This window comes from Anabrus simplex, chromosome 1 (genome assembly GCF_040414725.1).
Source record: "Anabrus simplex isolate iqAnaSimp1 chromosome 1, ASM4041472v1, whole genome shotgun sequence".
NCBI classification, from domain to species: domain Eukaryota; kingdom Metazoa; phylum Arthropoda; class Insecta; order Orthoptera; family Tettigoniidae; genus Anabrus; species Anabrus simplex.
Genome location: NC_090265.1, coordinates 1,632,821,554 through 1,632,961,335, shown reverse-complemented (window position 1 = coordinate 1,632,961,335; position 139,782 = coordinate 1,632,821,554). Strand labels below are relative to the sequence as shown.

The window sequence follows — 139,782 nt, the reverse complement described above, 5'->3', positions numbered from 1 at the left end:
GTGCCTGACCGTGACATTTGAATGACTGCTGCAATGTTTGCTGTCTCTTTCCATTTATACCATGTATTGCAATAAATGCCTTTGCACAGACTGGACCATCAACAACAACAACAACAACAACAGGAGTATAACTATTTACAGGAGCTGCTCTTATCTTGTAATATGATAAATCATGAAATTTAGGGTGACCAACTCTAAATTTTCAAATGGAGGACAGACTCTTAATAAAAGGAGGACTTTTCATAAAAATGTTCTAAAAATGGAGGACAAATGGAATTTTAATATTTACATATAAAATTTAGTATTACATACCTTATAACTGTTATGTTGATGAAGATGCTGAAGTTATAGCTATTTTAGGCTGATACTTATTGACTGCACCCACTTTCGACAGTAAAGATAAATTATTTTCTTGTAATAAATAACTACAACTCTCCACACGACATGTTTTTAAAGTTGTACTTCACTGTTATAATACCCTTAACCAACTCAGTCAGCAAACGGTTTCTTTCTTCTGACCACTGTGTATTAATCAGGGAAAACACTCTTTCAATGGTTGCATTGCAACCTGGAATAGCGAAATAAAGCTGACAGATTTTAAGCAGCTCACTAAATGTTTCAATGTCAGGGCTATATTTGAAAAACTCACACCACTGCTTATCCAATGTTGTATGTTTATCAATTTCGGAACTCCTAGTGCAATTATGAACATTGCAAAATTGGTCAAAAAGTTTAGAATAGTCTATCTCTACACCTTTAGATTGCAAATACTCGAGACAAGGAAGAACATCTTCAAACTGAATGTCTTTCATACTATGAAGCTTCATCCATTCAAAACACTTAAATTCTTCCATCATAGGGTTACACCACTTAAACAGGTATTGCATGCACGTTTCATAAAAACCAACAAAATGTTCTACAAAAGCAATGCATTCTCTTTCGAATCCATTTTCAGTGAGGGATTTTAGAGACTTCTTGACTTTAAGAGGTATGAATTTATTTTCCATCCTATCATTCAGTGTGGCCAGAGTTGAACCTAATATATCACAAACTTCTGCTATATAGAGCATTTCTTTTTCAGTGTATGAAATTTTGTTGTGAAAAATGTGCATAGTGGAATGAACAAACCATAGATAAAGCTCAGAAAACTCGTTTTGAAAAAAGGACCTAATTATAGCAGGAACAGAATTTGAAGGCTGAGAAAGAAAGTACGACTTTAGGGCTGCAAACAGTTTTAGCATTCTTTCTACTGCAGGAAATTAACTTAACCACCTTGTTTTGCTGTGACACAAAAGCTGTTCATAATTTATTTCAACAAACTTGCAGAATTCTTTGAGTTGTTCAGTGGGAATTGTATAGATATGGAAATAATTGAAAACTTTAAAATTATACTCTCTACATCAACTGGCAGTACATCAGCACCTTGTTGCAAACAATTATGCAGTACATGTGCTGGGCATCCAACCCCGATTATGTGTGCATTTAATTTACTTTTAAGTGCTGAATATACATTTTTGCCTTCTCTATGATTAACCCCTCCATAATTTACATTTGCATTGTCTCCACTAAAAGCAACGCATATAACAGTAGGAAAGAGTTTCCCCGATGACCTTCGATGTTAGGCCCCTTAAAACAACAAGCAAGCAACAAGAAAGAGTTTCAAAGCCCCATGGTTGCTAGCATCAGTACCCACTCCGTACAAAAGAATACTATTACTCAATGTTTTAGTGATAATGTCAGTGGAATGAGGGGCGATTACATTATTTATGATAGCTTCAGTTTTGGTGGTAGCGCATGATATTTTGTTAGCAATCTCAGAATCTGCAAACAGCACTTTATCCAACTTTGATGTGCAGTCCATAGACCTATGTGAATGATGGTGAGAAACAGTGTGATATGCCAATGTTGCCTCTGTTGCCCAAACTTTCCTGTCTAGTGGGGAATGTTTAATCGGGAAAAATGAATCAATATTTCTGCTAGAAGCACTGCTTCTAATGGTTTTTCTATGCTTTTGACTAGCAATATATCTCTCGAGATCACCTGCACCTTTGTTTCCAACAGTTACATAACAGTCACAAATATAACATTTTGCCTCACTTTCGTTACGTCCCTCTCTAAAACACGAGTACTTCTGTTTCGGTTTCTCCGAAAACTTACCTTTCCTCTTTTGTGCCTCCACTTCTGAGTGATGACAAACTGATATTATTCAAATCCATATATATAAAACTAACAAGATACCCGTGCTTCGCTACGGTATTATACTGAAATTTATAATTGAATGCTTATTGTTTCAGATACATAATCCGCCGAAATTCGCGATCTGACTCGTTTTCTGCGAGAATCCACCAAAATTCCAGATCTGACTCGTTTTCTATTAGATTACGGCACGTTTCCTCCCATTTATCAATCTTCCTTTCCAGCAATCGATTTCGTACTTCCCGGGCTAGGCTCAGGTATTCCTCCCGGTCAGTTGGGTCCGTAAATCTTTGCCATCTTTTCCTATAATCATTTTTAATATGGATAAAATCCTTCAGGAGATCCGGCATGGTGTCATATTGGGCGCCTTGGCGGCACTGAACCCGCGGCCGGACTGCATTCGTAGTCATTACCCGTCCAGGAGCCGTTTCCAGCGCGGTCCGCACATTTGACGACGGTCCGGAACATTATTATTATTATTATTATTATTATTATTATTATTATTATTATTATTACTACTATTATTATGTGTTGCTGGAGTGGCTGATGACAGGGAAACCGGAGTATCCGGAGAAAAACCTGTCCCGCCTCCGTTTTGTCCAGCACGAATGTCACATGGAGTGACCGGGATTTGAACCACGGAACCCAGCTGTGAGAGGCCGGCGCTCTGCCGCCAGAGCAACGCAAGATCCTTATAAGCACATTAAGAACAGTAATATCAATTGGTCTCACCTCCTTCTACACCGCACCGCCGTTAAGTTTATTTACCGCCCCCCTGCCCCTCCCTCCCCCCCAAAAATTAAAAGAAGGCTTGTTTCTTTATGTTTAAGGGAGATTCCAAACACCAATGTTCACGTCTATTACCTTCAGTTTTGAGATATAAGTATCCCCATAAAAATAATTTACTTTTTTCACTTCAGTTCACACTATCCCCCCCCCCCCCTAAGTGAATTTTCCCGCAAAAAATACTTGTTTCTTTAATAGTAAAAGATCATCTAAATATCAATAATCACGACTCTAACTTCTTCAGTTTTTGATTTATGTGTCCTCATGAAAGGAATTCAACTCCTTTACACTCCCGCCCTCCAAGATGGTTTTCCCCCCAAAACGCGTTTTTCTTTGTTTTTAAAGGAGATCCAAATACGAATTTTCACGTTCTGTAACAACTTTAGTTTTTATTAGATGTATTTATTCTCATACAATTAAGTCAATTAATTTTTCAATTCTTTCACTCCCCCCCCCCCCCCCCTCCCTTCATTGGATTTTCCGAGAATACGTGTTTCTTTACTTTTAAAGCAGATTGCAAATATCAATTTTCACGTCTGTAACATCTTCATTTTTGAGATATCAGTAGCCTAATTAAAAGAATTCAACACCATTTTCAGTCACTTTTACCCCCCCCCCCCCTCCAATCAAGTGGTATTTCCGAAAACTAAAAATACACGTTTCTTTATGTTTAATAGAGATAAAAATACCATTTTTCACTTCTGTAACGTGTTAAGTTTTTTTAGATATACTGTAAAAATTCTCATTTTAAAATTTCACCCCTTTTGAGTTCCCCGTAAGTTGAGTTTCCAAAAAAAAAATCACCTATGTTTCTTTACATTTACAGGAGATTCCAAACACCCACTTTTTACGTCTGTAACATTTTACGTTTCCAAGATATTCTGTAGATATAGTCTTTCTAAAAATTCACCCCAATTTGTCACTCCTGTTTAACCGCCATTAATTGGATTTTCCAAAAACTAAAAAAACGTGTTTCTTTATTTTTAAAGGAGATCTCATATACAAATTTTCAGTTCTGTAATATCTTTCGTTTCTGAGATATATGTATCCTCATTAAAGGCATTCAACCCATTTTTCACCCTTTTACACCCCTCCTATTGGGATTTACAGGAAACAAAAAAATACGTGTCCCTTTATTTTTAGAGGAGATTCTAACTACCAATTTTTACATCTGTAAACTTTAAAGTTTTAAGATGTAGACACACTGATTTTAAAAAGTTCACCCCCCTTTTCATCCCCCAATATTTGGATTTTCCAAAAACGAAAAAATACGTGTTTCTTTACTTTTAAAGTAGATCCCAAATACCAAAATTCAGGTCTGTAATATCTTCTGGTTCTGAAATTTAAGTAGACTCATGAAAGGCATTCGAGCCCTTTTTCAACCTTTTCTACCCTTCTTATTAGGATTTTCCGAAAAAAAAAATATGCGTGTTTCTTTATTTTTAAAGGAGATTCTAAATACCAATGTTCACATCTATAACCTTTAAAAGTTTTGAGATATAGATACACTCATTTTAAAATATTGCCCCCTTTTCACCCCCTTATTTGGATTTTCTAGAAACAAAAAAAAATACGTGCTTCTTTATTTTTAAAGGAGATCCCAAACACCAATTTTCAGGTCTGTAATATCTTCAGTTTCTGAGATATAAGTAGCCACATTAAAGGCATTCAACCCTTTTTTCACCCCTTTTCACTCCTCCTATTGCGATTTTCCGAAAACAAAAAAATACGTGTTTCCTTATTTTTAAAGAAGATTCTAAATACCAATTTTTACATCTGCAAACTTTAAAAGTTTGGAGATATAGATTCACTCATTTTAAAAGTTCACCCCCTTTTCACCCTCCCATTAATTGATTTTTCCAAAAACAAAAAAATATGTGTTTCTTTATTTTTAAAAGAGATCAAAAGTACCAATTTTCAAGTCTGTAATACCTTCAGTTTCTGAGATATAAGTACCGGTATCCTGATTAAAACCCTTTTTCATATATATTTTATATATATAGATAACTTGTCCTGACTGACTGACTGACTGACTGACTGACTGATTCATCATCGCCGAGCCAAAACTACTGGACATAAAGAAATGAAATTTTGGGGATACATTCATATTAAGATGTAGGTGCTCGCTAAGAGAGGATTTTTGGATATTCCTTCGTTAAGGGGGTGGAAAGGGGGGTGAAATTGTAAAATGAGTGTATCTATATCTCAAAACTTTAAAAGTTTACAAATGTAAAAATTGGTATTTAGAATCTTCTTTAAAAATAAGGAAACATGTATTTTTTTGTTTTCAGAAAATCCCAATGGGAGGGGTGAAAAAGGGTGAAATAGTGGTTGAATGTCTTTAATCAGGATACCGGTACTTATATCTCAGAAACTGAACATATTACAGACCTGAAAATTGGTACTTTTGATCTCTTTTAAAAATAAACACGTATTTTTTGTTTTTGGAAAATTCAATTAATGGGAGGGTGAAAAGGGGGGTGAATTTTTAAAATTAGTGTATCTATATCTGAAAACTCTGAAAGTTTACAGATGTAAAAATTGGTATTTAGAATCTTCATTAAAAATAAAGAAAGAAGTTTTGTTTTTTGTTTTCGGAAAATCCCAATAGGAAGGGTGAAAAGGGGTGCAAAATTGTTTGAATGCCTTTAATGAGGATACTTATACCTCAGAAACTGAAGATATTACAGACCTAAAAATTGGTGTTTGGGAGCTCCTTTAAAAATAAAGAAATATGTTTTTTGTTTTCGGAGAATCCAATTAATGGGGGGTGAATGTTTAAAATGAGTGTATCTATAGCTCAAAACTTTTAAAGTTTATAGATTTAATAATTTGTATTTAGAATCTCCTCTAAGAATAAAGAAACATGTTATTTTTTTGTTTTCAGAAAATCCCAGTAGGAAGGGTGGAAAAGGGTGAAAAAGGGGGTTGAATGCCTTTAATGAGGCTACTTATATTTCCGAACCTGAAGATATTACAGACCTGAAATTGGTATTTGGGATCTACTTTACGAATAAAGGAACAAGTATTTTTTCGCTTTTGGAAAATCCAAATAATGGGGTTGAAAAGGGGGGTGAATTTTTAAAATGAGTGTGTCTACATCTTAAAACTTCAAATGTTTTTAAAGATGTAAAAATTTTTATTTAGAATCTCCTTTAAAAATAAAGGAATACGTATTTTTTTGTTTTCTGTAAATCCCAATAGGAGAGGTTAAAAGTGTGAACAATAGGTTGAACGCCTTTAATGAGGATACATATATCTCAGAAACTGAAGATATTACAGAACTCAAAATTTTTATATGGGATCTCCTTTAAAAATAAAGAAACACGTATTTTTTGTTTTTCGAAAATCCAATTAATGGCGGTTAAACAGGAGTGACAAATTGGGGTGAATTTTTTGAAAGACTACATCTACAGAATATCTGAGAAACGTAAAATGTTACAGACGTAAAAAGTAGGTATTTGGAATCTCCTCTAAATGTAAATAATCATAGGTGATTTGTTTTTGGAAACTCCACTTAAGGGGAACTAAAAATGGGTGATATTTTAAAATGAGAATTTCTACAGTATATCTCAAAAGAACTTAACATGTTTGAGAAGTGAAAAATGGTATTTTTTATCTCTATTAAAAATAAAGAAACGTGTACTTTTAGTTTTCGGAAATACCACTTGGGTGGAGGGGGTAGTTAATAATGACTGAAAATGGTGTTGAATTCTTTTAATTAGGCTACTGATATCTCAAAAATGAAGATGTTACAGACGTGAAATTTGATATTTGGAATCTGCTTTAAAAGTAAAGAAACACGTATTCTCGGAAAATCCAATGAAGGGGGCGGGGTAAAGAATTGAAAAATTAATTGAATTATTTGTATGAGAATACATAAGGTAATAAAAACTAAAGTTGTTACAGACGTGAAAATTGGTATTTGGATCTCCTTTAAAAACAAAGAAAAACGCGTTTTGGGGGGGAAAACCATCTGGGGGTGTGGGAGGGGGGCGGGAGTGAAAAGGAATTGAATTCCTTTCGTGAGGACACATAAGTCAAAAACTGAAGAAGTTAAAGTCGTGATATTTGGTATTTAGAAGATCCTTTACTATTAAGGAAACAAATATTTTTTGCCGGAAAATTCACTTACGGGGGAGGGGAGGAGTTTGAAAGGAAGTGAAAAAAGTTAATTATTTTTATGGGTATACTTATATCTCAAAACTGAAGGTAATAGACATGACCACATTGGTGTTTGGAATCTCCTTTAAACATAAAGAAGCACGCCATCTTTTCATTCTTTTTTTTTGGGGGGGGGGGGGGGTAAATAAACTAAACGGCGGTGGGGTCGAATGACTGGAAACAGGCTGTAGATTTCAATGTACTTATTCTGATCATAAACTGATCATTTCTAATCTTTCCTGGGTTCGTTTTCAAGAACCATCTTTTCCTTCGGAGAACGTTCTTAAATTACATTTGATTCTCCTGGCATATAAATAAAAAATTTAAACACATTTGAAATAAACGATAGGAAAGAGATTGACCGTCCAATTGTTCACCTCTATAATAAGGTCAATAATGCACGGGAGTATGTCATTCGTATCGCCAGAAATCCCGCACACTTGCCTACGCACACAATGGTGCTGGTCACATTGTCAACAATGACAATGGCAGCAGATGTAAGTTACCGCCAAGTAGCGGTCTTACATCTTGCTGTGGGGTCCAGAACATCTATAATAATAATAATAATAATAATAATAACAATAATGTTCTGGACCGTCGTCAAATGTGCGGATCCCGCTGGAAAGGGGTCCTGGACGGGTAATGACTTAGAATGCTGCAGTCCGGCCGCGGGTTCAGTACCGCCAAGGCACCCAAGAAGACACCACGCCAGATCTCCTGAAGGATTTGATCCATATTAAAAATGCTTATAGGAAAAGATGGCAAAGATTTAGGGACCCAACTGACCGGGTGGAATACCTGGACCTAGCCCGGGAAGTACGAAATCGATTGCTGGAAAGAAAGATTGAAAAATGGGAGGAAACTTGCCGTAATCTATTAGAAAACGAGTCAGATCACGAATTTTGGCGGATTCTCGCAGTAAACGAGTCAGATCGCGAATTTCGGCGGATTACATATCTACAACAATAAGCATTCAATTATAAATTTCAGTATAATACCGTAGCGAAGCACGGGTATCTTGCTAGTTTCATTATAAAAAAAAAATCAGAAGGTCCGAATCCAACCAGCACAAAAACAAAACTACGTAATACCCCAGCCAGCATTACTTGACTGGTGAATCCCCGCCGATTCGCCGGCCCCAACCGAGCACGTTCAAATCACGTCAGGCGGTGTCACCACTTTGGTGACAGGCCCTTCAGACAGCTCTAACTTAAGATATGATTTAATATTAAGTGAGTAAATGACGTAGTCTGATAGGGGTATCCAGAATATGGACAGAGATAAAGGAAGTGCAACGAAAATAGCTTTGCAACAGAGAAAACAATAGGAAACTGGATAACTAAGAATACAACATGCAAAAAGCCGGACATTTAATAGCAAACAATAAATGCCTCCCGGACAGAGGACAAGCATGAAAAAAGGACATATGCCAGACGGTTGGTCACCCTAATGAAATTTCACAACATTTTCTTCTTTCGTGGGCCTATGATTCTTAACTGTCTGAAATGTTATTAGTCCAAAAAGATAGGCATTTTCTTCATCATAGGATACAATTTCATTAAACTCTTCAATTATAAGTTTTCTTTCCATTTCAGATACCGTTTTAAAGCACTCAAGTTTTTTACATTCACAGTCGGGCCCGAATTCATATGAACATAACCTCATTTTCTTCATAACATCAGTCATTCTACTATGCTTTAACCTCCTCTTTGTTTTCATTCCTTGTCTCATACACCACATTTCAGGATTATCACTCAAAGCAGTATTATATTTCGGACTTAACAAAATAAGAAGCAAAACACAGGAAATATCAACTATGTATAGGTATTTTAAGGCAGAAACAGGTTCCAAGAAGGACATTCCAGGAATAATTAATGAACAAGGGGAGTGTGTATGTGAGGATCTTCAAAAGGCAGAAGTATTCAGTCAGCAGTACGTAAAGATTGTTGGTTACAAGGATAATGGCGAGATAGAGGAGGAGACTAAGGCCAAAGAAGTAATAAAATTTACATATGATAACAATGACATTTACAATAAGATACAAAAGTTGAAAACTAGAAAAGCAGCTGGAATTGATCAGATTTCTGGGGATATACTAAAGACAATGGGTTGGGATATAGTACCATATCTGAAGTACTTATTTGATTATTGTTTGGTCGGAGGAGCTATACCAGATGAATGGAGAGTTGCTATAGTAGCCCCTGTGTATAAAGGAAAGGGTGATAGACATAAAGCTGAAAATTACAAGCCAGTAAGTTTGACATGCATTGTATGTAAGCTTTGGGAAGGCATTCTTTCCGATTATATTAGACATGTTTGTGAAATTAATAACTGGTTCAATAGAAGGCAATTCGGTTTTAGGAAAGGTTATTCCACTGAAGCTCAACTTGTAGGATTCCAACAAGATATAGCAGATATTTTGGATTCTGGAGGTCAAATGGACTGTATCGCGATTGACCTGTCTAAAGCATTTGATAGGGTGGATCATGGGAGACTACTGGCAAAAATGAGTGCAATTGGACTAGACAAAAGAGTGACTGAATGGGTTGCTATATTTCTAGAAAATAGATCTCAGAGAATTAGAGTAGGTGAAACTTTATCTGACCCTGTAACAATTAAGAGGGGAATTCCTCAAGGCAGTATTATCGGACCTTTATGTTTTCTTATATATATAAATGATAAGAGTAAAGGAGTGGAATCGGAGGTAAGGCTTTTTGCAGATGATGTTATTCTCTATAGAGTGATAAATAACTTACAAGATTGTGAGCAACTGCAACGTGACCTCGAAAATGTTGTGAGATGGACAGCAGGCAATGGTGTGTTGATAAACGGGGTTAAAAGTCAGGTTGTGAGTTTCACAAATAGGAAAAGTCCTCTCAGTTTTAATCACTGCGTTGATGGGGTGAAAGTTCCTTTTGGGGATCATTGTAAGTATCTAGGTGTTAATATAAGGAAAGATCTTCATTGGGGTAATCACATAAATGGGATTGTAAATAAAGGGTACAGATCTCTGCACATGGTTATGAGGGTGTTTAGGGGTTGTAGTAAGGATGTAATCTATCTATCTAGGTATTCTGCCTTATGGCAGGTCTTGTCATGGGATGAACCTCTTCCACTGTTGCCTGTCCTGCGCCAAGTTTTTCATGTCCGAATATTTATTTCCTTGGATATTGTCCAACGTGTGATATTTTTTCCTTCCTCTTCCTCGTTTGCCTTTCACCATTTCTTCTATTCCTTCTTTCAGTAAACAGTCCCTCCTCAAACAATGTCCGATCCAGTTCATTTTTCTCCTTCTAATGGTGTGTAACATACTTTGTTCTTCTCCAACTCTTCGTAATACCTCCTCATTCCTTACCCGGTCTTCCCATTTCACTCGTTCTAATCTCCTCCATACCCACATCTCTAGGGCCTCCAATCTTCTCTCATCTTTCTTTCTCAATGTCCAAGTCTCTGCGCCATACAGCGCTATGCTCCAAATGTAACACTTAGAAAGTCTTTTCCTCAAATCTTTGTTTAGTGGTCCACAAAATAATTTTGATTTTTTCCTAAAGCCTTCTTTTGCTATGGCAATTCTTTTCTTAATTTCTGTTATACAATACATATCATCTCTGATCATACTTCCCAAATACTTGAAGTTACTGACTTGCTCTATTTTTTCTCCTCCTATACTAATATGACAACTTCTACCTTTTCCTCCAATTATCATACTTTTGGTCTTCTTCTTATTAATTCTCATTCCATATTCTTCTAGTTTCATGTTGAGTTTATCTAACATTTGTATCATTTCACGTTCGCTTTCTCCCATCACAGGGATGTAAAGGAGAGGGCATATAAGTCTCTGGTAAGACCCCAACTAGAGTATGGTTCCAGTGTATGGGACCCTCACCAGGATTACCTGATTCAAGAACTGGAAAAAATCCAAAGAAAAGCAGCTCGATTTGTTCTGGGTGATTTCCGACAAAAGAGTAGCTTTACAAAAATGTTGCAATGTTTGGGTTGGGAAGAATTGAGAGAAAGAAGAAGAGCTGCTCGACTAAGTGGTATGTAAACTGTATATAGGATAATATCTTATGTTTATTTCCACCTATTCAATACAATATAAGATGTTGGCATTTATGTTGAAACATTTTTCAGATGAGACATGTTTCACCTTCTACTGTGAGGCATCTTCAGTCATTATCAAAAAACCTTATTATTTTACCAGGCATCTGGTTAAAGATATTCTAAAATGTGTTTGATGATTATAAGAGGGACAAGATTTATACTTGTTATAAACATGTTCATGAAATAACTAAAAAACCAATATAGTGATAAAAACATATGTAGTTCTTTGTTGAATAGGACTTCGTTTGATTGTACTATAGTAAAAAAGGTGGCTTGAAGCCGTAGTCATTAATAGATGTCTAATACATAGTGGAAGGCATAAAATATCAGTTCTATGAGAATATACATTACATTCAAATGATACTAAAAACTGGTGGATTCATAGGTAGTACATATAAAATGTTCAATGAAATAACTAAAGATCTAATATATTGATAAACACATATGTAGTTCTTTGTTGAATAGGACGTCGTATGATTGTACGGCTTGAAGCCGTAGTCATTAATAGATGTCTAATACATAGTGGAAGGCATATGAAATCAGTTCAATGAGAATATATAATACAATTAAATGATACATAAAAACTGGCAGATTCATAAGCATTACATTGAAAAATGGAGGCGTCATGTGACTATAAATGACAGTTGTTGGCTTAAAGCCGTAGTCAATGTTTGAAGTATAGGTCAAATAACTGTTAATATATGGTAAAAAGATATAAGTCAAAATATAAAGCTTAGTATAAAAATATGAAGGAAATACATTCCAATTGCTTGACAAAAGTTACTTGGCGTGCATTTGTCCGTGATACTTATTGGTCAACAGTTAATAGGTTATTTTATATTTATTCGGCAAGATTGCGTTGACAAGAAGTTGGCCTAATTTGTATTAAGTCATCAAGAAAGTTGCAGAGATGATGATGGGCTGAAATTCTCAACGTTGGTATGGATTTTTTCTGTGAAGGTTGGAGAACTGTTGTTTTCTTCTTCGATGACAATATATTTTATATAAAACGTTGATTGTGATAATTTATACTATTGAAGAGTATTATGGAAGTTTGATGGGGCTGTTGAATTATTGTTGTTATAGATTGGTTCTGAAATGAAGAAAATATTGTAGTTAATTTTGACGAGAATGAAAGAAAACATGGGAAGGTTTTGTTTAAGTGTTGTTAGTGAGAAAATGTTGGTGCTTACCTATGGCGTTGTAGGCCCGTTTGACATGCTGTGTGAGGCGCTGTTAGGATACTAATGGTCACTAACGGTTTTACTCCTTGTGTTGTACGTATGTCGTCTGGCCAGAGGGGGATGGGTAGGAGGGGGCGGAGTTGTGGGCTTGTGATTGGTGAACGGGAGGGAGTTGTGTATAGTGGGGAAGCGGAGGGGCGTGAATCATTTATTGGTTTATGATTGGCGCGTGGAGGGGAATTACGTAAGTTGGGAGGAGGAGGGGGTTATGATGTATTTGTTGACGTAGGGGTGTTTGTTGATACTGTTTTGAAAATATTAAAAAACTTTTCTCCTGAAGGTTTACTTTATTGAATAATGTTACTATTTGGTCATATAAAGGGCTTCTATTGTCTATTGGATCATTTAAATTCTTATTAGCATTGAATTTTTGGTCCAAAAATATGTATCAATTTTCGAATTCGGTCATAAGTCTACCTTTTTTTATTCTTTTTAAAATTTGAAGGTCCTGTTCAATAGTGGTAAAGTTGTGCCCCGTTTCTTTCATGTGATTGCTCATTGCTGAGTGTTTATTATGTTTCTGAGTATTGAAATGTTCTGTGTACCTAGTTATGAAGCTTCTTCCTGTTTGTCCGATGTATGAGCTGAGGCACTCATTACATTTTAATCTATAGATACTGGAGCCTGAGTATTTATTATTTTCTGAATTTATTGTATTATGGTTGAAGAACATTTTTTGGTTTGAATTTTGAGTTTTGAAAGCTATTTTGATCTCTTGATTTTTTAAGGTGTTGGTTACTTGGTGTATGATTGGGTTGGTGTATGTAAAGGTTGCAAACTTAGATTTTTCATTTTTTATTGGGGAGAGGTTTGTGGATAGTTTCAATTTAACTTTATTAATTAGTTTGTCTATGATAGAGGGATTATATCCGTTAAAAGTGGCTATTTCTTTTATTGTATTTATTTCTTTTTTTAAATTGGTGGTTGAAAGGGGAATTTTTAGAGCTCCGTACACCATACTATAAAATGAGGACAGTTTGTGTGATTGTGGATGTAGGGAACTTTGTTTAATAGTTACAGGTGTAAATGAGGGTTTTCTGTAAATTTGGAAATCAAACTTATTGGAAGTTCTTGTTATTGTGATGTCAAGAAAATTAATTGATTTGTGGTCCTCGTCCTCTTTAGTGAATTTAATACTGTTATCCAGATTATTTAAATAAGTTAAAATGTTGTCACTATTGTTGAGATTATTGTCAATTATTACTAGCGTGTCATCAACATAGCGTAGCCAGAGATTTAATCCATTGATGTTTTTTATTATTATGCTGTTATCGAGGTTTTCCATATAAATTTCAGCAAGTATTCCGGATAAAGGGTCTCCCATGGCCAGGCCTTCCTGTTTGTATATTTTATTGTTGAAAGTAAAAAAGTTGTTTTGTAAGACGAAGTTTAGTACTTTTAAGAATTCTTCTATTTCTATTTTGCTTAAATTGCTATGTTTGGAAAGATTGTTTTTTATTATTTCAATAGTTTTTTTAGCGGGAATGTTTGAATACATGTTAATGACGTCGAAAGAGCACAATGTGTGATTAGGTTTTAAGTTAAATTTTTTGCGAGTTTCACATAGTTCTATTGAATTTTTGGGGTGTTTGTTATGGAATTTGAAATGTTTTTTGAGAAATTTCTGGAGGAATTGTGAGGTTTTATATGTCGGGCTATTTTGGCTGTTTATGATCGGTCGAATAGGAACATCCTTTTTATGTACCTTCGGTAGTGATCTGACGATGGGTAGTTTGGGGTTCATATTAATGAGACTTTGGTATTCATGATCATTAAATAAAAATGAAGAGATTTTTAAAAGTGTTTTTAGATTACGTTGAGTTTTTGTAGTGGGATCTTTTGAAATTATAGTGTAGGTCTCATTAGAGAAGAACTCCTCTGTTTTATGAATGTAATCTTGTTTTTTCATTAAGAGTACAGTATTGCCTTTGTCGGCTTTAGTTATTATGTCATTAGTGTCCACTTTTTTTCTTAATTCTTGGATCTGTTTTAGTGAGGACGAGTTATTTTTGTAAGAAATTTATTTTACAAGGGTAGGTAATTTCTTTTTAATGTCGTATTTTATGTCGCTTTGTTTGTCTGTTGGAATTTGTTTATTTATGTTGGCTTCAGCTTTGGCTATTGTAGTGATTATATCTTCTGCTTTATGTGGGTTGGGCCAATTATGTTTTAAGCCTTGGTTGAATAAATGTGTTTCTTTATCTGTGAAGGTGACGTCAGATAGATTAATTGTAGTTGGAATATTGTTCCAGGGAGAGGGGGATATTTTTATATTACTGTTCCGGTTTATTGATTTTGCTTTTTCTTCTTTTAAATGTGTCAATTTACGATTTAGGGTTTCTTGTTTTTTGTTCAATGTAATCTGTATTTTATATGTAATGTGTTGTTGATAAGAATTCCATTCTAGCGGTGATAACGATTGCGCGATAATCAAATGTTCGCGATAGAGTTGTGTATTTAATAAAGATATTTTTTTCTATACAATAGTTTTATCTCATTTTTGAGCCAAAGGTTGTTGATTTTGTTTTGAATATCGTTAGATTTATGTTTCGTTATGTTTTTCCTTTGAGTCGATTTTAGAAATTTCGGCACTAGATTCGATCTTACACATTCTTTTAGGAATTGAATATCTTTCGAGATCTTGCTAAATTTTGTTTTAAGGTTTAGATACTTGTTTTTATTAGCCTGGTTAGCTTTATTATTACAAGTGATGAAAATCATTTTTTGTCCGTATTGAAAGTTTCATAAACTGTATATAGGATAATATCTTATGTTTATTTCCACCTATTCAATACAATATAAGATGTTGGCATTAATGTTGAAACATGTTTCACCTTCTACTGTGAGGCATCTTCAGTCATTATCAAAAAACCTTATTATTTTACCAGGCATCTGGTTAAAGATATTCTAAAATGTGTTTGATGATTATAAGAGAGACAAGATTTATACTTGTTATAAACATGTTCATGAAATAACTAAAAAACCAATATAGTGATAAAAACATATGTAGTTCTTTGTTGAATAGGACTTTGTTTGATTGTACTATAGTAAAAAAGGTGGCTTGAAGCCGTAGTCATTAATAGATGTCTAATACATAGTGGAAGGCATAAAATATCAGTTCTATGAGAATATACATTACATTCAAATGATACTAAAAACTGGTGGATTCATAGGTAGTACATATAAAATGTTCAATGAAATAACTAAAGATCTAATATATTGATAAACACATATGTAGTTCTTTTTGAATAGGACGTCGTATGATTGTACGGCCTGAAGCCGTAGTCATTAATAGATGTCTAATACATAGTGGAAGGCATATGAAATCAGTTCAATGAGAATATATAATACAATCAAATGATACATAAAAACTGGCAGATTCATAAGCAGTACATTTAAAAATGGAGGCGTCATGTGACTGTAAATGACAGTTGTTGGCTTAAAGCCGTAGTCAATGTTTGAAGTATAGGTCAAATAACTGCTAATATATGGTAAAAAGATATAAGTCAAAATATAAAGCTTAGTATAAAAATATGAAGGAAAAACATTCCAACTGCTTGACAAAAGTTACTTGACGTTAGCGTGCATTTGTCCATGATATTTATTGGTCAACAGTTCATAGGTTATTTTAGATTTATTCGGCAAGATTGCGTTGACAAGAAGTTCACCATATATATGTTTATCAATATATTAGATCTTTAGTTATTTCATTGAACATTTTATATGTACTACCTATGAATCCACCAGTTTTTAGTATCATTTGAATGTAATGTATATTCTCATAGAACTGATATTTTATGCCTTCCACTATGTATTAGACATCTATTAATGACTACGGCTTCAAGCCACCTTTTTTACTATAGTACAATCAAACAAAGTCCTATTCAACAAAGAACTACATATGTTTTTATCACTATATTGGTTTTTTAGTTATTTCATGAACATGTTTATAACAAGTATAAATCTTGTCTCTCTTATAATCATCAAACACATTTTAGAATATCTTTAACCAGATGCCTGGTAAAATAATAAGGTTTTTTTGATAATGACTGAAGATGCCTCACAGTAGAAGGCGAAACATGTCTCATCTGAAAAATGTTTCAACATAAATGCCAACATCTTATAGTATATTGAATAGGTGGAAATAAACATAAGATATTATCCTATATACAGTTTATGAAACTTTCAATACGGACGAAAAATGATTTTCATCACTTGTAATAAGTGGTATGTTCCGAGCTGTCAGTGGAGAGATGGCGTGGAATGACATTAGTAGACGAATAAGTTTGAATGGCATTTATAAAAGTAGAAAAAATCACAATATGAAGATAAAGTTGGAATTCAAGAGGACAAACTGGGGCAAATATTCATTTATAGGAAGGGGAGTTAGTGATTGGAATAACTTACCAAGGAAGATGTTCAATAAATTTCCAATTTCTTTGAAATCATTTAGGAAAAGGCTAGGAAAGCAACAGATAGGGAATCTGCTACCTGGGCGACTGCCCTAAATGCAGATCAGTATTGATTGATTGAAAAGTCACAAACCAAATAATTTCATTATCAACACTGGAAAGGCATAGTTGACACCATGCAACTCAAAGTTTGTTACATTATAAGGAAGTGGAAATTATACAAATCTTACATGGAATTCCTTTTAAAAGAGAGATGTGTTCGTTGCAATATCTAGGAACCCACCATCCCGCCCTCAGAAATACATTTACTTTTATAACCTAATAAAGAGCAGCATCTGCCACTGTCCATTGCTAAAGTAGCTACTTGCAATTCTATTGGCCAATGTGTGAAAGGATGTGGCGTTATTGCCATCAATGATGATAATTAGATTGAGTTACCAACCCTAACTGAATAAAAGCACAAATAAAAACACCAAGCAAAAGGAAACAACATGAAATACACAACAGCAATAATTTTATATGTAACTTACCTTAATGCAGTGGTGGGTACAGGGCTGCAGCAGCCTTAAGGAATTCATGCACCCTTGCGTATAGGGGGATGGTGCTCTTAAATAGGGATTCGCCTGTCACCTTACGCGAAATAGAATGTGCTCTTATCACCCTACTGAATGCTAGAGACCTAAAAGCCACTTCGCTGCCCTAACCTTTGCTTGGTCACAGTCCAATGGTTTTGTCACTAACCGGACCTAACCAATGCAGACCAATGGTTTTTTCACTAGCCGGACCTAATTAATCCAGACCAATTGCTGTGTCACTGACCCGAATTATAAATTAATTCAGCTTTTTGTCACTGTCCAACATACAATGCACTCCTATCGCACTACAGAATGCTATAGACCTAAAAGCCGCTTCACGGCTCTCAACTGGGCGCTTGCGCCCCCAAACCCCCTTTGCTTGGTCACGAATGAATGGTTTTGTCATAGTCTTAGTTCCCAACTAAACTGGTTGGCAGAATTTTGACCACTTGAGCACATACTCGCGTCCTCGGCGAGAAGGCTACAAGAGGTAAACAGACAACAGTCATTCTGCATACAGCTGAATGTAGTGAGTATTGGGTAGCACAGCGTCAACTATTGATCACTGGAAAAGACGCAATGAATAATAGGAACTAAATTACTACTATCATTCTTGCATTGTATACCAAATTTTCTTTTCCTTTTACCTCATGGACTATCAGCAATTTTAATTTTGTCTTTTAACCATGTATTCTGTCATATAATACCATATAATGAAGATAATGGCATCCTCAACTCATTTTTGTAAAAAAGTGATATCCATCATTTTTGCTGTGGACTCATTTTTTCATAAAGAGTTATGGAACTGAAGAATACTTCCTTGATTTTGCTTTCTTCATAGTAACATCCCCTCGCTTTGATCACTGCTTTTCATACTCTAGGCATCCTTTCCATAAATATGTCAAAATTTCTTCAGAAACATCCCTCCATTCCTTCTGCAAATGGTTCCACAGTGCATTTATGTAAGTCAGTGGTCTCCTCCTGACTCTTTGATCCAAATGATTCCAAAGAAGCTCAATCGGGATTTGAGGGGGTTATACCAGGGTTTTTGGTTCTTTCATTGCTTCTGATCATTCATCATACTTGCTGCATAGTGGAGATGAATCATTATCTTGCTGCATTATGAAACCTTGCCAATTCAACATATCCCAGATGGTTTTACATGGCACTGGGAGAATGTTATGATACTGTTCCTTGTCTATCGTAACACCCTCAATTTTGACAATATCCCATCTTATTGCTACCAAAGAAACCCCATACTATCACTCAACCTCTTCCATGCTTAACTGCATTTGATATGTACCAAGTTGCCATGCATTCTTCTTTTATACATCAAACAAATAGAGGCATCTTGTGCCCAACAGCTTGATGAAGATTTGTGCATAAATAACACATTTTCCTACTGATTAGACCAATTTTCATACTGTTTGGCGTAATAGAGGATGAAACAAGAATGGCCAAACTTCCAAGACATACTCCTCACATGTAAAAGAAGAAAATATTCTTATTTGGACATGGGTCTGGAAATGTTTCATGTACATGTTCGAACTCACTTTCTACAACTCTACATAGTACATTAATCATGGGAAAGCCAGAGGAATACAATGTACCAACATACCATATGAAACTCTTTTCTTGCATGAAATTTTGGAATGCCCTCCATTAGTAGTGATACATACATGCATCTAACCACCATTGCAGGGATACATACATCAGCGCATCTGGGATTCAATGCAACACATCATGTATTTTCTTCTTCTATGTGTGAGGAACGTGTCTTGAAAGTCTAACCATACCTTATTTTTACACTCTGTATAGTCTTTTCCTCTTATCGACAGCCCTCAGTAGGGGTTTCTTTGCTGCAATACATCCTTTATAATTTGCAACCTGAAGTCTCTTAACCAAACAAGCACTAATTAATTTCTGCTGCCAGTATGAGCACTGTTTTTAAACAATCATGTTCACTTGTCTGAGACTAGCGCAAGCATTGTTTCTTGCAAGAAATTTCAAGAGATCTCGAGTGTGTTGTCCCCACACTGTGCAGCAAGCTGCGTGTCGTAGGTCTACAAGTAGACAAAGATGAATGTAGTTTGTACTGAGTATATGAACAGATAACCACTGGCCTTCTCCATTCTGTAAATAAGTGTCAACAAGCAACTAGGGCATTCATTTCTACCAAGGTCTATTTTGACACAGTATAACATAATTCTAAAGGATATGCATTTTAGCATTGTATGCAGCTGTAAATGCACAAATGAGTAGGCTAAATACAGGAACTGATTGTTACTGTACGTGTACATCGTTATCACTCATAATTTATCGGACACCACATTCAATATCCATCTGACCAGTGCTTGTGTTTACCGATATTACAGCGACGAAGGAAATAATTTCTTACAATGTTTGAGTATTTGCATCATAATTAAATATTTCGGTATATGAGATTGCAATGTGTAATTGGATCTGATTGTACGCGACAACTTTAAGATTATATCCAAAACACAACTAAGTCTTGGGCATGGGATTACTTTGAAGAAATGACACATGGCAAAGCCGCTGTGTTGTTTGTTCAAAGGAAGTAAAAATACATCAGCAGAAATATTTCTGAGATGATCCACCACTTAAAAACACATATCACTAAAGGGGAATTGTCACAGAGAACCTCTGGCCCGGTCTGCACCACAAGAAGCTACCCTGTTGATTACAATGGGAGGCATCCTGGTAGGTATACATCCTATCTATAGTTATTAACAAATTATACAGCATTATCCAGCTAAAATGTCCACCTCAAATAACTTCTGAACTGTTTAAGATACTGCCATTATGTTTTCACCTATATACTGCCTGCTCTGTGCCGCGAGAATTGCGTTTACAGCGACATTGCAGATGGCAGCACTTACTGCACCCAGAGCACATGTTGATTAAATGGTACTTCCTACATAACACCAATATAAAATGAAAAATAATCCTTAACATGTTACTGATTGAGAAGATAACTGACATCCAGAAACTGATATTTCAAATTTGAGCTTGTCTTAATATATAGAAACGTAAAATATATAAAATCTTACCACTTACAGCAGATATTTTAGGATCATCCCACTGCTACATGGAACACAAAATTTCAGAATTTTCTCGAGCACTTTTTAAGTCCTTTTCTTACCGTTGTTTACAAGCAGTGGATACACAAATTTTTTTATCACTATTTCGCTGACCCTTCATTCATGAGCAGATTACAGGATACGTTTTATAGCACATACTGCAATGCGTCTGTCCGTCATGTCATTGTATCCATCACCCAATCTCACTGCACTAAACAGAGCTTCTATTGCGTCTCCAAAAAATCATCTAGTAAGAACATAAAAGAAACCATTCTGCAACAGATGAAGACGCACATTCCACTGTAGACTTCACAGTTATCGAGACAGCATCTGACGTCTCATTAGTAAGGTCCGATATTTCAGTCTTGCACGTTTTGATTCCAAGTGAATTATTTTAACGTACTCAGTGAAATCATCATTCAACCATTCCGGTATGTTATCTGCTGAATAGAAATGCACACAATCTGGACTGTTTCGCCTAATGTGCTAAATTATATCAGTGACATCGTGGAATGTGAAAAATTTGTAAATTGATTCCATGAAGTGCACCGTCAATTCCGCGTATGAAAAGTCTAAACACATGTTTATAAACGGCCATAGTTTCCTTTCACGAAGCAAATTAATAACTGGTTCAATAGAAGGCAGTTCGGTTTTAGGAAAGGTTATTCCACTGAAGTTCAACTTGTAGGATTCCAGCAAGATATAACAGATATCTTGGATTCAGGAGGTCAAATGGACGACTGTATTGCGATTGACCTGTCTAAAGCATTTGATAGGGTGGATCATGGGAGACTACTGGCAAAAATGAGTGCAATTGGACTAGACAAAACAGTGACTGAATGGGTTGCTATATTTCTAGAAAATAGATCTCAGAGAATTAGAGTAGGCGAAGCTTTATCTGACCCAGTAATAATTAAGAGGGGAATTCCTCAAGGCAGTATTATTGGACCTTTATCTTTTCTTACATATATAAATGATATGCGTAAAGGAGTGGAATCAGAGGTAAGGATTTCTGCAGATGATGTTATTCTGTACAGAGTAATAAATAAGTTACAATATTGTGAGCAACTGCAACGTGACCTCAATAATGTTGTGAGATGGACAGCAGGCAATGGTATGTTGATAATTGGGGTTAAAAGTCAGGTTGAGAGTTTCACAAATAGGAAAAGTCCTCTCAGGTTTAATTACTGCGTTGATGAGGTGAATGTTCCTTTTGGGAAAGATCTTCATTGGGGTAATCACATAAATGGGATTGTAAATAAAGGGTACAGAGGCACATGGTTATGAGGGTGTTTAGGGGTTGTAGTAAGGATGTAAAGGAGAGGGCATATAAGTCTCTGGTAAGACCTCAAATAGAGTACGGTTCCAGTGTATGGGACCCTCACAAGGATTACCTGATTCAAGAACTGGAAAAATCCAGAGAAAAGCAGCTCGATTTGTTCTGGGTGATTTCCGACATAAGAGTAGCGTTACAAAAATGTTGCAAAGTTTGGGCTGGGAAGAACTGGGAGAAAGAAGACAAGCTGCTCGACTAAGTGGTATGTAAATACAAAGTATGTTACAAGTGTTATTATTTTTTATATCCACCTATTCAATACAATGAGATCTTTTTAGAAATTCAATATTATTTTAAAATTTTAAGGGACATGTTTTGCCCATATTAAGGGCATCATCAGCCTCAAACACAAACCTGTATGGTGAAAAATCAGGATCCTGATTGCTCTTACAAGTCATAAAAAGATGATATCATTGTAGGTGTCTGTCCAAACATAAAAATTGTTAGAATGTCCTTGGCTAAAATTGCAGTATCAAGCTGCATGTCAAAAGTCCACACGATTATACTTTCCGGAGCGTTAAAAGATTTGTTGGGGGTAGAGCAATAAACAGCTCAGTCTTTATAATGAAACAGAAATGTGCCTCCTTGAATACTCCTGTTAGAGGATAAGAAAAAGCAAAGCTGATAAACTGTCACAGATGCCAATTTCGTATGTTGTGAAAAGACAACAGCCTTCTTAAGTGGCTGTTCAGCTGCCTATAGTCTATTTAACTGGCTGAAGGAGTGAAAGTCGAATGCGTTATAAGATAACCGTCTTCCTTAAGTAATTGTGGGAGCAAGGAAAAAGCATTCGGTTGTCTATAGATTTATTTATCTTGTTTGAAGGAGCAAAATTCGAAGGTTTATCGACGCTGATAGAGCTCTTTGGTGTGAAGTCCTTTCATCTGTAAAGATGTAAATTAGTTATGGAAAGGTTAGTTGAAAAAAAAAAAAAGGACTGAGCAGTTTATTGCTCTACCCCCAACAAATTTTTTCAACGCTCCGGAAAGTATAATCGTGTGAACTTCTGACATGCAGCTTGATACTGCAATTTTAGCCAAGGACATTCTAACAATTTGTATGTTTGGACAGACACCTACAATGATATCATCTTTTTATGACTTGTAAGAGCAATCAGGATCCTGATTTTTCACCATACAGGTTTGAGTTTGAGGCTGATGATGCCCTTAATATGGGTGAAACATGTCCCTTAACATTTTATAATAATATTTAATTTCTAAAAAGATCTTTGTATTGAATAGGTGGATATAAAAAATAATAACACTTGTAACATACTTTGTATTTACGTACATTTCAATACGGACCTAACATGAGAATTATAATGTGTAAGTAGTATGTTCCGAGTTGTCAGCGGAGAGATGGCGTGGAATGACATTAGTAGACGAATAAGTTTGAGTGGCGTCTTTAAAAGTAGGAAAGATCACAATATGAAGATGAAGTTGGAATTAAAGAGGACAAATTGGGGCAAATATTCATTTATAGGTAGGGGAGTTAGGGATTGGAATTACTTACCAAGAGAGATGTTCAATAAATTTCCAATTTCTTTGAAATCATTTAAGAAAAGGCTAGGAAAACAACAGATAGAGAATCTGCCAGCTGGGCGACTGCCCTAAATGCAGATCAATATTGATTGATATTGATTTGATTGACTGTATATCAGCAGTAACCGCTGGGGAAATATTTGTACAGCAGAACATTCATATTTTCTAAATTCCCCTGTTGTTTGGTAATACCGAACAGACTTGAATGTCAAGTCTCTTTGGAGGTGATGAACTTCTCTCACATATTTGGAAGTGATGATGCCATTGCTGTCATTTCTCTGCTTAAGAACCGGGATCCCACATTTTTTATCAAACGCCAATAGTCAAAACTGAAAAGAAGTTTACGACTGGGATAACATGGATGAGTCACACAGGTTCTCGCTTTTCCCTCTCCAAATTCTTAAATGTGGAAGAATTGATTCTATGATTGTCAGTCAACGGCATTAATCATTTCTGAACTAGAAGGAATAGATCGGAGTCTGCTAAGTCTTTAATGAGGAAGTAAGCAGCAGGAATAGGGAACATTTTTGAAAGTCCGTTTACAACAAAACAGTTTATTCGCGAGAGCAGATTTTCTAATATCTGTGCTGCATACACCTTCAACATTGACCACACAAAGGGACTTGTCACGGGTTCGGTCGTACAGGAGCTGTACATAATTAGCCGTTTAATTGGCAATCACTGTTACACTCCTCTCTGTTGGTCTGAGAGTTTTACATTTAGCTCTAAGTCTTTCCTTCACTAATTGGGAAATTCCGACACCACACTCAACATCTCCCATTTAGGCTACTTGTCCAGAGTACTTTGTAATGGAGCTGACAGTAGACCAGGAGTCTTCCCATATTCCTAACAGTTTGGGATACTATTCTCCATGCCACACGGTATCGTATGATTTGTTCTGACTGCGCGGATTTTGTCTTGCAAAAATTATGGATTTGTTCTAAAAGACAAACGGTCTTTTGTTCATTATTTCCCCGAAGTTGTTTGCTTGGGGGATTTCAGGAAACTTCACACCTGAAGAATTTGGATTCCTTGCTATGATACAGAGAGGGGAACACAACTATTCATAGTTTTACAACCAGATACACACACATCAATAATACGCAATGCAAACTCACGGGAACACAACAAAGTGGTTACCAAGATAAACTGGGTGCGTTAGCTGGCGCCCCTAGTGGAGGTTTGTGACACTAATAGCTCACGCTGAGAGAGCAGGCAGTATAAGAGATTGAGATGGCGGTGGTTTTCACTTTCGCTTGTAGTTACTGGGAAGTCGCACAGTTCTGCAACATCGGTCTCAAGTGAGAGCATGCCAATTACTACGTAAAAGAACTCCTGTGGGACAAAATTCTGGCACCTTGGCATCTCCAGAAACTGTCAAAAAGTAGTTAGTGGGACGTAAAAACAATAACATTATCAGAACACTTCACATGTAGGTTAGGTGCATAAGTGTGATAAGATATAAAGCAGTTCTTGTACAGAAGAGCTTAGACATTGTACAGAGAGTTTTGGTTCATATTTTTCTTCTGCTTTGCACTCCTCACACATCACCTTTTGATGTTGCCTTACACTGGCAAGTGTTCTCCAACAATAAATATCACTTTTGATGCTTAGGTAGGTCAACTTCACATTTGCTTTGCCAGCAGTCATCATTTGCTCAGCAAGGGGAATAAGTTATTCAAGCAATGGAATCTTTTTGTGCTGGATTTCTGGTTACAAAATTGAAGAATTCATAATGACCACCATGAGGATCTGGAAGAAGACATTTCTCCACAACTTTTGAGATGTTCTATCAAAATCATACATGCTAACTTCCTGATCTGAGAGATCTACACCTCCCATAATTTCATTGTAGAATGATGTTGATTCTGGGCAGGGCACTTCTTTACATCCATTTTTCTTCTTTCTTAGCACTTTGACTTAGTTTGGCATATGGCAGTTGCTAAGTACCATCATTTGTTTAGAATCCTGCCATCCTGCAGCAAGCATTCCAGAAGCATTGCCCAAGTACTGATATTGGCTCCTGTCCAATTTTCCCTCAACTTTTGGCATGTTTCTCCCGTTAGATATGTAGGCGTATGTCTCAACTGCTGCATACTGTCCACATGTCTGATGGAAGTAAAAAATCTGTTGAATGCTATGAAGATATCATTTCTCACTGATTCAACTAGTTTCAATACGACCCGTTCTCCAAGAGTTCACTTTTCCTCACTTCTTTCTTCCTTTCCAGATACACTTTTAAATTATATGTAGATAACCACTTTTAAAATTGAACATTTCCAGATTTTTATTCCATGCTTGACCGGTTTCAAAGGTAAAAATTGTTTAAGGCTTGCTTGAATTTACTCATAGACTAATCAAAATTTTGGAAAGGACTATCCTCCATAGCTCTCTGATTTTTTTTTCTTTTTTTTTTTTTTTTCTTCAAACAAAAAAATCACATCATTGATATAATAGGTTTTGGAAAACAATTCCCCTTTGTCAGGATTTGCAAAGCAAAACTTTGAGAGTAACAACTGACATCTATTCTGCAAAAGTGTTCTGACAGCCTCATTCCCCAATGATGCATGATTTGACAAATAGCTAGAAAAATTTGGGACTCTATTGTCACTAACGTTACTCCTAACAAAAGCGATATTTTGAGTAATCAGTGCCTGCTAAATTTATTTTCTTCTCACGTCTGAGAATGTCTAATGTTACACTGTACACTGAGCAATGTAGATAAAGCAGGCTGCGAGGAAAAATCTGTAACCAGATATCAAGATAATCCGATGACCTATTTATGTTTCTGTTCAGTATTACCAGAGTCCTTCTATAACTAACTTTCAGCCTAGGCTGAAAATTTCGGCTCGGAGGCAACCAATAAACTGTATCATTTATACAGTTTACATTTCTATTTTCATTATTATCGGAAGCACCTAAGCCTACATTATTTCCATTACAATTGTTGTTTTCTTCTGCTTCTGAGGTTGAATCATCTTTATCCAAAATTTCTGAATCATCGTTACTAGGCACGTAATTTACATCTGCAAAATCATCATCACAGCTGGTCTAAATCTGACACTGAATCTTCTCCATTCTCCTCTAAAATCTCTGCCAGTTGATCATCGTTGGAAAAGACATCCCCCGACGCAGTCTTCTTGAAGTCATCTCAGTTATAATAAACGTAACCTATATTGTAAACCAGGTTATAAAATACCGCTGGGACTATATGTCCCAATGGAAACTACCAATGGGTAATGTGTGTCCCACTGTAAAGAAATTAGATATACCATTGCACTTGCCTGATATAATTATATGCACTAAAGTGGTATTTATCATCACTAGCAGCGTATGCTACACAATGAACACAATCGTGCAACCACCGTGAATTTGCATGAAAACAGTGACCTGCATCGATCATCCCCTGTTCTATGAATAAAACTGAGAACAAGTGCCATCTGGTGGAAATTTATGGTACTGCTAGAACTAATAAACATATACCGGTACATAACCAGTGGAACATGGTCCTGTGCTATTATAATTGAATTAAATCCAAATAGTATTGTTTGATGATTTTGCAGGACACATATGTCCCAGCAGGAATGAAAGGGATATAATGGAGTAGTAAGATGGTTTGAGTTTACTTCAAGCTAGTTTAATAAGAATGCAGGAAGAAACTTTAGACCAGCTGTGCTCACCAGTTCCCAGTAGATAGAAACTGATTCTGGGAATTATGCAGGTTTACCTCACAAAGTCTAATATTAAAAAGAAAAATACACACACACAAAATAAAATATTTATTTCATACAAACAACAATCACTATCTAACAGTATAAGACTGAGCTGTCCGAGAGGGTAAAATGGGTTTTTCCTCCACGGCTGATATTTTTTTGGTTTCTGCAACAGATGCACCTGAAAGAAGAAGCTGCAATTCTCCTTGTAAGGCAGTCAAATCCACTGTAAGCTTCTCTTCTGCCTTTACTCTCTCCGCTAAGACAACAAACAGCTTCTTCGCCTCTAGACTCAAACTTGAAGCATCGTCATAAATATCTGTAAAATAAAAATATTTAAAATTTCTTATGAATCACTGTACATAATACTTCAATTCAGTGCAGAATGAAACAACTGAATTAACTACTGCAAAACCAACTCAGGAGGAGAGGGAGCAAGAAAAAAATTAAAATTTCAGTAAAATAAGACTAACTATACAATCTATCTAGCCAGCCCCGGGTTCGATTCCCAGCCAGGTCAGGGATTTTCACCTGGACCTGAGGGCTGGTTCGAGGTCCACTCAGCTTACGTGATTAGAATTGAGGAGCTATCTGACGGTGAGATAGCGGCCCCGGTCTAGAAAGCCAAGAATAACGACCGAGAGGATTCATCGTGCTGACCACACGACCCCTTGCAATCTGCAGGCCTTCGGGCTGAGCAGCGGTCGCTTGGTAGGCCAAGGCCCTTCAAGGGCTGTAGTGCCATGGGGTTTGGTTTGGTTTATACAATCTATCTAGTATAGATACTTTAAACACAGGACGATGGGAAAGACGACAGGAATTAAAGGATAAGCACAAGGACTGGCTAATATAAGTGAAGGAAGCAATGTAAAGGTAGCTGTGGTTATTATTTTAAGGGGAAGTGCAAAGAGAAAACCATCCCTTCAAAGAACAATATAGAGGTGAGACCAAGATGAACATTAAAGATGGAAATGGAAAACAAACTTCCTTCAACCATCTTCACAGATGAGTATCCTCCGAACTAATCCCAGTTCATTTTAACTCTGTTTCTTTTCAGTTAGGGATACAATAAATTTGCAAAAAGTTGCAAATTTCTTACAAGTCACAAAATATTTTGTTGCCACGAAATAACTGTGAATTCAACAGCAAACTGCGAAGTGAACATGAACATTTTTAATTTCAAAATATTCTTTGCTGATACGGCTGTTGAAATAATAAATAATAATAATAATAATAATAATAATAATAATAATGTTATTGGTTTTACGTCTCACTAACTACTTTCACGGTTTTCAGAGACAGCGAGGTGCCAGAATTTAGTCCTGCAGGAGTTCTTTTACATGTCAGTAAATCTACTGACACAAGGTTAATGTATAGGGTGCGGCAGAAATACCTGACAAATTTCAGACGTAAATAACTCAGCAACGCAACAAGCCATTCACAATTTTGTTGCGCAGTTTAAAAGAGCAAGGTTTGCCATTTATGTCACATACAGTAGATTGAAGCCAGTCGCTAGCATGGCGTGGAGTGGTGAACACCGAGGTTTTGTGATTGAGACTTATTTTTAAAATGTGATGTTCCGTGGCCAGCCCATTCCCCTGACCTCGCCCCGTGCAATTTCTTTCTCCGGGGATATTTGAAGGATCGCTTCTTCTGACGTAAGCCGCAAACACTACATGACCTGAAAGCTGCCATCCGTGAAGAAATCGAGGCAATACCACAAGACTTGCTCAAGCGAGCCATGCGGAACTTCAGGGAGAGGCTTCAGAGGTGCATCGAACAGGATGGTCGGCATTTGGATGACATTATTTTCAAACCCTAGTGTGTATGTGACGCAAATGGCAAATACTACTCTTTACAACTGTGCAATAAATCTTTAAATGGCTTGTTGCGTTGCCGAGTTATTTAGTTTGAAATTCATCAGGTATTTCTGCCGCACCCTGTATTTGAGCACCTTCAAATACCGCTAGGCTGAGCCAGGATTGAACCTGCCAGGTGCTGAAAGATTTTAATGTTATTTGAGAAAGCACTTCATGATGTCACGAAGTGCTATCGCCCATCTCTACCAGATTTAAGACTAAAACAATGCTTACACTCGTGTTTCACATAGCATTATAAAATAAAATTTATTCAGAGTTGATGTCACAACGAATATACACTGACTGACAGAGCAAATGCAACACCAAGAAGGAGTGGTCAGAACTTTATGCCAATTGCAGGGTAGACTGACGTCGCTGAGGTATGCTCATGATGTGAAATGCGCCGCTGTGCTGCGCACGTAGCGAACGATAAATGGGACACGGCGTTGGCGAATGGCCCACTTCGTACCGTGATTTCTCAGCCGACAGTCATTGTAGAACGTGTTGTCGTGTGCCACAGGACACGTGTATAGCTAAGAAAGTCAGGCCGCCGTCAACGGAGGCATTTCCAGCAGACAGACGACTTTACGAGGGGTATGGTGATCGGGCTGAGAAGGGCAGGTTGGTCGCTTCGTCAAATCGCAGCCGATACCCATAGGGATGTGTCCACGGTGCAGCGCCTGTGGCGAAGATGGTTGGCGCAGGGACATGTGGCACGTGCGAGGGGTCCAGGCGCAGCCCGAGTGACATCAGCACGCGAGGATCGGCGCATCCGCCGCCAAGCAGTGGCAGCCCCGCACGCCACGTCAACCGCCATTCTTCAGCATGTGCAAGACACCCTGGCTGTTCCAATATCGACCAGAACAATTTCCCGTCGATTGGTTGAAGGAGGCCTGCACTCCCGGCGTCCGCTCAGAAGACTACCATTGACTCCACAGCATAGACGTGCACGCCTGGCATGGTGCCGGGTTAGAGCGACTTGGATGAGGGAATGGCAGAACGTCGTGTTCTCCGATGAGTCACGCTTCTGTTCTGTCAGTGATAGTCACCGCAGACGAGTGTGGCGTCGGCGTGGAGAAAGGTCAAATCCGGCAGTAACTGTGGAGCGCCCTACCGCTAGACAACGCGGCATCATGGTTTGGGGCGCTATTGCGTATGATTCCACGTCACCTCTAGTGCGTATTCAAGGCACGTTAAATGCCCACCGCTACGTGCAGCATGTGCTGCGTCCGGTGGCACTCCCGTACCTTCAGGGGCTGCCCAATGCTCTGTTTCAGCAGGATAATGCCCGCCCACACACTGCTCGCATCTCCCAACAGGCTCTACGAGGTGTACAGATGCTTCCGTGGCCAGCGTACTCTCCGGATCTCTCACCAATCGAACACGTGTGGGATCTCATTGGACGCCGTTTGCAAACTCTGCCCCAGCCTCGTACGGACGACCAACTGTGGCAAATGGTTGACAGAGAATGGAGAACCATCCCTCAGGACACCATCCGCACTCTTATTGACTCTGTACCTCGACGTGTTTCTGCGTGCATCGCCGCTCGCGGTGGTGCTACATCCTACTGAGTCGATGCCGTGCGCATTGTGTAACCTGCATATCGGTTTGAAATAACCATCAATTATTCGTCCGTGCTGTCTCTGTTTTTTCCCCAACTTTCATCCCTTTCGAACCACTCCTTCTTGGTGTTGCATTTGCTCTGTCAGTCAGTGTATTTTAATAAAGCAATGAACATGTTTAACCCTGCAGCATAGCATATAGAAGATAAATTGTGCTCACATCACCCGTTTCTGTGGTTCTGCCACAGCGACACTAGCTACTCAAGTCGAACACAGTATTGTGTTCTGCAATGTAAGATGTCACGTAAAAGAAGTTATGTTTATGAGTAATTAATTCACAGACATGCAGCCTTTTATATGCAGCATTCTAGGTAATTTCCATACCACTGTAATATATACACATAAACACATTCCAAGACATTAAATTCAGCTCTAGACGCAGAGAAATAAAACTATTTTTATAGGCTTTGCTTCCCACTAACTACTTTTGACAGTTTTCAGAGATGTCGAGGTTCTGGAATTTTGTCCTGCAGGAGTTCTTTTACGTGCCAGTAAATCTACCGGTATGAGAATGACGTATGTGAGTATTTTCAAATATAACCGGACTGAGTAAGGATCAAACCTGCCAAGTTCAGGGCAGAAGGCCACTGCCTCAACCATCTGAGCCACTCAGCCTGGCGAGAAATAAAAATAGAGCATCGATACTATTATCTCTGCAACGAACAGGGGCGAACCTAAAAGTGCAAGCAGTTTTATACAACGGGAAACCTCTTTTTCCAAGGCAATGACCTAGAGTTTTAGTGGGCTTAAAAGGTTCCTTTAAGTCTAAATTACCTTTTCAGATCAACCCCAGCAAAAGTGTTGAGAAAAATTTCCAAGTTATTCACTTCACTACACACACTTCTTGCTTTACTCCCACTGCACAGATAACATGATTGTATACATACTGTATTACTGTGGATTAATTCCCAGTACTCACCCTCATCAGGAGCTAGTTGTTAAATTTTATCCTGTTTCCCATTCGTATGGTCCATGACAGCCACCACAGTCATGTAAGTTCCGTCTCTTTGGCGTTAATTACAAATTTATCAGCCTTAAAAATGTACTTGTCATGAAAATGAATATCACACACAGAACTTTGCAGTGCAATTTCTGTCCTTCCAGGGAACAGCATGTGTCCACTTCAAAAACATGTCGCTCTTTTTCTGTGTGGTATAAAGAAATGTCTTATCTCATTATTGCCCTCGTAACCCAACATACAACCTGTTGCAAAACAACAAGGCATGTTTCCACCACAGCAATAAGAATGTATTCACAGAATATAGAAACTTATTAAAATGTTGTGTGAGGCCTCCGTGGCTCAGGTGGCAACGCACTGGCCTCTCACTGCCGGTTTCTGTGGTTCAAATTCGGTCACTCCATGTGAGATTTGTGCTGGACAAAGCAGAAGCGGGACAGTTTTTTTTTTTTTTTCGGGTACTCCGGTTTTTCCTGTCATCTTTCATTGCAGCAACACTCTCCTGTATCATTTCATCTGTCATTCATTAATCATTGCCCCAGAAGCTTCGGCAGCCGGCACAATTCCCATCCTCGCTGCTAGATGGGGGCTCCATTCCTGACCCGGTCGAATGACTGGAAACAGGCTGTGGACTTTCATTAAAATGTCGTGCTGACTAACAACGAGAGAGGAAACTACATGAAATGCTTAACCATTACGCTGTCCAAGCCCCATTCCTAGTGTTATCAATGAGAGTGGTATTTTGCCAAATCTAACCTTTTAGAAGAGGGTCATAAAGATGAAATGTTATTCATCACCATTATAATTGAAAAATCTGGAGGTTTTTGAGTGGTGAGCTGACATTTTTAATAGAAACAATTTTCTTTACGTCGCACTGACACAGATACGTCTTATGGCGACAATGGGATAGGAAAGGCCTAGGAGGGGATGAGGTGGCCATAGCCATAAGGTATAGCCCCAGTATTTGCCTGGTGTAAAAATGGGGAACCAACAGAAAACCATCTTCAGGGCTACCGACAATGGGGTTCGATCCCACTGTCTCCCAGATGCAAGCTCACAGCTGCGCACCAACCACACGGCCAACTCGCCCAGTCGTATTTAATAGGTTCAGCTGTACAAAATGTAGGAACAATACCACAATGACCTTCGGATTACCTTCGTTTTATTCTGTATGGAAGTGTCTGAAGCATTATTTTTAATCAAGAGAATGTCTCATGAATATTCACAGATCTGATGAATGTTAAAAAAGAAACTGAATTTCTGTGTGCAATACAACATACAGCTTTAGCAACTAAATCAGCTAGCGGCTGCCATGCCACAGTTTTGACCAGACTCCAAGGTGCCTCCTGCAGACAATGGCAAGTGTACGAGCATGCAGGGAAGTGATCACATTTTCTCTTCTATATGCTATGCCCGCAGAAACTATTAAATTACCAAATCAAGAAATTGCAAAGAAATTTAAAACACTTGAACTTCTGCACCAATCTGAGCAAGAGTGCAATTATTTATTTATTTACTTACTTACCGGCACATTACAGGATTTTACATCCCAATTACAGTGGTGTCAAATTTACTCATATTTGTACGACTAATACATATATCTTCATTACGTGTTCCTGCCTTTCAGTGTTCAGCCTGTAAGCCTCTGTGAATTTACTAACTGCTGCCCGAATCCTCTATTTTTAGCTAGTTCTGTGGCCTTATTTAGTTCTTTACCTCATACCTTTAAGGCTTTAGAAACTGACTCTAACCATCGTCGTCTTGGTCTCCATCTATCTCTCTTACCCTCTATAAGAGAGCCCATTATTTTCCTAGGTAATCTATCCTCTTCCATTCGCCTCACATGACCCCACCACAGAAGCCAGCAGATGCATACAGCTACACCCACTGGGTTCATTCCGACCTTGTATTTTTCCTCGTCATTGCATGTACCCTCCTGCCATTGTTCCCACCTGTTTGTATCGGCAATCATTCTCGCTACTTCTAACTTATGAATCAGATATCCTGAATACACTCAGATTTCACTCCCATAAAGCAAAGTTGGTCTGTAAACAGACTGATGTAAAGATAGTTTCATCTGAGTGATTACTTCCTTGTTACATAATACTGTTGATCAGAACTGTGAGCTCATTGCATTAGCTTTACTGCACCCTGACTCAATCCCACTTAATATATTACCGCACTGGGAGAACACACATCCTAGATACTTGGAATTATCTACCTGTTCCTGCTTTCTATCACCAATATGACATTCAGTTCTCTTGGATTTCTTATCTACTGACGTCCTAGTCTTAGAAAGGCTAATTTCCATACTATACTTATTGCACCTATTTTCAAATGTCAAGATATTAGACTGCAGGATTTTGACACAGTCTGCCATTACGACCAAGTCGTCAGCATAGGCCAGACTGCTTAATTTTCACCTAACCGAATTTCTCCCTGCCGCTTAATACCTTTCAGCAGGCGATCCATGTAAACTATGTACAACAAAGGTGAAAGATTACAGCCTTGTCCAAACCCCTGTAAGTACCTTGAACCAAGGACTCATTCTACCATCAATTCTCACTACAGCCCAATTTTCAACATATACGCCTTTGATTAATATTAATAATCTACCCTTAATCCCATATTCCCCTCCAGTATGGACAACATCTCTTCCCTCGGTACTCTGTCATAAGCCTTCTCTAGATCTTCTCTATTCCCCTCACAGCATTTTTTAATTACATTGCACATACTGAAAATCTAATCCTGATAGCCTCTCTGTGGTCTAAAACCTCACTGGTTTTCTTTCAACTTCCTCTCAACCACCGACTGAACCCTCCTTTCCAAGGCGCCAGTGAACACTTTGCCAGCTGTACTGATCAATGAGATACTTCGATAGTTGTTGCAACCTTCCTGTTCCCCTGCTTATAGATAGGTGCAATTACTGCTTTTGTCCGATCAGATGGTACTTTACTAAAACTCCATGCTAATCTCATTACTCTATGAAGCCATAAAATTCATCTATTCCTGATGCTTTATGACAATGGAGTTCATTTACCATCCTTTCTACTCCACCAAGCGTAATGTCACCAATATCGTTGTCCTCCTCTCCAAGAGTTTGGCTGCTTGCGACGTCGCCAGGAAGAATTTTTTTTCGCTAGTTGCTTTACATTGCACCGACACAGATAGGTTTTAAGGCAACGATAGGACAGGAAAGGCCTAGGAATGGGAAGGAAGCGGCCATGGCCATAATTAAGGTACAGCCCCAGCATTTGTCTGGTGTGAAAATGGGAAACCACGGAAAACCATCTTCAGGGCTGCTGACAGTGGGGTTCGAACCCACTATCTCCCAGATGCGAGCTTACAGCTGTGCTCTCCTAACTGCACGGCCAACTCGTCCGGTATATTTCTTTTTAGATTGAGAAGATTATCAAAATATTCCTTCCACCTGTCCAGTGATTCCCTACGATCTATTATGAGTTTACCTGATTTACCCAAAACACTATTGATTTCTATTTTCCCTCTCTTCCTAGAATTATTACTGTCCAGAAAGGTTTCCCGGCTGCCTGACCTAGCCGTTTCAGGTTATTATCAAAATCTTTCCCTGACTTCTTGGATTCAACAATTTGTTGCACTCTCTTTCCTTCATCTATAGACAATTCCCTGTCTTCAGAAGTCCTTGTTTGGAGCCATTTTTTTTATATGCCTTCTTTTTATGTTTACAAGCTGCTCTTACTTGAATATTGAATTTTCACGACCACATTGTAATCGAAAGCGACTTTCAACCTATTAGGTCGTGTTACGTACATTTAGTACGTGTTGAAGAGATGTTAAGTACAGAACAAAAATGGCCAACCAGACACCAGTGGGAAACCCTAATAGGTTGAAAGTCGCTTTCGATTGCTCTTACTTCATCATTCTACCAAGATATTTGCTTTTCCCCATCTTCACACACAGCTGTTCCCAGGCATTCCCTTGCTGTTTCTACTATAGCACCCCTGTATGTTCCCTATTTACTGTCCATTGTTTGGAACTTCTCACTAATCACATTCATGTGCTTCTGTCTAATTTCCTCATACTGAAGATTTTCTACCCTTATTTGCCTGCAGGCAGATTTCAATTTCTCTATCCTATGCCTAGACATACTTAGTTCACTACAGGTCAGACAGTAGTCTGCATCATCGAAAAATCCCTGGAAAACCCGCACATTCCTACAGATTTCCTGAATTCAAAGTTGGTTAAGATATACAGTGAAACCTCATTAGTGCATTCCTCATTAACATGTCTTCCCACTTAACACGTCGTAAATTCGAAGTCCCGATTCTCATTGTATTAAATCTATGTAAATATACCGCACTTATTGTGTCACAAATTTTCGCTATTACCACTTAGTATGATCACATTTCTTTCTAGCCCTGAAAATATTGTTTGTCATGCTTTGTGAAAGAAACGTGATTTCTCGGGTAAGAGCCATTGCCACAGTTACGTGATTACGGGAAAAGTCCTTGAATTCCTGAACTTCACAGGATAAGTTCCCCTCCGGGCAGCAAGCCGTTAGCCTCAGGAATGTTCCGTTTTGCTTGCTGGTTAGCAGTGAGACTGCTGAATAACACTGAGCCTATTTGTGCTTGTATTTTGCAATTCCACTCAGAAGTTAGAAATTTATTTTGAGTTGAGTGGTACAGTAAAGTGTGCTGAATATTTGTCACATGATACGGTAGCCTACATTTGGATTAGGAACATAATCGTTTAAAATTGACTAGTGCAGTGCATATGTGTCTTGTGATAGCCTGGTTAAGGATACGGAAAAGGTTGTGAAATTCCTTAATAATGAAGACAAAAATTGATATCTGTCAGAAAGTGGACTGGCATCCACATCTTAAAGCGTGCAGAGGTCACGAATATTGAACTTGCACAGTCCAGTTTCGACACAATTGGAATTGAGGAAAAGTTCAACCTATTCAATACAAAGTATGATGTATAAGATGTTTACAACATGTTATTTATTAGTTTGAAGTACCAGTTTCGATACATAGTAGCGCCATCTTCAGCTTGAAGTTATTTGATATATTAGTTTTCTCCAATTTTTAGATTATTTTTAGCTGTATTGACATGAATGATTTACCCTTTTATGACGACCTTGTTTACTTTTAATTTAGGAATTTTATTTTTCCTAGTGTGCACGAGTTTAGGAGTTTATACTGTTGTAATCGCGGGGTGATCATCTAATTCGAATTATGCATTACTAGGGGGGTTACGTGCTGTAGCCCAAACAATTTCTTATGAAGTAAGATTAGCATTAATTTTACTGAGATTTATTTTTTAGTAGATAGTTACTGCTAAAACAAATATCTAACACAAATATCTAAAACAAATACTTGGATATTTTTATTGGCTCCCGTGCACGTTTTCATATGTTGTTTGGTGTTTCTCACAACTTTCAGTGCACTTGTTATTTTATAAGCCCCAGCAGAAAAGGTTTTTATATTTGTCCTGTCGTGTTTTTCACGCCTTCTAATAACACTCTCCTCTGATCTTTAGATATGGTAGATATGGTACACAATGTACCTGCAGATACACAACGTAAATTGTCATGTCGGAAAAAAATCGTATTTAGTGTTTCCATATCCCTGTTGGATAGTTTTTATTTGTATATTCAGTAGTATGTTTTCTCACTTAAGACGTTCTTTTTTGTTGTCCCCTGTAAAAATGTCTTAACAAGGTTTTACTGTAGTCTATTATGAATCTGGTTCCCCTTACCCTCCCATGTGTAGCAGTGAGTCTTATGCTTGAAGAATGAATTTGTAACTGCTATTTCCATTCTAGCACGGAAGTCCAGCAAACACTTCCCATTCCTATTAGTTTCCATATCTTCCCCACATTTACCAGTCACCCTTTTGTATCCTTCAGTTCTATTTCCAACTCTCGCATTGAAATCGCCTTATAACACTATCCTATCCTTGCTGTTGACCTTGACTATGATGTCACTCAATGCTTCATAAAATCTTTCAAATTCATCCTCATCTGCACCTTCATGCGGTGAATACACCGGGACAATTCTCGTCCTAATTCCTCCAACTGCCAAATTTACCCACACCATTCACTCATTTACATGCCTAATAGAAACTACTGTTGTTAAGAGATATAAATTTCATTGTGAACAGTCCGATCTGTCCTACCCATTTTTTCCCACTCCATTCCTTATCTTTCTTACTCATACTTCCCGTCACATAAGTTATACAATACGCCCATCATATCGCAGTGCAAGGTGAGTCATATATTACACACTACATATTTTTATTACTTTTCCTATTTGTTTTATCAACTTTTTTCATTACCCCCTTTACTAATTTGGATTTTATTACTAACAATAGTATTTATTTCATTTACAGTATAAGTCCGCTATAGCGAGTACGGCATATAACGAGAACTCCATTATAACGATAATTTCTTTCTGTACCTTCAAAATTCCTATATTAAGCTGTGTATCGTCCTTCGGTTGCAGCGAGAGCCCTATTACTGATGCATCTGTTATTACGAGCGATTAAGTGCACGAGATTTTTTCCGTTACCGATATTTATGCACCCCAGCAATTATATTGCATGTGATCGATTACCTTCGGTATAGTTTCCTCGCTATGTCCACTAGCGAGTTCTCTCGTCGACATTCCAAGGCGATGTCGGAGTCGATTATTAATATCCGTCAACTGTTGTTCCGTAAAGAAAATTCGAAAGAAAACATTTTCGTAATAAATGTGTAAATAACGTGTCCGATAACGGTTGTTAACTTGTTAAAAGTAAAGGGTGACTAAACGATCGCTTAATTTTAAGGCTAAATACTGCAATTAAGTACAAATGGGATACACCTCATGACATGGCAGAGTGCATAACTGATTTCAGAGGTTAGTTTATATTTTCTTGCGTCTGGTTAAATTACGGAAAAGTTATTATGAAAATTTACAGCGAGGAGGTTATCACTTCTCTACTGGCGCTTGAAGTGTGTTTTCTTCATACGTATAGTACCTATGTTTAAGTTAGGATAGGTGACGCTCTTTGAATACGAAAACTGAAACGTTTGCCACAAAATGCGATCGATCATTTTCGGTACGGTAAAATTTTCTCACTATGTGCATTTGCGAGCTCTCTCGTCGACATTCGAAGGCGATATTGGAGTCGATTAGTAATACTTGTCGATTGTTGTCCTCTAAAAAAAAATCTAACTGAAAGAGGATAACACGTTTACGTAATACAAAGCGTAAATAATGTGGCCGATGGCAGTTTTTAACTCGTTAAAAATAAAGACTGAAGTAAACAATCTCTTAATTTTAATGTTATATACAGAAATTAAGTAAGAATGTGATACACCTCAAGATATGGCAGAGTACATCTCTTCTCGTATCTAGTTAAATTTCGGAAAGGCTATTTACATGTAAATTTTTAGCGAGGAGGTTATCATTTCTCTACATGCATTTCAAATATATTTTCATGATACATATACGGTTAGGTTAGGTGACGCCGTTTGAAGAAGAAAACCGAAGTGTTTGCCACAGAAACCTCTGGAGTGATACCGTATTTCTCTCAGTATCTCATGCGAAAACTCAAGGGTTGTCTTGCATTCGCGGTCTAACAGTAAGTTAATGGATACCAATGGCAGCTACCGCGGTAACCGCGTCCGCAAGCGCATACACACACGAAACTCGTTGACAATAAACGACCGCCTCTTTATTATACATCCCTAGCTGCGACAACTGGTTGTACAGTGCATGTGAGTAACGTTACTGGATCTCGGGAAATAGTGAAGAGAGAATGACATTCTATTAGCCTACACAAAAACGTTTCTCAAATCTGCAGAATGGCATCAGAACATGCGAGCCTTCGAATTCTTCAAAAGGCCAGCTACTCAGTGGCAGAGCTATAACGCGTCTATTGTACTTGACGCTTAGTAAAATGAAGTTTTACAGACAGCAGGAATATTTTCGTAATGGATAGTAGTATTGTAAAGATACGTGGAAAAGGTATTGCCGGCAAATTTTCAACAGGTTCTCGTCTATATTATGATGCCCATTTTAAGTTAATGGTTATTAAACACTCAAAAATGAGGAATAATTATGCAGCCGCAGGAGAAAACGGCATAGGCCTAACTAAAGTTAATATTTGGCGTTAGCGCGAAGACAAAGAGCTAATAAAATGCGTACTGTACAAAAAATGCATACAGTGGTCCGCAACAAGGACGCTATAAAGAAGTCGAAGATGAAATTGTGAGGTACGTGCACGAAAAACGCAAGGGCGGAATGGCCATACCGTGGTGCAATAAATTCGTTCGTTGACTCTCAACGTCCGCGATTAGGCCTATAAATCGCTGGCCGCTGAATATGGCCGAACCCGGCAAGCGAGACGTGCGTGTAGCAGTAGCCGATTATATCTGATGCTGAGTAAAAGTAACAGTTTTATAGACAGCAAGAATAATTTCCTGATGGATCGCCGTATTGTAGAGACGCATGGAATAGGTATTGCCGGCAAATTTTCAACAGCTTCTCTTCGGTATTATGATGCTAATTTTAAGTTAATGGTCGTTAAACCCGCGGAAATAAAGAATAATTGTGCAGCCACAAAAAAAACCCCGGCATGATGAAAGCCAATGTTCGGCGTCTAAACATGCGTAGGCCTACTGTACAACAAAGGCATTCAAACTTCATGGTTCTGATCCGTATTGAATCGTAAGTACAATATGTATGTATGTTCAGTCTTCAGCCCTAAGGCTGGTTGGATCCTCAACAGCTCTGCCATCAGCTGTCATAGATGGCCTAGGCATCACTGAAGAGGCGTACTAGGGAAATGAGGAGTGAGGTAGTTTCCCGTTGCTTTCCTCACTGAGCCAGAAGTTGCTATTACATATCAGTCTGCCAAGCCCACTGAAATGCATGCACCGACCGACCCTATGAGCAACATTTTCATACCATTCATAGCAGGGATTGGCTGTACAAGGAATGGCATTACTAGCATTGCTCATACCTCAGTCACTTTCATATTGTCAAAGCCAAAGATAAGACAGAGACAGAGACAGATCAATGAAAGTAACAAAATTACTCTAGCCCATACCAGAAGACATAGTGCACTGTAAACACTAGGTCCTGCCAGCAAGGCATGTAAGTACAATATAATTATTAAATTAATGTAGTAATGGTCCACCTTTTAATTTAATAATTATATTGTATGACTTTACAAAGTACTTTTTGAGCCTGATTTCAATTTTTTGAAGGAAAATACGGTACTATATATTTTCAGAATGAAATTAAACATACACTTTCACATAGTATCGGATTTCGAAAAATAACAAACAAGTAAGCCGTAGTGTGGATATCATCTGCGGAAACGCAAGTTTTGAACAAACTGATTGCCATTTCATACCGATTTTAATGTGTATGGCGGTTTGTTGACTTTTATACAAAAATCGGATATAATGACAATCTGCTATAGCGAGTAAATTTTTCGCTGTTATGGATTCTCGCTATAACGGACTTCTACTGTATTTCCGAATTGAATTGCGAATCTTCTCCACTTACATCACAGAAATATTTTGACTTTCAAGCGCTACTTTTACCTTCAGTTTCTTAAGGACTTTAATCTCTTTGAATGACATCTATGTAGCATCTTTCTACATTGTTCACTATGTGTGCGTATATTGTTTCCTTAACTCCGCTACTACCTTTGATGACATACAGGTGTTAGAACTTCATAATGAGTGATACACAACTCTAAAGATTCTTTGGTATCCAGACTTATCATATTAAATTGATCTTTCTAGGGCAACTAAATGCATTAATTTATGCAATTTATCCATAATCTGAAACTTTAATCACCAATGTGACCTTCCCATCATATCAGTTATGCAATACGTCAAACACATCGCAGCACAAGCTGTCAATACCTCATAACGAAAGAATTACAAGTCTCAAGATTCTTCAGCATCCAAATTGATCATCTTGAGCTCTTCCTTCAACGACAGCTAAGTGCATTCATTTATGCATTTTGTACATTATCTGAAACTTTTATCACCATTGTGACTACTTCTTCTTCATCTTTAAACTGTCAAATCCACTATGTTTTTGCGACTATTTTTACAATTTCTATGGACTATTTGATACATTGTGCAACTCGTGCTTTTGGCTGATGTTGAGCCTGTTAATAGGTCGAAACTAGTACCTAATAAATGTTTCCTGTAAAGTAACCCACTTTACTTGAATTTGTATTGAAAAGGTGGAACTATTGTACTTTTAATTTTAATTGTAACTACTGTCGTGGAAAAAAGTATAGACAGCCGAGTTCGTACGCTAATAAAAAGTTTATCCTTTATCCCACATGGAAACAAGGTACAAGAAAATTTAGCTTATTTTTTGTATGTTTAATTATGTGGAGTAGAAATTTTTATCACATCCAGTTAAAATTTTAACATAGGTTGAACAAAACAATGTCGGTATTTTTTCCATTGCCAACGGAGCCATTGCCATTGGAAACTTACTTTCCTTAGAAGTAGAGAAGAAGTCATTATTTCTTCAAAACGTCACATATCTATGTGAAATTTAGTAAGAGGGTAAAGATTATGCTGTCGCTAACAACTCTGGTCAGTTGAGCGCGTGAATTACAGCAGCATTCCCTCCACAGCGGACTCTCATAGCACGCGCATAAATCAATGCGGTAAAGGTCGAAAAGAGTGTTTTCTCTCATTTTTTTAAAGAAAAACATGGGTCCCAGGTTCAATTACTGGCCAGGTCATTGAAATTTATCTTCACTCGGGGCTAGGTTATAGGGCTTATTCAAAGTGCAACCTCTCTTGAAGGTATCAATAGTAATAGTGGGATGCGTTCAACTTTTGAAACATCGCGCATTTAAAGTTCCAGGTGAAAGGGGGAAATAACACTTTTCGTCATCTAGCATGTTATTCCCTAATTCCACTTTCTCATACCACAACACATTCATTGCGAAGTAGCTCTACATGACTCAGAGCTGAACAGAGCAGTGACAGAGTTCAGTTGGAGCGGCAAATAGGCTAACTGCACAACATCGCTCAGCCAATACGCTGCTTTCTTCTCTCAAAACCACTCAGTTAAATATAAATCAATACAAAATCAACAATTGCATGCAGGCAAAAAGCAGTTTGATTTTAGGTTGACATTCTCATGAGCTTCATAACAAGCGGAATTTTTTTTACAGCTATAATCACCTAGTAATGAGAAAATGTTGTTTCACAAAATTTACAACCACCTTTTTCACAAATATCAGATGAAATAATAACTTGGTATATAGATCAACAACAAGTTACTTTAAGACATATTACAGTTTTGTAACGATCAGATCAAAACTTTTTTTATTCAAGCTGCGTTAAAATTTTTACTGGGAAAAATTTCTATGCCTCACAATTAAATGTAGAATAAAATAAGCTAAATTTTGGAATAGCTTGTTTTTATGTGGGACAAAGAATGAACTATTTACTAATGTATTACCCCAGGAGTCTATATGTTTTCCATGACAGTATGTTGTGTACAATAGCATTTCTGATGAACAGTCCTACCAAACTCTGCCCTTCCCCATTCAACACCCATCATGTATACTTTATAATCTCCAATCTCTACTTCAATATTTTATCTTACCTGAATATCATTTGCCAAGTTGTTTCCAAGGAATCAAATGGGAGTGGGACTCCGTTACTCCGATAGGTCTGAGGCTTGCTTAAAACGTTCTGAGCGTGCTCGGTGAAAAATCTGTGAAGCAAAATGCTATCCTTACACTTAATCCCAGTGAAGATCTCTCTAGCGGTTTAGGAACCACCGGTGGATTGTACAGTCCTAGCCGCCTGAGCACAAGGAGGTCCACAACTCAAAACATGTCCGAGATGCCCACTCCCATTCCACAGCAACTGCTATCCCGACTCTCAAAACTGCTTACTAGGCCACTCAGCCATTGCCCATGATTGATCAACTAGGACGTGACTAAAGTAACCCACACCACGAACCAATGTACAACTAATATTAAATTTAAATCCACATAATTACTATATTTATTAAAAACTAGCTGAAACCCGTCAAGACATGACAGTCAACAGGAAAAATATTTATTGAAGGATTTCCTTATATACGACATTCCTCGTTCTTCTTTTTACAATTTTCTTTGTGTCACACAGGCATATATAAGTTTTATGGTGATGATGGAATAGGAAATGCCTAGAAGTGGCCTTAATTAAGGCACAGTCCCACCATTTACCTGGTGTGAAAATGAGAAAACCAAGGAAAACCATCTTCCAGACTGTCGACAGTGGGGTTCGAACCTGCTATTCTCCCGAATGCAAGCTGATAGCTATGTGACCCAAACCACACAGCCCCTTGCTCGGTGCATTCCTTGTACCTTTCGGCACTACTGCATTTTTAAAATATCACTCTCTTACATTGCAATATTTAATTGGCCATGGCTGTTGAAAACTGGCTGAGGTAAACAGAGACCTTCACGTCCCTTGAGGATTATTGATCGTGACACAAAATGTCAAGTGAACTGAAAATTGTTGCCTCTTAAAAGAAAATGGATATTGTTAAGTCAATTCGAGAGATCAGATCTCTCTGTCCAGCATTACTTATTATTTACAAATCTAAACAATTTTCATACATACTTCTTAGAATTAGGCTCTAATCTGGTTTTGTTTAGGAAAAGTTGGGAAATGTTCAGATTTTTAACATGTTCACTGTGTATTAGCAGAGCGTGACATACCCGCCAAGCTGAGCAAAATATTTGTGTGGGACTCAAAAGTTGTAATTATCAAAGTTTTGTACGTTGGTAGGACGAGTTCTATCAAACTCGTGGACTTATCCCACTCACGCGCCTGGTGCGTGACCCGCACGGTGGTTGAAATCGAGAAGTAATACTGGTCACCAGACGGATCACGAGCATTGGTAAATTACTGTGCATTATTTACCGCGGAGAGCAAACAAATGCATAAAGTATATTACAAACATAAATATATTCATATTTACACTTCTCTATTACAGAATTTGACAAACAAAAATGAAATACTTTGGCTAATTGGGTAGGTCTCGTGATGTTGAAGGAACCACATTGTCGGCCATTAGAAAAAAATATAAATAAAATGATAACATAAGCATCACGACGCAGTCAAAAATGATTACTGCACGTTCTTTCAAGTTACTTATAAATGTGATGAGGAATAAATCACAATTAGAAGTTCTTTCGTGTTATACACATATATGATGCAAGAATAAGCGACAATTACGAGTTCAGTTCTTTTACTGAACATATTGCAGTAGTGGAATTTATTTATTTCAAAAGCGGAACCACTCGTAATTCTCCTGAAGAATTAATAAACAGAAAATGCAGTGTCTTAGCTCGCACTGAAGTGGTCTTGCTGCTCAAAGATTCCATAAATGAATGATGACGTATGACGACAACTCTGGAGAGGAAATACGCGGGAAACGGAATACGCATGTGCAAATATGGCTACGGATGAATCTGCTAGTAGACTGGATTTACACGATGTGCGGGATAACAATTAGAGCCTTTCTTACCATGCGGGAAACCTGTGATTTACATTTCCTAGCAACCATCCCATGACGCGCTAGGCGGATGCTCTGCACCTACTTATAAAGTAGCGTCACGCGCCCAGTGCATGATCCGCATTGAACGTGTTAAGGGGCATAAGTATGGCTCCAATTTTTAGACTAAGAATATGTGGAGACAAACCATTAATTCCAAGGAATTCCAGAATGATGTAGGAAAGTGAAGTACCTAGCTTTCATCTTTAGTATTAATTTGTTAATGCTAATGTATGGTTTTCAATTACCGGGTAACCTATAAGCCCAATGACTTTCAAATTAATTAACTAGGAATGGTAACTTTAAAAAAAAAATATCATTCGCAGAAGTGAACATTTTGCAATAAATTTCAATTACGATATCATCATGAGCTAAAATTCTGGCTGGTAGTTCCATCACCATCTACAGAAGAGCAGTCACCACTACCGATTTCTTTAAAAAATCACCAAATTCCACTTTTTTTTGTGGTTTTGCCCAGATATTTTATGTAAGTTAAGTGACGTATTTTGAAAAAGGTTCACAGAGGATATTATTTATTATTTATTTTATTATTTACATAGTTTATGCCCACACTGGAGCACTTAAATCAAACCCAAATACATTTATGTTAACAAAGAATTAACTGAAGATTTAGCTTGCATCATCTTCTTCCTTTCCCAAAACCTCTTCATTCTGGCTGACCTTTCTTCATAAGACATGACATATAGTTTGTGTTGTACAGTTTTTAATGACAATCTTATTTGTTTGTTCTTGAGAATCCTTTTTTCTTCTCTATTTTCAATTTGCTTCATTGTAATATTCAGCTCTTCTAAATCATTCTGAACTTCTTTAAACCAATTATTTTTTGTTTTACTTTTCCAAAAGTAATGAAATAGTTGTTTTATTATCCTATTATCATTTAATCTAGAAAGATGACGGAAAAAGGCAATTCTTCCTTTTCTCATCATATCTATTATAGATTCACTTTCCCTATAAACCATTGCATTAGGCAATAATCTCCATTGTCCATCCACCTGATGTTTTTTATTAATGATTGTTCTGAATATCCTTCTGTCAACCTTTTGCAGTGTGTCGCTTCAGGTTTAATGACGGAACAGTAATGTTGAAGTTTAGCATTTATTGAAAGAGATTTTTTTCTTGTACATTGGCCATGTAATTCGTTGTGCTTTTTTGACTTAAATGTTCTGCTTTCTATTGATGATTTTTCATTGGAGTTCCAAGTTATAATTTCACCAAGATATTTAAACTTATTCACAATTTTAATTTGTTTGGTATTGGCTAAGGTGCTGGAACAGGGAAGGTTGGCATTATTTCTGTTTTTTCATATGAAATTTGCAATCCAACTTTTCTTGCTATGTTATCAAGTTCTTCTATTTGCAATTTAGCTTCTTCCATATCATTAGCAAGTAGTGCAAGAAGAGGATATTATTTAATACAATTAAAAATAATTGTTTGGTGATAAGCATGTGACAAAACAGACAAAACCTTTATGAAATTCTGGCTGGTAGTTCCATCACCATCTACAGCAGGGCAGTCGCCACTACCAATTTCTTAAAAAAAATCACTGAATTCCACTCTCAAGAACAATAATTTTCCTAGCAGAAGGGTTGGAAAAGTATTTTAGAAGACAATTCACACACATTAATGAATGACTATTTGCCATTGGGGCTTTATCGCCAGCTGCTTTGGAATTTAATTTTAAACCAGACACCGAATTCTCATTTAAATTTAGAGGAATTTTGAATGTAATGTGCACTGTTCAACACCTGGGCAACAAAACAGCCTCTATTCCTATCCACAAAGTACAGTACAGCTGACCAGTAAGACAATGACTGTGCATGCGTGCCTACTCTCCTTCCACCTCCCCTGTTGTGTCTGCTGTTCAGTGCTCTCACGGTTCAGGTGGTCTTAGCCAATCAGAATGCTACATTTTCTTTTATAATTTAAAAATATACAGCAATAAATGTTCATGTTTTTAAAGACACTCAGCAAATCTACAGGCCAAGAGCTTTCGTCAGAATGCTTTACAATGTCAATCAGTTCAGCCGTTCTCCTAAAATCGATGTAACAAAAATCAGCCTAATATTAGAACAGTAAAAGAAAAACCAAAGGGATGAATTTTAATGGTAAACAAATTCATAGTAGGGATAAATTTTAATGGTAAACAATTCATAGTAGTCATTTTGCAGATGATATTGCATTAATAGCAATGCTCGGTATAATAAACAACATGTTAAAGAAGTTCAGGCTAAAAATAAACTCAAAGAAAACGAAAATGATGATCGTTCAAAAGAAGAAGACTGAATTGAAAACAAACATTAAATTAGGCTGTGAAAAAATAGATCAGGTTAAAGAATTTTGTTATCTGGGTAGTGTTATTACCAATGATAATCTGTGCCTGACAGAAGTCAAAAGAAGAATTGCTATGGCAAAACAAGTGTTTCAAAGCAGGAAAAATCTATTGTTAAATAAGTACATAGGAATTGAAACCAGAAAGAAATTTGTTAAAACCTTTGTTTGGAGTGTGCTTAACTTACGGTTGTGAAACCTAAACTTTGGGAAAACAAGCACAACCTGCGGAAATGTGGTTCTGGAGAAGACTGACATGGACGAGTTTGACAGAAAAAAAACTAATATCCAACTATCTTGAATGACGCTGATGAGAAACGGACCTTAATTTATTCCATAGAGCGGAGGAAAGCTAAATTTTTTAGACACGTCCTACGACATGACACCTTTCCCCAGAATGTCTTCGAAGGAAAGGTTCTAGGGAAGAGATGGACGGATGGGTGGATGTATGTATGTTAAAACTAAAATGTGAATATCAAATGAAGTAATGGTAAAAAAAGTAATGAAGTTTACAATTCAAAATATTCAAACACGGAATGAAAAATTTAATTTAATCTCTGGATAGTGGTAAGGCATTCCACTAAAAATTTAGCCGAAGGAGTAATGAAATCTAAGGCACTATTTCTATGAACAGCATTGTTGAAGATATTGCATAGTCTGTTCAGCAGCAAATTTATGTGGGCCTATTTCCAACTTCTTTTGCTTGCAAATGTGGCGTTGTTCCTTGAATTGATACGCAGTACGTGTAAAGTTAAGAGAAAAAGGAATTCTGAGTCATCACTTGAATTGTTTAAAATTTTGAAAAAGGAATTTCATAGTAACTCTTTCTCTTTGTGTTTCTAGACTTTTTGAAATTTAGTACAAGTTTGCGATACGCTATCAGATGCAGACAAATGGCTGCTCTTTTGCACTGTAGATATTTGAAGAAATTCTTCTATGTTTTTCCAACCACTGAAACATACCAGCTGACCCATCAATGCTGGAAGGAAAGGAAACATAGACTACCATTCAAACATGAGAGAGCACAAAGTATTTTCTACACTCAAGGGGCAATATCAAGAGCGTAACGAGTAGAGCCGTGCAGACAATGTTGAACAGTTGCTGAATTCAAAGCGTAACGAGATAAGATTGCAAATGTCCTTCTAGTGGTCGAAACGTGAAGTACAAGAGATCTGAACTCACCCAGATTGTTCTGTTTCTCTTCTCTTCTGTACAGCTACTACATACAGTAAGTCAGTAGACCTTCTGTATGTGTAACATGGCTGGTGTTGCTGGTACATTTAAGGAATATACTGCATTATTCTGTTGTATGGGGAAAAATACTGTTTTAGCTCACAGACTTTACTAAGAGAGGTACCCTTTGTTTTATTTACCTTCAGAACATATTTTAAGGATAACTTAAAATATTGAGGTTACAGACTTATGGAACATTTCATGTCTGACCATCAAGAGAGAGGCCAGTAAGTGAGAACAAGGAAATAGTACAGAATGTTGTTCATTATTATGAGGAAAATCTGACACGTGAAAGTACTGTTACTAAGGGTCAAGGATATAAAAATTTTAAAAGAGGTGGTGGGGCTGCTCTCTTGAGCATAGTCCCCTTCAGGTCCCTTTGCTACTACTGTACTTGGAGACAGGCAATCAGGCAATAGACATGATACTGTATAGGCTTTTGGGCTTATGCCGTGTTAAGAAAATAAGGTGAAATTTCTTTATGTTTCGCAGAGAACTGTGCTCTGTGTCATCAGAAGAAAATCTTGACCGTCCACAAAAAAGGCTTCTTAAATAATTACTTTTTTGAAATTTAGAACGTTATAATAGGAGTGGAAATGGTATGTTCATTTGTCACCAGATGGCTCCTGGACGTGGCACAGTGCTAGCGTTTGAAGCGGAAGCTGACCGAACCATCAGAATCAGTCTATGAAGGTCACATAACATGTATACGTAACATACGACATAGACAGGTGTATGACATTGACGCAAGCCTGGAATGAAACATCTGGCGATGAGGAACGTACGAATTTGGAAAACACCGAGGCGAAATAACAACAATGAAGGGACAGGGAAGGGAACTACCTACTTAAATCCTTAATGGCTGGCAACCAGGTATTACTTAATTGATAGCCAGTGTCCCTGTTGAAATTGTTAGGATTTCTACGTATTTTCACAACTTACAAGTAACTATTCTAATTTTGGTTCCGTATTGAAGTTGATGTATGTTTCAAATATTATTACAATATTTATAAGTCCAGCTGTTCAATACAATACAATATTTCCACAGCTTCCCGTATAATCCTAGACCTGTTGTGTCTAGTGCGGGTAAGAGCTTGAGCATCCTGGAACATGACATCATGACCCGACGATAGAGAGTGCTCAGCTATTGCCGATTTGTCTGGCTGGTTGAGACGAATATTACGTTCATGTTCCTTGATACGGGTACCAATGGACTGGCATGTTTGGCCGATGTATACCTTACCACACGTACAGGGAATTTTGTATACCCCAGGATGTAAAAGTGGGGACAATTTGTCCTTGGTTTTACTCAGACTGTGAGCAATTTTAGTGGTGGTGCTAAACACGGTTTTTATTTTGTGCTTGCGGAGGACCTTGGCAATTCGATCTGTGGTGTTGTGAATGTGAGGCAAGTAGGCAGTTACTTTCACTTCTTCCTTCTGTGAGCTATTGCTTGGTCGTTTCTTTGGGATGCAGGGCTCTATGCATCTGCAAATCGATGTAACCATTACCCTTGAACGTGACTTTGAGCGTGTCTATCTCCACCTGGATACCGTATTTCACGGCATAATCGTCGCCACCGCGTAATCGTCGCATCCTTTATTTTCAATACAAAAATCGGACTTTAAAACTTTAATTACGTAATCGTCGCACGTCCAAATTTTGTTCACTAATCTGGTTAAAAGGTAAATGGAACTGCAACGTAAGTTGCACATGAATGCGCAATTTAAATACGTGTATGGTTTATGGGCAATTTGGCAACACAGTCACGTTTGCGACATGTTGCACAACGTATAAATAAATAATACTGGTATATGTACGACGCATGGCTTACCGGTAGACTATCGGCAGTTTGACAACGTGGTCGCGAGACAGTGTACTATTTATTCACCACCTACATATTATGCTTACCGGTAGGCTATCGGCAGTTTGACAACATGGTCGCGAGACAGTGTACTATTTATTCACCACCTACATATTATGAGTTCCCATTTGAAATACGTAAGGCTGTAAGTTATCGCTTATCGGCAACGTAGGCTAGGTAGGTTGAATGGACCTCGAACCAGCCCTCAGATACAGGTAAAATTCCCTGACCCGGCCGTGAATTGAACCCGAGGCCTCCGTGTAAGAGGCAAGCACGCTACCCCTACACCACGGGGCCGGCTCCTGTGTTATTGCGCACGAAGTGAAATCCAAGACGATAACGCAGATTTCCACGGAATTATTCAGCCGAATTACTTACGATGTCTCAGTTGTCATCGCTAGACTCTTATCTTACTACTACGTCATAAGTGTCCGGGCATGGGATGAAAACTTTTATCCAAGCAGTCAAGATAATTATTATCCAATGCTATTAAAGTTTTATTTTATAAATTCGTCAGTAATGTAATGTAAAATCATCAATAACTGGGAAGAAATATTAACCTAATTACCGTATGTGTAAAAGAAATTGAAAAAAATGAATGTTTGTTACTGACATCTCGGAATACAGTCAACTATACACCGCGCTAGCTAGAGCTCCGGTTTGCGAGCTTTGCGCAAGCGCAGTAGTGTGTCGCAACCAACGAGCTAAACTGATAAATTGTTGCATGCTTCCTTGCTGCCTAACAGTATTGGCTGCTCTGGAATGGACAGATCACAGATGCATTTATTTGTTTCAGATTTACGTGATTACTGTAGACATGTGTGTGTGAGAATTTAAGTTTTTAATTTGTGTTTTGGGTGTTTGCAGAAATAATTTGTTTTAATAGTGAACAATTACGGAAAGTCATTTATATCGCAAAACATTAATGTGTGAAGCATTTATAAGCGATTATGGGTAAATATAGAAACTATTCTGCGGGCTTCAAGCTAAGCGTAATTGCCTTCGCTGAACAGCACGGGAACAGAGCTGCAGAAAGAAAATTTTCTGTGAGTGAAAAGTTGGTGCGTGACTGGCAGAAAGTAAAAAACAAGCTAAAAAGCACAAACCCTTCTAGACGCGCGTTTAGAGGTCCTAAAACAGGGAAGTTTCCTATAATTGACGAAGAAGTGTTTAGGTACGTCAGTGAAATACGTAACAATGGCTGCAGTGTATCATATGAAACGTTACAAATTACGGGACAGGAGGTAGCGCGCAAGCACAACATACCGGTAACTCAGTTTAAGGCGACTCGTGGGTGGATTAAGGGGTTCATGCGACGACACAATCTGTCAGTGCGAAGGAGAACAACACTAAGCCAAAAGTTGCCTGCTGATTACACGGACAAGATTGTAAATTTTCACTGATTTGTCATACGTTTGCGCAAGGAAACTTCGTACTTGCTTTCTCAAATCGGTAATGCTGATCAGACTCCAATCTTTTTTGATATGCCTCGCAACAGCACTATTGCGCTAAAAGGATCACGGAGTGTAATAATGAAAACCAGCGGTAGTGAGAAGTTGCGATGCACGGCAATGCTAGCCATTACAGCTGACGGGAGAAAGTTGCCGCCTTACATCATTTTCAAGAGGAAAATGATGCCTAAGAATATACAGTTTCCCCGTGGAATTCATGTACGAGTGCAACCAAAGGGTTGGATGGATGTAGAACTCATGCTGGACTGGGTTAAAACTGTGTGGAATAGAAGACCTGGTGCACTACTAAAACAACCAGCTCTGCTTGTTTTATATAGTTTCTGAGGTCACCTCGTGAACGAAGTGAAGCAAATTCTCACTACAAATAAGACACGACAGATAGTCATTCCTGGTGGCCTAACATCTGCTTTGCAGCCACTAGACGTATGTGTTAATAAACCCTTTAAAGACCACTTACGTCGATTTTACAACGAGTGTATGATGAGCGGCGATCAGCAATTGACGCCCGCCGGAAATATCAGGCGTCCACCCTTGGACTTGTTATGCTCGTGGGTGAAGAAGAGTTGGGATCTTATACCACCTGAACTAGTCTCCAAGAGCTTCAAAAGGACTGGGATTTCGAATGCACTAGACGGTTCCGAAGATGACGCAGTGTGGCAGGGAGACGAAGAATCTGATACTGGTATTAACAGAGGCGAGGACGGCGCATCAGATAGCGAAACCTGCGATAGCGACACCGAAGATTTGGAATAAATTGCGTACCGGTAAGTCCGCATTTCACAACAAAGCGATAATTTTTTGCAAGTGTAATATTTTAACTTTAATACTCAAATTAATGACAAATTAACTTAATACGTTCATTTTTATTTCCAGGTTGGAAAAACGTTCGCCGAATTGTTGCGAAAAATTATGAATTTTGTTTTAGACTATTTTAATTATTTTGATGTATAAACGCGAGTATTACGTGCATCTTAAATTTGTATCAAATACAATTTAGTTATAAATACATTTTTTGAGTAATACAAATACTGGTATTAAATATTAATCGTATAATGGTCGCACCCTACAATTTTTTTTGAAAATTTTGGTATAAAAAGTGCGACGATTATGCCGTGAAATACGGTATTTGATGGCTCACAAATTCGTCTTGCCCTCTTGGCGAGTGTCGTGAGAATGCGTTGTTTTTGTGCTGGATGGTGGTGAGAATTTGCATGAAGATAGCGGTTTGTGTGGGTAGGCTTACAATATACGGTATGTCCTAAGGATGGAAATTCTAAGTTCCCAACGAGGGAATTAGATATTTTTCCACCAATAGAGCATGTCAAAAAACAGAGCAGATGTAAGGCTTTTCAGGCGTTTGCTCTATTAACCAGTGTTTCGTCTTAGGTCTGAGACTAGACTCATCAGAGTGGGCTGTGCCAGACCCTACCCACTGACGCTGGGGTGTATGCAGGTAAACTTATCAGAAGCCTATATAAGAGGCACAGTCTGATAACTGCATATGGGAGATAAAACTCCACAATGGAATTATTGCCCGCCTAGCAATTCCAAATGGAAATTCTAAGTTCCCAAGGAGGGAATTAGATATTTTTCCACCAATAGAGCATGCCAAAAAACAGATCAGATATAAGGCTTTTCAGGCGTTTGCTCTGTTTGATCTGTTTTTTGACATGCTCTATTGGTGGAAAAATATCTAATTCCCTCCTTGGGAACTTAGAATTTCCATTCGGAATTGCTAGGCGGGCAAAAATTCCATGTGGAGTTTTATCTCCCGTATGCAGTTAGGAGACCGTACCTCTTATATAGGCTTCTGATAAGTTCACCTGCATACACCCCAGCGTCAGTGGGTAGGGTCTGACACAGCCCACTCTGATGAGTCTAGTGTCAGACCTAAGACGAAACGCTGGTTAATAGAGCAAACGCCTGAAAAGCCTTACACATGTCTTAAGGAGGCGTCCAAGTAAGAAAGAAACGTAAGAAAGAATCGTAAGCCTACCCACACAAATCGCTATCTTCATGCAGATTCTCACCACCATCCAGCACAAAAACAAGGCATTCTCACGACATTTGCCAAGAGGGCGAGACAAATTTGTGAGCCATCAAATATCCAGGTGGAGATGGACACGCTCAAAGTCACGTTCAAGGGTATTGGTTACAGCGATTTGCAGATTCATAGAGCCCTGCATCCCAGAGAAACAACCAAGCAAAAGCTCACAGAAGGAAGAAGTGAAGGGAACTGCCTACTTGCCTTACATTCACAACACTACAGATCGAATTGCCAAGGTCCTCCGCAAACAAAATACAAAAACCTTGTTTGGCATCGCCACTAAAATTGCTCACAGTCTGAGTAAAACCAAGGACAAATTGTCCCCACTTTTACATCCTGGGGTATATGAAATTCCCAGTACTTGCAGTAAGGTATACATCGGCCAAACATGCCAGTCCATTGGTATCCGTATCAAGGAACATGAACGTAATATTTGTCTCAACCAGCCAGACAAATCGGCAATACCCGTGCACGCTCTATCGTCGGGTGATGATATCATGTTCCAGGATGCTCCAGCTCTTACCCACACTACACACGACAGCTCCAGGATTATATGGGAAGCTGTGGAAATACATAGAAATCCTCACAATTTCAACAGGGACACTGGCTATCAATTAAGTAATACATGGTTGCCAGCCATTAAGGATTTAAGTAGGGAGTTCCGTTCCTTGTCCCTTCACTATTGTTATTTTGTCTCGGTGTTTTCCAAATTCTACAATCCTCATCGCCAGATATTTCATTCCAGGCTTGTGTCAATGTCGCACACCTGTTTATGTCATATGTTACGTATACATGTTATGTGACCTTCTTAAACTGATTCTGATGGTTCGGTCAGCTTCCGCTTTGAACACTAGCGCTGTGCCACGTCCAGAGAGCCATCTGGTGACGAATGAACATACCATTTCTACTTCTATTATAACGTTCTAAATTTCAAAAAAGTAATTGTTTAAGAAGCCTTTCTCATGGACAGTCAAGATTTTCTTCTGATGACGCAGAGCACAGTTCTCTGCAAAACGTAAAGAAATTTCACCTTATTTTCTTAACACGGCATAAGCCCAAAAGCCTATACAGTATCATGTCTATAAGTACGGGTCGTGAAAGCATCAATAGCAATGCAGGCAATGTTACATGTTGTCAGATCACAGTATGATCTATATTATAATGGACCAGTTCTGCATGCTATTACTGTGGCATAGTGGTAATGAGTTGGATTGAGATTCATGAGTTTGTATGTTCATCCCCAAAACCTACTGCTTGTTTTTTTTAAAGAGAGGGAAAAAAATTAACTGCTCCTACCTATCTCTTTTTATGACCAGGATCTCAAATTCATTATGCGATGACTGACATTATTTATTATGACATTTTGGCTTCAAATAGAACAAAATATTTTATTCTGAACAAAAATATATGTTGTGGCATAAACAATAAACTTAATGGTGTCTCTCTTCCCACTCCAAGCCCTTTCCTATCCCATCATTACCATAAGACAGTGGTCTTAATTAAGATACTCCTTCCAACCCATCAACATCCATGCGTACCAACTACCATTTATTTTCCATGGGCCTTCCCTATCCAGTTGCCACAGGCTTCAGGAGTACCTACCTCTTGTATTAATCTCAAAGGCATTATAGACCTATGGTCTTGCAAAAATACTTGTGCTTTGCAATATGTACCCATGGCCAGTAGGCAGTAATGGTCGATCTTTAAATGATAAAAGCTTAGAATAGTATTCACTAAACTCATTTATATATACCATTATGGTAAACCACATCATGTACGAGTGTTTTGTCATCAAATGTAAACAAGAAATAATTCAAGCATGAGAGGATTAAGGCCATGGTTGCTCCCTTCCCAATTCTAGCACTTTATTATCCAATCATCGTCATAAGACACGTCTATGCTGGAGCAACGTAAAACAAATAGCAGGAAAAAAGACAAATGGTGCAGTTGTGTTCATACATCTGTCATCATCCAAATTCTAAGGAACTGAGACAAGTTCAGCCATAGTATACAGAAACAACAATAGACATCTCAGAAAAGAATAGTTGCAACAGTGAGCTCACCTAATAAGATGTTTGTAACATCAAGTAGCACCCGTGTGAAGCGATAATCTCCAATGTATTTAATGAGAAACCTCAGCACCACAAGCAGAGCTTTTCCTTCTCTTCCTGCTAGAGCAGTTTGTAACCCTTTCCGCCTGTAAAAGAAAAAATAAAACATTGTTTAATATAAGCGATTTAATGATTATGCTAATCAACTTTGCACAAACAATCAATCAATCATAAACTTCTCAAATAAATTATTATTAAAAATGCTCATAAAATTATATTTATAAGCCAGGTACCTCAGTTTAAAGGTGACATATACACTGACAACGTACCATTTAGTAACTGTAACGGAAAGGAATGTTGAAGGATTTTAATTATTTTTATGAAAAAGAAGCCATCACATCAAAAAATAGAAAGCCAACTTTAAATACATCCCATTCTCTAGATCCACAGTTCTGTGGTATGCCAACGATATCACCTTCAGGAAAACAGAAAACAAACTTTGGTATGAAGATGTTAAAAAATGACTTACCTCAGTAATTCTTGGTAAACGGCTACTGTGACCATTGGGTTCTTGTTCACCACAAAAGGTATCAACACACAGTCCAATGCCTTGGAATACTGGAACTTACGAAGGCATTCATCATGTTTGGAAATGCGGTCCAGTACAAGTTCAGGAACTACAATATCTGCCGAAGCAGGTCGAAAGTTATCGGGTGCATATCGAAAAGAAATCCTCTTACGCTCTTGCTTGGTAATGCGTTCTTCTTCTTCACGTCGTGATATTGAAGCCACCCCATCTACCATTCCTACAACAACTGTCTCATCGCCAGGCTGAGGAGAAACATCAAATTTTAATTTTTAGATAACTTAATAGACATATCTTTCATGACCCTTTATTTACATTTAGCAACAAAAGACTCATCTGAATCTAAATGTCATTCTATGTCTCCTTATTTCTGCATTACAGTATTTTGCACTCAAAATATGCCAAATCAAGACTTGACAATTTTCCAAAGAAGAATACTCAGTACTTCAACCCAACATCATTAAGATCTTGTTGCTTGATGATGCTTGCTGTTTAAAGGAACCTAACATCTAAGGTCATCGGCCCATCATTAAGATCGCAATGGTAAGAAAACTCAAAATTTGTACAAAACCAACCCAACAAATAACTGGTATAAGGTGAAGAAAGTTTTTTTTAAATAAATAAACAAGAGGAGTGAACGTGTGAGGACTTACAGAAGGCGGAAATATTCACTCAGCAATATCCAAGGCTTTTGACAGGGTAGATCATGGGAGACTGCTGATGAAAATGAGGGCTGTTGGACTAGATAAAAGAGTTGCTGAAGATATAAATACATACATCTTCATTATAGACTGTCATGTCTTACAGCGTTCATTCTACAAGGCTTTGTGAATTTGCTAAAAGTTGCCACAATCCTCTATTTGTAACTAGCTCTGTAGCCTCATTTAGTTCCATACCTCTCATCTTTAAATCATTAGAAACTGAAACTAACCATCGTTGTCTTGATCTCCCTCTACTTCTCTTATCCTCCAAGACCAAAGCCATTATTCACCTAGGTAACCTATCCTCCTCCATTTGACTCACATGACCCCATCACTGAAGGCGGTTTATGCATACAACTTCATCAATTGAATACATTCCTATTTTAGCCTTTATCTCCTCATTCTGAGTACCCTCCTCCCCTTGTTCCCAGCAGTTAGTGCCAGCGATCATTATCGCTACTTTCATGTCTGTTACTACTAACTTATGAATAAAATATCCTGAATCCACCCAGCTTTCACACTACTAAAGCACAGTTGGTCTGAAAACAGATCAGTGTAAAGATTTTGGTAATAACCTGGAAAGACTAGGTCAGGCAGCAGGAAGCATTTCTGGAATATTAGAATATTAGAAAGGGAGGGAAAAAGGAAATGAATACTGTTTTGGGTAAATAAGGTGAACTCGTAATAGATCCCAGGGAATGGACACTATACTTCACCATTTCAGGTCTAATTTACTCTATTCCTATGACAATGGAGTTCACTTACCATCCTTTCCACTTCCTCAACATCATTGTTGTCCTCCCAACGAGCTCGGTTGTTCACGACGTCAACAGAAAAAACCTTCTTACAGAATATTGTTGATTACAAATGTGAGCTCCCTGAATTAGCTTTGCTGCACCTTGACTTAATCTGACTTACAATACTACCATCCTGGGAGAATACACACTAGACTGCATGCTTTTGGCACAATCTGCCATTAAGACCAAGTTGTCGGCATAGGCCAAACTGCTTACTACATTTCCATCTGGTAGTTGAATCCCTCTCTGTCACTTTATACCTTTCAGCAGATAATCCATGTAAACTATGAAAAAACTATGAATCCTTGTAAGTACATTGAACCAAAAACTCAATCAATTTTAATTGCAACCATTTATCAACATAAATACAGTAGAACCTTGATAATTTGAAATCAGTTAATTCAAAATCCTACCTGATTTTAAGAAACTCTCGTTCCCGGAAACATGAGGTACGGTTTTGCAAGTTATTTAAACTGTTTAATTTGAAATACGGATAATTCGTAATTCGAAGAACAATGTCCGTCACACTACCGAAATTCAGACTTTTAATTCAAAACTCCCTTTACATTACAAAAAAAAAGTATTTTACAAAGTAATTTAAATTCAAAATTTATCAGCGTCTTGATAGAACGCATCTTCCGGAACGTGCAGGGGTAGCTTTCCGCACTTTCACTCACTTCGGTGTATCTATCGGGTGCTTCACATTTGCTAAGTTTGAGTGAAATCGTAATTCTTTTGTATTCAGTATTTAAAGGAACATCACAATATCATGTAGCAGGCAGTGTGCAGAGAAGCAGAATCTGCAAACACTGGCGATGCCAACAGTTAGCACAAAAGCATGGCTCATATAATCAACTCGTACGGATGAAACTGCATTGTTTTTTAATGCCGAGCCCGAACAGACTTATGGTTTTAAAGGAGAGAAGTGCTAGCCAGGAAATCATACACAGGTGGGGGTCATTGTACTGTGTTGCAATGCACACAGAAGTGAGAGAGTTCCTCCCCTCGTCATAGAAAATTTCGATAAACCACAATGTTTTAAGGGCGTTGAGCACTTTCCGTGCAAGTACAAGACATCTAAAAAATGAAACAGTACAGTAATCAAAAAAATAAAGCATTTGCACAGGGGAGCCAGGATAATTTGTCCTCGTCTTTGAATCGTGTGTTTTTTCTTTCGATGTGTAAAGTTATGTTTGCTAATGATTTATCCAAGTGCATTATTAGAATAATGCGAATGCACCTTGTTGAATACATTTCAGAAATAGTTTTTTTCCCCATGGCATTTGAAAGGTTTAAACTGTGAATCAAAGTGACTGCATGCATAAATGGGTCATAGAAAATGTTGTGGCGCGACAAGTATTGGCATTTCTGAATTACGAGAGAAGGACCATGGTGGGAAATCATATGAGGATAGAGTCACTGCAATGTGTCATAATGCAGACAGAAGCAAGATACTTTCTCCCGTCATCATAGGAAAGTTCGATAAGCCACAATGTTTTAAGGGCACCGGGTAATTTCCGTGCAAATACAGGGCATCTGAAGTGCATACAGAGCAGTAATCCGATGGGTAAAGCACTTGCATAAGGGAGTCAGCATAGATTTCCCCTCTTCTTTGAATCATGTTTCTTTTTCTTTTGTTGTGTGAGATTGTTTGGCAATGAGTTATCCAAGTGCATTATTTGAATACTGTAAATGCACCTTGTTGGGTACATTCTGGAAATAGTTTTACCATAGCATTTGAAAGGTTTAATCTGTGAATCAAGGTAATTGCACGCAGTTACGGTTCTTAGAATATTTTGTGACTCGGCAAGAGCTCTGAATTGAGAGTTGGCGGTTAATTCGAAGTCCAATGTCCAATTTTTGCGTCCCAATGACTTTGAATTAACGAGGTTTTACTGTACATTTGATTGCTTTTAATCTTCCCTTAATTACATAGTCCCCCAACGTGATGAACATCTTTTCCCTCATTTCTCTGTCATATACCTTCTCTAGGGCCCGGTTTCATCAACACATGTTAGTACTTAACAAGGTGTTAAATCATTTTAACATACCATTTAAGAAAATTTGCGTTTCATTAACAAATGCACGGCCGACTTGATGCGTCGCTCTAGCTAGCTCCTTACCGGCCTTGACAATCGGGTCCACGTACTGTAATCGGAGTAGTTACACAACTCGACACGTGGCGCTGGCGGCCGACCTATTTGCGGTAGAAATGCATACTTCTTTATGGAAAATATATTGACTTTGGTTGCCGATTTATCGTAATTTAGAGCTGTGGAGAATATTACATGGGTTAATACTGTTAAAATGATTAATCTTAAAGGTTACTTTCGTTGATATTTGCCAAAATGATGTCGTGAAATGAAACTGCGGGGAGATGACTTAGTCCAGCTGACGTTCTGATATTGACTCTGATTGCCGATGTATCTTAATTTAGGGAATAAAATAGTTTGTTACATTGACTAATATTGTTAAAATGATTAATCCTAAAGGCTACTTTCATTGATATGTGCCAAAACAACGTCGTGAAATGAAACTGCGGAGGATGGAGTAGTCCAACTGACGTTCCTTAATTGTGAGGAATAATAGTAATCGTTTTTATTATCATGGCATTTAGATACATAGCAGAACTTACCACAATGCTTTTGTCTTCTGATGTTAATATCGAGATTAAGAGTCATTGTTCAATTAGAGTTTTAAAATTCTTCAAGCGCTGCTCTCAGGAAGGGGGCTGGACAAAACATAAGAGTCTTACTTTTTCCATATTCGTTGTATGCAGAACATAAATATTTTGACTCAAACATGTTTAAATGTTAATTTCAATATATATAGTTTCAGATTATATTTCATTCATACCTTTCACTAGAATATTAAATACCGGGCAAGCTGGCCATGCTAAATTCAGAAAATAAATTTTACTTGAAATGCAGTAGGGTGGAACAAGTTGGCCTCGCGGCGTGGAGCTGTGAGTTTGCATCCTGGAGATAGTGGGTTCGAACCCCACTGTCGGCAGCTCTGGAGACGGTTTTCCGTGGTTTCCCATTTTCACATCAGGCTGTACCTCAATTAAGGCCACGGCCGATTCCTTCCCACTGCTAGCCCTTTCCTATTCCACCGGCGTCATAAGACCTATCTGTGTCGGTGCGACGTAAAACAAATAGCGAAAGAAGAAGAGTTTTAAATAAAAATTCAGTGAGAGAAAAGTATTTTGAGTAAATAAAATGTAAACTGTTCTCTGCTCGATGATGATGATGATGCTTGTTGTCTAAAGGGGCCTAACATCTAGGTCATCGGCCCCATTGCTCAGGTAACAACACTTCATACGCTGGCCTTACCGTCATAGCAGTAGTGATTCTTACTTGTCAATGTTTAAATGTTAAAGTTCAGATTATCTTGAACAAAAATGTGTTGTGTTGCTGTCATATGGCAAATACGACACCGCCTAAAGGATTATTCTATGAAAGAAAATTCATGGGTAAAAATGATTAGCGGCCACTCACGGAGGCCCGGGTTCGATTCCTGGCCCTGCCACGAAATTTCAAAAGTGGTACGAAGGCTGGAACGGGGTCCACTCAGCCTTCGGAGGTCAACTGTGTAGAGGGTGGTATCGATTCCCACCTCAGACATCCTCGAAGTGGTTTCCCATAGTTTCCCACTTCTCCTCCAAGCAAATGCCGGGATGGTAACTAACTTAAGGCCACGGCTGATGCCTTCCCTCTTCCTTGGATATGCCTTCCAATCTTCCCATCCCCGACACAAGGCCCCTGTTCAGCATAGAAGTTGCGGCCGCCTGGGCGAGGTACTGGTCATCCTTCCCAGTTGTATCCCCCGACCCGCAGTCTCACGCTCCACGATACTACCCTTGAGGTGGTAGAGGTGGGATCCCTCACTGAGTCCGAGAGAAAAGCCAACGCTGGAGGGGTAAACAGAGTAAGAAAAGAGAAAGAAAGAACGAAGGTAAATACCCGACATAGAAACGGAAAACTAAGACGTAGTTTTGTCCTGGTCTACAGAGAATTCGTAAAATGATAGTGTCCCTTTGCTTTTTTTTCCTGTTCGGAATACAAAAAAGGCACACAGCAATATATATTCGAATATTTCCTAACACAGTTAAAGAAAAGCAAATCAACACACCATTAAAAAACGAATTAGCACATAAATTAAAATCCTCATTCAGGACGAAGTTACAGCGAGAAATCACTTTGTTCTTGTTTCCATAAAATTTCTGCTCGAAGTACGAAAAGGTGCACATGAATGTCTCAAATTTCAAGATTTGTAAACACAATTTAAAAAAATATAATCACCACACTACACAATAAAAAATAAACTCACTAGCGCATAACTATCAGATTTCATTATCAAGCCAACAAGCACCTCATTGCGAACACATTGCTAACATTTACGACAGCAAAACCAAAAAATAAAACTGGAAATGCGGCAATTTGCGGTATACAGCATCCTGTCAATGGGTAGTAGGCCAGCGCTCCAGCGGCATTATGGTGAAACTTTCCAATTACAGCTTTATGCTGGGCTTCACAAGCGATTGTCAAGGCCGGTATAAGGAGCGCAGCGAGGTATCCAGTCGGCCGTGACAAATGTTAACATTAACAAATGTTAAACAGCGTATTAAAGTTAACATCAGCCATTTCCAATGTTAAATGGCTAACATTAGCATTTAGCAACCTGTTCCAAAATGACTGCTGTGAATCGCGCTTTCGAGGCGGAATTGCTCTATTTAGATCTTTTACAAAACAATCCTGATCGAAGAAGAATTCAGCGACGTAATGACTTTGAAAATTTGACTTATCCGAAATTTCTTCATAGATACAGGTTATCGAAAACAGTCGTTGCTAAGGTTGTTGACGAAATTCAAGTGAGGTTAGAATATCCTACGAAGAGAAACATACCTCTTTCTCCAATGTTGCAGGTACTGATAATATTACGAGTTTTTGCTACAGATTATTTTCACATAATGGCCGGAGACAATGCTGGAATTTCTAAAGCCACTGTTAATAGATTTGTTTGTCGGGTGTCTGCAGCAATAGCAACCATGAGAAGGAGGTATGTAACATTCCCTTCAGTAGAAGAGCGTCAGCAAATTATCCGCGACTTCTATGAAATAAGCCGTTTTCCTGGTGTTTGTTCTACGTGCAATAGATTGCACACATGTAAGAATCCAATCACCTGGAGGCAATTGGGCCGAAATATATCGTAATCGAAAGGGATATTTCTCTGTTAATGTTAATGTTCAGGTGATTCGTGAGCCTAACCTCCAAATCAGGGATATACTTGCTAGGTGGTCTGGTTCTGCACACGACAATACAATATTTATAACTCCCATATCGGAGCACAGTTTGAAGTGGGACAATTAACGAAGTGATTTTGTTAGGTGACAGCGGATACCCGCTAAAGAAAGTATCTGTTTACCCCATTGAAACCCTCGCGGACTTTTCCCGCGCCTCGTCCTTTTCTTTTATCGTCAAGCCATCTGTGCGCACTCAATAACTTATATATATTTAATAACTAATTCAATTAACAACTCTTTTTCGAAGGAGGAAAAATTAGAACTACGATTCCGTTTCACTTTACGCGCCATATTTTACAGCTGTGCTCAAACAAAAGCGCATCGGAGCGCGCTGTAAAACAGCATGTTCGTACCACTGCCTCCTTGATTCGCACCAGTTCGCAATATTGGGAGAGTTAAGAGTCGATTAGTTAACATTTCACAAGAAAAGTTTGATGAAACGCAAGAAACCTAACAAGATGTTAAATTTCTAACTCCGTATTAACTAACTACTTGTTAGTATATATTTAACATGTGTTGATGAAACCGGGCCTAGGTCTATGAAACATAAACACAACTGTGTATTCTTCTCATAGCATTTTCCAATTACTGTACCTGGCACATACTGAAAATCTGATCCTGACAGCCCCACTGCGGTCTAAAACCACACTGGTTTTCATTCAACTTAATCTCGACCCCTAATCACACCCTCCTTTCCAAAATGCCAGTGAACATATTGCCTGGTATACTTACCAGTGAAATACCTCGATATGTTGCAATCCTTCCCGTTCCCTTGTCTATCTATAGATAGGTGCAATTACTGCTTTTGCCCAATTAGAAGGTACCTTACTAGCATTCCATGCTAAGATTATTACTCGATAAAGCTATTTAATACCTACCCTCCCACTATACTTCACCATTTCAGGCCTAATTTAATCTAATCCTGGAACTTTATGACAATGGAGTTCACTTACCATCCTTTCCACTTCCTCAACATCATTGTCCTCCTCCCAATGAACTTGGTTGTTCATGATGTCAACAGAAAAATTTCTTTCTATGTTATGTAGAGAAGATTTTCAAAATATTCTTTACCGGACCAGCTGGCCGTGCGGTAAGGGGCACACAGCTGTGAGCTTGCATCCGGGAGATAGTGGGCTCAAACCCCAATGTCGGCAGCCCTAAAGATGGTTTTCTGTGGTTTCCCATTTTCACACCAGGTAAATGCTGGGGCTGTACCTTAATTAAGGTCACGGCCGCTTCCTTCCCAATCCTAGGTTTTTCCTATCCCATCGTCGCCGTAAGACCTATCTGTGTCAGTGCGACGTAAAACAAATAGTAAAAAAAAAAAAAATATTCTTTCCACCTGTCCATTCCCTGGGATCCATTATGAGTTACCTGATTTACCCAAAACAATATTCATTTCCTTTTTCCCTCCCTTTTTAAGTATCTTTATTACTGTCCAGAAATGCTTTCGCCGGGCTGAGTGGCTCAGACGGTTAAGGCGCTGGCCTTCTAACCCCAACTTGGCAGGTTCGATCCTGGCTCAGTCTGGTGGTATTTGAAGGTGCTCAAATACGACAGCCCCGTGTCGGTAGATTTACGGGCACGTTAAAGAACTCCTGCGGGACTAAATTCCGGCACCTCGGCGTCTCCGAAGACCTTAAAAAGTAGTTAGTGGGACGTAAAGCAAATAACATTATTATTATTATTATTAGAAATGCTTCCTGCTGCCTGACCTAGTCTTTCCAGGTTAGTAACAAAATCTTCCCACTTCTTCTTGGATTCAATAATTATTTGTTTTGCTCTGTTTCTTTCATCGACATAAGCATTTACTTGCTGCTTCTAATACAACATCCCTGTATGCCACCCATTCTCTTTCTAAATCCTGAATCTGCTGGCTGTCTACTGTGTGGAACTTTTCACTAATCATATCAATGTACTTCTAATTTCCTCATCCTGGAGATTTACTATCCTTATACAGATTTCATTTTCTCTGTACCTAGTTCATTACAGGTCAGACAATCATCTGCATCAAAAACCCTGCAGAATTCATTTGGAAGTCGGTTATGATATAGTCTATTATGGATCTGATGTCCCTACACTCCCATGTACGAGGACGGTTTGAAAAGTTCTCAGAATCACCGCTAGACGTCAGTGCTAGAGCAACGAGGTTACCGCGCAATAATCACACATCCTTTGTGAGTGAACACATGGCACGTCAGTGCTCTAGCTGCAGGAGTGTGGTAGTGACGACTCTTTGTTGTTGTTCCCGCGTAGTGATTTGTGACAATGGAAAAAACTGAGATTCGAGCAGTGATTAAATACTTTGTAAAGAAAGGTATGAAAGCAAAGGAAATTCATGCCGACTTTCAGAACACACTGGGCGACTCTGCTCCTTCATTTTCAACTGTTGCCAAGTGGACCAGCAAGTTTAAATTTGGTCGGGAGAGCTTGGATGATGATCCACGTAGTGGACAGCCAAAAAGTGTTACGAACCCAGAATTTATCGCAAAAGTGCATAAAATGGTCATGGAGGATCGTCGACTGAAAGTGCGGGAGATTGCTGAAGCTGTAGGGATGTCTTCTGAACGGATATATTATATTTTAACCGAAGAATTGGGTATGAAAAAATTAACCGCAAGATGGGTGTCGCGGCTCTTGACATTGGACAATAAACGCACCAGATTGAAAATGTCCAAACAAAGTCTGGCCCGTTTTCAGTGCAACCAACAAGATTTTTTGTGCCGGTTTGTGACTACAGATGAAACTTGGGTCCACTACTATACCCCAGAGACAAAACAGCAGTCAAAGCAGTGGAAACATGCTGATTCACCACCACCAAAGAAAGCAAAGGCAGTGCGTTCGGCCGGAAAGGTCATGGCTTCAGTTTTCTGGGATGCAAAAGGCATTCTGCTGATAGATTATCTTCCTACTGGCCAAACAATTACGGGGCAATACTATGCAAACCTCCTAGACCAACTACAGGAAAAGATACGCGAAACAAGGCCTGGTTTGGCAAGGAAAAAGGTAATCTTTCATCAGGACAACGCTCCGCCGCACACAAGTGTTATTGCCATGGCAAAACTTCATGAACTGGGGTACGAATTGTTGCCACATCCACCTTATTCACCTGATTTGGCACCATCAGACTTTCATCTATTCCCCAAGCTGAAAATTTTTCTCGGTGGACAGAGATTTTCTACAAGGGAAGAACTGACAGTCAAATTGGAGAGGTATTTTACAGGCCTGGAGGAATCTCATTTTCGAGATGGGATCAAGGCAATGGAATATCGCTGGACCAAATGCATTAGTCTACAGGGAAACTATGTTGAAAAATAAAAGCAGTTCCACCGAGGTAAGATAATTCTAGTAGGCCTACATTCCGAGAACTTTTCAAACCACCTACGTATATTAGAGTATTTAAAAACTTTGATTTTCTTACCATATGTGACATTGCTAGTCAAACACATATACTGATTTGGTGATATAAGCTTTGCCAATATATCATTCTTATACGAAGGTAATACCAAAAATAAGGTCTCCTATTTTTTTATAAATACACAGACCTGTTTATTTCTACAATGGTTTACATCATTTCACAGCTTGAACATTTAGTTATTTTTCTACATAATCACCATTCATTTCACAGCTTGAACATTTAGTTATTTTTCTACATAATCACCATTTCGGTCGATGCATTTATGTAGACGCTGTAACAGTTTTTGTATGCCCATGTCATACCACCTCGCTATCATGCTGTTCAAGAAGTTGTCAACCTCATCTTTCATCTGACACCCATCTTGCGCACACCTCCCGGTATTTCAACTTTTCCATTAAAAAATTCTGTGGGCGGTACTTCAGGGAACCTCAGAAACCAAAGTGCAGAGATCATCCAGGGTGATCCACCGATCTTCACGCATGATTTGCTCAACCTTCACAACTGTCTCGACGGATATTGATGGTCTCCCGTCAATTGGCGATGGATTTCAATTGGTTTAGTACCTTTTGCGTTCAAAAACCAAATAACTGCGCGCACTTTGCACCTGGGGCCTGTTTCATAAAGCTACAAGTCTACAAGTGTACAAGTTGTAGTTACAAGTGCATGTTCCTACACTTGTAAGAAATTTTTGTTTCATAAACAAAATTTCTACAATTGTAAGGTTGGTACTTTTCACTACAAGTCTTACAAGTCAGCTGATTTCTGTGAGATAGACAAGTGGAGTCAAAGGATTCAAAGATGAGTAGTAAACAGCAACAAATTGCCAACAAATTTTTAATCCTTAATAAAATCAGGGATGCAAAAAAAATTTTGTTTGGAGCCTTCTCTTCTTCACTCACAAAAGAAGATAAAGTTAGAGAGTGGAGGAATATCCACAATATTGCCTTATCTGTGGGTCTTATCCCTGATACTAAAGATTTTACCTATGTTAGAGATGTCTTGTGGCAGAATCTAAAGACGACCACTGTTGTAAGTATTAAAACATATATTGTCACATAGGCCTATATTCTTATCTCTTAAATTTTAAGGTTAGGTTATCATTGTACACAACTTTGTACATAATTTTTATAATATTCTTAATTTCAGACAAATAGTATTCATATACTTATATTTATTACACAGTCAGAATATGAATTTGTTATACATGTACATTTTCCATTATTTCACAGGCAAAATTGGACAATGCCAAAAAAACAGGTTCTGCTGGTGGCAAAACATCAAAGCTGACAGATATAGATAATATAGTAATTGATATAATTGGCAAAGAATCCCCCATTGTAACAAGTTTAGGGGTAAACGAAACATGGGAGAAACCATTAGAAGAGACTACTGCTTGGGAAAACAACAGAAGCAACACCAGTAGTAGTTGGTGATGAAACACCATGTTCAAGCAAAGGCAAGTTAATGTTTCTTATTTGTTTATAAATTTCAGATACATTCTAATATTTTAACCATATTTAACCATTTTAACAATATTTTAACCTTTAACCATAATATTCTAACCATTTATGAACATTTCAGGTCAGAAAAGGAAGAAAATTTCCTCTGAGTCTTCTCTTCACTTCACCACACATATTACCAGGAAATTCAGAGGAGAAAGAAGATAGCCCTTCAGAATGAGCTATTAGAAATGCAAATATATAAATCAAAATTGGAGGCTTTGAAACTTGAGAGAGACTTGGGCCTACCCATGTCTCATTATACAAAGGACATTACAAAGTGTGATGATAATGTAGAAGAGGGTGTTTATTATTTATTAACAAATGGAGTGGCTGAAGAAGCTAATGAATGATTTTACATCTATGTTTGATTATTTTTCTCATGTAAATTAAACAATAACATTAAAATAGTTTGTCTGTGTAAATAACTGTCTTTTATCACATTATTTCACTATATATTTTACAAGACATTATTTCACTGAATATTTTAGGTAAGCCTTAATCTTAAGCAAAATGGTTAATGAGTTGTAGGCGCCTATGTGCTGCTGGAAGTGGTACATAGTCAAAATCTGGTTCATCGTTTTCATTTTCATTTTCAACAGGTTCTATGTTCATCACATTCTGATCCTGAAGTTCTCTTGAAATGTTACAAAGTGTAACACAACAAATAAAAATATTAGCTGCAAAAGTAGGGTTAACTCTAAGATGATTGAGACATGGAAATTTCTCTTTTAAGATCCCAATAGCATTTTCAATTATACGTCTTGTTGACTTATGAGCTTTATTAAAACGCATAACTGCAGGGTCGTTTATATTATTCAATACAGGTGTAATGAGCCATTCCTTAAGTGGGTACCCTGAATCACCAAGAAGAATAGCACCTGGAAATGGACGCCACCCAGCATCAAAGCGTTGAGAAAGAGTGCTGTTTCTTAGTACACGTGCATCATGCACACTTCCAGGCCAGTTAGCACTTGCATAGTAAAACTTCAGATTTGGTCCACACACTACCATGCAATTTATGGAATGGTTCCCATGCCTATCAATGAAGTCATTCTCATGTCCTACTGCAGGAGCATCAATGTTTATTAGTGTTCCATCAATACATCCACATACTTGAGGCATACGAGCAATAGCATGGAACTCTCGAACAATGTGGCCAGTTTCCTCTGGCCAGTCAACAACTGTGGGAAACTTGACAATATTCACTGCATTCACAACTGAATGAACTGCTCTGCACACACTAGATTTTGATACACCATGCATATCACCTACTGCATGATATTGCCCTCCATTTCCTAACCAGTGTAATGCTATAAGTAACTGTTGTTTTGGGGATACAGCACAGTTTCTGTTAGTTGCATGTTGAAGTTGATTACCTACATCTTGAAGGAGTGACTCCAGTTTCACTGAACTCATTCTAAACCTTTCATTGTATTCATAAAAGCTTGTGAAAGCCATGTTAACCCTACTTCTGAAAGTTCTTTTACGTCTTTGTCCATCCCCTACTATATCTTCATCACTATCACTACTACTATATAACAAATCCATATTCCACACAAAAATGAACACAAAGCTTGAAAACTAATTGATTATTGGGTATTTAACAGCAAATTACACACACTTGTAATCAACCTTACATGTCTCAAACAACTTGTAAGAAAAACTGTATTTTCTACAAGTTCTTGTACTCTACAAGTATCTTTATGAAACAAAACATGAATTTTGACTTGTTGACAAGTCTTGTAACTTGTATAAATTCACTTGTACCTATAAGTGCTTTTATGAAACAGGAATTAAATTTTTCCTACAACTTGTATGAAAAATTACTTGTAACTTGTAGACTTGTAGCTTTATGAAACAGGCCCCTGGCGGTAACATCCAACGGGAGCTCCATTCTCAATGGCTGCCAAGCCAAGACTGAGTGGCTCAGCGCGGCGTGCGCATGTTTATATGCGAGCGCGGGAAACACTCTTCACAATATTGTGACCAACAGCCACATGAACAGATTTCTGTATTTATAAAAAAATAGGAGACCTTATTTTTGGGATTACCCTCGTACATAAGTATCAAATTCTGTGTATTCAAAGTATTTCAAATAGCAAACCTTTAACTGATTCAATGTTTAAATGGTTACGAGTATCAGTCCATTGAGGAGACATTAAGGAGAACAGCCTCTCTTCGTTAACACTATGGCCTAATACTGAAAATTTCTCAAAAAAAAAAAAAAAATCCTTCACCTGTCAGAACTGTAATTTAAGATTTGATTTACCCTTAATATATCAACTTCCATTTGAAAAAAAAAAATGCTAAAACAAGAAATCTTCAAATGTAGGATGTTTTGGCACTTCTACCAACATCGGATGTAGGGTCGAAATGTCCAGAAAAATGGAGAAATCTTCAAATGTAGGATATTTTGGCACTTTTTTCAGACACTTGGACATAGAGTCGAAATGTAGGGCATGTCCAGAAAATGTAGGATATATGGTCAACCTAATGAGTGAACGCTGAAAAGAATGGCTTTCTTCTTAACATGGCTAAAATCAAATACCACTTTTTTCAAAAGTTTCCTAATCACAACACTGGCCTTAGATTCCCAATACAATGAAACCTCTCTTTACAGACACTTCCAAGATATAAATATTCCTTGAATATGGACAGATTTTTATGTCTCAACTGAAATAATATAGATATAATTAATCAACTCGCATTCACGGACACTCTCAAATATGGACACGGACAGTTGACCGAGAGTCCTTTGCCTTACAGACAAATCAGGGATCATGAGACCTAATACACTGTACTATGTGTAACAAAAATGGGTAACACAGTTTTGAGTCTTGTACAGAAATAATGTACTGAATTAAGAAGAGAATAATGGTTCCATAACAGTACTATATTACGTATTCAAAATACGACTGTACTTGGACAACGAGGTGCTAGTGTTTATCATAGTTGGTAGACAAAAGCAGGGTGCTAATATCACTTTATCATAATTGACAGACGACAGCATGATGCTAGTGTTTATCGTAGTCGACAGACGATAATGGGCTGACCAGCGGGCATGTCAGTGGGTCGAATACAGTCATTACATGAGTCTTGCAACACAGGCAGGACAAGACAAATTTGGAAGTGCTTCAAATGCAAAAACAATAGGGCGAATTCAGAATGGAATGTGTGTTGTTTGTTCAGGCACTAGAGACTTCTTGATCTAGAGTGAGAAAAGGACATTAGGGCAAAAGAAACCACTGTTATCACCAAGGACTGATCAACTAATGAACCGAGCAGTCATAGATCTAGCATGCTACTGTATAAGGATGACAGAGTACCGGATGTAAATAAGCAGTAGCTCCTAGCATGGCCAAGTGCATTTGTATTTTGAACACGAAATACTTGCCAGCCCAGCTAGCTAGCCCATCCCAGTATGGTTACCAAAACGCAGGTGAATAAAGACAGTCATAAAATGTCAGACTGATGGGTCCAAAGTCCAATTATAATGACCAATTCAACATGTACTGTAACTTGACTTTCTCTTCACTTGTCAGTTATTTTGTCTAGAGTACCATGGCACCTAAGGTTTGTAATGCTGAACCAAACAATTATGCATGAGTTAATATTGTATACTTAAAACACTGCACAGCTTATTTTAGGCCAAGTATAAAAATGCATTATATTTTCCTTTCTTTTGACCCTTTCTAAATCAAAGTTTTAATGCAGGTAGGTTGTATTTAGAATTAAAGTGTAATCAATTTCATTTAAAGACTGAAGGTGTATTCTGCATGTTATAAATTTACAATTAGATTAGGCAACCTCTCCCAATAAAGGGAACCACCCAGATACGGACAAATTGTTAGGTCCCTCTGATGTCCGAGAGGTTTTACTGTATATCCACGTTTGCATTTCTCTTTTAATGGTGAGATAAATTTCCCCAATGAATATCTTGTAGAGAGAAGATTCAATTAATAAAATGAAAAAATAAATATCAAGAAGTTCCTTATTTTTTAACAGCATTCTCACTTTAGACCAGGGCTGGACAAATCAGAAACAATTCCAGGAGCTAGTAAAATTTCTTAGGCGCCAGACATAAAAAATAATTTGCTTACCCCTATAATATTAACCAGTTCGATCTCTCACTTCATCCTAATCATTATTAAATCACATTCACTACTCTAGACACTTCATTTAATGGGCCCAAATGTACTAAGCACCAAGCATTTCTTATTAGATAGTAGTGCAGCACACAAAGAACATAGTGGAGAAAAGTGAAGGTCGTCAATTTATGGTTACGAGCAATCTCAAGATATAGGTCTAACGGACACTCGTATTGATTCAAGTCAATGTTCAGGTGTAACCGCTGCTTGTAACTGCTTCTAAACCTAATAATCTCTGTATTTAGATACGCTAGAGAGATGACGATGAAGACAACGACGACAACAACAACAAAAGAAACAAAACACCTTAGGAATGAATTTTTATTATCAAGTTATTTTAAATGCCACCAAATTAATGTTTTATATGTTGTTATTTTCAGAGCAAAAATAAATTCTGTAAATATTGTTTTTCTTCAGACTGGAATTTAGCGGTCACAATTTGAAAATATTAGGCGCCTACACATTTTATTTTCAGGTGCCTGGGATTTGTCCAACCCTGCATTAGACTATAGATTAATTTAACTGCATAACTAAAATCCATTTATCATAAAAGATACTCACGCTGACTCCAAGACTGAGAATAGCATTGGGGTAATCAAGCGTATGAACCACTTGGTACGTGGCAATGTCATATATTTTAACGTGATGATCGAGCGATCCAGACAACAACCGCTTGTTGTCAGACGCCAAATGCAAACAGGTGATTGTTTTATGATGTTGGGATAACTTGGCTAAGAGCCTGCCACCAGAAAAGGCATCCCAAACTCGTACTTCAGTGCCACCTGTAATGAGAAACAAATAAACAGAAACTTCTAGGACTAAGCTTCTCATGACATTCAAATAATAATTGTAGTATATTTTCTACAACATGAGTGTTTTAAACAAACATACTGATTCTGTAAACCTTTCACTGATGAAAAATTTCAGGATAACCCTTTATCTGGTACTGAGTATGCATATTTAGCTTTTATGACCATATCCCTGCCAACAAAACAAGAATGATCATGGCCAGTGTAACTCAATTGGGAGAGCATCCAACACAAAATTAGAAGGCTGGGGTTTTTTGTTCTCACACGTGTCTGCTTAGCCATTTTTGTCTGCACTTAATATCTCTTCAGCATTTGCTATAAGTACTGTACTTGACACAATCCAATAATTACCTTATTAGCAATAATAAACCTTATTAATGACTGAGAAAACCAAAAAGATTAGAAATACAGTAGAACCCCACTTAACCGAAATGCTCAGGCAAAATTGTATTTTAATATTTTGTTTTTACCCTCTCTTTCTTAGCTGTCGATATTAGTAATACTTTTGCTATATGTGCCGAGATCTACTAGGCAAACCCTATTTTTATATTATGAATCACGCCTGAATGCACGTGTAGCACAAAACAAAACAGTTTCTTACCCTCTAGTTCGTTCCATGATAAATATTTTCTCAAGCAAGCAGGAATCATTATTATTATAATTATAATTTCTGTATTATCATTATTATTAGGTATTACTGTATTATTCGTCATGAAGATTATGTAGACTGTGGTTAATGTTGCTTCAGTTGCGGAAGTTTCATCTTGTTTACTGCTTGGACTATACTGCAGCTTCTGTTAGGAAACCAGGGAAGTCAAGTGACCCTTCTCCATTTGTACTTTTCTTACCCAAGGTCATTCCACTGGCCTTGTAGTTCAATACTGTAGTTCCAATGCTTTTCTTACCCCACTGCAACATGAACTACCTGCTCATAATGATACTGTATCTTATTCTTATCCTACCAACACTGTCCCAGGCATCTGGACTGGGTTCTTTTGAAATACAGTAGTAAGGTACAGTATGCAGTAATCAATTATGTTAAAAGTACAGTGGCAAGTGCGTGCTTGTTGAAAAATGTCAACTAAATAAAAATGCTTTGTTGTAAGCATTGAAAAAAAATTGAAACAGTGAGACGGGTGGAAAATGGTGTGATATTGCAAAATGTTGCTGCGGATTATGAAGTTGGTGTGTCAACAGTGGCAGATTGGGTAAAGACAAAATCTAAAATAAATGAGCATTCCTCTAAGATACCAAACCACAAAACTATGAAAGAGGGTGGGTATGAAAAAGCAAACAAAGCGGTTTTCTTTGGTTTACACAACAACGTGAAAAAGGAATACTGTTATCCGGTGATATAATTCAAGAAAAGGCTAAATTATTGGCTACAAAGTTAGGGGATGATGGTAAGGACTTCAAGGTTAGTTCAGGATGGCTAGATAGATTTAAAAATAATTATGGCATACGTCAGTTACATCTAAGTGGCGAGAAGCCTTCCCAAACCCACTGGCTATTGATGTTTCTAAAACAGAATTTGAAGAGATCAGTGAAGGATTGACAAAAGATCAGGTATATAATGCTGACGAAACCAGGTTCAATTTTAAAATGTTGCAAAAAACATCCTTAGCATCAATAAAAGAAAAATCTGCACCTGGTCACAAAAAGAATAAGGAGAGGATTATGGTTTTAACATGTGCTAATGCTTCAGGCACTCATAGGCTGCCACTAATGTGCATAGGAAAATCAAAAAACCCTAGAGCTCTTAAAAATATCGCCACTACTGCCATACCAGTTTAATATAGAGCTCAACAAAATGCCTGTATGCTGTTGCAACATTTTGAAGAATGGTTCTTTCAAAAGTTTGTACCAAGCGTTGAATACTTTTTGAAGTCTAAGGGATTGCCCAGAAAAGCAATTTTGTTGATTCACAATGCCCAACACACCCAAGGAAGTTGGAAAGTGGTGGTGATGTTCGGTTTCTGCCCCCTAATGTGACGAGCTTAGTTCAACCCACGGACCAGGGTGTTCTGGAAGCATTCTAACACCATTATAGTGCGTTTCTGCTACAATCTATTCTGAGTGATTGTGAATTATCCGGTAAAAGTCTTATGGATTTGTTGAAGTCTATGAACATGAAACATGTGATTTTCTGGTGTGCCCAATCCTGGGAAAAGGTTACATCAGTGACTCTTTGTAATTCTTGGAACAAACTGTATGAAGGGATTTTTTCAGAAGATGAGGAAAATGACGACAACCTGCAAGAGATGGTGAAACAAATTCCAGGATGTGAGAATGTTAACCAGTGTGAGGTGAATGAGTGGTTACAATCAGATGATGCTGAACTTGATCTAACAGACCTAGAAATAGTGGATTCCGTGTTACTGCCAAGGGTTAAAGCAGACGACTCCGACCTTGACAATAAAAGTTCTGAGAATCAAGTTACAGCAGATGATAGAAATAATGCATTGGAGGTAAGATTGATTTTGAATTTGTATTAAAATACAGTACCACACGCTTTAATTACAGCACTGTAATAAAATTACTGTATACAGTATTCAGTTCAGCAGTAACAAAAGAAACTGTTTCATTATTTCAGATTGCATTGCGCTTTGTTGAACAAAGCACCAGCTGATGTACTGTTCATTAAACAGTGGTGTGACATAGCTGCATAACAGTGCTGCACCAAGAAAATTAAGAAGAATAACACTGATTTTATACAATGAGTGACATTATGTGAACATTTTAATATACAGTATGCACCATTGCTTAACAGAGTTTATACATTTTATTTCAACATTTAACTTCCAAAAATATTTACCATGTGTCATCCGAAAGAATGTGTCAACCGAAGTGGCCTCCCCCTTTATTGCAGATAAACAGGGTTCTACTGTATTTATGAAAACTTCTCATTTTACATTTTTTTTTACAATTTGCTTTAAGTCACACCGGCACAGATAAGTCTTATGGCAACGATGGGATAGGAAAAGGCCAGAAGTGGGAAGGAAGTGGCCGTGGCCTTAATTAAGATACAGCCCCAGCATTTGCCTGGTGTGAAAATGTAAAACCACAGAAAACCATCTTCAGGGCTGCCAAAAGTGGGGTTCGAACCCACTATCTCCCGAATGCAAGCTCACAGCAGCACGAAACTAACCACATGGCCAACTCATTTGGTAAGACTTTTTGTCAATTAGGAACTGTCTTTAAAATGGTCATTAAAAAGGAAATCAAAATTTTCTACAACGAAGTGGAATGAAGAGATACTACTGAATTAACACTGGTCCAGCACTTCAACTGCATCTGTAAGTACCAGAATGCTTGGTGTAAATTCATTAACAAAACAGATATTTGATTTTCACATCATTTCACTATCTGTCCTAAAACTACATCTCGCACACACCCAGCAAGTTGGCTATCCAGTTTGGGTTATATAGCTGTAAGTTTGCATATTTGGGGAATGGTGAGTTTGAACCACCCTGCCTACTGCCTTGACGATAATTTTCTGACGTTTCTCATTTTTACACCAGATGAATGCCAGAAACCTTCCCAGTCCTAGCCTTTTCCCAACCATAAAAAACTATGTGTAAGCACGATCTTAAACCGCTACCAAAAGATCTCAGACAATTCTGACGAAATGCAGTTAATAAAAGATAAACTTGCCTAATCCGTCATTTTCATAGCGCAAGTTACATAATATTAAGCTAGCTTAAATAGTTTACATAGTTTATTGCATAGACAACATCATCTCAGCCATAATGACTGAGTCATTAGAAAAATTATTTTAGCTACCTATATTAGGTCAGTTTTTGAAATGACACATTCTAGAAACTCTTCCAACACTATAAAATGCCTTTCACCTTAAAAATTATTGCAGTACCCTGTTAAACGCTCTTTTGTCTAATGCTCGAATTGGTAGTGGAAGCTGATTGTACATCTTAAGCTGTTGGTAACAGTGGCTGTGCTTTTACTAAGCCTGGAGTGAGGAGTAGCCAGATCATTCTTGTATCTTATGTCGTGCATATGAACTGTAGATCTTTCTTTAAATTTGGAAAGATTTTCTTTTACATGCATAATATTTGTAAGAATATAATATAAACAGAGGACTGTCATAATTTCTAGCCTCACAAAGGAAGTTTTACACGAGTCTCTAAGTTCTAATCCAGCAATTAGACGGACTGCCTTTTTCTGCCAAATGAATACATTATTTGATATAGGACAATTGCCCCATAATCTGATTCCATAGGCTACAGTATATGAGGGTGAAAGAAACCATGATAGGATGCAAGTAGCATATCCAGACTGATGCAGGTTTTCAGTTTCTGCAACAGATACCACACCCTGGCTAATCTCTTACAGAGTTTTGATGTATGTATTTCCCAGGTAAGTCTTGTATAGGGAGCGTGCACGACCGCTCTTAGCGCCTCTAGCGGAAGAAATCGGTAACATTTTGATGATCTTGTCTTGAGCGGTCAGTCCAGGCTGTGTAACTGTGGGTGTGAAATTGTGGTAGTAGTTGTGTATCAAAATGCCTAAATCAAATAGAAACTGTTGTGCAGTGAACTGCCACAACACACAAAGAAACACGCATGGAAAAGGAATTACATTTCACACATTTCCTGGTCGTCCATGGGAATCGGGCAGATGCAGAAAGTGGATTTCGGCTGTGGGAAGGATGAAGGAAGTGCAGTAGGCTACCTTATTTAATTTATGACGTAAATCACACATTTCAAACATACCAGGTATGCCAAGTCAAGAACACGTTCATTTAAGTACACTTTGAAATAGTACATTTCATTTCAATTATGCATTGCAGCAGGTTCGTATGTTTACATTCATGTCGTTCCATGTGCACGTGTCTTGACTACACTGAATAATAATAATAATAATAATAAAAAAATGTTTTCTTGCTTTTCAGTGCAGATGGAACCCATCGGAACCCACCAAATGCTCTGTTATTTGCAATAAACATTTTGTTGGAGGAAAGCCAAGTAATATTGAAAATCATCGATCATATATACCATCTGTGTTTCATGAAAACTATAAGAAAAAACGGAAAAGAGAATGTGATATATCCCGGTTTTAAGAGCGAGTAAACGAATGAAATGCTCAAATATGCATACGTCTTCTAATCAGGAAACTCATGAATTTATTGTTAAAAATGAGTGTGAAAAACTACAAAAGTCGGTGCAAGCGGCATTTGAGATTGAAGCAACGACTTTCGAATTCACTTGTGTTTTTAGTGGGAATGATGTAGGCACACAGTGCTACTCAAGCACAGTACCTCCAAGTATTTCGGAGAAGGTGGATAAAAGTTGTGGTCCCAACACTCCCTGGACATATGCAGAGGATTTCATGGATACCAGAGCATAAAAAGTGAGGCACAGTTGAAGGATTTAACAAGTGTTTCATTTGTAACATTTAGTCTTTTACTTTCTTTATTTGTTTCTAAAGTGTCCATAAATATAAGTAATAACTATGTTTGTTTACTCTTTTTAATGAAAATGAAATTGGACCTTTGCTTCCTTAGCAGTCATATTTGGTGTACATCGGACTACTGCTGCGCGAATATTTTTACTGCTCTCGGAGTAGTCAAGAAACTCACTTCTAATTTTATTTTCTGGCCTATCAAACTATCTGTGCAAAATACTTTGCCTCGCGCTTTTAAAACATTTTATCCTGATGCACGAGTTATAATAGATTGCACAGAAATGAAATCAGAAACGCCAGCAAGAATAGATTAGAGATGTTACATGTATTTTTCGTACAAGTCATGTTAATACATTAAAATTTTTATTAGCTGTGGCCCCAAACGGAACTATTGTTTTTATTTCCCCTTGTTATGGTGGAAGAACTAGTGATACTTTCATTGTTAACAATTCAGCCTTCCTAAATCTTTTGAGTGAAGGGGACGTTATATTAGCCGACAAAGGATTCCCAAGTTTTAAAACACAGTCATCTCATTCTTTACTTGTTCTGCCACCTTTTTCTTCAGAATGAGAGATTTACAAAAGATGTGTTACAAACTCAGAGTGTAGCAAGTGTGCGAATTCATGTTGAAAGATGCATACAGAGAGTGAAATTTTTCAAAATCTTGAAAAATATTCTGTATATCAGCGACATTGTTTACATAGCAGTGTGCTAGCAAATTTCTTGCCACCAATAATAAAGAACATAACCTACTGGTATAAATATATCTTATCAGAACTTGCCGTGTTATCTACTTATTCCAACTGAATTCCTGTTTATTTGCTTACTGGATGTTGCCTGTCAATAGCTTGTCAAAAGCACAGTCAATTTCACCGGAAATCTCACTCGCAAAATTTGAGTTTTCACAGATTCATAGATATGAGGTAGTTACAATGTTGTTATTAATTTCGCCCTGTGACAACAACATCAGGTTTAAATGTATTTTTATATGTACAGCATTACAATTGCCATAGTATTACTTCATATTTATCCTGACGACAAGATGCAACGATATTTTTTGCCGTAACTGTGAAGCAAGTCTTCCAGCGGAACGCACCCTCACTGTATTAACTCTCGGAACTCCGCCAGAGCGCCTCTGTTACTAGTACCGTGCATGCTCCCTATCCACATGTAGACGTAATAATTTAACAGAATTACGGCAGTCATTATTTACAGCGTGGTCCAAGGTAAATAGGATATTTTCTGTTTTAGTGACATTAATAGTTAATTTATTGTGATGAAACCAGTTTTCAGCAATTTTAACAATGTGTTGACTTGGTTTCTTAGTGTTGTGATATCAACATTACTATTTAGGAAAGTTTTATCATCATCTTATAGAACTGATATGCCAGGAACATTACATGCTAGGTCATTGATATACACCAAATACTGGAAAGATCCCAAAACTGATCCTTGTAGGACACCTGTTTCAACAGTTTCCATATCAGATTTCTTATCACTTATTACCACCATCTGTTTCCTTTGATTAAGATAAGATGCCATTAATTTCAGTTCTTGGCCCCTTACTCATAATAACTGAGCTTATGTATTAAGATTTCATGCAAGACACAATCAAAAGCTTTTGTCGGGTCAATTAGTGTAGCACCTGTGACTGTTTTATTCTCAATTATTTAATATGTCTTTGATGACACATTCAACTGCTTTTATAGTTGAATGACCCATTCTAAATCCAAACTGTTTGTTGTACAGCAAATTATTTTTGAAAAAGTACTCATCAAGTTGCATTAATATACTCAGAATAGGTACTATTGTTACAGGGCAGTAATTTGATGGGCACATTCTATCCCCCCTTTTTAAATATAGGTATCACTTTAGACAGCTTTAAACACTCAGGAAAATCACTTTGTCTAAGTACAGTATTAAATTTATTAAAAATGTCAATGGCATCAATATCATGTCAATAACTGCTTTGATTGTATTGTTGGAGAAACTATAAATATCTTGGGTACTAGATAAATTCATATTTGTAAGAATACTTCTGACTGTTTGTTGTTCTATTTTTTGTAAGCTATTTGCACATGCCAGTAGTTTTAGAAATGATCACTGTAAAATTTAGACCTATAAAAAAATATTAATGCCATCACTAGCTGTCAATACTGTAAATGCACTTTATTCAGTATATGACGGTTGGAGTTGATGTATATAATATTAAAACATTATTTATAATATACAAATTCACTCATCTCAGGTCTGCAATAAAATTACAGCTTCAAATCCAGTTGGTGAAACCGCTCAATAGCTTCATCAATCACGAGATGGAGGTCTGTCATATTACCTTGGAAAGCTCTGAGAGGAAATTAGAGCACTATGTAATCCATTGTTTGCAGTTGTCGTCACAATTTGTTGAGTTAAGCACCACATCTGCCTTGAACAGTCCTGATTCTGTTCAGCAGACGAGTAGACAGCATTCAGCAGGGGTACGCCCGGATTGTCGATGGAGTGAGTGGTATGGCAGCATTTTTGTGTTTCTAGTTTCATTTTAATGCTTCAGAGACACATTTGTAACATATTAGCGCAGATGAATATTACTCCTATCTACCAATTGACATGTCTTGGCAGTTATTTCTATTCTACGACCACTAATACAAGAACAGCTGCAACTCTGACAAGGCATAAGCACAGCAGAGTACTGTACGGCTACACATACAACATTTAATAATAAGGACTATACAAAAATGTTACCAAACAGCACAAACAAGTCATTAAGCATAAACTAAACTAAACAAGTGATGTACCTAGGGAAGAAAATTTTAATTTATCTGGCTGAGGGAAATACAGTGCTTCCATTTCCCACCTTCTGATTTAACCACTTTACGGTAAGCCCTTTTAACTCCTTTTCTCAATCTGCACCCCCAACAACTTACAATAATCAGAGTCTAGTGAAATTTCCCACCATGTCTGTGTGAAAGCGCATACGTGTGATTCAGGCAACCTGCTAGTTTCCCACAGTAATGAATGTCTAGAGCACAGTATGTGTTATAATGCACCTTCGTATAGTGATATAATGAAGTGATGGGACATGTTCTTCCAGAAAGATCTTACAGTGCCTCCCACAGGCATTCAAGTGCGTAACAGAAACAGAGAGAAAGACATCCAAAAAACCATGACGCAGGCCACAGAAGCTGCTGGGCCGATTGTCGACTGAGAAGCACATCCCCTGGCCCCCACATTCACTGGAGCTGACACTCCCAGATATTTTCATGAAATACATCAAGTCACACGTGAATGGCCAAAATCTTGGATCTGAAAATATGCAAGGAAAGCTTGCAAAGATGTTCACACAAATCACATCATAAAACCTCAAGGCATAACCTGTTCGACAGGTATGAAGTTTATCAAGTCTGCCATAGTGGACATCTAGAGTACTAGCCTAGACTTTTCCACACAATTCTTCTACTAAGTTATAAATAGAGCCCTGCGCAGATATACAAAATAATATCTGCACTTCCTTCATCCGTACCCACAAAATGGTTATCCGTAGATAATTTAAATATTTAACTACGGTATATTACACCCATGGTATAGAAACGGATAGATCTGTTAATATAATACAATAAATCTGATATATGACACCAGAACACCTACAGTCACAGGTTTATGAGGGATTTTCTCTTAAGACAAGTACCGACGTATTGACTTTTGTTCCTTCCTTCCATTAACTGCAGGCAGGAGCAAGTTAGACTTAGGTCACATTTATAAACGGTACTTCCTTAAAAACATGCTTCATATCAGAACCTGTAATGATATTTAAAAATTTACATTAAATTAAAAAGCATTAATGCAGAACCATATTAGTATTTGTCTACACTCTACAGTACACATTTGAAAGGTTTCTGTCCAAAACAACCAATGAGAAATGACTAGGAAGAGGTGCTGGGGATTGGAATAATTTACCAGGGGAACTGTTTAATAAATTTCCAATTTCTTTGAAATTATTTAAGAAAAGACTTGGTTACAACTGATAGGGAATCTACTGCCTGGGCGACTGCCCTAAATGCAGTTCAGTGGTGACTGATTGAATTATCAACCGGTTTGATAGATGGCAGTTCCGGTTTTTGAAAGGTTATTCCAGTGAGGCTCAACTTGTAGGATTCCAGCAAGATATAGCAGATATTTTAGATTCAGGCGGTCAAATGGACTGTATCGCTTATTGGCCCATCCTATACTTTTGATAGGGTAGATCATGGGAGACTACTGACCAACATGAGGGCTATTGGACTAGACAAAAGAGAGACTGAATGGGTGACTAAATTCCTGGAGTATAACCGATATTATGGTCATGACTGGAAGTGACGATATGCCTGCTCTATTTTGAATATGAAATTGGAGTGCAATTGAGACCAATTCACATGTGAGAGTTCTTATTACTTTACTTACTGAAAAACCTACTTAGTAGGCCTAAGCTGAAAATCTGCTGCTGTCTACGATAACAGCAATTCAAGGGAACACTTACCAGCTGACATGAAGATCCCACCAGTGGGAAGAAATAACAAACTCTCCACAGGAGCACCATGGTCGACATGGAACACAGAAACATTAGTCCGAGTGTCATACATTCGAACGATGTTATCATAGCCACCAGAGAGAAAGATATCTGGGGAAACAGGACTAACAGCTCCAGCTCGGATATAGTCCTGAACAACAGCAAAATTAATTATTACAGGATAATTAGATTAAATGAAAATATATTTCACAACTAAGAAAAGTGATTTACCTGATGCTCAGAAAAACTTGATACTTGTTTCTCACTAGGAATGTCCCAAAAGGCAACAGATTTATCGTCTGAGAAACTGGCAATGTGTGTTTTGTCTGCAGTAAAGTAACATCGATGGACAGCACTGTAATCAAATCTATTATTATTTCACAGCATCACTATTAGCACAATATAAAAAGAATAAGTAACAACCAAATATTACCCAGTATGGCCTTTGAATACTCTGAGAAGAGACTTTGACTTAACATCAAATAGCTTTACATGATTCTCTTCGCCTCCTGCACACAATAATCTTCCATCTGATCTGAAAGTAGCTCCATAAGCTGTCTCTCGAAAACGACTGAGAGTTTTGAACACTAATTTGGTAATTGGGTTATATATCTGAACCTGTAAGGTTATTTAAAAAATTACATTAAATTGAAAAGCATTAATGCAGCACCATATTACCATAGTAATATCTATACATTTTGTACGTAACAATAAAAAGGTAAACACCACATCCATTAGAAAGGTTACTTAGGACATATCAATACATTTGTCATACTTGTCAATCTTAATACATGTAAATGTAAATAAAATAATATAATATTTTCTTACTTACCCTTACAGAACACGTAAGAGCAAAATAATGGGGCTGCACAGGAGAAAAGTCAATGTAATCAATAGGTCCGAATTCCTTAACTAAGACAGGTACCTAGAAATCAATTACAAATGGTGGTAAGCATTATCAAAACTTAATTTCAGAAATAAAAAGATTCAAACTTAGGTAACCTGAAGTTCTAAACCTTGTCATGCCCTGCACCACATACTTAAGGATCTACTGCTAAATAATATTTTGTATTTTCTACATTATTATTTTGTAGCTTCTGTACAATTTTGTATTCTTTATTCATTTACATGTAACAATACTTTTCCTACAGGTAGAAATACAACAGACCTATAAGAACAAATTAATTTATTTACTCGAGTCAGAAGCTACACAAATTTTAACATGACATAACTGTGTAAAATAATGGAATATGTGTTATAAAAGGCCACCCCCGCGGTGTAGGGGTAGCATACCTGCCTCTTACCCGGAGGCCTCGGGTTCGATTCCCGGCCAGGTCAGGGGATTTTACCTGGAACTGAGGGCTGGTTCAAGGTCCACTCAATCTACATGATTACAACTGAGGAGCTATCTGACAGTGAGATGGCAGCCCCAGTCTAGAAAGCCAAGAATAACAGCCAAGAGGATTTGTTGTGCTGACCACATGACACCACATAATCTGCAGACCTTCAAGCTGAGCAGTGGTTGCTTGGTAGGCCATGGCCTTTCAGGGCTGTTACGCCATCGGGTTTGTTTTGTTTGTGTTATAAAAGAACAATTGAGTAATTCCATCACTAAGGGAAGAATAAATAATGTTTGCCCAGAATCGGGCAACAGCTTCTGCATTTTCTTCAGACCTCAATAACTCTCCATCACTGCATGACTCAGGACAGAATGGGCATTGGCGTAGATGACTCATTGCCTGTTCTTCTTCACTGTCACACTGTGTTGGTTCTTTGGAATAGCCCCATTTGACAAGGTTTTCCCTCGATTGCCACCACGTAATTGCAGTCTGTTCAATGATCTCCAGGTTAACCAGTCTAAAGTACATCCAGGAGATAAACATTCGATAAGTTTCATCCATGTTTGAAGATGGTCGCATCTAGCAACCCACAATTGTTCTCTGACTCTTTGTGGAGACATGGTTCACTCTGAAGTTGAACTGAGGAAACTTTTCCTGGATTTCAACCTAATCTTAGTGATGATGACCATGGAGTGGGTGTAAAAGATTTATTTTAGCCTTCTTTCTCTCGACATCTGCAGCTACTTTCCGCCGTATATCAGATGGTGCAATACCTGCCAAGCAATAAACCACTTCACTACAATTTTTATGGTATAAAAGTTGCCCTGCTGGAGCACTTTTAATAGGTTGCATTCAGGAAAACTTGATGTTTTGTGTATGTTAGTGCTTGCATGCCCCAAAATCTGATCACAATACATTTTTCTTATTAAACTTAATTCTTATTACATATTATTATAGTTTAAAAGAAAAACCATGATAATCATTTTCCTTCGTCCAGTTGATTTCAGAAAACAGATTTTGGAACTGTACTTGGAGGGCAAACAAGGTACAGAAGAAACCAACACAAGATGGATAAATTTAAAAAAGTGATAAAAATCTTTTCTTTCTAATAGGCCTGCTCTCACCCAAAGAGTAGAGTGAAAAGCATTACAGTGTGTGTAGATATTCGACCATCAATCCTTGGATGTTGTGATGTAATGTTTTCCCTGTCCTTCTATATGGTTTCAAAGACTGGACGCTCAGCCCTTTGCTAAAGAAGCGGATTGAAGCTTTCGAAATGTATTGAACAGAAAAATGCTTTGAATATCCTGGGTACAAAGGAAGACCAATGAGGAACTCCTCAACTTGTTAAATAGCAAAAAGAGCTTCTAACAATCGTCAAGGAGCGAAAGCTCACGTATATCGGGTACATAATGAGAGGTGAACTATATGAACTCCAAACCATCATCAAGGGGAAAACTGAAGGACAACTATCTGTGGGAAGATGGAGATATTACTGGCATGAAGATTTGCGCTGCTGGTATGGGCGAATTTCCATTGAAATCTTTCGGGCTGCTGTTTCACGAGTAATCATAATCAACTGGATCGCCGACCTATGTAGGAAGATGACGTATTAAGGAGGAGGAGAAGAAGAAGAAGAAGATTCCTAACCTCCATAAAACTATGGGCTGCCTCAGTGAAAACTGGAAGGAAGATCACTACACAACAATAGTCCTTCTTATTGCCTACCTAGATTAGTGATCAGGATACCTCAACTCAGCTAACAGCAAATCCTGTAATAAATCTAAGTGATAAAATAATAATTGTATGGCCTCAGCTATCAAATGCCTGCAGAAAGCCTAAGTGATGTCAGATCAATATGTCTGCACACTACATCTGAGGGGCAATGTAAGTATTTCCTTTGCAACCTAATCTGCTAATTCATTTTTTGCTATCCTTGCATTGCTAGAAACCACTTGGTGGTAAACATATCAGGTGTGGGTTATAATAAGGAACTCCTCTAAGGGAAGGTGGAAGCTCTGATAAAAATTAATTTTCTTGTCATTCACAATATTGACTGCTATAACAAAGCAGTTCTTATTCTGCCCAGTAGCAACAAAGTAGTTCTATTATTTTTACATTCACATAATCTTCATTTTAAAACCTCTAAATAATAAAAACTGGTGGGTTGGTTCATCCCAAAAGAGAAATATCTCTCCTCTAAGCTACTTTACAAATTTCCAATTTTCAAGTAAAATGTTAGTTCCCAACAAGAGAAAAAGCCAAAAATGCACCAGTTCAATATTTACAAATGCAAGCAGTTGAAAATGATAGCATAATTTAGCCAACTGAATGAGGCCTACTCATTGTGGATTAGATTAGGCAGTTTCAAATACACTATAACGCGGGGATTGCCACCAGACACGTACGCATACAATGATTCACCCCTAAAATCATCAGCCAAAAATGTAGTAATTTAAAATGATATTACAAGGAACAGCGAGTAATAACCCCCACACAACCAACAGCTTATTGTTACCTATTGTAGGTTAGAATACCACATACCCCTAATTTCTTCCAATAAACAGTATCAGGTGTTGTCTTGGGACCAGGTTTGGCGAATATTTTCGCATTTGTTTTCTTAAATGAGGCCATCATATACGGATAAGTCCTTTGCCATCCATTCAGTAAATATAGATTGACGGCCACGTGAGAATCTGACCTTTCAAACACAACTCAATTGTAAACAGAGCAATACCCAAGGAACAAATAGCTTCTTTCTGCTTGTTTTTGCGCCTATTCACCAGGTTAGCATTGAACAGTGAATATTGCCTTTATTCCATGATTATGCAGTTAACCTGTATTTTATAACCAAGACTGACAAGAGTCTAACATATACAGTATAGCCCGGACGAATGTATTTCAATTCGTCCTGATAATACATTCGTCCTGGTATAGAGAATACGTGAAACTTTGCAAGATATCGCAAGACACTGATTGCCGGCGCACCTAGTGGGACGACCGAGGACGGCAGCTAATAACACTAAAGGGGCCCATAGACGTGCACATTTATTGCGCAATATCGGGGTTTGTACAATAAAATTGATAGTGTGTATTTAATATTGAAGGATTGTGCAATATATTGTACGAAATCAAGAAAGTTTGACATATATTGCGCAAATCGCAAAATACTGTGCTGTGTGTTGGTAATATTGTGCAATATCCCGTCCTCCCGCCAGTTGGTATCAACAAGCGTTGGAGAAGGTATCGTGATGGCAAGCAAAAAGGAGGAGTAAAAGTTTATTTTGGAGTTTATCGAAGTGTACCATGGCCTTCCGGTTCTGTGGGACGTTAAGAGCAAAGCGAGGAGTTCATCGTACAATTCACCATGCATGCGCAGAAAGTTTCGAAAATCATTTGGTTCCCATTTTCTCAGTTCATTGAGTAAATTTTCATGAGTGTACTTTTCTCTGTCTAGAAACCACTGTTTCGCCCTTGTGCTTATTTTCCGTTTCTGTTTCTTTTTGGCACTTACGCCCACGGCGATCAAAACGCAGCAAAAATCAGTGTCACTCGGTATAATCACCAAATAAAATACCGACATGGACTGACTATATATTGGAACGCATATTGTACGTCTATGACCGCTTTGCACAATATATTGCACAACTATCAATATTATCTCCACACGATTCTATTTATTGCACAAACTCGATTTTTGTGCAATAATATTGTACGTCTATAGGCAGCTAACAAAATATTGTACAATCCATTTTGCGCAATAATATTGCACGTCTATGGGCCCCTTAACCGTTGCGCTACGCAGCTTATTCAGTGTGAAATTTTGATCCTTTATTTACGTTAACAAGGAGATTTTCATGAAAATTAAATTTATCTGGTGACAAAAGTTTTTGGAATTACAAACATACTGTACAAGCATTGAGCCATGTTTGGTAAGACATGCGCTGTTTTTGGCTGCAATAACTTTGAACTCGTTCAGTTATACAAATCATTCTTCCGCTTTCCTCGAGAAAAAACATTGTAAGAAAACTCTAATATTGTAAAATATTAGTGTACACAACACATTATGTTTAACATTTAGTTGTCAAGTATTCTTATCTTAGATTAATTTACAGCAAGAAAATTAAAACTAAATACATAAAACAAAAATTCTTCTTTTTCTACCACTTTTCATCATATCTCTGGGGTTGCAGGTGCAAGCTGTGTCGCACATATGGATTTGGTCCCATTATACGGCCCTACGCCCTTCCTCACGCCATCTCTATATGGAGGGATGTAATCACTAGACCTCGGATTTCAGTGAAAAGCCTATTTGGTTCTTGAAGACAGAACTTAAAATGAAGTTGTATTTACACGTTTCATGTATTTATAATGTTAGAAACAGTGGTTCTATAGTGCCTAAAAGTGCCTGAATTGACGTTAGAAATTATATTTGCCTATTTTCCTACAATTCGGTTTTGTTATCCCTAAATCGGTTAACACGCTTTTAATAAATTCCGAAAAAATACAATATTTGCCGACTCGTTTTCAGTATCTCAGACAAAATCTTAATATCGGAAAGCTGTAAATCACACACCCCGAAAGCCTTAAGAACCTCCCTCAGTGAACACTTCCGTAGTCTGTCACGAGGCTGGAAACAGTATCCACTGACCTGCTTTGCCGAAAGTGCCAAGTTCCAAGTCGCCTTTAATTAAAAAGTTACATGAGTTTTCTCACTTCACATCGGATGATAAAATTATATTCTGTGACATTTGCAGCAACGAGGTGAGTAAAACTTATTTTATATATCCCCCAAACGAGTTCTTATCAATTTAGCTAAATAAACATGGTATTTTAATTTATGCCTATTAAAATAAGTAAAATTGAAGCTGGCTAAAAATATTTTAGAACCTATTTCAGAGTCTATTTTAGGCAGCTAAATAACCTTTTAGTAGCAAAAATCCGAGGTCTAGTAATCACTATTGCATGTTTCTGTGATGGTAGGAAGTGTAGTGTGTTGTCTGAATATGAAGAGAATTTTTTGGAACAAACACAAACATCCAGTCTCCGAATCAGAATAATTAATTAGAGACGACGAAAATCTCCAATCCCGCCGGGAATGGAATCCGCGACCTTCTGAACAGATCGCCTCAACGCAGACCATTCGGCCAAGAATTCGGACAAAACGATATCATTATTTCTATCAGTATTAACATTCAAATTTCGCAGTAGAACAACGCAAACATAATTATTTAGTTTCATTATTTCTATCAATTTTAAATTGCAACTTGTGTAGTTTCAATCTTGCCACCTGACGTTTAAGGTCGGGTCGCTAGGTGCGCCACTATCAACATGTCTCGCTGTTTAGTACGGGAGAATGCGGAAGTGTCCAGTACAGTGCTGAAGGAGCAATAGTTTGGTATTTCGCCGCATAGCGCTGTAAGAAAATAATCGGAGCACTTCGGAAAACTCCGGTGAGTTTGCCGTCGCATATCACTGTAAGAAGATGATGTAATTCTTCGGGCACAAGACTACACGTAACGATGGTAATAAGATTAAGACTCACCACTCATGTCTGTACTCTTGAACATTAATAAAGGTGATCGGATCGAATATCTGTGAATGTGGAAAATTAGTCGGCGGTACAACCAAACATTTGTTTTTCGAATGTGAGAAATTCAATCATCAACGGAACAAATTTATTCAGAAATTAACGGAACTGGGTTTTCCACTGCCCTTGAATGTCTCTTGTTTGTTATATAATCCTACAGTTAACTGGCAGAGTCAATGGTTCATTTCCTTCATGAAAGCAACCTAACAGTATAACTCTACTAATATAACTACCAACCTCCTTTATATGTGATTCAGTCTTGTATGTTTGGTAGCTAAACGCCGTGATGATCACACTGACGAGAAGATATAGTAAGTTACCCTGTACCCCTGTGTATTTTATCCCACTGTTTTACTATATATTCAGTCAACAAGAATCGACTTTCATAGATATGTACTTTAAATAGCATAACAAGATATTTAGTATGGCTCTTCATATAAGAATTGTAAACATCAAGAGGTTCAACGGCTGGATGGAGGCTATATATGCGGAGTCCAATAACGATCAAGAAAAAAAGTAATTCTTCGAGGGAGCAATGCGTCAGCTGTCAGCTTGCATTCGGGAGTTCGAACCCTATTGTCAGCGGCCTGAAAATGGTTTTCCGTGGTTTCCCATTTGCACACCAGGCAAATGCTGGGGATGTACCTTAATTAAGACCACGGCTGCTTCCTTGCCACTCCCAGCCCTTTCGCCATAAGACTTATCTGTGTCGGTGTGACGTAAATATATATACACACTACAGAGTATTTTCATTTCTACTAGGATGTGAACTTTCCAGTCGTAACGATCTGACTCGTATGAGTTCTTGAATTACAGTGTGATGCATTTATTCTTATTTATTAAACGTCATAGAAATATCACATTTCTACTCAAAACGCATTTTAAAAATCTTTCCAATGTGCTTTTATGGGGAGTCCGAGACCTTGGAGCGAACCGAGACTTCTTCTTTACAGCAACGCAGACATTCCGAGTCGCCACCATCTTCGAAGAATCCATTGAAATGGTGGTCATGATGATGATGATGATGATATGAAGATGATGACCACGCATGCAAAGGCCTTTACTTTTCTCGTAGACCGAAGTTTCCCGAAGTGCTCCGATTATTTTCTTACAGCGCTATGCGACAAAACACGAAACTATTGCTGCTTCAGGAGCTAGACTCCTGTACCAACACCGACTACAATATACTGTATATCAGACCTTAATACTACTATCGATTAGGAGGAAAACGGCGAACGTTTGAGACATGTGGTTGGTTCATATCTGTGTTTACATTCTGTTAAAGAGTGTTCTTTTGATCGAGTTATAGAAGTATAAAGTATACATTTGGTAAAATAGCAATTTAACGGTTTATTAGTATGGTGTTTTGTTAGAAGTATACTGTATATGATGGTATGTCTAGTGTATAATAATGTTTATATTGCCGTGCTGTAACGTTTCACAAATGGATCGTTCCTGCTGCGTTCGTGGTTGTAGATCGAATTATATCGTTGCTGAAGCTTTTACATTCCCTGAATATAGATAATTGCGGGGGAAATGGGTAAGCTCTTCTCAAACTAACACTACCACTGGACCTTTTCAGCCCACATCCTTGCATGCGCTATCACAAGATGTCAGGTTTTACATGTAGGCTCTTTCTCTTTCTGCCTATGTGGTTTTCCCCTGACCCTTCAGTACCACACCTCAACACTACCTTACCAATACAAACTCTTGCCGTGGTAGAGAGTCTAACTCGTAAACCGGCAGATACTCCTTGTATCACTTCCCACTCTTCTCTGCTATCACTTCCTTCTTAGAAATTAATAGCATGTCGGAGGCCACGTAGATTGAGTCAATCCCCCGTAAAAAAAAAAAAAAAAAGACAGTAATTTAATGTGACGCCGGGATGAGTGTCTCAGGCGGTTGAAGCTCTGGCCTTCTGCCTCCAACTTGGCGGGGAAGGAAGAGTGCAGGCGGGTGTAAGTGCTGAACGGCGGAGCCCTCAGCACATCGCCAACTTCTTTACAATGTACATACGCTTCCCCTCCCCCACCCCTCACGTATTATCTAAATTGTTGTTAGAGATTAATTCCAAAACATTTTACAAAACAACGAATTCCATAGTCCGCCTCTGTGGTGTAGTGGTTAGTGTGATTATCTGCCACCCCCAGAGGCCCGGGTTCGATTCCCGGCTCTGCCACGAAATTTGAAAAGTGGTACGAAGGTTGGAACGGGGTCCACTCAGCCTCGGGAGATCAACTGAGTAGAGGGGGTTCGATTCCCTCCTCAGCCATCCTAGGAGTGGTTTTCCGTGGTTTCCCACTTCTCCTCCAGGCAAATGCCGGGATGGTACCTAACGTAAGGCCACGGCCGCATCCTTTCCTCTTCCTTGCCTATCTTTTCCAACCATTCCATCCCCCACCAAGGCCCCTGTTCAGCATAGCAGGTAAGGTCGCCTGGGCGAGGTACTGGTCATTTTCCCCAGTTGTATCCCCCGACCCAATGTCTCACGCTCCAGGACACTGCCCTTGAGGCGGTAGAGGTGGGATCCCTCGCTAAGTCCGAGGGAAAAACCGGCCCTGGAGTGTAAACAGATTACGAACGAACGAATTCCATTATACTGACTATTTAAACAATTCAGTTCTATAAAGAAGCTAAAATAAAGATTCGAAACGTAACCATAACGTGACGGCACTATTTGTAATGTGATCAAATTGTTAAAAACGTTGTCATACTTTGAAATTTGAGCAAGGAGAGAGAAATTCTGGAGTGCACTGTTTATTTTTTTCATGAATGTTGATATTATCACTTGTGATTGTGGTCAGTGAAACAGTGCAGTGCCACAATAGTCGGGATTGCATAAGCTGTTAGCCCATTAATGTATGTGCATAAATGTCATTGTAGTGTAGTTAATTCGTTAATAAATGTTGTAATGCAAGCAGATTTCTATTCAGCTTGTGCCATCGGATTATTATTATTATTATTATTATTATTATTATTATTATTATTATTATTATTATTCATCTAAAAGTATCGTGGTGCTGGTCAGTGAGAACTCGACCGATTGGGGAGGGGAAAGAGATGGCGGCACAGCTCTGCCAGAGTAAAATGTCACGAACAGCCACTGCAGACAACCAATTCATCTATGTACTGTAGATGATGTGAAATGACGTGTATACTCACACTGTTTTCCTTCACATCGGACCGGGCGAGTTGGCCGTGCGCGTAGAGGCGCGCTGCTGTGAGCTTGCATCCGGGAGATAGTAGGTTCGAATCCCACTATCGGCAGCCCTGAAGATGGTTTTCCGTGGTTTCCCATTTTCACACCAGGCAAATGCTGGGGCTGTACCTTAATTAAGGCCACGGCCGCTTCCTTCCAACTCCTAGGCCTTTTCTCTCCCATCGTCGCCATAAGACCTATCTGTGTCGGTGCGACGTAAAGCCGCTAGCAAAAAAAGAAAAAAAAACCTTCACATCGGACAAAATTGTAGTTCAGGCGTAATTTGAGCTTTGTCACTGTATGGATGACGCCTGAAAACAAACTCTCTATTATACAGTCAATGGCATTTGAAGCCCCCAACAAAACCAAAGTTGGCTCAGTTAAAACAGGACACAATAATCAAAATTATAAAATTGTTCAGCATACAGACACTTAAACAAACCGCAAATCGAAGCCCTCATGTGCAACTCCTCTTGATCTTACATTAACATTTTTCAATCATCCTTACCAAGAGTACAATTTTCTAAATTCCTAGGTTTAAAAATAGATGAAATACTTGACTGAAACGAGCAAATTGAAACCATATTAAAAATAGCTCCAGCAATGTCCGGCTCTATGGCTAAATGGTTAGCGTGCTGGCTATTGGTCACAAGGATCCCGGGTTGGATTCCCGGCAGGGTCGGGAATTTTAACCATCATTGGTTAATTTCGCTGGCACGGAGGCTAGATGTATGCGTCGTCTTCATCATCATTTCATCCTCATCACGATGCGCAGGTCGCCTATGAGAGTCAAATCAAATGACCTGCACCTGGCGAGCCGAACATGTCCTCGGACACTCCCGGCACTAAAAGCCATACGCTATTTCATTTTTTACTCCAGCAATTGGAGCGCTTCAACCATTAGTTTTAAAAATATATTTATCATGCTCTCATTGAAAGTCACTTGACTAATATGATTCATTTTGGGGCATGTTGCAATAAGGAACTATTTGAGAAAGTTGCCATTTAAAAAATGGCACTAAAAATACTTCATAAATTACAACCTTTAACACCTACGGATTATTTGTATAAGAAATGCAGACTTCTACCATTACGCATGTTGCGTGACAGAGCTTCTGCTATGAAGGTATATATGTATAATATTAAGCATAATTTGGTTCATACAAACACTATCTGTATCATAAATTCTGACATACACACTCATATACTGTACCTCTCGAGGAGCAGAGAGAGTCCATACCGAATTTGTAAAAACCAGTAACTATGGTGTAACTCCTTATGGCACTACTCTATGAAGGTGTACAATGCTCTCCCGGTACAACAGGCAACAACAATTCCAAAATTGAAACAAAAATAAATAATCAATGGACAAAAGAAAATGAGCAGTAAATCTTACAAACCAAATAATTTACAGTGGTGTTACATATTTGTAAGGATTTCCTCTTTTTCTAAGACTGTAACGTATTTAGAAATAAGGTATTATTGTATTGTAAATATTTTATAAACTCTGCTAGCAGGGGCGAATGCTGGTCATGAAAGTCAGGCTTGCTCTTCCATTCGTGAAAGTTGGTGGGGTGGGACATGCATAGTTCTGAATGAATACAATTCATAAACCCAAAAATCGTTAAATCACATGAACATTTTAATCATGCATTCAAACTGGTTACGTCACACCTTCAAGAATGGCCAAAAGAATAACAATCAGACAAATTTTATAATTATTAACAAATATTAACAAATCATGACAAGCCAGTGATTATAAAATTTAAAGAAGTAAACGTCAAACTATGTACACAGAAAAACTGCAACTATTTATTAGTTCTTCCTACTTGAAAACAAACTCTACTCTGCGGTTTCTCTTTAAAAAACTATGCGCCGGACAGGGCCTACCATTCTTATTAATGTCCGTTTTCTCTTGGATAGTCCTCCGAGAAAATAGATTTGATAACAAGCTGTCAATAATGCACGGAACCCATTGCAGCACGTCAAATCATTCAGAATAGATGATCAGGAACTTACAGTACACTACTCACTGACACAACACACTAGATCTGTAGCTCTCAGACCAGAGCTTCCAACTACACATTACAAACGTGACAGCTTGCAACCGGCCTTGGAGAGAAGAAACCTGCGCGCGCATACATTTCTCGCTGTGTCGACAGCTCCTCTGAAGCTCCTAAGATACGAGCAAGCCTTGCTGAACTCGCCAAGATAAATGCAACATGCGATTTGTATAATGCAGATCTATTACAGATATTGTTGGGAGATCAGAAGGATGCACATGCCCAGTGAGGCACGGGAGAAAGGGTTTTCACCAACAGTGCCTGTGACGCAACGGTTACCATAGCAACTCCGCTACTACCCAGGCGACTTGATATTATCTATTGGCAGCTCTTCGCTCTTATCAGTTGTAAGCCAGTAAACTGCAAAGTGTGAGTCAATGTTTTCGTGTAGCAGATAAGAGCAGATAAAAGCCGATCTGTCTGGGCAGAACAGGAAGTTCGTGCTTGCAGACCACATTCCTCATTCTTGCATTCTTCTCATCTCCACACAGTACGGTACATATTGTAATTTTTTTAACTCGCCTGCTTTAGAAAAATATTGCGCTTGCGCAGCAAGCGTAGCATGCTCGGAGAAATCGCCCCTGTCTGCTAGCATTTAATTCTTGTATTGCACCGTTAAGAGCCTCGGCTCAGGTGCCCTTTCTTGAGTAAAGAAAAAAATACTACAACTTCTAAAACATATCCACAACTATACGCGCGATAATATATATTTATTGTAGGCTATTTGTTGCTTTAAGCGCTTTAAATTAGGTAAGAAACCACTAGCTGTAGCGGCAACTGGCTCGCTTTCAATGCTAAGCCTGCACTGAACGAGTATGTATTGGTGCTGTGGAAGGGGGAGAGGGGCGTAAGACTGCCGCTCCCCGATCGCGGTTTCTACAGAGTTGCCGCGTTCACTACCCGTTAACCATAATTTCTTTCTATAAAGAAGAATGCGTATCAATGCCACAATTGTTTGAATGCTCTGTTGAAACTGTAATAAAGTGTTATTTATTTTTAATGCAATTTTCATGGGCTACCAACGATATCTCCGGTAGCCTTTTAGAATACGCCCCTGACCAAATTTACTACTGCATTGAGCACATTCTTTTGAACCTACAGAAACATTAAAATCACCCATAAAAATCACATTGGCGTTCTAGTCCACAATTTCAAATAGTTATTCGATGTTTCCATACAACTCTTCTACATCGCCATCCTTATTGTTGGTAGTGGGGAAATACATTGGTATTAAGACCAAGTCTACTGGTCTGGCTTTTACTTTCACCACATGGCTTTTAGTGCCGGGAGTGTCCGAGTACAAGTTCGGCTTGCCAGTTGCAGATCTTTTGATTTGACTCCCGTAGGCGACCTGCGCGTCGTGATGAGAGTGAAATTTTGATGAAGACGACACAAACCCCCAGCCCCCGTGACAGTGAAATTAACCAATGATGGTTAAAATTCCCACAACGGATCTTTTTTAGTGATGTTTAGGTAAATACATAAGCTCATGATATCTTGAGTTATTGTGCTGAATGCTTCTGTTGAACGCAATCTGGCACTTAGACTAATTAGGGACTAACCTTCATTTGATCTATCATTGTATCAAGAAATTTCTTGACAGATTTCAACGCATCGATAATCGATTCATTAAGAACAATACGAGCCAGTTATATCAAACACATGTTTTGAGGTTCCTAGAAGAAGACGATATCCTTGGAAGGCTACTGGAGATACAAAAAGACCAGATTGAATATACAGAGATACAAAAATCAGGTGTGATCGAGTCATAGTAATACAGGTGCTGAAATCAACAGCGATCACACTCTTCTTGCAGCTAAATGTGATGTCAGAATGAAGAAGTTCCAAACACTCAGACAGAAGAAGTGGTGCCTAAATAAACTTCAAGATTCTAGTGTGTTACAAACATTCAAGGATGCTACCAAAGTGAAGAAAGGTAACTTGGGATGGGATGATATAAAGAGTGGCCTAGAGAACTTGTATCTCGGGAACGCAGCGTGTGGAGCCGCTCGGAACATCTCGGAACTTTCCTGCTCTCTTCGGTTCCACGAACTATAACTGGGTGAGCGGCTCTCTTCGCTTCACGAACTAAGCTGGACTTGGCTATCATAAGGTGTTTGCAATACATTGCAATAAAATTACTGTTACCTAAATCTGAACTGCAGTTATCAATCATGGGTCTTCTGAACACGATAGAAGGTGATAAATAGCAATATTTATATTATAATTGTTGACAGGAGTAACTGTTAATTACGTTAGTGAAGTGTGTGATTTGTGAATTTACTGACTCTAAAATTCATAAATGCAGTATAAACTTAAAGTATGTCATCTGGAATCATCATTCTTCTGATTTCCTCCAGACAAAACAGTGTAAGTAAATTCCAGTACTGTAAAATATCACATTAGGTTCAACATTTAGTTGTCAACAAGTATTCTTGGATGAATTACATAAATTGAAAGTAGACAACGGCGTAAAAGTTGCAGGCATAGGTTACATTTTTTTCTTTTGTTGTAGGTGTGATCAGTGGGTTATCAAGTTATCGAGTGATTTTAGGAATCCTCGGCTGTATAGTCAGGGGTAAGTTATGAATCAGTCACTACTGAACTGCATTTAGAGCAGTCGCCCATGTGGCAGATCACCTATTTTTGTTTTCATAGCCCCTTCTTAAATGATTGCAAAGAAATAGGAAATGTATTGAACATCATCCTTGGTAAGTTATTTCAATCCTTCCTTCTCCTTCTTATAAACAAATATTTGCCCCAATTTGTCCTCTTACATTCCAGCTTTCACTTCATTTTGTGATCATTCAAACATTCGTCTACTAATGTCATTCCATGCCATCTCTCCACTGACAGCTCGGAACATACCACTTAGACGAGCAGCTCGTCTCCTTTCTCCCAAGTTTTCCCAGCTCAAACTTTGCAACACTTGTAACGCTACTCTTTTGTCAGAAATGACCCAGATCAAATCGAGCTGTTTTTCTTTGGATGTTTTCCAGTTCTTGAATCAAGTAATCCTGGCGAGGGTCCCAAACGCTGGATCCATACTGTAGTTCTTATCTTGTATTAATTACATAAATCGAAGGTACACAATGGCATAAATGTTACACTCATAAGTTAGATATTAATTTGTTGTTTTCTTTTGTTGTAGGTGTGATCAGTGGGTTATCAAGTTATCAAGTGATTTGGATGACATTTACAAGAAAGAAGGACCTACCTACTTAAATAGCACCTACAAGATATGTTCAGATCACTTCCAATACACAGATTTTAGGAATCCTCGGCTGTATAGTCAGGGGTAAGTTATGAATGAATGAATGAATGAATGAATGAATGAATGAATGAATGAATGAATCAATCAATCAATCAATCAATCAATCAATCAATCAATCAATCAATCAATCAATCAATCAATCAATCACTCCAGATCTGCATTTAGGGCAGTCTCCCAAGTGGCAGATTCCATATTTGTTGTTTCCCTAGCCTCTTTCTTGATTGCAAAGAAATTGAAAATTTATTGAACATCTCCGTTTGTAAGTTATTCCAATCCCTACCTCTCCTTCTTATAAAGAAATATATGCCCCAATTTGTCCTCTTGCATTCCAGCTTTATCTTCATTTTGTGATCATTCCTACTGTTAAAGACACCACTTAAACTTATTCGTCTACTAATGTCATTCCATGCCATCTCTCCACTGAGAGCTCGGATCTTACCACTTAGTCGAGCAGCTCGTCTCCTTTCTCCCAAGTTTTCCCAGCCCAAACTTTGCTACATTTTTGTAACGCTACTCTTTTGTCGGAAATCGCCCAGATCAAATCGAGCTATTTTTCTTTGGATTTTTCAAGTTCCTGAATCAAGTAATCCTGGTGAGGTTCCTATACGCTGGATCCATACTGTAGTTCTTAAGTTGGATTAATTACATAAATCGAAAGTACACAATGGCATAAATGTTGCATTCTTAAGGTACGTTTTAATTTGTTGTTTTCTTTTGTTCTGGGTGTGATCAGTGGGTTATCAAGTTATCAAGTGATTTGGATGACATTTACAAGAAAGAAGGACCTACCTGCTTAAATAGCACCTACAAGATATGTTCAGATCACTTCCAATACACAGATTTTTAGAATCCTCGGCTGTATAGTCAGGGGTAAGTTGTGAATCAATCAATCAATCAATCAATCAATCAATCAATCAATCAATCAATCAATCAATCAATCAATCAATCAATCAATCAATCAATCAATCAATCAATCAATCAATCAATCAATCAATCAATCAATCCTGATCTGCATTTAGGGCAGTCGCCCAGGTGGCAGATTCCCTATTTGTTGTTTCCCTAGCCTCTTCTTAAATGATTGCAAAGAAATTGGAAATCTATTGAACATCTCCGTTTGTAAGTTTTTCCAATCCCTACCTCCCCTTCTTATAAACAAATATTTGCCCAAATTTGTCCTCTTGCATTCCAGCTTTATCTTCATTTTGAGATCATTCCTACTGCTAAAGGCACCACTCAAAATTATTCGTCTACTAATGTCATTCCATGCCATCTCTCCACTGACAGCTCAGAACATACCACTAAGTCGAGCAGCACGTCTCTTTCCTCCCAAGTTTTCCCAGCCCAAACTTTGCAACATTTTTTAACGCTACTCTTTTGTCGGAAATCACCCAGATCAAATCGAGCTGTTTTCCTTTAGATTTTTTTCCAGTTCTTGAATCAAGTAATACTGTTGAGGGTCCCATACGCTGGTTCCATACTGTATTAGGAGTCTTACCAGAGACACATGCCCTCTCCTTTACACCCTTACTACAACCCCTAAACGCCTTCATAACTATGTGCAGAGATCTGTACCCTTTATTTACAATCATATTTATGTGATTACCCCAATGAAGATTTTTCCTTATATTAACACCTAGGTAATTACAATGATCCCCAAATGGAACTTTGACCCCATCAAGGCAATAATTAAAACTGAGAGGACTTTTCCTATTTGTGAAACTCACAAACTATCTTTTAACCCCGTTTATCATCATACCATTGACTACTGTCCATCTCACAACATTATTGAGGTCATTTTGCATTTGCTCACAACCTTGTAACTTATTTATTACTCTGTACAGAATAACATCCTCTGCAAAAGCTTTATCCTTGATTCCACTTCTTTATACATATCATTGATATTGCACCCGTCATGCCGGGCTCAGCTCAGCCGGTGAGCGAGGATCTCCAGGGGGTAGATCGTTCGCTTATCGGCTGTGCGAAAATTTTAAAGTGCAGGGATAGATGATGAACTAGTGGCAAATGAGAGAAAGCTAAATAGGTTTCACACATTTATTACAACTACTGCTCTTCTCAAATTCTACAAATAATTTACAAAATCTAGGGATTTCCATATGACTTGTCTTCTTTTATGTCGTTACCAACATGGACACTCCATCGATAAATGGAACAGCGAATGCCTGAGTCTGTAAATATAATATTTAGATTTTTAGTTGAAAATTAATTAAATGATTAATAATAATTAATTTGAGATTATCTCTTCCATTAATAATTAAATGATTTGAAAATAAAATTTCCTTCCTCAATGGACTTAACTTAAATCGAGTTTGAAAATGATCATTTTCACTCCTTTCTGAAAATTAAATAAAAACAATTCTCCCATGAAATTATGGTTGAATCGTCTTCCTTGACCTTTAAACTAATTAATAAATTCCCTTTCATAATTATTCAGTAGTTGATCTTCACACAATAATTTGGAATTTGACATCATGTCAACCTACATTTGCCCATTGATTGAAAATAATTAGTTATATTACTCTTACAACTTCTATTTTGTGAGTTCAATCCACTGATATGGCCTATACTTATTTATATGTGTTCGCTAGTTAAGACCCTATTCTTCCTTAAAAACGAATAAAATTCACTAAAGGTTTAAATTCTGTCAAATAGTGAACCACTAAATTTGGCATAAAATTGGCCAAAAAATCCACGAAACAGCGAAGAGCATCATCACAAATATGGACTGTAAAATTACAATAAGCAAAATACAGACAAATCACACTCACTACATTCACACAAAGATACACGGAAATATTATATACATATTTACACGAATGCTAGCCCTTGATTATTATTTTCATGTTTAGTCAAAGTCAGGGAAAATATTCTCATGATGACAATATCGTGGGGACTTCCTCTCATCAACTTGAGATGTGATAGAGCAATGATTATCACTTTATTGAAGAACTCAGTCATACGACGCTGTTCAGGGAAAATTTACGAGCAAAAATCATCCGAAAATCATCGACAAAATTGCCTAAACACAGGTCAGAATTAACATCCCGCGTACGCGGTTCATGAGCTGCGATATTTATTTTTACCTTTCCACCATAATTGTGGCTCTCAATTAATCTGCGCTCACAACGAAGAAATTACGTCAGGTAACATATTTTCTTCTTAAATTGACTCAATAATGGATGCACAACTTATCTGCTAAATTCAATAATATCCATCTACCAGTCAACTAATTATAATAGCACAGCAAAAATATATATAAATGTATCGGTCAGATACTGCCATTCCCCAGGCCTAAATTAATATAAATGAGCGCACATCAACCTTATTCAATAATAATTAATATTATGCTCATGACCTTAGGTGTTCTTTTACGCGATAATTAGGTTAATTTATTTTTATTATTATTATTATCCCTGGCCGCGCAAGATCATACATGCGGAAGCTACTGCACAACAATATCTCAGATGACTCTATCGCACTCGGAATCCAACCATACGTCGTATAATCGAGGAATGAACTCTGATATAATGGAATCCACGAAATTACTGTCCCATCTGATCTCAATTCAAGTATAAAAATTATTCAAATAATCCTAGTTTAACGTTGAGGTCGTATTACTTTTATCTCTCCTGCCACAATGAACTCGGGACAGTTGAAACACTTCTCGATGACATTCACTCAAAACAAGCTAATAGGTTCAAAATACACACACTCATTCCCAAACTACCTTCACCAAGAAAGAAGAGGCGGAAAAAATTCTAACTAATAGAAATTCTTCTAAGCAAATAAGTAGAGGCTATATAATTACACTTTACATTTACAAATAGGAAGAAAGAATAACAATGTTTAAATATTACTTGGTGGTGACTGTCGATCGTAGGACTCGGGCTGATGACTTAGTGCATTACCACGTTACGCACCATCGATCCTGGTCTCGCCCGTCTGAGCTGCTTTACATTCTACTCGTTCATTGAGGACATGCTGGCGCGCTGGAAACCATACCATTCATATCGTAGGGAGACAGGCATCCTGACTTGCACTCGAACCAATGATCTCCTCTGTAGAAGTTCTTGCGAAAGGTGAAACTGAAAATTAAGTCTGAGACAAGTCCAAAACACACACCGCTGTTTGACGAGATGGAAAAGCAACTTATCTTTTTAATATCTTCCGTTAATTGTAAGTAGAATCCGTGAATGTCTGAACTGCTGTCTGCAACAAGTTGCGAGCTCTAAATAAGACGAAGTTCCCCAGTAAGCAAAGTGCGTCTTCTCACGTCCGTAGTCGTAGTCAGAATAATTCTCCACTCGTCGCGTTCAGAGGTAGAAAATTCAGAGTAAAGTTTCCTTAGGAAAATCCATAATTCACCGTCTTAAGACAGGGGTGCGTCTTTTCATTATAAGCGATTGGTCACTTCATTAACTTCACACCAAATTGATCACTTGATTGGCTGCCATAGTCAGACGTCATATAACTTTACTATTATCGATCGAGCACTTGACACACATTTCGCCTGATCACGTGGTATTCACGGCTGATTTGAAGGTTACTTGGCTAGCGGTATCTGCTCGCTCCCTCTTGCTCGCCCTTGGCTGGGATTTCCGTCCACCTGGCGACTGGTTCTAGTCGACACGACGTGCTAAAACTCCCTTCCTGGTTCACGAAATAATGTTCCAATTCACAGTAGGAATAAAATATTCTCCCGTAAATGATTTTTACCACTTTTGAAGGGGACAATATATATAAGAAAACATAAAGGTCCAATAATACTGCCTTGAGGAATTCCTCTCTTAATTATTATAGGGTCAGATAAAGCTTTGCCTACTCTGATTTTCTGAGTTCTATTTTCTAGAAATATAGCCACCCATTCAGTCACTTTTTCTAGTTCAATTGCACTCATTTTTGCCAGCAGTCTCCCATGATCTACCCTATCAAATGCCTTACATAGGTCAATCGCGATACAGTCCATTTGACCTCTTGAATCCAGGATTCTGCTACGGTATATCTTGTTGGAATCTTACAAGTTGAGCTTCAGTGGCATAACCTTTCCTAAACCCAAACTGCCTTCTATCAAACCAGTTATTGATTTCGCAAACCTGTATAATATAACCAGAAAGAATGCTTTCACAAAGCTTACAAGCAATGCATGTCAAACTGACTGGCCTGTAATTTTCAGCTTTATGCTTTATGATAGCCTCCGTGGCTTAGGCGGCAGTGCGCCGGCCTCTCACCGCTGGGTTCCGTGATTCATATCCCGGTCACTGCATGTGAGATTTGTGCTGGACAAAGCAGAGGCGGAACAGGATTTTCTCCGGGTACTCCTGTTTCCCCTGTCATCTTTCATTTCAGCTACACTCTCCAATATCATTAACTTTCATCTGTCATTCATTAATCATTACCCCAGAGGAGTGCGACAGGCTTAGACAGCCGGCACAATTCCTATCCTCGTCGCTAGATGGGGGCTTCATTCATTCCATTTCTGACCCGGTCGCGACGACTGGAAACAGGCTGTGGATTTTCATTCGTGCTTTATGATGTAAAATAGTTCTTTTGTATAAAACTTCCCTTTACTGCCTGAAATAGAGAAAATGAACATTACATACATACATACATACATACCTACATACATACATACATACATACATACATACGTACATACATACATACTTCACCCATAAGACGAATGGCCAGATGTATGGTTTGATTACATTATTAATTTCTACATGTGAACACTGCAAATGGCAAGTCAGTGCAAATATTTCACAAGTGGCAACAAAAAGAGCCCACAGAGAGAAGATACATCCCATCGACTTGCTTGAAACACGTCCTAAGAAGGCCCTCGCTAATAGCCCTCTCCAATAAAGTTCATGGTCCCGACAAATGTGAAACTCTCAGCCAAACCTTTCCCAGGAGAAAGAGGACATTGGAATTTGCCACACCTTAATGAGGGACGGAGACAGCCCATGAGACAGAGTTATACCTGATACCTCTCTGTGAAAGTGGTTGAGTCTTTGTTTAAGTACATCAGTACAGATGTAGGCAGTTTTCGGCCAATCAGAAAATTACAAAATTAAACCGCCCTGATTGAGCGGAAATATTATTTAGTCTTTTGTGATTTGGAGAAGAGAGTTAATGAAAATATACTGTGCTCAAGTCTTGGACTAAATTTTAAATAATTGTTTTTTGTGGTTATGTGATAAATTATTTTCTAAGTAAGAAATTATCCGCATTTACGTCGAAAGTTTCTGAAGAATGGTTTAACCCACAAGACTGAGTCTCGTGGCGGGTAGGCGCCAGTATTCATCAGTAAAATAATCCCAATGACGCTTAGCAATCTGTGGAAAAATGAACAATCATTTCTTATATTTTAGTGCAACGTTAGAACCACACCGATTTTTGAAGTCATCAGAGTTTATTCAGTGAATAATTAACCTACGGACACTTAGAAAATTGACGTCAGGGTGTGATATCACTGCGCCATACCCCTCCCCAAGGGCCACTCCGGAGGCGTGGTTTCCAAAATTTACAAAACCAACGGTAGAGTCTCACCGAACATCCAGTCTTAGTTTCAATTTCAGAGTCTCCTGTCAAGCTTCAGACGAGCAGCGGAAAGTGAAGTTTTCAAGTGTATCTAAACCCGCCGTTGTATCTGCAGTCGCGTTGCGTATGTCGGTGAGTTAAATTATGAGATGGATCTTGGGGAACTGTTAATATATTACGAGCTAGTGTAGAATATGAACTGTTGGGACGCTTAGAATGGTCGCATTATCGCAGAATTTCCAGTATTATTTCTCACCAATAGACATTAAAGTGTTAATTTGACGGCGTACCCAGATGAACTATACTATACTCCAGGGTGATAGCGGCCAGAACATTTATACTTGCAGCATATTACAAGCTCACATGTAAATTTCGTAGTAGGAGTTGCTTAGGAAATTCACAAAACTCAGAAGGACAAATTAAGCAGGGGTTTCTTGTGATCAATAATGTACCCGAGATGATCGACGTTACATTAAAACAATGTTATCTGGGACAATGGAGGCGGTGGACTAGGTGTACAAATTCAAGGGCGAAGTAACTGGAGAGAGGCAGACTTGGACGTATTCTTTCTGTTCCGGTAGCAGGCGAATGACATTTTAATCCCCAATACAAACAAGCAAAGGACGGGCTAGTAGCAGGCAATACGTGAAGGTAAACATAAAGGAGAGTATTTCTGTTTCTGTAGTGCAAACGGAAACCAAACTTTGTGTATGTCAGTTCTGTTTATATTATGTAAATTGTGTCTTAATTTAAGCTTGAAGAATGCGTGTGATTTAACCTACCTACGAGTGCTATATAATTAAAAATGGATCCAATCAGCGTGTGCGAAGTGTTGTGTAATATTATCACCATGTCCAAGATGGATTACTCAAATCCAAAGCGGGGACTAAGAGGATGCAGCCCACGTTCAATACAAGGTAAAGAGCATGTTTTATTTATATCTAAGGTAATTAAAATGACGTGAATAACGCGTGGTCCGGTTAGGTTATGATTCCGTAGTTTTTTATATGTAAATTCGCGTACCTGATATGGAGTAGAGTCATGTTTAAATTAGTTTTGTAGCATAATCCGTGATCGAGGCCGGAGCAATCAGATTCAACGATCGGGATGTGAATGTCCCAGGCTCGACAATATAATAATAATAATAATAATAATAATAATAATAATAATAATAATAATAATAATAATAATAATAATAATAATAATAATAATAATAAATGTGAAGTATCAAATAACATCAAATTTGAGTACTTGAATGATGAAAGTCCTTGTGTTTGTGATTAATCAGATATTTTACTTGACCTTAGGATTAATTAAGTCCAGGCTTATTGCAGGCACTCTGGAGGCAATAATAATAATTGTACCGGGCGGTACACCTCCACGCCGCTAATTCAAACTTTGCGCCAGTTGAAACTCCCATACTGGAGGAAGTCTGAACCTTATCTAATGTGTTAATTTTCAAGTTTCTCAGAAGATGTCACTACTTGGAAATTTTGAAGTTTCTGAACTGGGTCGTTTTCGATGTATTTTTGTTTTGCCTGTTGTAAGAAGTGTGAACATTCTCTTCTAGAGGACACTACTGAAGAACTACAATGGTGCACCCTAGTGCAAAGTGAAAGAACTGTTTTTTGGAGAAATTTTTATTTCAAAAGTTTGTTCCTTGTTAAATTTCTTTCTGTTATTGTTTAAGGTGGCTGTATAACCCTTTCTTTCCCCTTGTTTTGAATTTAGCCAATCCCGAATTTCTTTAATTAATTTATGACCAATCAGGTGTATCTTCTCCAAAGGGGATATGTTGCTTAACCCTAGCCAATAAAGTTCTTGTGGGAGGGTGTTCTCATTCCTGAAACGCCTCGAACTTTCCGCGAGAGTATATAAACTGCTGATTTTCGGGTCTCCGGGCCACTTCAGTAACATCTTTCAGTGTGTAAAGTACGTAGCAGGGGGCGGGAAGCGCCTCTTTCTTCGGGCGGCAGTTCATCCACAAGGTAATGGCTTTTTAATAACTTCTTTGCTTGCTAGCTCAGCAGTTTAACTCTCGGGGCAGGTCCGAAGCCGTTTCCATGTAACTTTCCTTTAATAATGTAAAGACACTCGGTGTCAATTCTTTCTGTTTTAACTACATATTGGGATAGAGAGTGCTTAACCCTCTCGAGCTTCCACTCATATTGCATTGAGGTGAACTTATTTTTCACAACCGTTTCTTCCTTAACATAATGTAAATTGTTTCTTTTTAAAGTCACCTCTTTAGTATGGGATTAGCCCTTGCATTAACGGCCTAGTGCCAAATAGGTTTTAAACAAATGTATTAGGAGTGCAAGATCGCCTCCTCTCAAGATGGTATTTTAGAGGCCACGTAATTAACCTTTCCTTACTTAATAGGCCTCAGTAGGTTGGGTATTTTACCCCTGTTTTCGTGTCCTTGGAGGACAACTTGAATGTGGAGTTTGGTGTGGCCTTTGATAGGCTTAAATTTTGAGAGCGAGCTGCTCTTTCTTGAAAATTGAGTTGTTGTATGCCTCGAGGAGGCTTTACCGTGTAAAGAGGAGCAAGTGCTCCTAGGCATGATTGGGGTCTTCTGCCCTTTTGTTGAAATGTGTATATCGTAAAGTTGGGCTAATTGCTCAAGAGTTGTGAGTCCGGGGCTCGAAGCCCAAATCCTGTGAATACTGTAATTGTACATTTGTTACCTTGCTACTCTGTACCTGCCATGCTTGTTATTTCTTGATTTTGCAAAGAAAATATAACCTTGTTAAAATTGTAATTAACTTTAATTTCGTAGCCTGAGACCTGTTCACCCCCGCACCTTCTTTCACCTCTGCTGTTCCACAGATACCTCGGAACAATAATAATAATAATAATAATAATAATAATAATAATAATAATAATAATAATAATAATAATAATAATAATAATAATAATAATAATAATGTAATGTTGAGATGTTGTCAAGTCACTTAAATTCAGCTGAGGTGATAGCGTCCAGAACATTTATATTTGCAGCAAATTACAAGCTCACATGTAAATTTCGTAGTAGGAGTTGCTTAGGAAATTCACAAAAGTCAGAAGGACAAATTAAGTACCGGTAGGTGTTTTTTTTTGGTGATCAATAATGTACCCGAGATGATCGACGTTACATTAAAACAAAGTTATCTGGGACAATGGAGTCGGTGGACTAGGTGTACAAATTCAAGGGCGAAGACACTTGGCAGCCACGGCAAGTAATGGGAGCAAGCTATGAATATTTCGTTGATGTTGTAATGAATTATATGAATATTTAGGTCTGATTGTAATAACAGTCACATGGTTAGCGTGCTGGCCTTTGTTCACAGGGGCCCTGGGTTCGATTCCCGACAGAGTCGGGAATTTTAACCATCATTGGTTAATTCCTTTGGCACTGGGGCTGGTTGTATGTGTCGTCTTCATCAACATTTCATCCTCATCACGACGCGTGGGTCGCCTACGGGTGTCAAATCAAAAGACCTGCACCTCGCGAGCCGAACTTTTCTCAGACACTCCCGGCCCTAAAAGCCATACGCCATTTCTATTTACCACCACTCTGTTGAACAGGATGCTACCTAGTCCTAGTGAGGACCTCTCCCCTAACGGGTCGTAGCCACCTGACCGCAAAGCAGGCCATGACTCGGTATATGTTAGGGTATTTCAAGTCTCAGGACCATGTTATAGGCCACTCAGGTGTTTCCCGTGGTTCTTGAAGTAGGAGGTGACTGCAGTAACCCACACCTTGAACCACAAAAATCTATATATACAGGATGAAGCGTAATTCACGCACTCGGGCGTCGCAGCGCGACTCCTCACATGCCAGCAATAAAAAACTGTCTCTTACAAAATTTCGTCTTGCGAGTATATCCGGCAGAAAAACGACGTTGAAGAGTAGCAATCTGGCAACACTGTAACCACATGTAGGGTAACTACCGCTGTCAGCAGAAGTTAGTCGTACTGTACAGTTGTTGCAGTGGATAGAGTTTAAGGTTAGCATGCAGGAGGTCGAGTGGTCGATCCTGGGTTGAGGCGTTTGTTTTTTATTTCGTAAATGTAGTTCAGTCCGTCTCTGTGGTGTAGTGGTTAGCGTGATTAGCTGCCACCCCCGGAGGTCCGGGTTCGATTCCCGGCTCTGCCACGAAATTTGAAAAGTGGTACGAGGGCTGGAACGGGGTCCACTCAGCCTCGGGAGGTCAACTGAGTAGAGGTGGGTTCGATTCCCACCTCAGCCATCCTCGAAGTGGTTTTCCGTGGTTTCCCACTTCACCTCCAGGCGAATGCCGGGATGGTACCTAACTTAAGGCCACGGCCGCTTCCTTCCCTCATCCTTACCTATCCCTTCCAATCTTCCCATCCCCCTACAAGGCCCCTGTTCACCATAGCAGGTGAGGCCGCCTGGGCGAGGTACTGGTCATACTCCCCAGTTGTATCCCCCGACCAAGAGTCTGAAGCTCCAGGACACTGCCCTTGTGGCGGTAGAGGTGGGATCCCTCGCTGAGTCCGAGGGAAAAGCCGAACCTGGAGGGTAAACAGATGACGATGATGATGATGAAATGTAGTTCAAGTGGTGTGGTATCTGGCATCTTAATCGTCAACAGCGATTGCAGTGGGTCCTCTAGAAACCATTTGCACTTACATACTACGATCCTAGAAATGGACGAACAATCGTTTTCATTGGTCAGCTTTGAAAGGCGCCCTTTCGCACCACTTCATCTACTAGATGTGAAACCTGTTTTCTTTGTACCCTCCTCCAATGGTCCCATAGATTAATACCAACTATTATTCTTGCCTCGTTCAGGTCCATTACATTTCGTTAGGGCCTTACGTTACCAGTAGGCCTAGCAACGTGCTCTGCGAATAATGTCCAAACTCGTTTACAATTTGTATGTGTTATCACCATGGTCCCAATAATTCTGCCTTTCAACATTGCGTCTGGTAACCGCGTGCTGTTTAGTACGTATCTCAATGCATCACTATCATTATTATTATTATTATTATTATTATTATTATTATTATTATTATTATCACCATCATTATCTGTTTACTCTCCAGGTTCGGCTTTTCCCTCGGACTCAGCGAGGGATCCCACCTCTACCGCCTCAAGGGCAGTGTCCTGGAGCTTCAGACACATGGTCGGGGGATACAACCGGGGAGTATGACCAGTACCTCGCCCAGGCGGCCTCACCTGCTATGCTGAACAGGGGCCTTGTAGGGGGAAGGGAAGATTGGTTTTTAAGTTTAAGTTTAAAGGCAGTATCGGGAGTTATATGGAAACTTTTTTTTTTTTTTTTTGCTAGGGGCTTTACGTCGCAGCGACACAGATAGGTCTTATGGCGACGATGGGAGAGGAAAGGCCTAGGAGTTGGAAGGAAGCGGCCGTGGCCTTAATTAAGGTACAGCCCCAGCATTTGCCTGGTGTGAAAATGGGAAACCACGGAAAACCATCTTCAGGGCTGCCGATAGTGGGATTCGAACCTACTATCTCCCGGATGCAAGCTCACAGCCGCGCGCCTCTACGCGCACGGCCAACTCGCCCGGTAAAGGGGAAGATTGGAAGGGATAGGCAAGGATGAGGGAAGGAAGCGGCCGTGGCCTTAAGTTAGGTACCATCCCGGCATTCGCCTGGAGGTGAAGTGGGAAACCACGGAAAACCACTTCGAGGATGGCTGAGGTGGGAATCGAACCCACCTCTACTCAGTTGTCCTCCCGAGGCTGAGTGGACCCCGTTCCAGCCCTCGTACCACTTTACAAATTTCGTGGCAGAGCCGGGAATCGAACCCCGGCCTCCGGGGGTGGCAGCTAATCACGCTAACCACTACACCACAGAGGCGGACTATTATTATTATTATTATTATTATTATTATTATTATTATTATTATTATCATTATTATTATTATGTCCGGTTCGGTTTTTCCCTCGGACTTAGCGAGGGATCCCACCTCTACCGCCTCAAGGGCAGTGTCCTGGAGCTTCAGACTCTTGGTCGGGGGATACAACTGGGGAGTATGACCAGTACCTCGCCCAGGCGGCCTCACCTGTTATGCTAAACAGGGGCCTTGTGGAGGGATGGGAAGATTGGAAGGGATAGGCAAGGAAGAGGGAAGGAAGCGGCCGTGGCCTTAAGTTAGGTACCATCCCGGCATTCGCCTGGAGGAGAAGTGGGAAACCACGGAAAACCACTTCCAGAATGGCTGAGGTGGGAATCGAACCCACCTCTACTCAGTTGACCTCCCGAGGCTGAGTGGACCCCGTTCCAGCCCTCGTACCACTTTTCAAATTTCGTGGCAGAGCCGGGAATCGAACCCGGACCTCCGGGGGTGGCAGCTAATCACGCTAACCACTACACCACAGAGGCGGCGATTATTATTGTTACCGTGTTTTAGCGGTAGGTAGAGGTGTAAGAAGGTGCGGGCGTGAATGGGTTTTCAAAATACGGAATCAAAGTTAATGTAAAATTTAACGAGGTTATATTTTCTTTTCAATATTAAGTAATAACAAAGAACAGGTACTTAGTAGCCAAAACACAATTTGAAATGTACAATTACAGGGGTTACAGAGTTTGGGCTTCGAGCCCAGAGTTCACAATTCTTGAGCAACTAGCCCAACTTTCCGATATACAAATTTTAACAAAGGGGCAGAAGACCCCAATCAAAACCCTGGAGCACTTGCTCCAAATTACACAGTTAAGCCTCCTCGAGGCACACAACACTCCGTTTCCAAAAGAGCCACCCGCTCTTTAATTTAAGCCTCTCCCAGGCCACACCAAACTCCACCTTCAAGTTGTCCACAACGGACACAAACCCAGGGGTAAAATACCCAATCTACTGAGGTCTATTAAATGAAAAGCAGGTTAATTAAATGACCTCTAAAACAATTTGAGAGGAGGCGAACTTGCACTCCTAATACACTTTGATTTTAAAACCTACCTTGGCACTAGGCCGTTATTACAAGGGCTAATCCCATACTACAGAGGTGACTTAATAGCAATTTACATTACATTACGGAAGAATAGGTTGAGAAACAATAAGTTCACCTCAAAACATTATGAGTGGGAGCTCGAGAGGGTTAGCACTCTCTATCCCAGTATGTAGCTTTTCAAGAGAATAGAAGAAAAGACTAGTTACATTTTAGGAAAAGGTTACATGGTGGAACGCTTCGCACCCGCCCCGAGAGTTAAACTGCTGAGCAAGAAAAGAAAGAATTTATTAATCGGCCATTACCTTATTGTTGACCGCTGCCGAAGAAAGAGGCGCCTCCCGCCTCCTGCTAGGTACATAACACACTGAAAGATGGAACAGAAGTGGCCCAGAGACCCAAAAATCAGCAGTTTAAATACTCTCGCGGAAGTTTCTAGGCGTTAGGGGAAAGAAAACACCCGCCCACAATGTTTTATTGGATAGGACCCCGCAACAGATACAAGTTGGGGGAAAATACACCAGATTGGTCAGAAATTACTAAAAGAAATTCGGGATTGGATAAATCTAAAACAAGGGGAAAAGGAGGGGTAAACAGCCAACATAAACCATAACAGAAAGAAATTTAACAAGAAACAAACTTTTGAAATAAAAATTTCTCCAACAAAATAGTTCTTTGACTCCGCACTAGGGTGCACTATTGTTGATCTTCAGTCGTGTCCTCTAGAAGAGAAAGTTCACACTTCTTACTTCAAGCGAAACAAAAACACATCAAAAGTGACACAGTTCAAAAACTCAAAATTTTCCACGTGGTGACATCTTCTGAGAAGGTAGAGAATTAATAGAGTAGATAAAGTTCAACCTTCCTCCAGAAGAGGAGTTTCAACTGGCGCAACTTTTAAATAAACGGTGTAGAGGTGTACCGCCCGGTACAGACCTCCCCCCCCCCCAAAAGTTCCTCCAAGGGGTAACACAGAAGAACATAAACTTTTGTTTGAAAATAAGTTCCAAGTTTTGATGTTGAGATTAAGATAACTTGCAGAAGTATTTGAGAAATTTCTTAAGTCGGTTCCAAAATTTTGTTGTTGCAGGTGAAGTAAAGTCTTTATGTTTATAGAAGTAGAATTTCTGAAGATAAGCTTTTAATACTTAAAAGTGAAGGAAAAATTTGCAATGTCCACCAAATATTACTGTTGAATTCCCAAGTGTAGTTATCTCTTATAGTAACTGTCCATGTAGTTGATGTTGATGAAGTTGGATGGCCGGACCGGCCGTTGCAGCTTGCGTCCAAAAGGAGGCCGCTCGGACCCCTTAAGTACCCTGAGATACCGCTCGCCCGCACTATGAGGGGAGCAGAGGTGTTGAAGCACGCCGCGCCCGCGGTGAACATATACAGGCTGCGGGCAAGTAGCAGGTCGTGCGCCGCACATCAGCCTTGGCCGGGAGGAGAGCTCCGGCTCGCCGTGCACATGTCGTCCTCGCTGGAGAGGAGGGGGCCCATCCCCCTCCCCAGTTACTGCACGGCGCCGCGCGGCTGCGGGGGCACTGAAACATTAAAGCTAGGCGGCAGAATTGTGTTGGACCATCATGTTTCTTTTAAGGGCACAGGCATGTAAAGAGATTGAGGGGCCAGCGGCGTGCAGATATCCATGGCATTTCATCTAAGCCAGCCACTGAGTGTAGTGGAGCGGGAGACGGGAGCGTGGTAATGGCCGTGGAAAGGACAGAATGGCAGTTTAACGGGTCGGGACAGGTTTTACAAAAATGCTTACATCTGAAACAAAATATTATAGGTAGTGCAGAATGCCTTAAAAATGAAACTCAAAAAAAAAAATATAACCTTCATATCCTTTCAAAATAATATAAAGCAAGTTGACACAGAAATTACACCGGCTTCACCTGGGACAGGTGAACTCTAAATATCCTCTCGGTGGCTGGATTACTTAACAATAAGGTAACCGGCGTAAGAAAATCAAGAATGATACAAGGCCCCTGAAATCTGGGGGCAAGCTTGCCCGCGGGAACAAAATTTTTGACCATTACTTGGTCACCTACCTTTAAAGGGGTGGGTCTCCGTCCACGATCATACCTTTCCCTAACCTTTTCATGAGATACCTTAAGATTGGCTTTAGCCTTCTTCCAAAGATCTTTAATATTATCCGGATCTATTGTCTCGGGCAGAATGTCACTCAGAGACCAGAGGTTAGAGAGCGGCGTGTTGGGAACAAACTTAAACATCAAGGAAGCTGGAGTAAACTTGTGTGATTCATGAACCGCCGAATTCAAAGCAAAAGCTAACCAATGCAGGGACGTGTCCCATCTAGAATGATCTTCATGATGATAGGCAATAAGTGCGGACCTGAGATTACGGTTAACCCGTTCAGCCAGAGATGGTTGAGGGTAATAAGCAGAAGTGGTTACATGAGAGATGGACAAGTCAAAACAGAATTTACGAAAAAGATTTGATGTGAACGCCTTAGCATTATCAGATACAATATATTGGCACGGACCAAAAGAAGCAAAAATAGAATTTAGACAGGTAATGGTGGACTGAGCGGTAGCCAGCTTAGTCGGAAATAACCAAGAAAATCTGGTAAAACCATCTACACATACAAAGATGAATTTGTTGGCATTTCCCTTCGACTGGGGGAAGGGTCCTACATAATCAATATACAGGCGTTCCATGGGGCGCGACGCTTGATGAGAAGACAAAAGGCCTACTTTAGTGGACATGGTGGGTTTACTGATCAAACAAGATTTACAAGCTTTTACAAGTTCCCGAATTTCACCGTCCATACCTTTCCATATGAACATTTCACGAATCTTTTCACGAGTTTTAAAGATACCCAGATGCCCTCCTAATGGGGTCTCATGATAATACTTGAAGATCATTGGTACAAGAACTGCTGGAACAACAACTTTCATCATCTTATCATGCCTCGAAGGGCAACATAAAACACCATTCCTCAGAACATAAGGGACAACATGTTCCCCAGAAGAAAGGGTTTCCATTATCGGAGCCAGCGTCGGATCTTCACGTTGGTATTTCTCGATATCCCTAAAAAGCATGGGAGCATCTGTTAGGATGGCATTAACCTCAGATAGCATGGACTCGGAAGGTGATGAGCTGTCGACCGGTTCGTGGGTCTCGACGTCGTTATGAAACATACGGCTGAGTCCATCAGCAACAACATTTTCGGTACCTCTGATATGTCTAACATCAAACTGGAAGGCGGAAATACGAATAGCCCAGCGGGCTGTACGACCAGTACGACGCGGCCTACCTAAGACCCAGCTTAAGGCTTGATTATCTGTCTCCAGGTCGAATTTGACATGTTCCAGATAGAGACGGAACTTTTCTAAGGCAAATAAGACTGCCAAACCTTCGAGCTCATAGATGGAATACTTGGCTTCTTGAGCCGACAATGTCCTAGACGCATAGGCGATGGGTCGCCTCCCTAGTTCAGTCTCTTGAAGAAGGACTGCCGCTACTGCTGACGACGATGCGTCGGTTTGGACAATGAATTTCTTCGAGAAATCAGGCATAGCAAGGACAGGGGCATTACAGAGAGCTAATTTCAGATCTTCAAAAGCGGCTTGTTGAGAAGGTCCCCACTCGAATTTGATGCCTTTCCTACGAAGAAGGTTTAAGGGCGCCGCTCTATTAGCAAAGTTAGGAATGAACTTTCTGAAGAAATTCACCATACCAATGAACCTGGCGATACCTTTAATGTCCTTGGGAGGTTTAAAATCACGGATGGCCTGTGTTCTAGAATGATCAACTGCTACACCATCGGGTGACACAATATGCCCTAGGAATGACATAGAGGGCTTAGCAAAGGCAACCTTGGACAACTTAACAGTTAACCCAGCCTTACGAAGGCGATCAAGAACTTCTCGCAGATGATCTAGATGTTCTTCAAAAGTCTCTGAAAATACTACGACATCATCTAAGTAGTGATATAAGTACTCGAATTTGATGTCGGAGAAGACCCTATCTAGCAGCCTAGTGAGCACAGCTGCTCCCGTGGGGAGCCCGAAAGGCACGCGGTTGTATTCATATAAATTCCAGTCCGTGGCGAACGCTGTAAGGTGTTTAGACTCTTCGGCAAGGGGAATTTGATTATAGGCCTGATTTAAGTCCAAGATGGTGAAGAACTTGGCCTTACGAAACCATGAAAAACAAGAATGAAGGTCGGGAAGGGGCACAGATTGTAACACCACCTTCCGATTGAGAGCCCTGTAATCAATGGCAGGCCTGAAGCCTCCTTGGGGTTTCGGTACTAGAAAAATAGGCGAAGAATACGCTGACTTAGAGGGCCTAATAATACCGTCCTTCAACATCTGATCGATGATTTCCTTCAGAGCCTTCATTTTAGGTGGAGATAGCCTATACGGTGGAAAACGGACAGGAATCGAATCCGTAACCTCAATTTTGTATTCAATAAGGTCAGTAACACCAAGAGTATCAGAGAACACCTCGGGAAACGACTGACACAGTTTGCGAATACTATCAGCCTGCTCCTCAGGTAGATGTCTAAGGTCTAACAACATCTCATCCTGGGTAGGCGAAATAGAAGAACATGACACAGAATTACACTTTAATAGTGGTATTTTACAACTAGAAGCAAATTTGAATGTGCACGACCTAGACTTGAGATCGAGCACAAGACCAGTGTGAGAGATAAAGTCAGCTCCCAATATAATGGGGCAAGACAATTGCTTGGCCACAAACAATTTAATTTTCCATGTAAACTTAAAAACACGAATTTTGACCAGTAAGGAACCTAGAATTTCTAATGGAGATGAATTAGCCGAAACGTATTGAACAGGAGAAGAGACATAGTCAGGAAGTTTACAAACCGATTTCAATTTAGAATACCATTCAGCCGCAATAATCGAACAAACACTACCTGAATCTAAGAGAGCTGTTATAGGCTCGTTATTTAACTCAATCATAAGAAAAGGAACAGGTGCGGGGGTATACGCCGCAATCCTAAGACATTCTTTAGGGCATTCAAAAGATGAATTTGAAGGCTGATCGTTCACTGCATTTACAATCTGTTTACTAGGGGCTGAGTCTCGAGAAGATGGATTAGTCGACTCAACCGAAGCCACTAGTCACTTTTTATTATTGGCATAGGTGGAATTTGCACCAGAAGTTGAGCAGGAGGGGGTGCTATTTGAGTTCGGACAATTCTTGGCGATATGTGAGAAGGCCCCACATTTAAAACAGCCTTGTGCTGAACCAGCTCCATTATTTGCCCTACTACTTTTGACCAATGGACATTTATTGCGAAGATGGTCAGGCGACCCGCAAGCATAACATTTACGGGGTGTGACTGGTCGGCGAGGTGGAGGCCGAGTGTTACTAAAGGAAGGCGGGGGTTCTTTCGCTACACGCAAAGAATCGGCGTATCTAACTCCTTCCGCTGAGACGGCCAACGCTTCAAGTTCAGAAAAAGTTTGCGGGCACGCCGCAAAACACAAGTATGACCTATAAGATGGTGAAATGCCTTCCACAATAGCTTGTACAATTTGGTCCTCAGGGAAGTGAAGAGCAAACACCCTGGTATAAAACTTAATGTCTTGTATGAAATCAGCCAAGTTTTCATCCAACCTCTGTACTCGATAATAGTATTTCTGAATCAGAGATGACCTTGCGCGGGCAGGAATAAAATTAGCAAGTAGATGTGCATGAAAATCTTCGATGGATGACTGTTCAGCTATGGCTCTTACTATTTTGTCGGAGAGAATACCAATAGCATACGGATAGATAATTTGCAAGATTTGACATGGAGACAGAGAAAAAACAAGGGCATGATCCTGAAATTCCACTAGAAATCTTAAAAATGAAATTACGTCACTGGTGGTATTAACAGAAAACTTGGATATACCTCTGAGCAACATTGCCAATGGATGAGGCAAGCTACTAAATCCGGGTGACATAGTAGGTAAAGGTTTCAATGGCAAGGAAGTCAATTCAGAACGGATGTTACTCAATGATGCACGACGTTCAGATTCGTTGTCCAATGGGGCAGGGATAGTTTGAGCAGCAACGGTTATCCTATTTACTTCTCCCTTGGGAGGCGCTTCCTCACTACCTGCATTCACTATGGTGGGTTGATCAGATTTGGGAGGAACTTCCCCAGTTAACAATTGAGTGACCTTACTAGATAATTCAGAAATATTTTCCAGGAGCGTACTAGCTTCCTTCCTCTGAACGTCATTCAGTTTTAGAGACAACAGATCGTTAACCCTATTCGAAAAATGATATAGCCTGCCTTGCACACGCTTAATTTGATTAGGAGACGGATCATTTTCATCAAAAAAACTAACTACAGAAGCTAGCCCAGTAATATTCTCCGTGATCGTGGAAAGAGAGTCGTCAATTTCTTTCTCTCCCAAATTGGGGATGGAAATGGGCAAATCAAGAGACTCTCTAAGCTTGTTAGTGTCTATTGCAACCGTGCCTCCAGATTGCACATTTCTGATAGTTAATTCATAGATCAACTCCTCCTTGCGCAAATAGTTAAGAAGGAGAACATCGCGAGGGCCGGGCATGGTGACAGAACAATTTTGAATAACTCAAAAAATTCCAGCAACTGGGAAAATAGTTAGAGTTCGGAACAAACAATGTTTTAGCCGTCAAAAGGGGCTAAATTGAGACCCATTCAACCACGCTCTGCTACCACTTGTTACCGTGTTTTAGCGGTAGGTAGAGGTGTAAGAAGGTGCGGGCGTGAATGGGTTTTCAAACTACGGAATCAAAGTTAATGTAAAATTTAACGAGGTTATATTTTCTTTTCAATATTAAGTAATAACAAAGAACAGGTACTTAGTAGCCAAAACACAATTTGAAATGTACAATTACAGGGGTTACAGAGTTTGGGCTTCGAGCCCAGAGTTCACAATTCTTGAGCAACTAGCCCAACTTTCCGATATACAAATTTTAACAAAGGGGCAGAAGACCCCAATCAAAACCCTGGAGCACTTGCTCCAAATTACACAGTTAAGCCTCCTCGAGGCACACAACACTCCGTTTCCAAAAGAGCCACCCGCTCTTTAATTTAAGCCTCTCCCAGGCCACACCAAACTCCACCTTCAAGTTGTCCACAACGGACACAAACCCAGGGGTAAAATACCCAATCTACTGAGGTCTATTAAATGAAAAGCAGGTTAATTAAATGACCTCTAAAACAATTTGAGAGGAGGCGAACTTGCACTCCTAATACACTTTGATTTTAAAACCTACCTTGGCACTAGGCCGTTATTACAAGGGCTAATCCCATACTACAGAGGTGACTTAATAGCAATTTACATTACATTACGGAAGAATAGGTTGAGAAACAATAAGTTCACCTCAAAACATTATGAGTGGGAGCTCGAGAGGGTTAGCACTCTCTATCCCAGTATGTAGCTTTTCAAGAGAATAGAAGAAAAGACTAGTTACATTTTAGGAAAAGGTTACATGGTGGAACGCTTCGCACCCGCCCCGAGAGTTAAACTGCTGAGCAAGAAAAGAAAGAATTTATTAATCGGCCATTACCTTATTGTTGACCGCTGCCGAAGAAAGAGGCGCCTCCCGCCTCCTGCTAGGTACATAACACACTGAAAGATGGAACAGAAGTGGCCCAGAGACCCAAAAATCAGCAGTTTAAATACTCTCGCGGAAGTTTCTAGGCGTTAGGGGAAAGAAAACACCCGCCCACAATGTTTTATTGGATAGGACCCCGCAACAGATACAAGTTGGGGGAAAATACACCAGATTGGTCAGAAATTACTAAAAGAAATTCGGGATTGGATAAATCTAAAACAAGGGGAAAAGGAGGGGTAAACAGCCAACTTAAACCATAACAGAAAGAAATTTAACAAGAAACAAACTTTTGAAATAAAAATTTCTCCAACAAAATAGTTCTTTGACTCCGCACTAGGGTGCACTATTGTTGATCTTCAGTCGTGTCCTCTAGAAGAGAAAGTTCACACTTCTTACTTCAAGCGAAACAAAAACACATCAAAAGTGACACAGTTCAAAAACTCAAAATTTTCCACGTGGTGACATCTTCTGAGAAGGTAGAGAATTAATAGAGTAGATAAAGTTCAACCTTCCTCCAGAAGAGGAGTTTCAACTGGCGCAACTTTTAAATAAACGGTGTAGAGGTGTACCGCCCGGTACAATTATTATTATTATTATTATTATTATTATTATTATTATTATTATTATTATTATTATTATTATTATTATTATTATTATGTTGTAAATGTAGCATGCATGTGACCTCAGAAACGGTGTCTTACTGTATTACAGTAGGTAATGTCAGATGGAAATTAGCAAATAAAAAATGCGCCTCAACCCAGGATTGAACCATCGACCTCCTATATGCCAACCAAAAACTTTACCCACTACACCAACTGTACAGCAGCACGAAAACGTGCTGACAGCGGCAGTTACCCTACATATGGTTACAGTGTTGCCAGATTGCTACTCTTCAACGTCCGTTTTCTACCGGATATACTCGCAAGACGAAATTTTGTAAGAGACATTTTTTTATTGCTGGCATGTGAAGAGTCGCGCTGCGACGCCCGAGTGCGCGAATTACGCTTCATCCTGTATATATATATATATATATATATATATATAATAAGAGTTTTGTCTGTACATTGCTCAGAATTTGAAAATAATGGTATTTCTGTATCGGTCATGTCCACAGTAACAAGGAAATGAAATTTTTACTTTTCCGTAATGTCTGTCTGTCTGTACACGCATCACTAGAAAACGGCTGAAGAGAATTTGATGAAAATCGGTATGCAAAGTCAGAGAATAAGTCGCTATAATCTAGGTCATAAATAATTTTATTCACACTGAGTGAAATGGTAGTTTAGGGGAAGGCCTAAAGTTTAATTTTCAAATATTTATGTTATTATTGGTCTATGTTAATGAAAATCGGTATGCAAAGTCAATGTACAGTAATAAGTCGATATAATCTAGGCCATACATAATTGTATTCACGCTGAGTGAAATGGTAGTTTAGGAGAAGGCCTAAAATTTAATTCTCACATTTTTTGTTATTAGTGGTTGCATCGATAAATACTACATAACTAAAGTTACATAGCAATAAATTTCCGATCATTTATGTCTTATGCATTGTTACCGTACCGGCTAAGATCACAAAGATATTCAAGGATTTGGATTTTTGTTACTGAGTCCGTACCACCGCCGAGTCACGAGAAAGTGGGTAAACAGAATTTAATGAAAATCGGTATGTAAAGTCGAAGAATAAGGAACTACATTCTACGCTATAAATAATTTTATAAGACGCCCTAATATCACAGAGTCGAAAGAAAACTAAATGTGAAGGCCTACAATATAGAATGCTCATAAAACTGATCAACAATAACATTACATTGACCATTGTTTATTGTGATGTGCTTTGTGTCTTCTGGCGGCCTTGGCGTTACTTAAGGTGCATAACAGCATTTGCCTGGTGTGAAAATAGGAAACCACGGAATACCATCTTCAGGGCTGCTGACAATGGGATTCGAATCTATTATCTCCCGGATGCAAGCTCACAGCTGCTCGCCCCTAACTACACGGCCAACTCGCCCGGGCGTACCGAGTGTAACAGCATGCCTGAATATTGGCGGGAAGTAACTCTGGAGTTGGATAGCTTTCTTCTTTAGCATGCCATTCCTCTGATGCATACATTTTCTGATACTACTGGTACGTAACACACTGGTTCATCCTGGTCATTCCAGCTGTGAAACTCTGGCCTGTTACATTGGCACCGTAGTACTTTTCGTTAAAAGTGACAAAATGTGAGGTTTTTCATTTGATCGAGTATTTTATATGATAATATTGCTTTTTTTTGCTAGGGCCTTTACGTCGCACCGACACGGATAGGTCTTATGGCGACGATGGGATAGTAAAGGCCTAGGAGTTGGAAGGAAGCGGCCGTGGCCTTAATTAAGGTACAGCCCCAGCATTTGCCTGGTGTGAAAATGGGAAACAACGGAAAACCATTTTCAGGGCTGCCGATAGTGGGATTCGAACCTACTATCTCCCGGATGCAAGCTCACAGCCGCGCGCCTCTACGCGCACGGCCAACTCGCCCGGTAACATTGCTTTTAATCGCTACATTCCTACTGACGTTTTTTTAATGATCTATGTTGACTTCAGTTAGGAAAGCCACACAAAGTCGGTCTTTCTGAGAATCCCGTAGCGAAGCACGGGTACATCAGCTAGTTAATAATAAAATTATACATCTTGGGTTGTTACATAACTAGTATGAAACTGAATGGCATTTCACAACAGTTCATCATATTCTTGTAATTTACATGCTGTATTACTATAGCCTACCAGTTTTCCATTTCATAGTACTAGAACATGGGATTATTCAAAAAGCAATGTGTATAATTGATAAGAAAATTAACTTTGTTTCAATAAACTATTTTTTTAGGCTAAAACCTAATTCTGTGCGAACACAAAATCTTCCCAGCAGCAGCGTGAAGGGAGTTTTGGGATCAAGAAAAAGAGGGAGTTCACGCAAGAGGAAGAGAGAAGAACGAGAAGAAGAAGAAGAAGAAGAAGAAGAAGAAGAAGAAGTGGAACATAATGGAACATCTCCATCCACCAGTACTGCTCAGGTGCAGCCAACAGACAGACTTCTGCAAGGTGTCCTAAAAGTGTTAATAACGAAGTTAAACAAATCGAAAGGTGAGATGTGCAGGTTAGAGAAAAGTAAAGTCAGTAAAGTGAATGTGTGGAGGCATGTCTCGCACTCTGTACAAACCAATTCGCATTTGCACAGGCTTTCACTCCTTCGCCTTATTCGCACAGTTCGTTGGAATGTTCTGACTGCACTATCAACACATTATTGTCATATATTGCATCGTCAGGTTCGAACTGAAATGAAGATTTGTGGAGTTGCCTTATGGCCGAAAGCTTTGAGGTCACTTTACCTTTATTCAGATGAATAAGTCTATCGTAGAGTTTGTCCCTTAGATACCTCATTAGAGCATGGATGGCAATATCTAATCGTTTGGGCGTGTTTCCCTTTGGATATACAGTATATGTTTGATCACTCCATGCATTCTCTCCAAGTGCATGTTCGTGTTGAGACATGAGTGTTGACGATAACAATACGCTCAGTTTGAAGGAGATGCCCGATAATTATTTTCAAAATATATACCATATTCTAAGGTGTCTGGGTTTTCTTTCAGAAGCCGTAGAGCCTCCTTAAACATCTTTCGAAAAGCCTCTTCATCTCGCTCCTGCATTAGTGTTCTAATGATTTTATAGATTTCGGCTTGTTTTCAGGCCCTTTAATCTTGCAAAGTTTTTTCGTCTAAGCTCGATCTACATGCCATGAGCAGAACAGTCGATGTTGAAGTGGTTTCATAACTTTCATCCTGGCATTATGAAATACTTCTGCCATATCAGACATAAGTCCATTTGGTTGAAGTGGAGTACGGAGAGTATCCAGAACGACTGTGAGGAAGATCTCCATAGTCGGAAGATCTCCTCTGTTGAAAAACATGATCGAGCAAGGAAAGCCTTGAAATAACTCGTCCAACACAAGAAGAGTTGTCAGTTCAAATCCTTAAGAATTAAGCTCATGTGTGCTGTCCATGCAAATACAATTATTTCAATAATCGCGCAACATTTCAATCTGTGCCTCATTCATTACAATTAAGACAGTCTTCTTCGCACAGCTGTGGATGGGATTCCAAACTAACTCCCTGAGGTTTGTAGAACCGGACTACAGGATCTATTTATTGCATTTCTTTCACTCAAGAGTCCACACTCGTGCTGTCATTCGCATGCTAACTGCCTCGGCTTTTAAGTTATAATCTTTCGCTATGTTATGAATATCTTTCTTTGATATTAAAACTTGGCGCTGTAATTCGCTGCTTTAAATTGAAGACCTAACAGAGTCTAAAATGCAGTGATAGGGAATTTGCAGTGATAATTTCCTTGCAATTTCGTCCCTTTCTGATTTTGAAAATCTTAACCGGCCTAACTCAACCCGATGACCTACGTGCGTTTTGCAGAATGAAACCTCAACTTTGCCAGAAGGATGACTTGTGACATCCATGCCGACTGGGCAGTATCCATCAATTTTATTACTTCCCAATATTTTCTGGTGGCACTCGTTTTCCCTTCTGGATTTATAAACACCATTACGATGATAGTGGAATGACAATTTTTAGCAGTTATCTGTAGCTCTAACCCAACGTCCCCTGATGCATACAAACTCGCATAGATTATCTTTCTCGACCTTAGACTTCCGGTTATGAAAATCACTCTCACTAGAAAATTCAACAGTTCCATTAACTACGTCTATATCATGTTGCGACGAGTAACACCGAAGCATCTTGCTTCGTGACACAGTCATATTTTTTTGACTCAACTTTTGCGGAGACCTTTTCATGCATACCGAATGTATGACGCTTAAGAGGGTCACTTCTTGCAGTTTAGAAATCACGTAAGTTGCACTTAAAACTCTCATTTTGGTTGCCACGATGTTTGGTACTGATGTGCCTCAGTAAGTTCCTACATACACTAAATAACTCACTGCAGAAATTACAAATATACCTATCCATAATTGCAAGATAAATTACGCCTATCCACCCGTTCAGTAATAATATCTTCAACTCACTACGACACTCTTATAAATCACAGGAAAACTTTAAAATGCCTAGAGAACCTGAACACAAACACAAGATAATTACGCCTATCCACGCCTTCAGTAATAATACCTTCAACTCACTACAGCACTCTTAATCACAGGAAAACTTTTAAAAACTTAGAAAACATGAACACAGACACATCACAACCGCGCGTGAACCTTCTCCCGCGCGTTACTTCCCAGTGGCGCCGTATGCTAGCCAAGTCTAGCCTAGTCCGTGAACCGAAGAGACCCGAAACAATCCTAGTGGTTCCACGCGCTGCGTGACGTACCCAGTTATGTGGAACCGAAGAGAGCCGAAACGTTCCAAGCGGCTCCACACGCTGCGTTCCCGAGAAAAAAAGTGTTACTCTCTCTTGTATGTGTAAATTGTAGAGACGTGTTTATTGACATCATCATCATCCTAAACCATCTCCAGTTTCCCGGGTGTGGTATATGAGCCTCGTCCATCTCATCCTGTCCTTGTACCATTCTTCCTCCACCAACTTGTCCCAATTTCATTTCAGCTGCCTGAAGTTTGGAATTATCCCTATTGGTCAGTATTGTGGTTTCGAGACTGTATGTAAGAATTGGTGTATAATAGGACTTGTACAATGTCATTTTTTTCATGGGTATTTGCTCATCCCGCAGCAGGTGTCTTACCTGGTGGTAAAATTGTGTTGCCTTATTGATTCGATTGTTCACCTCATGTTTTGCTAGGTTGTCATTTGATATAATGCTACCCTAGTATTTGAAAACTGGAACGCTGTCCACTTGGGCTTCATTTAACATGACTATTGGTTCTGCTCTTTCCCAATACTCTTTCATCACCACCGTCTTGGTCTTCCTGATGTTTAAACCATATTTCTTAAACTCCTCATTCCAGCTTTGCATTCTCTCTCCCAATTCCTCTTCTGAGTCACTCCAGATCGCAACATCATCTGCAAATGTGAAGGCTTTGATATCTCCATGTTCTTTCCTTTTAATAGATTTCATTACTACATCCATTACAATAATAAATAGAAGTGGTGACAATGAGTTGCCCAGCTGCATTCCTCTCTTTGTTTCAAACCAGTCCGACAAACCACATCCTACTTGAATACAGCTTCTGTTCCCACTATACAACATTTTCACTTTGTCTATGAGGCCGTCTCGTACTTGAAGTTCTTTCATGCATTGTCAAATTCTTTCCTTTGGTACACTGTCGTATGCTTTCTCAATGTCCAAAAATATTAGAAATAAAGGCTTGTTCTTCTCCCAGTATTTTTCCATTAGCATCCTAATTGCAAAAATAAGGTCTGTAGTTGAACATCCTGGTCTGAAACCATACTGCTCTTCTTCCAATATTGGTTCAACAATATCTATGATTCTGGTCTTTATTATTTTTTCCAATATTTTCAGGACATGAGACAGTAGTGTGATACTACGGTAATTAGTACATTTTCGTCGGCTTCCTTTCTTGAACAGAGGTACAATGATGCCCATTGTAGTCTGTAGCAGTCTGTAGAGCCATTGGATTCCTGGTATTCCCCCTGCTTTCAGCATATCTGCACTTAGTTCATCTGTGCCCACTGACTTTCCTTTCTTCATGCTCTTGAGCACATTTTCAACCTCAAGCTATGTAATTGGTGGTTCAGTGTGGTTCCTCGACTTGGCTCTCCTCTATCTGTTGTTATGTTTTCTGTATCTCAATTCAACAGCTTTTTGAAATAGATCTTGAGTTGTTGTTTAATTTCTCCTCTTCTTGTGCCAGAGTTCCATCATCACGTTCTATTGCTTTTATGATCTCTTGATCCCTTCGCTTGTTTTTCACTACTCCGTATAGCAATTTCATATTTCCTCTACTGTCCTCTTCCAGTTTGTCTGTAAACTCATTCCATTTCTTCTCTTTTTTCTTCCCTTACAATGTTCTTTACAGCAAGTTTCTTTATTATTATTTATAAGTTTCATATTCCGTATTGATTGGATTCAATGTAATAGATAAGAAAAATGTTCCACCGATCAATACATTTATTGTGGATGAATTACTACGCTAGTACTGGTTTCGACCTATCTTGGTCATCATCAGCTAGTATACAAATTTACAGTCATTAGATGAATTACAAAGAAGTTACTTAAGAGCATCCGGATGTCTGATAAAAAATGGAAGTAAAATATATTGCAGTATGTTGCGTTAAAATGGCTCTGATTAAAAGTACTGATGGTTAGAATAAACTAAAACCTATTGATTGAGCATGGACATGAGTACATAAACACATTAAAATATATATGCCACATCATAAGACACTAAAAATATATAGCACATTAAACACATTAAAACATGGTGTATTTTAAAAACGTCTATTAAAATTTGAGTTCATGTTGCGTTGCATTCATTCTTCAATCCTCTTGTAGTTCTTGTGTTGATTAAGTTGAATATCGAGAATGTTCTATAGTTGATATACTTTGCATTGGTATGTTATGAGAACTCTTGTCAGTAAAAATTTGAAAATTGAGTTGATGTAGCAAGATAGGTTTTAATATCAGAGTAGTTGGTGGTGACACTTCTCTCGTCTATGTACGTTATATGGTCGTTATCTGTAAAGAAAAGCTAATATGAGTATAGCGTATGTATGAAGGAATGCCTGGATGTATGTGTGAAATGAAAAAGTACTTACTGTTGTTGCTGTGGAGGTTGTGTACCGATACGTTTGGATATTTGTTGTGCTTTGCTGCGAGTACGTCTGGGGCTCATGTGAGCTGTGTGGATGGATGTTGGTGGAGGGGATGGAGGAGTGGCTATTGTGAAGGTAGGGGCGGGGTTAGGTTTGTGATTCGTTGGTTTGTTATGACGTGTGTTTACTAATTTGAGATAATACGGAAGCCAACCAGGCAAAACGTAATGCATACAAATACCAAAACCTAAAAATCAAGGTAATGAACGCAACCAAAAGCATTGCCTTCTTGAAGGAATGCCTTTCAAACAACTTAACACCGAAATTTCTCCAGAAATACAATAACAAACATAGACGAACTGCTCAGACACGCAAAACACTAAACAAGACTAATGAAATTTGGTTAAAAGAAGAAATAAAATTCCAATATCGTAAGAAACAACATCTCAATAATGAACTTTATTCAACACATCTCAAAGTATCCCATGAACTCCCACATAGCTATTGGAATTACTTCCAACAAATTTCTAGAAATAAAATAGAAGATTTAGCCATAAAGAAACAAAACACATTTAACGAAAAACTGGAAACACTGAAACAACAAAGCAAACCAAAACCACTAACCATAACTGAAAATAAAGATCCTTCCCAACATAAATTCCATCCACCCGTAAAAAATCTCACACTAACCGCATTCGACGATCGAGAGACGGCCATGTTGAGCAAGGGACCCAAACAAAACTGGGGTAATGCATCATCCTATCAGAATATAATAAATGCCGTTACTGAAACAGAACTCGCTTTACAGAAAATTCCGTACTATATACGAGACGAAGTTAGACACGAAATCAGTAGAAAGATCCCGCAATATATCAATAATGTTCACAATAATAACCTAAACATGAATACCGCCAATAAATCGAACCTAAACAAACTCAAAAACAAAATAAAACAGAACAATCTACTAATAACAAAAGCCGATAAGGCAACACTACGGTCATTATGGATAAGAATGAATACATAATTAAGGCTAAAGAATGTTTCCAGGACAACACTTTTTCAATTATACGCCGAGATCCAACCAATAATATACAAAGAAATTTAAAAAATCTACTCAAGAACACACACTTTATTCTCACCGAAACAGAATCTGCCAAACTTATAACCATGAACCCCCAATTACCATCCGCAAGGGCCTACCCAAAAATACACAAAGAAAATGTACCCATGAGACCGATTATAAATTATAAAGCCAGCCCAACCTATAAGTTATCACAATTCATTCAGAAATTTTTGAAAAAGCACTATTCATTTTTAGCAAACAAAACAATACAAAACTCAATAGATTTTTGCAATAGAACCAAAGAACTAAAAATTGAAAAACATCATACCCTTACTTCATTTGATATAACAAACATGTACCCTAACATTCCTATTAAACAAACAGTCAAAATAATTGAATCTAACCTAAAAAAACCATAGTAACTTGAGCACCTTAGAAATAGAAGAATTCATGATTCTGCTTAAATTCGCCTTAAACAATAACTACTTCAAATTTCATGATACCGTATATCAGCAACAAGGATTACCAATGGGATCTCCTGCTTCCGGAATATTAGCAGAAATATATATTGACCACCTAGAACACACGTCAATTAATAAAATAGATAATATATATTTTTGGTGTAGATTTGTCGACGATATCTTTGTAATTATAGATAATAGATTCACTGATGCAGATACTGTAATAGACAATCTTAACAATTTAGACCCCCAAATTAAATTCACTAAAGAAACAGAAAATAACCGTACCTTGAATTACCTGGACTTAACAATAACCAGACATGACACTCACTTATCTTACAAGATCTATAGGAAACCCACACACACCTTAAATACCATAAAGAATGACTCCGTTCATCCCAACACACATAAAAAAAGCAGCCTATTATAGTATGATACATAGAGCTTTCAATATCCCAATGACAATAGAAGATCGAAATAATGAATTAAAATTAATCCACGACATAGCCAAATACAATGGATACAGCAAAGAAATGGTCAACGAAATCATCCACAAAATAAAATCCCAACCTAAAACTAAATTAATCAAAACAGCCAAACCGAAAAAAGATTATGTTCTATTTACCTTCAACAACACCAATATATATACTATAACTAATATCTTTAAGAAGCACAACCTGAAAATAGCATTCAAAACCACACACAACAGCACCAACACTATACACAACACCAAAACAGTCAATAATAATAATAAGTACAACCAACCAGGTGTCTACCGCATCAAGTGTAACAACTGTGACACAAGCTACATTGGACGTACAGGTAGAAACTTCACCGTCCGTTATAATGAACATGTAAATGCAATAAAGCACAACCATTTCTCATCAATAGGCCAACATGTAGAAGAATCTAAGCACAACTTCACAGACATCAATAATGACATGATGATATTAAACATAAACTCTAAGGGCCCCCTTCTCAACATAACCGAAGATTTCTATATTACTTTGCATCAATACGCTAACCCCAATCATAACATTAACGACATTACAGAGAAAACCAGTATCATTTTTGACAAAGTCATTCCTGCAATAAAAAACGACTATCTCAAATTAGTAAACACACTTCATAACAAACCAACGAATCACAAACCTAACCCCGCCCCTACCTTCACAATAGCCACTCCTCCATCCCCTCCACCAACATCCATCCACACAGCTCACATGAGCCCCAGACGTACTCGCAGCAAAGCACAACAAATATCCAAACGTATCGGTACACAACCTCCACAGCAACAACAGTAAGTACTTTTTTCATTTCACACATACATCCAGGCATTCCTTCATACATACGCTATACTCATATTAGCTTTTCTTTACAGATAACGACCATATAACGTACATAGACGAGAGAAGTGTCACCACCAACTACTCTGATATTAAAACCTATCTTGCTACATCAACTCAATTTTCAAATTTTTACTGACAAGAGTTCTCATAACATACCAATACAAAGTATATCAACTATAGAACATTCTCGATATTCAACTTAATCAACACAAGAACTACAAGAGGATTGAAGAATGAATGCAACGCAACATGAACTCAAATTTTAATAGACGTTTTTAAAATACACCATGTTTTAATGTGTTTAATGTGCTATATATTTTTAGTGTCTTATGATGTGGCATATATATTTTAATGTGTTTATGTACTCATGCCCATGCTCAATCAATAGGTTTTAGTTTATCACTACTTTTAATCAGAGCCATTTTAACGCAACATACTGCAATATATTTTACTTCCATTTTTTATCAGACATCCGGATGCTCTTAAGTAACTTCTTTGTAATTCATCTAATGACTGTAAATTTGTGTACTAGCTGATGATGGCCAAGATAGGTCGAAACCGGTACTAGCGTAGTAATTCATCCACAATAAATGTATTGATCGGTGGAACATTTTTCTTATCTATTACAGCAAGTTTCTTGTTCCTGTATTCTCCTTGAAGTCTTTGTATTTCTTGTTCATTTCGTTCTTGTCCCTGTTTTTCTTTTTCCTTGTCCAGTGCCTTCTTTATTTGGTTTCTTTCTTTCACCGCTGTTTTCACTCTATCATTCCACCATGGTGTCTCCTTTTTTCTTTTGATAGAATTTGTAACTCCACATAGGTTTTTTGCTTCTCCCACAACGGTGTCTTTGAAGGCCTTCCACTCTTCATTAACGCTGGTTACTTCACCCTTCGGCAAACTCTGTTGAATCTTTAGTTTGTATTCTTCCTTTATTTGGACTTCTTGCAACTTCCAAGTTTTAACCCTTGGTTTTTTCGCAATAATTTATGTTTATTGACAAAGAATTAAATGTTTTAATAAAATGTTATCTGAATGAACAAAATGAAAAAAGAATGGGAATTGAGATAGAAACATTAAAGCAAAGAAGCTCATGCATATGTAAATAATTGCTTTTTTTTTAAAAAATGGCTCGACGAAGATGAATCCAGGACATGTTATTTTATACATATAGTTATTCAGCTGAATGTACATATGCGTGAGACTAACACATCACAATTTGCATTTTTAAAGTACTTTCAGTAATTAGTCTTACGGTACATTTTCATGGTGTCTGTATGTTCAAAGATATTGGTACAAAGGTTGTTTCTTTTAAATAATGTAACACCTTTAATATAATCTGGCAATAAACGGCCATAATTTTGAGAATGTACGAAGTTTTGAGTATTTGGGAACCATGTTGACAAATAATAATAGAATAAGTGAGGAGATACATCGTAGAATAATAGCTGGAAACAGGGCCTATTATGCTAATCTCACATTATTTAAATCTCGTCTATTGTCTAAACCTACAAAAATCAAAATATATAAGACCCTTATTAGACCTGTAGTGACATATGGCTCAGAAGCCTGGAACCTTTTAGTTGATGACGCAAATAAGTTAATGATATTTGAAAGAAAGATTATTAGACGAATATATGGCCCAATTCAAGACCAGAATGGTTGGAGGATAAGGACGAATGCTGAAATACAAAACATACTAGACCAGGAGGATATAGTTAGATTTATTAAGGCACAGAGACTGCGATGGCTTGGCCATGTGGAAAGAATGGAGGAAGATCGAATGCCAAGAAAAGTAGTTAAATCCCGAGTAGACAAAAGACGGCGACAAGGAAGGCCCCGTAATAGATGGAGTGATGAAGTTGAAGCTGACTTGAGGGCAATGCACATCCGCCCATGGAGACCAGCCGCTCGGGATCGAAGTAGATGGCGGACTATCGTAGAAGAGGCCAAGGCTCACACAGGGCTGTAGCGCCGGATAAGTAAGTAAGTAAGTAACACCTTTAATATCGCCATAGATAACAGGTAAATGAAAAAGAGATTTGCGACTGGTTTCCTTCCCTTTCCAAATTCATTGAAACTATATCTTGCGCACCTGAACATTAGTGCCGCGTGTCACCATTTTTATCGCAAACATCTATGCGCAAAATGACTGTCGTTGGGGTAATGTTCATTATTATATAATCTGCAAATTTCATTCTACGAAAGTTTTAAGGTAGGTATATATTTACATTTCTCTTTTGGGTTTGTCATAGTTATTGTGATCTTGCGTTCTGAGATTCTATTCTGCAGACCCCTATCTTTTTGGTCGCTGCTGACCTCGTGTTTCAATTTACATATTGCTTGCTCCGTGCGTATCTTTACTATACGCGAGAGCGGAGAGTGACACCGATCTGTGCAAATTATATGTGTACCTGTGACCTTGATTTGAGACCCTGTTTAATTTTCTTCGAGTCTACGACAGGCTGAGCTGGTACGGTATTGATAATGTTTTGACGCTAATGATACACATCTCATGTTCACCAAAAGAGAGGTGATATGAGTATGGAATGTAGCGTGCGTTATATGTGTGGATCACGATTGTATTTGGGATGAGCCTGGGTTGCTGCGCGGCCATCCGACGTTGTGATATGTGTATCTTGTTCAAGCTCACAAGCCTCTGGTTTTATTTGTCATGCGGTGCGAGCATTCTCGTATCCTAGCTTGACCCCTATGCTTATTTGGATTTGCTCATATTGGTCTCTAGGTTGTGTGTGCGTGTGTCTGTGTGCATTGATGGATGAGATTTGTGGTGGTTTCCGCATCTCGCGAATATGATTTTTGTGCCTTCCTTATTTTCTTTATTATATTTGTTTTCGGCTTTGTATGCACGATTAATCATTATTTTTTTAAAATTTCTTTCAGTTAACATGTTTCATTGCTTGAGGTATTGTTTGATCTCGGTAACTATGGCGACCTATCATCTTCCTAGGTTTGTTTTCTTTGTTGTATTTTTTCGGCAGGGGGTTTGCTTCTCGGTGCCCTTCTGATAGCTGGGGATACGAGTCTCTATGGAGTTATTGTTGAAGTGGCCCGGCGTCTTTTGAGTGGACGTGGCTGTTGAGGCCCATCATTGCCGTATACTCCATTAAGCAACTTTCTGAGTTATATGTGTTGTTTCCCGCGTGTCCTACTTTTCACAGAGAGAAAAGGGATGTTCCCTATTTTGACTTACTGTTTCGAGAAAAGGTTTGTTTTATTATTGATGTAATTCTCACTCATCGCAACGCTTCCATGACAACTCTGTTAGTGTTTGTAAAAGATAAATTTTTCTGAATTGAAAGGAAATTGAGTATGCACATGGTATTCCTTGTACAGAACATGTAAGTTATTTGTTATTTGTATCCCCAGGTTTTGTTCAATAACTCATTTAAATTCTTTTTTATGTGAATAAATCATTTTACTGGATCAATTTTCTTTTTTGGGGGTTATGCCTCTATTACTTCCTCCCCGTATTTTAAGAGGCACGAGTTCAGCTCCAGGCAGTATTCAGCCTGTTCCTATAGAGCCCACGAGGTAACTGTTCGTGTTGTAGTGAGTATATATTTACCGTTCAGTGTGGATTGGCGGACCTCTCATGGACGGCATGATCGGGTGGTGCACAAGACTGCCTACTTGTCTACTTGGGAACTAAGACAAGCACTGAATTATGTTTTTGTTTTTTCTTGCTGTACAGAGATTATCCACCGCAGCCATAGGAAAAAGCCTCTCAAAGGGGGTGTGGCCCCAAAAGGGCCACTGTCCTCATGACAGAGATTGGCCTGGATGTGCAAAAATAGGTTACAGGTACTAAATGACGTTTCTTGGCGTGCGGACAGTATACTCCTTAACAGGGTGCATTTATTTGTGCTTTTATTCTGCGCTGGTTGATGACGGAATGTAATTCTCATCATTGCTGGGAATTATGTCACACTCCATTTTACGTTGGCCTCTAGTAATGCTAGTAGCTTCTAAAGCAATGGAAAATTATGAGTGCTGCTCTTTATTATGTAATAAAATGCAAATGTACTTCTGGGGGCGTCTTGATGTGTTCCTGGACATCGCAATTATCACATCTCTCCTCTGAAAGGAATTCCACGTAACATGTACATAATTTCTACATTCTTATAAGGTTATAAAGCTTACAATACGCAGTGCATATTTTTACCCTCACCTCCCTTAATCAATCCTTATTCTTTTGCTCATTTTACGAAGAATCAAACCACTACTTTCTTTTCCTTCTGATTGGTGTTAAGAAGGCGTGATTGCCCCGTTGTACTTGTACTACTTCTTAAAATAAATCTTCCAAGGGTGAGTTAGCCTGTGGTTAGGGGCGTTCAGCTGTGAGCTTGCATTCGGAAGATAGTGGGTTCGATCCCCACTGCAGGCAACACTGAAGATGTTTTTCCGTGGTTTCCCATATTCACACCAGGCAAATGCTGGGACTCTTCCGCTTCATTCCCACTCATAGTGCTTTCCTACCCCATTGTCGCCATTAGACCTATCTGTGTTGGTGCAACGTAAAGCAACTTGTAAAAAAACTATTTATGAAGATAATTATCGGCTAAAATGCTAGAAACAGGGGATCCCATGCGAAGACCCGCCTGTTCATAAATGGTATTCATAAAAGAAAAGTACGGTAGTAGTTGTCAATAGCAAATTTAAGGAGAGTCATAAAAGAATTATTTCGATTTTACTCAATTTGCTATTATTATTGAGATTCAGCTATCGGTATATTGAAATGCATGTTGGTGATATCGTGGTGATAAATGGAAAAATGATGTAACTTCGTAACTGCAAAGTGCTCTTGCAGTTGGTAGTTTGGGGTTCATGTTACCCCCTGTGGGTGGCGGACGCAGACGAAGAATTCACCCACGGTATCACCTGCCTATCGCAAGAGGCGACTAAAAGGGGCGACCAAGGGATGATCAAATTAGAACCATGAAACTACTTGTAATTAGTACCACCAAACGGGGAACACCATGGGTCGCTTTTACTTGGGCGTAGTGCCAAATAGGTTTCTGATTAGTAGCAAACGAGAGCGTGACGGCTTTTACAGTACCTGTGATTAGTAGCACTATCTGAGCGACACCATGGGATGAGGGAACCCGTGATTCTGGCTTGCCTATAATTAGTAATCACTATATGAGGAACAGCACTGGATAGTACGAGTCCCTGTGGTTAGTACCCTTATAAGATGAACACCATAGGTTTGCATTGCCTGTAAATGGCGCCGCAATGTGCGAAACAGCGTAGGTCTGTAATACATGTGCGAATTTCATTACCTGTGAGTAGTACCATAATGTGTGGAATACCGCGAGTCTACGCTACTCTTGATTGGTACCGCAACATGACATATACCATGGTTCTACCTTCCTAGCGATAAGTACCATTGTGAGGAGCCACTGACTTGCATTTTGGACCCATTTCGACTACAAGTATCATCGATTCAGTATTGTGCTATAGAAGCAGTCCCTTGGTCAGTAATACTATTGTTCTACGCCAGCTTCTGTGCATGTGAGGCACTGTGGGTCGGTTCCACTGTTCGTTTTAAATTCATATCTATCCATTCATTCTTCGTCCTCAAGTTTTGAATTGTGTTCAGTGGATGTTTTTGAGCTTTTAATTTGTCATTTCATTTCCTCTCATTTCGTACGATTAGGGGCCGATGACCTCGATGTTAGGCCCCTTTAAACAACAAGCATCATCATCGGGGTTCATGTTAATCAGTTTCAATGTCTGCTGTTCATTTAACAAAACTGAGAATTTTTGAGTATTTATTTCAGCTTCTTTTGGATGGTATTGATGGGGTCTTTCTTGGCAATATTGAATTTATTAGCTGTGAAAAAATGCTGTCTTCAGTTTTACATGATTTTTGTACAGTAGTATTGCCTTTATGTAAGTTGTCCTTGATTTTTTGTTTTAGGTGGTCAAATTGTTTGTTAACTACTGATTGCTTATTATTATTATTGTCCTATTTGTGAATATTAAGAAATTTGGGTTTATTATTTGATGGAAAGATTAAAATAAAATATATAAAACAAAAAAATATTCTTCTCCTTCTTCTCCTCCTCCTACTGCTTTTCCCATATATGTGGAGTCGGGGGCGCAACCTGACTCGCACGTGGATTTGGCCCTAATTTACGGCCAGGTGCCCTTCTTGACGCCAATCCTATATGGAGGGATGTAATCACCAGCCCTCTATTTTAGGGTAAGACCTATTTTTTCTTGAAGAAATGACTTAAAATGAAGTTGTATTTACACGTTTCATGTATTTATAATGTTAGAAACTGTGGTCCTATAGTGCCTAAAAATGTCCGAATTGACGTTAAAACCTATATCTACAATTCGTATTTTTATCCCTAAATCGGTTAAAAATGCATTTCAGTATATTCCGAAAAAATAAAATATTTGCTGACTCGTTTTCAGTATCTTAAACAAAATTGTAAAATCGGGTAGCTGTAAACCACACTCCCCGAAATGCCTTAAGAACCTCCCGCAGAGAACACTCCCATAGTTTGTCAAGAGGCAGGAGACAATATCCATTGATCTGCCGGAGAAAAGAACTGCATTTTATTCTGTGAGAACCTTTCGGTATTCCCGTTTGTTCAGTGTGTGAATTATGCCGAATGTGTCAGGTTCCAACTCGTCTTTAATTAAAAGGTGGTTACAGGAGTTGCTCCTATGATGTTTGCAGCAAAGAGGTGAGTAAAGTTGTTTATTTCCCCTTGACGAGTTATTATCACTTAGCAAATTAGTATAGCATTTTAATTGATGCCTATTAAAATACGTACAATTGAAGCTGCCTAAAAGTATTTTAGAACCTACTTGAGTCTTTTAGGCAGCTACAATAACCTTTTAACACCACAAGATCCTGGGTCTATTAATCACTATTGCATGTTTCTGCGGTGGTTGGAAGTGCAGTGTGTTGTCTGAATATTAAGAGGAAAGTGGTGGAACAAACACTAACACCCAGTCTCTGAGCCAGAAGAAGTAATTAGACGGGATTAAAATCACCGATCCGGACGGAATTCAAATCCGGGATCTTCTGAAACGAATGCCACAACGCTGGCCATTCAGCCAAGGATTCAAACAAAAATAAATATTATTGAGTTTTATTATTACTATCAGTATTAACATTCAACTATCGTAATACAAAGAAGCAAAAATAATTATTTAGTTCCATTCATTATTGAGTTTTATTATTACTATTAGTGCTGACATTCAACTATCGTAATAGAAGGAAGCAAAAATCATTATATCCATCAATTTTAAACACGTATGGTTCGTTGTTTCTTGCCGCCTGATTATTTTTCAGGGACTTAAAAACGCTTTAAAAATATTGTTAAGTAGTTAAAACTCTAGGCTGAAATTCATACTTAAAAACGTGGCGCGCTAAGCAGCCTGCAAGTGCCACATCCACTGCAACTCACGAACGCAGCCTAGTTCGTGAACCGAAGATAGTCAAAACAATCCGAGTGGCACAACGCGCTGCGTGACGTACCCAGTGTAGTTCGCGTGGAGCCGAAGAGAGCCGAGATGTCCGAGTGGCTCTACACGCTGCGTTCCAGAGCCGAATTTCCCGAGACACAAGTAGCCAAGTCCAGCCTAGTTAGCGAACCGAAGAGAGCCCCTCACCCAGTTATAGTTCGTGGAACCGAAGAGAGCTGAAATGTTCCGAGCGGCCACACACGCTGCGTTCCCGAGACACAAGTGATATTTCCTCCCTACACACTGCCAGCATGCAACTTAAAATGTCATTTTGAATTATCTTTGACGTTCCTTTAAATACACTAGCTGTTTCTAAGTGTTGCTTCATTACGCTATCCAGATCAGCCGTGAAGTTAACTAATCCCTTAAATACACCTGGATTTAAAGAATTATCTTCTGCATTGTGGCCTCGGAGCGGCAATTCAAATTCCGCACAAAAACGTACGCAACTGATGAGTCTCTTTAATATTTGCCTGTTCTTGTCCACGATCGAATTATGTTTACGAATAGTTTCACTGTAGTGATCACTTAAACAAGACACGACATTGACTTTACCAAGCATTTCAAAGTCCATGGTACTAGTGATATGTTCTTGGGATCTTTCATGCTTTTTAATTTTCTCATTAATATGCTTGATATCACTTACCCCAGCGGTGATCCATTTATCTCTTTTCCTAGAACGGGAGAATAGCAGGCAAGTAAAGCAGTGAAAGGTTTCTGAGATATTACTTCCACATATCCACGGGTTCTTGTTATATACGTCAGGAGAATTAATTTGTCTTTGGAAAGCCCTTTTTTCATTTATCTTGGTCTCCGATTTTTTCAACGAGAAGTCTGGTGTCGGCCTACCACACTCCTTCAGTTCGACCTTCTTCTCGATAGAAAGAGAAGAATTCGTTAGTTCTTTAATATGTTCGACGGTAATCATACTGTACGAAGTGCAAACATAACACTACGCCTACATATAAATCACAACCTTTCTCCTAATTAGACCTTGTCACAGCCACCTCACGAGATCATTCATCAACACAAAGCTAAACCTCGTGCTCTCCAGTGAGTATGGCCAACATGAGTCAAGTGCGAGGAGACAGTAGTTACAGTCGTTACTCGTTTCGTTAGTTAATAATCCTAAAAATTACAAGACTATTTTAAATATATACTGGCACATTTAACTCAGGTAAGTGCCTCTGTAAAATAGTTCCTAGTTCTAGGAGAGAAATGGCACAAACTGACCCCTGTTAAATATAAATCAAATCACCAATGTTTCGGGTAGGTTGGCTACAATAATAGGCCGCGGCAGAAACGCGCCGGAATCTCCGTTAGAACAGCACATCTCTATTGTGCCTCTGATTGACTCCCTCAAGGACAGTCAAGTGAGACTCGGAGTGTCTGGTCCGCTATGAGAGAGCGCCCTCCTGCGCAGGGCCAGCAGCGCATCGGAGAGCAGTACAGTACAACTCGCGCCCTTAATAATAATCTTATAGTAACATATTACCCTTGTTAAAATTTCAGGTTAAAATTCCCGAATTTAATGAAACCCCGAGAGGAGCGCGCGCCTTAGCGCCTCCCAAACGAGCCGCCACTGACTAATTCCGATTGTACAAGTTTCAGGTCAGAATGCACACGATGGTTGAAGATTGTTTATGTAATGTCATAATCAGATCCATTATTAGGGCTTGAACGGGATTAATGTCCTGACAGGCCTGGATC

General features: G+C 38.6%; 2 protein-coding genes across 3 annotated transcripts; one reads left to right on the top strand and one right to left on the bottom strand.

The window, feature by feature from the left end:
- Positions 1-27,223: 27,223 nt before the first annotated feature.
- LOC136858620 (U3 small nucleolar RNA-associated protein 15 homolog) lies at positions 27,224-87,499 on the bottom strand. The gene is made up of 9 exons (XM_067138318.2): positions 87,318-87,499; positions 84,266-84,358; positions 83,867-84,051; positions 83,665-83,788; positions 83,404-83,584; positions 73,222-73,442; positions 56,733-57,034; positions 56,216-56,349; positions 27,224-27,491 (listed from the first exon to the last, which is right to left on the bottom strand). Exons 1-9 carry the CDS (start codon positions 87,408-87,410, stop codon positions 27,262-27,264), a joined length of 1,563 nt encoding a protein of 520 aa, XP_066994419.1. The 5' UTR covers positions 87,411-87,499; the 3' UTR covers positions 27,224-27,261.
- LOC136858621 (histone-lysine N-methyltransferase SETMAR) lies at positions 57,055-68,898 on the top strand. 2 transcript variants are annotated; one of them, XR_010858655.2, is made up of 3 exons: positions 57,055-57,332; positions 68,240-68,466; positions 68,592-68,898. XR_010858655.2 is itself a non-coding variant. In XM_067138319.2 (2 exons), the coding sequence occupies exon 1, from the start codon at positions 65,861-65,863 to the stop codon at positions 66,908-66,910; it is 1,050 nt and encodes a 349-aa protein (XP_066994420.2). In that variant the 5' UTR covers positions 65,279-65,860; the 3' UTR covers positions 66,911-68,466; positions 68,592-68,898. The 2 variants fall into 2 exon arrangements, 1 of the variants encoding a protein (XP_066994420.2); XM_067138319.2 differs by lacking the exon at positions 57,055-57,332 and having other exon boundaries at positions 65,279-68,466.
- Positions 87,500-139,782: the final 52,283 nt, after the last annotated feature.

Bases quoted from the DNA above. Each gene is read 5' to 3' on its own strand.
- LOC136858620 (XM_067138318.2), bottom strand. From the start codon at position 87,410: ATGATGGCCTCATTTAAGAAAACAAATGCGAAAATATTCGCCAAACCT. The intron at 83,789-83,866 runs GTAATATTTGGT...ATTTGATTACAG, and splicing joins GTATTCAAAGGCCATACTGG to TGCTGTCCATCGATGTTACT. The intron at 83,585-83,664 runs GTAAATCACTTT...GCTGTTGTTCAG, and splicing joins CAAGTTTTTCTGAGCATCAG to GACTATATCCGAGCTGGAGC.
- LOC136858621 (XM_067138319.2), top strand. From the start codon at position 65,861: ATGGAAAAAACTGAGATTCGAGCAGTGATTAAATACTTTGTAAAGAAA.